The following is a 144,179-nucleotide window of genomic DNA, read 5'->3' on the forward strand; positions in this document are numbered from 1 at the left end:
TCTAAAAACAACACAAAGTTGCCTGAACACTGGTCAGAATCAATTCAGAATTTGGTTTATGGCCAAGTTAATTTACACAAACAAGGACTTTGCCTCGTTCTTTTTTTCAAATCTCAGATTTAACAACATAGCAGAGCCTATAAAGCAAACACCTCCCAAAAATATAATGACTTAGAGTAACTATATGTTTGCTTTTTATGGGTCTAACAAAAATTTGGACACAAAAAAAGTTGACGTTTCCTTTTGTTTTGGGCTTTTGTGGGGGTTTGGCACATTAGCTCTTGCTTATAGCCACCACCGGTCCACATGGCGCTCCCAGCACAATCCCAACCAACCTCTCAACAGAAGAGAGCAAGTAGTCTGAATTGTCCGGTGCGTGAATGGAGTTGATGTGTGAGCATTGACAGTCTGGTTCCCCTGTCTGTCGCTGTAGTCGTGGCATGACAAGTTGACAAACAGTCAAAGGGGAGATGACTGCGATGGTTGAGCTTCAGTCTCCTGTGATCTTTGTTGGAACAGAAATAAAATCTGTCAGCTCAGTATTACCTGCGAGGACTGGCAGCAGAGAGAGAGAGGGCGATACAAGGACTAATGACACAGGACGGAGGGTGTGGTATCGTGGAAATGATTGTGTACTTCACCTCAGGGACGGGAGAAGATGGGCTAAGTAGAGTGTGATAGTAGAAATGATGTAAATGACAGCGGAGGGATTGTAAGGCAGTCTCCACTGTGTGAAATAAATAAACACTGCATGTGCCTGGGCTAATGCTACTGTGTGCTAATATTTCACAATGGTAAAAGGCATGACAATAGGCCATGTTCTCACCATTAATAAATAGCATATATCCCTATATATTGACTAGAAAAAGTGTTATAATATCATTAATAGGGTTTCATAACTTCAGCAAGTACATGATACAAGTACTGGAGTGTTTTTTCAAATTAAAGTTCAAGCATCATGGTGTAAGAACCCTTTGACTCTGGTTATTCATTATGTGTATACATTTTAAGTTAAACAGTTTATCTCATCATTACATCTTCCAAATCTACCATACCAATTATATAGCAAATCCAGCTATAGTAGTAATAATAATAAACTTAAAACATTATACTTGTATAGCGCTTTTCTAATAACTCAAAGACGCTTAACAGAGTAGGTGCTGTTTTTTTTTATCTCTAGTTTACATTGTTTATGGTAGTTGGTATACATATGTAGCTTGTCCACCAGTATAAAACCACATTAAATCTAACAATTGATAGAGCTGCCACGCATTTTTTTTATATTTATTGTTAATTGTATTTATTTTTTCAGGTCACCAATACATTCTCCAAATCTCACCACATCTGGCATGATCATCCACCTTGTGACCATGCTAAATATATATATATATATATATATATATATATATATATTTATATATATACATATATATATATATCAGGTGAATGGTGTAGAAATTACAACACATTGTACACGTGAAACCCCCTATTTAAGGGACCAAAAGTAATTGGACAAAGTAACAATCATAAAAGAAAGTGTCACTTTTAATATTTGGTTGCGAATCCTTTGCTGTCAATGACAGCCTGAAGTCTGGAACCCATAGACATCAGAAGACGCTGGGTTTGATCCCTGGAGATGCTCTGCCAGGCCTCTACAGCTAAATTTGGTGGGAATCTGACATTAGGTTGCATTATTGCATTATGACAAATTCTTCCCCCTCCTGAGGTGCCGGATGGTTTTCCAGAAGCACCTTGGTGCCGACCGAAAGTCCTTCTCCATAGCTTCTCCGAACTTCTCCCACACCCGCTGCTTTGCCTCTGACACGGCAGAAGCTGCCGCCCTTCTAGTCCTTCGATACCCTGCAACTGTTTCCGGAGTCCTCCCGGATAACATAACCCGGAAGGACTCCTTCTTCAGTCGGACGGCTTCCCTGACCACCGGGGTCCACCACGGTGTTCGAGGGTTACCGCCCCTTGAGGCACCTAAGACCTAACAAAATTATGAAGACTCCAAAAATAAAATGAAATATTCAGGAAGCAAACCTGATGGAACCAGTCTACCTTAGTGTTGGGAGAGGATACGGTTTGTTGACTGTGCCTGTATATATATACTGTATATATATGTGTGTGTGTATATGGGATGAGGATCAGCACCTAGAAATCTGAGGCCATGGCTCTCAGCAGGAAATCTAGCAGGATTGTCTACTCAAGGTAGGGAATGAGTCCTTAACCCAAGTGAAGGAGTTGAAGTACCTCAGGGTCTTGTTCGCGAGTGAGGGGACGATGGAGCAATAGATTTGCCGGAGTATCGGAGCAGCGGGGGCGGTATTGCATTCGCTTTACTGCACCGTTGTGGCGAAAAGAGAGCTGAGCCAGAAGGCAAAGCTCTCAATCTACCGGTCGATCTTCGTTCCTATCCTCACCTATGGTCATGACCAAGGCTGGGTCATGACCAAAAGAACGAGGTCGCGGGTACAAGCTATTAAGGATGCCACCTGGGCGCATCCCTAAGGAGGTGTTCCAGGCACGTCCAGCTGGGAAGAGACCCCGGGGAAGATCCAGGTCTCGGTGGAGAGATTATATCTCCACACTGGCCTTGGAACGCCACTCGGAGCTGTGGCCCGGAAAAGGGGCGTTCCCTACTGGAGCTGCTGCCCCTGCGACCCGACCCCGGATAAGTGGTAGACGATTTAAGGATGGATGGACAAAAGTTCAACCATTTGTTATATCGAGATTGATTGTCTATTTTTATGCAGTGTAATCTTTGCTTGTTTACATCACAAACCTAAATCTAACTTACCAAAGACATCAAGTTCATATTAGTCACCAGGTATCAGTGAATGGTACATGGACTGCATTTATATAGCACTTTTTCCAATCTTTGTGCTCACTCAAAATCACTTCAGGAGTGATAACCATTCACACTCACACATCATTGGCCATCGGCAGCAATGTGGGGTTCAGTATCTTGCCCAAGGACACTTCGACATGCTGACTTCAGGGGCTGGGGATCGAACCACAGACCCTCCAACCACTGGACGACCACTCTTCCTCCTAAGCCACAGCCGCCAGTGAAGCACTTCGCATTTCAATTGAGCCCTAAATTCTCTTGCTGTTCATAATTGTTTAATATCAGGTGACAGCAGTGTTATGTCCACTGATTAGGAATAATGTACCAGTTAGCCACCATATCTAGAATTGTTATAATTATTGTTAATACTGATTTAAATACTGCTTATATGCTATGTATTGAACTTACAACCTTAACCCTTACAGTCATTAGATTTCAATCTTCTCACGTTAAGAAAGAAAGCGAATAAGTGTGCTACCCAAAATGTTGAACATGGACCAATGTTTTGACCAAGGGGACATTTTGATTAATGGCACCTAAGGTGTATAAATGCAACAGTATCCCAGTTTCTTACGGAGTACTTCAGCATTCATATTCAACAACAGAATAATAATAATAATAAGGCACGTCCAGCTGGGAGGAGACCCCGGGGAAGACCCAGGACTCGGTGTAGAGATTATATCTCCTCACTGGCCTGGGAACGCATCAGGATCCCCCAGTCGGAGCTGGAGGGTGTGGCCCGGAGAAGGGAAGATTGGGGTTCCTTACTGGAGCTGCTGCCCCCGCGACCAGATCCCGGATAAGCGGTAGACGATGGATGGATGGATGGATAATAATAATAATACATTTTATTTATAAGCTCTCTTTTCATTTCAATAAACAAAACTCAAAGTGCTACAGAGTAAGTTGATGAAGCAAAATATGAAGAAATAAAAACAGAAAAACTATCAGAATAAAAGCATTAAAAACATTAAGTAGACAGACAAGGCAACAGATCAATGGTTAAAGTCTAGCAAAAGGCTCTGTTAAAAAGATGGGTTTTTAAGCCTGTTTTAAAAGCATCCACAATCTGTGGTGTCCTCAGATGGTCAGGGAGAGCATTCCACAGTCTGGGAGCAGCGGAGCTTTGTCCTGGGGGGATGGAGGAGGTTAGCCTTTCCAGAACGGAGGTTTCTTGTGGAGGTTTGTGGGGTGAGCAGTTCTCTGAGGTAGGAGGGAGCATTTCTGTGAATGCACTGATGGGTGAAAAGAGAGTATTTATAGTCAATCCTGAGTGAGACCGGAAGCCAGTGGAGTGATATGAGGATGGGTGTGATATGTTTGTACTTTCGCACTATCATTAGAATCTTAGCAGCACTGTTTTGGATGTATTGCAGCTTTTGGATGTTTTTGCTAGGAATCCCGATGAGAAGTGCGTTACAGTAGTCAAGCCTAGAGGAAACAAAGGCGTAATGCAGAGTAATGCTGTGACACATTTCGAGTAATAGTCTGCTCAAAATATCAAATCATCATTACATGCCTGTTTTTTCTCTTTCCCACTGTCTGAGATCTGTAGATTGAAACGTTTCCTTGAAAAGAGAAAAAGAGAAAAAAAACATTTATTTGGAACTTGACAGTGTGCAGAGCTTCTTTGTGCACTGCAGTTACATCCTTTTTTTCCTTGCGCCTGACTATTTTGGCCTGGATATGCGCACAACTTGGTCCCTCTTAGAAGGGCAAATCATCAGCCATAAAGAAGTGTGGGATCCCGTCAGTGCATTGGTAATATTCAGCATGAAGTGTGTCACTCTCCAGATCCACCAAGAAAGCAGCAGCATACATACTGTAGGTACTACAGTACTGATAATCTGTAATATTCATTACAATTGATCTTGACATCATTTTACATCCATGAAGATTTCACTGGGCCCTTCCCAATTAATTTTGGTCTGGTGTGACATGAATGAGAATGGTAAATGGTAAATGAACATGCTATATTATATAGAGGCTTCATAGTCTTCTTGACCACTCGAAGTGCTTTCACAATACATGTCAACAATTGACCATTCACATAAACATTCATACACTGATGGCAGGGCTGCCATACAAGGTGCCAAACTGCATTGTCATCTAATCTAATTCTCATTCACACACAATCACACACCCATGGCTGTGCCTTCGGGAGCAATCTGGGGTTAAGTATCTTGCACATGGAAACTTTGACATGCAGACTGGAGGATTTGTAGATCGAACCGTCAATCTCTCGATTAGTGTACGGCCCGATCTACGTTCTGAGCCACAGCCGCCACAGTAGTTTAAATTATTAATGCATTTTATTTAAAGGTGCCTTTCAGGACACTTAAGGACACCTTACAGTCAGTCAAAAAAACAAGCAGCAATGTATCAAGACATGGTAATCAATGTAACAAAGAAAACAGTAATGTACAATTTTTTTTTTGTATAGTTACTGTAGTAACTTATTAGTATAAGTTATTACAGTAAGGATTGTTTTAAGACAGGATTTGAAGGTGGAGAGAGTTCCAAAGGCGGAGGCAGAACAGCTGAAGGCTCTAGACCCCATGGTTGTCAAGTGCATAGATGGTGTGGTGAGTTGAATATCAGAAGAGGATCTGAGAGTACGGGAAGGTGTGCGTATATGAAGTTCAGAAAGATACAGGTTCAGGGGCTAAGTTGTGAAGGGCCTTAAAGGTGAGAAGCAATCATTTTAAAATCAATACGTCTTTAACAGGGAGCCAATAAAGTTGTTGAAGAACAGGTGTGATGTGATATATCAGGGATTTTGGGATTCTGCGCTCTCAATGGCCAGCATGTTTGGCAGCACATATATCTGTGAGAACAACTTTTCTACAATGAAGCACGTCAAGTCAAGAGAGTGAAACAGACTGACAGATGAGACACTGCTCCATTTAATGCAGATAAGATGTACAAATGTTGATATTGACATTTAGTCTATTGCAATTTAGTCTAAAGCAATGCAGCTGGCAAGAAAGGATTACTTTTCTAAGATTATCACAGAGAATGTTGGAAATTCTAGAATACTATTCTCGACGATTAGCAGTCCTCTGCATCAAAGTATGTAGAACTCGCATTGTTCCTCAATAATAAAATAACTTCAATCAGAGGTAGCATCACTTAAGATGCATACACAGAGAACATCTGCAAACATTGTGATTTAACCATGGGAACATTCACCTGCATCACATTAACTGAGCTTCATAAAACTGTGATGGAATGTAGCTCCTCCACCTCTTGTGTTGACCCGATACCTACAGTATTCTTTAAGCGGATATTCGACAGCATTTCAAGTCGCGTCCTAAATATTATAAACACGTCTCTTCTAACGGGCATCTTTCCAGACGTCTTCAAAACAGCCGTTGTAAAACCCTTGCTAAAGAAACCTAACCTAGACAGTAACACGTTGACCAACTATAGGCCAATATCTAACCTTCCATTCATCAGCAAAATACTAGAAAAAATACTCTCGGTCCAAATAAACTCCTTTCTTAAAGAAAACAACATCCTGGAGGAATTTCAATCAGGCTTCAGAGCCAGCCACAGTACCGAAACTGCTCTGACTAAAATAAGTAGTGACCTCAGACTAAACTCTGATACAAACAAGGTCTCAATCCTTATCCTGTTCGACCTAAGCACAACATTTGACACGATCGACCATGACATTGTGAAGTAAATAACTCCTGATAATTCACACTTGATGATTATCACATGTATTTGTCCACCTCAATCAATATGTATTTTTGCACAACATGTATTTCTGCATAACATGTATTTATGCACAGACATGTATAATGAGCACTATATTAGTTATGAATGTAAAACACGTCGGGTATGTTTCTCTACATGAGAGTTTCAGGTCTACAAATCATCTCGTCACAATGCTGCTCTCCAAGGGGCGTGACCGTGCCAACGTGGACCAATGAGAGGCAACGCCCAGATGAATAGAACTATACCAAACTGTTGATGTGAATTCTGTACACTTTCTGATTTACCAACAGATAGCTAACTGGATCTTTATTGATTTGGACTGTGGACTTGGTGTGCTGAAAGTGCCCTCGGCTGAGAGTATTATTGAAATGCTTTCATCATCACTTTAAATAAATACTATCTTGAACATTCAGAAGATTGCTGGATTGATTTGAAAGGCAGTCATAGCGTCCTCAGAACTCCGAAACCCCACAACATCCTAATTAATCGTCTAGAAAAACCGGTTGGTCTTTCTGACCAACCAGATTTCTGATTAAACTGGATCAGAACATATATCAAAGGGAGAAAGTATTTTGTCAGGCTTGGAGATCATGTGTCAGAGAAGCATGATGCCCACTTTGGATTTCCACAAGAGAGCTGCCTCGGTCCATTACTGTTCTCCCTATACATGCTACCACTGGGGGACATCATTAGAGAACACAATGTATGCTTCCATAGCTACGCGAATGACACAAGACTGTACATCTCTGCTGAACCAAATGATACTACAGCTATTGACTATCATCGCCACCTGTCTGTCAGCATTAAATAAATGGATGAGCAATAATTTCTTAAAATTAAATGAGAACAAAACTGAAATCCTACTAGTAGGTCCTATAACAAAAAGAGAAATGATGCTGAATAACATGGGGAAACTTACTCCTTTGGATTAAACCTGAAGTTACAAGTCTTATCATAGACTCACATAAACAAGGTGACAAAAACATAATTCTTCCACCTTACAAATATAGCTAAAATCCGACGATTTATAAATCAAAAGGATGCTGAAAAACTAATCCATGCTTTTATCTCAAGTCGACTCGATTACTGTAATGCACTCTTTACCGGCCTCAAAAAAACAACAACGGAGAGACTTCAGCTCATCCAAAACGCTGCAGCGAGGCTGCTGACTAGAACCAAGAGGAGAGACCACATCAGTCCACTGTTAGATGCTCTACACTGGCTTCCAGTAACTTTTAGAATTGACTTTAAGGTCCTCCTTCTTGTATACAAAGCCCTAAACCGAACTGCACCAGGTGACACTGCCAACTCTCTAATAAACTATATGCCCCCAAGAACATTACGATCATCCACTACTGCAGGGGTCGGGAACCTATGGCTCTTTTGATGACGCCATATGGCTCGCGGACAATTTTGAGCTGACTTTTAAGATGATTAACAATTAATAAATCATTTTAATTTAAAGTTTAAAGTAATTAAAATTCCAAATATAAAATAGTCGACATTTTAATTGGATAATGCGGAGCGATTCATTGAACGGGTCATTGAGAGGTCGAGAAATAAACTCCTCCTTTTCGTCAGGTAGCCAGCTAGTTTATCTGCTTCCAACCCTTAAAACAGAAAAGATGTCGAAAAGAAAAAAAGATGAGGATTATCGTCTGTTCCAGGCCGTGTGGACAGAGGAATTTACATTTGTGGAGAGAGCAGGATCTGCGGTATGTTTGATATGCAACGATAAAATTGCATCCATGAAACAGACAAATGTAAAGCGGCACTTTGATACACACCATGCTTCATTTGCGTCTAAATATCCAGCTGGGGACAGCAGGAAAATGGCCTGCGAAGAGCTACAGCGGAGAGTGCTAACCAGTCAGCAGCAACTCCTCGGATGGACCAAGCAAGGTGACGGGAATTCGGCTAGCTTTGCTGGTGCTTTGGCAATAGTAAGGAATGGAAAGCCATTCACAGATGGCGAGTATGCCAAAGGTTTCATGCTTGATGTGGCCGATGAACTGTTTGATGACTTCCCACATAAAGACAGGATAATCAAACGAATAAAAGACATGCCTCTGTCAGCAAGGACTGTTCACGACCGTACCATCATGATGGCAAATCAAGTCGAGGAAACGCAAATTAAACGCAGGGACATACTTTTCTCTCGCGTTAGATGAGTCGACAGACGTTAGCCATTTATCTCAGTTTAGTATCATTGCAAGGTATGCTGCAGGTGCACAATGCGTGAGGAAAGTGTTACTGTTTTGCCAATGAAAGGCTCAACAAGAGGAGAGGATTTATTGAAGTCTTTCATGGAGTTCGCCAAAGAAAAAAATCTATCGATGGATAAACTGATTTCTGTGTGTAGTGATGGTGCACCCTGTGTCATGTCTCGTCGAATTTGTTGAGTTGTTCATGTTGTCTTGTCATTTCCTGTTTTATTTTGTACCTACCTCTTGTTTCTCAACCCAGATCCCTTTACTTCCTGTCCTGGTGTGATGTCCCTCCATCGCCAGCGTCTGCCTGGCCCCTGATTGTTTTCACCTGTTCCCACTCACCTCTTGTATAAATTGTCCTGTCTCCCCTTGTCGTGTGTAAGTTCGCCTTGTCATATCCTTGTGAGATCATGTGCAACTACCAGTGTTCCATGAAGTGTGCTTTTCAGAGAAATTTGTATATCCTCCTTGTGAGCGTTTTGAGTTGTTATTTTGTTGTTTTTTGGAAGTAAAGTTTTGGTTTATTCTACACTTTACCCTTGTGTCTGGAGTCGTGCAATGGAGTCTTCCTTCCCTGTGTCTGAGGCGTAACAGAACGAACTGACCAGAATGGACAGCCGACTCCAAAGGACTTCGGAACGCCCTATCACTCCAGGGCGTAAAGATCCATCAGCAGGAGAATCAGCTGGTAGCCGTCAGTCGAGGACTCCAGGGAGTAGTAGGCAGTTAAACGACTTTCCAAGCCACTGTTTCCTCGGAAATACACCTCCTGACGAAACAGATGCAACAGTTCCTTACTCACCTGCCGACTGCTCCTCCGGTGACGTCACCTGCTGTAGATTCCTCTCCTCCTGTACCAATTCCTGCTGTCTTCTCGCCACTGCGTCTGACTCTCCCGGAGAGATTTTCCGGAGATGCTGGCAATTGTAGGACCTTTATCGTCCAGTGCGACCTACACTTCAGACACAATCCGGCAGCATTTTCTTTGGACCAAGCGAAAGTAGCCTTTATGGTGTCCCATTTGACTGGGAGGGGCTGCAGCCTGGGCTACTGCTGAATGGGCCAGAGACTCTGTAGTTTGCCACTCGCTGTCCGAGTTCACGGACACCTTAAGACGCATTTTTGACCACGCATAACCGGCTGCGGAAGCCTCCCAAAGACTGATGAGCGCATCAGCGCAATCGACAGGTGGTCGATTATGCCATCCAATAAAGGACCAGCTGGCTCCCCAGGAGGTACCACGGGACCTAGAGTCCCTCATAGCGATGTCTGTCCGGCTGGACAATCGTTTTCGTGAGAGTAGCAGCGCCGGCAGACTGGTGTTCGTCCCTACCATTTCCTGTGATCTCCTCCGAGGATTTTCTCGTCACGAACGGCATCTCCCTCCATGGCGGACTCTGGGAGGACAGCGCCTCCGCGAACGTCGGAGGAGCCCATGCAGCTGGGGAGGACCAGGCTCTCTCCCGTGGAGAGACAGTGGCGTCTACGAGAGGGCAGCTGTTTCTACTGCGGACAACAGGGCCATCAACTCTCTTTCTATCCGGGGAAAAGGAGGGGCTCACCAGCCAGGAGGAGGGCGCTGGTGAGCAAGATATCCACAACCTTCCCTCCTCGCCCAGTAACCACGGTAACATTCTCTGTAAATAATCAGACCATAGACCAGGGGGTGTTAATTGACTCGGGGGCTGATGAAAGTCTCATGGACCGAGGGTTAGCGAAGCGGTTACGATTAAAGACCGTTCCGTTAGCAAGGCCTATTAGTTCCAGCGCCTTAGACGGCCGCCTGCTGTTTAAAGTCACCACACGGAAGAGATGCCATTTCATTTATTTGACTCTGCCCTGCACCTTGTGATTCTGGGTTTTCCGTGGTTACAGAGACATAATCCTCACATATATTGGTGTGTGGGAAAGCTTAAGGCCTGGGGAAAGAATTGTAACACTACTTGTCATTCCCCACCCATCACTCAGTTACCCAAGGTAAATTATGTAAGTGCAGGGAATTCTCCTGACCTATTAAGAGTACCGATTATATTCCATCTCGGGGCCAGAAAGAGCAGCGATGGACGAATACATTTCTTCCTCGCTCAAAGCGGGGATCATTCGTCCCTCCTCCTCACCTGCCGGAGCGGGGTTTTTCTTTGTGGATAAGAAAGATGGGTTGCTGAGACCATGCATCGACTATAGCCCACTAAATGACATCACGGTAAAAAACCATTACCCTTTGCCACTCATCTCCTCTGCCTTTGAACTACTTCAATCAGCTAAAGTATTCACCAAGTTGCACTTAAGAAACGCCTATCATTTGGTTAGGATAAGAGAGGGGGATGAGTGGAAAACAGGATTTAATACACCCAGTGACCACTATGAGTATCGAGTGATGCCTTTTGGAGTATGCAATGCTCCAGCAGTGTTCCAGGCCTTTATAAATGAGGTTCTGAGGCACTCATACTAGAACATCAGTTATACGTCAAGACGGAAAAATGCGAGTTCCACGCAGAATCTGTGTCCTTTCTAGGGTACATTGTCACGGCGAACCAGATTCAGATGGACCCTGCCAAGGTCAGTGCGGTAGCCAATTGGTCGACACCGGACTCGAGAAAGAAAGTTCAGCAGTTCCTAGGGTTTGCTAATTTCTACAGGCGATTCATTCGGAATTTCAGTTCGGTTGCAGCCCCGTTACATGTGCTTACCTCCTCAAAGGTCCTCTTCAGATAGACCCCCCAGGTTGACACTGCCTTCCAGAGCCTCAAGGAGAGGTTCACCACAGCTCCCATTCTCACCATCCCAGATCCTCTACGCCAGTTTGTGGTCGAGGTCGATGCCTCCAATGAGGGCATTGGGGGGGTCCTGTCGCAAAGGTCTGCGGAGGACAACAAGATGCATCCGTGTGCCTACCTGTCACGTAAGCTAACACCAGCTGAAAATAATTATGATGTGGGGAATAAGGAACTGTTAGCGGTGAAAGCTACACTTGAGGAATGGAGGCATTGGTTAGAGGGGGCAGAGCAGTCTTTTTTAGTCTGGACGGACCATAATAACCTGGAGTACATCAGGAAGGCTAAACGCCTCAACTCTCGCCAGGCCAGGTGGACATTGTTTTTTAGCAGGTTCCATTTCACGCTCTCTTTTCGCCCTGGTTCCCAGAACCGCAAGCCAGATGCTCTGTCTCGTCTTTATGACCCAGAACCTCTTGCCAAAGAACCCAAGACAATTCTTCCACTGAACCATGTGGTCGGCGCAGTTTCTTGGCAAATTGAATCAGACGTGAAGCAGGCTATTATTGTGAGCCCGGCACCTAGTGAGTGCCCAGGCAACAAGTTATTTGTTCCCTTATCTCTCCGCTCCAGGGTAATCCACTGGGCTCACACGACTATGCTCACGTGCCATCCAGGGGTTAGGCGGACTATGTTTGTGATCAGACAGCGCTTCTGGTGGCCTGCCATGGAGAAAGAGGTGGCAGAGTATGTGGCAGCCTGTCCGGTGTGCGCCCGGAGCAAGACCTCATCCCGGGCCCAGCTGGGCCTGCTACAGCTGCTGCCTGTGCCCCAACGACCCTGGCCCCACATTTCTATGGACTTCGTGACTGGACTCCCTCCTTCTAAGGGAAATACCACCATTCTGACGGTGGTTGACCGCTTCTCCAAGATGGCTCACTTCATTCCTCTCGCCAAACTCCCTTCTGCCAAGGGGATGGCAGAGGTCATGATGAACCAAGTGTTCAGGAGCCATGGTTTTCCCTGTGATATTGTGTCCGACAGGGGTCCACAGTTTGTCTCCTCATTTTGGAAAGAGTTTTGTCAACTCTTGGGAGCCACCGTCAGCATGTCTTCCGGCTACCATCCTCAGTCAAACGGGCAGTCGGAGCAGCTCAATCAAGAGCTGGAGACCACCCTTCGCTGTCTAGTCTCAGCCTCCACTGTTTCCGGCCAATTAGGGGGAGGTTACGGTGCCATCGGCCTATGCCATGGTCAGACGCTGTCGCGGGATATGGGCTGGTGCTCGCCGGGCTTTGCTTAGGAGTTCAGTCCAGATGAACGCCACGGCTGACAAACATTGCAGGGCTGCTCCTGTCTACATACTGGGCCAGAAGGTCTCGCTCTCCACTAACGACCTACAGTATATCTCAAAAGTGAGTACACCCTTTAGATTTTTGCAAATATTCTGTTATATCCTTTCAGGGGATAACATTATCCTACTGAAACTTTGATATAACTTAAAGTAGTCAGTGTGCTGCTTGAATAACAGTATAGATTTATTGTCCTTTGAAAATTACTCAGTACACAGCTGTTAATGTCTAAACAGCTGGCAACAAAAGTGAGTACACCCCATAGTGAACATGTCCTAATTGTGCCCAATGATGTTGTTTTCCCGCCCTGGTGTCATGTGACTCGTTAGTGTTACAAGGATTCAGGTGTAAATGATAAGCAGGGCTGTTAAATTTGGTGTTTTGGGCAAAATTCTCTCTGAATGCTGGACAACATGGCACCTCATGGCAAGGAACTCTCTGAGCGGCTGAAAAAAAGGATTATTGCGCTTCACAAAGATGGCCTTGGCTATAAGAAGATTGCCAACACCATGAAAATGAGTTGCAGCACAGTGGCTAAGATCATACAGCGGTTTTCCAGGACAGGTTCCACTCGGAACAGGCCTCGCCAGGGTCGACCAAAGAAGTTGAGTCCACGTGCTCAGCGTCATATCCAGAGGTTGGTTTCCAAAAATAGACGTGCGAGTGCTTCCAGCATTGCTGCAGAGGTTGCAGAAGTGGGATGTCAGCCTGTCAGTGCCCAGACCATACGCCGCACACTGCATCAAATCGGTTTGTATGGCCGTCGCCCCAGACAGAAGCCCCTTCTGAAACCGATGCATAAGAAAGCCCGCAAACAGTTTGCTGAAGACAATGAATCCAAGAACATGAGTTACTGGAACCATGTCCTGTGGTCTGATGAGACCAAAATAAACCTGTTTGGGTCAGATGGTGTCCGGCGTGTGTGGCGGCACCCTGGTGAGGAGTACCAAGACAAATGTGTTTTGCCTACAGTCAAGCATGGTGGTGGCAGCATCATGGTCTGGGGCTGCATGAGTGCTGCCGGCACTGGGGAGCTGCATTTCATTGAGGGACACATGAATTCCAATATATACTGTGACATCCTGCAGCAGAGCATGATCCCCTCTCTTCGGAAACTGGGCCATAGGGCAGTTTTCCAACATGATAATGACCCTAAACACACCTCCAAGATGACAACGGCCTTGCTGAAGAAGCTGAAGGTTAAGGTGATGGACTGGCCAAGTATGTCTCCAGACCTAAACCCAATTGAGCACATGTGGGGCATCCTCAAGAGGAAGGTGGAGGAGTGCAAGGTGTCCAACATCCGTGCGCTCCGTGATGTCGTCGTGGAGGAGTAGAAGAAGATTCCAGAAGCAACCTGTGCAGCTCTGGTGAATTCCATGCCCAGGAGGGTTAAAGCAGTGCTAGATAACAATGGTGGTCACACAAAATATTGACACTTTGGGCACAATTTAGACATGTTCACTATGGGGTGTACTCACTTTTGTTGCCAGCTGTTTAGACATTAACAGCTGTGTACTGAGTAATTTTCAAAGGACAATAAATCTATACTGTTATTCAAGCAGCACACTGACTACTTTAAGTTATATCAAAGTTTCAGTAGGATAATGTTATCCCCTGAAAGGATATAACAGAATATTTGCAAAAATCTAAAGGGTGTACTCACTTTTGAGATATACTGTACCTCTCCACGTCGCCTCCAAGTAATTGGCTCCAAGGTTCGTGGGTCCATTTCCCATATCGAACATTATTAACCCGGTGTCTGTGAGATCATGTGCAACTACCAATGTTACATGAAGTGTGCTTTTCAGAAAAAATTGTATATCCTCCTTGTGAGCGTTTTGAGTTGTTATTTTGTTGTTTTTTGGAAGTAAAGTTTTGGTTTATTCTACACTTTACCCTTGTGTCTGGAGTCGTGCAATTGAGTCTTCCTTCCCTGTGTCTGAGGCGTAACACCCTGTATGTTGGGGAAAAACAAAGGATTTGTCGTGCTTCTCCGTGAACATGAAAAAAGACCCATCCTAAGTTTTCATTGTATACTGCACCAGGAGGCGCTTTGTGCTCAAACGTGCGGCGAGCAGCTTGATGAGGTGATGTCGCTTGTCATTCGAGTGGTCAACTTTATTGTTGCCCGAGCTTTAAATCATCGCCAGTTTAAAGCACTGTCAGACGAAGTTGGGAATACATATCCCGGCCTGATTTTACACAACAACGTTCGTTGGTTGTCAAGGGGGAAAGTGCTCAGTCGTTTTGCAGCTTGCCTGAGTGAAATCCGGACTTTTCTTGAAATGAAAGGCATCGAGCATCCGGAGCTAGCTAACACTGGCTCCTGCAGTTTCACTAACAAGCAGTGTTTGCATTTGAAAGCAAACTGGAACTCTTCATCAGGGACATTGAAACAGGTCGTCTTCTGCACTTTGAAACACTGCAACAATTTAGAGATGCATGCTTATCATGTATCTATCATGCGCACTCAACATGTTGATCTCCAGCAGCTAGCTGGCTTTACTTCCAATCTCCTGCAATCATTCAAAACGTGATTTAGAGAATTTCGTGAGTGCACTGATCTTTTTAAATTCATCACTTATCCACACAAGTATGCAGTGGACAAAGTCGACCTGAGATGCATCTCTGGGGCCTCCATCAGAGACTTTGAGCTGGAAGTTACTGACCTGAAGGCGTGAGTAAGTTCAGGTCCCTTAATGGAGAGTTGGAAAGACTTGCGTGACAGCAAACAGAGCTGGCGAGTGAACACAAGTGGACAGAAATGAAAAAACTTCAACCTGAAGACCAGCTGATTCTCAAAACTTGGAACGAGCTTCCGGTCACATACCGCACAATGCAGCGTGTGAGTGTTGCCATATTAACCATGTTTGGCTCTACATATGCATGTGAGCAGTCTTTCTCGCATCTGAGGAACATTAAGACCAACCTACGCTCACGTTTAACTGATGAAGCCTCAACGCCTGCATGAAGCTGAACCTCACCACTTATGAACCAGACTGCAGTTTCACTGCAAGGCCATCAACAAAACCATACAGCACCAGAAGTCTCATTAATGGTAAGACGTATTTCATTTATTATTGGTTAGCTACAGTATATCAACAAGAGTATTAAAAATAATAAATATATTTATTATATATACACCGCTTTTAGTACTTGGAGAAGTGTTATACTTTAAAAATGTATGTCTTACATTAAAAATGCATGCATACAGCTGCATTCAATATTTATTAAATAGGCTATATGGCTCTCTTGGAAATGCATTTTGAAACAATTTGGCTTTTATGGCTCTCCCAGCCAAAAAGGTTCCAGACCCCTGCACTACTGGTTTATTAAATGTTCCCAGAAACATCCAAAAGAAAATTGGGGATGCAGCCTTTTGCAATTATGCACCAAAGCTATGGAACACTTTACCTGCAGACAACAGGGAGGAAAGCTCGCTCAATATCTTCAAAAGTAAGCTAAAAACAATTATTTTTTACTTTAGCCTTTTAATAGTGATATTTTATATCTTGTTATCTTAGCCTTTTAATGGTGAATTACTATTTAATTCTGCTATTTTATCTGCTATTTTATCTGCTATTTTAATTCAGCTATTTTTATACAATTTTAATTCTGCTATATTATATTATTTTAATTTTGCTATTTTATCTGCTATTTTATACCATTTTAATTCTGATATTTTTATAATGCTACTTCACACTCATTTACATCAACACTGTGATTATTGTACTGTAAATGCTCTTATTCTGTCTAATCTTGTACTAATTGTTATGCTGTGCTGCAATTCTTGTATGAAAGGTGCTATACAAATAAAGCTTTTTGTTATTATATTATTATTATTATTATTATTATTATTATTATTATTATTATTATTATTATTGTGCAACATCAGGAGACACCACAAGTATCTCATTAAGATGTATAGCTTACTTTTCCAGCTGTGGGTGAGGATCAGTTGACTTGGAGAACAATGCATGCTTGTTTTATGATTTATGTTTATCGTTTTATGTAATGGAATATGGGGAAGAGTAGAAATACAATAAAAAGATGAATATTAGTTGTTAAATTATCTTTTGAGTTGAGTTGTGATTTTTAAGGCCTTATTTGCATATGAAATAATATATCACTAAGGAATGCAGATGATCTGTTTATGTGTAAAGCTAATTAATAATTAATAATCTAATTAAATGAGTTAATGAGAATTAGGACTACTAATGCATTTGAATATGAAAAATAGAAAGTTTCATAGTCCTGTTGTAATACAGAGAGAGAGAGAGCTGTGGAAACATGTTGAAAAATAGAAATTGGTATAATAAGCATTGCCTGTATATATTTAGTTCTTTTCATTAAATGAGCCACTGTAGTTGGCTATTTATACTTCCTGGTGTATATCACTGATTCTTGAGAATTTGGATAAAACAGGTTTTAAATTTGAAAAAAAAAGATTTATTGTTAAGAAATCTAAACGTATGCGTTTATAGAACAAGGTCTCAGCAATCGAACAATATTTCTGGGCAACCTCCTGATTTTGTAATTTTTTTCATAAATTATGTGTTTATCCTGTCATTGCTTAGTATCATGCAACTTTCATCATTAGCATTAAATATACAAAATAATAATTGTGGACATAAATAAAAAATTTTTTTAATTTCAAATAGATATTTACTTCAATACATCAACTGCATTGGAGGTGGTGACCGCGACCTAATTACAACAAACTATTTGTTATGTACATGTTATCCTTCTGTAAATATTAACAATGGCGAACGGCAAGATAACAACTACAGTACAACTGTAATGTTTTAAGCATAAATAAGACAGAAAACCTGATGGTGTTGACGTCTGACGGTGGTGACAAAAACACACTTTTTGACATGTCATGCATGAGTTGTATACAGGAGCCATCTTGTTTTCTCTCTGTTGCTCGCTGCCTCTAGACTCCGTTTCCGTGACTTGATACCATCTCTGCCTGATCCTTGTCTGCTGTGCTGCTACGCTGAAGATCTACCTGTGTACCGAACCTGTTTCCGTGACCCGACTCCGACCCCTGGATTATCCGCGCATTCTTTCTACGTTTGACTGCGTACACATGTACCATCATTTACATTGTTCTGCTTCTGAGTAATACTATTGAGTCCCACCCTCCTTCTGTCTTGATTGTACCATTACAGTATCCTACTGATGGAAGTGCATGGTCACAAAGTGGCCCTCTGGTAGTGAGGACACATTATTTTGTGGCTCTGCCTATCCTCAAAGTTTCCCATCCCTGTACTAGAGGTACTCCCCTCTACAAGGGGTGACTGAAGAAATACCAAGGAATAAATCTGCGCCTGTAATAAATCTGAGTTGTGGACACGCCTATGTGCCTTAAAGGGGCCAATGGGGAAGAGGAAGGGAGTATATGAAACTTGTTTAGCTTGGAGGCGGGACGATTTCTGTGGAACTGCAGGAGAGAGAGGAGTGGTAAAACAGGATCATCCTTGGCTGAGAGTATTTTCCATGCTTGTCTTATCACTTTATTAATTGTTTTGAGATAAATAAGAAGTTTACTGTATTGATTCAAGACCCAAATTAAGAACACTCACATAATACAGGCAGCTGAATTATGTACCAATGGAAGTTTATAAAGACATTTGATAAGAAGACCACAAAGGATAGCATTGCTAGATGCCGATGCTGTTTTGTATGAGCAACTGTCAAGACCGAGGTCTTGACAGTTGCTCATACAAAACAGCATCAGGGAAGGAAGACTAAAACGCACAACGCCAGAGACAAATGTAAAGTTTAGATTTAGTACCTACGAGTAGAACCTAATTTTTATCACTCTTGAGTTTGAGAAAGTTATGTAGGCTTGGTAGAGAAATAGAGCTGTGTTTCATCTGCATAGCAATGAAATTGGATGCCGAATGTCTTAAAAATCATCACTCTCTTTTTCCACCAATGGTGCTAATGGAAGCTAATCTCTCTTGGAGGATATTATGTGAGATGGTATCAAAGGCCACACTCAGGTCAAGAAGAACAAGTATAGTTAAAAACCCAGTCAACTGCCATCAACAGGTCATTGGTGATTTTCACCAACTATGTCTCTGTACTATGAGAATAGTGGAAATCAGGCAAATTAAGTGCTAAAATCTCACTACCTTATCTGCAATGGTTCTTTCAAATATTTTAGAGAGAAATGATTCATTTGAAGTTGGCAAAAATTATTCACATTGTTGGGGTCTGCGCCAGGTTTCTTAAGAATAGAAGTTATTGCAGCTTTTTTGAGACAGGGGAACAAAACCATAAGTAAGGGAGTAATGTATAATGTATGTAATGTATAATTTACTAAATGGGTAGGGAGGGGAGGCAGGTAGAAGATTTGGATTTACAAATGAGAACAAATGTTTCAGCAACATTTGGGAGTTTAAAACTAGATAGTGAAGAAGAAGAAGAAGGGTGAACATAGAAAGACAGATAAAATGAACTGCACATAGTGTCATTCAAGGAGGTAAATTGCTGGAGGATATTTCCAATTTTGGCATTAATGAAGGTTATGAAAGTGTTGCATTGCGCACTAGAATACAGATTGAGGTAGAAGAGTGTCTGGTGGCCATAAGATATTAGTAACTTTGGAAAACAGTGCTCTGGTGTTCCCTCCGTCTGACCTAATTACATTTTCATATTGGGTAGATTTAATTGCGGAAAGAGCGTACTTATAACAAAGTGTGTGGTTGTTGTACTTGTCTTCATGAACAACAAGGCCAGTTTTTGCATAAAGTCTTTCCAGGACATAGCATTGAGCTTTAAGGTGGTGTAATTCAGGGGTAAACCAAGGAACAGAGTGGGTAAAAGACATAGAACAGGTTTTTAGAGGAGCGAAAGCAATTAAAAGACTATGAAGTCCACCATTGTAATGAGAGACCAGTTTATCTGGGTTATATACATTGTCTTTCATGGGGAAGTTATCAATTCCAGTAGACAGAGCAGATACATCAATATTCTTAATGTTATGGAAGAAAATTTGTTTTAGACAATGTTGATTTATCATTAAAAAATACGAACTTGTGGTCAGAGACAGACAAATCAAGTGAAGCACAGTTAAGAGGAGTTACACCGGAGCAGCAAATCAGAACAACAATGTGACCTTTGGAGTGTGTAAGCAAAGTAATATAATGCTGTAGTCCAATACTACCCAGGCATAATGTAAGTCTTTTGTAAAAGTATTGTTTACATTGTGCAATATGTATTAAAATCATATAGCAATATTATATTAGGGGACAAAGAACATAGGAAGGATAAAAAAGCAGAATGCTCATTTAAGAAATCACCCTCTGGAACTCTCTGCCTCAAACCATCAGAGACTCCTCCTCACTCACCACATTCAAATCATCACTTAAGACTCACCTGTCACAGTCTTGATTTTTATATATCCTGTTTTATTTTGAAGTGTTCACTCTCCCTTATGTCATGTCTAGTTGTACTTCCTGTCTGTGTGTTGTTCCCTCTGTGATTGTTGATTTGTTCCTCCTGTGTCCGTTCACCTTTCCCTTGTGTTTTAGCTTCTCTAGTGTCTCGTTCCCCTCATTTAGTGTCTGTGTGTATATATCCCTGTCTTTCCCAGTGTTCCTTGTCAGATCGTCATCTAAGTGTCACCCTTGCAGATGTCTCCTCGTGCTCCCTCGTGCTCCCTGTGTCATCCTGGTTTGTCTTTTCAGTTTACTGTTTACCTTTTGTCATTTTGTAAGCTTTTTGGAATAAAGCCCTCTTTGTGTTAATCTCCTCATCTGCCGTCTTGCATTTGAGTCCTCACCTTTTCTCTACCGTGACATCACCTGTTCAACACTGCCTTCAACCACTGACCGTCTCTTCTGCTTATCCTCAATGTTTTTGCGTTTGTTCGTTTATATATTTTATTTTTGTATCACTCACTCTGTCAAGCGTCTTTGAGTTTCTAGAAAAGCACTATACAAATCTAATGTATTATTTTTGGGATTGGGTGGTTGAGTGGTTATCAAGATAAGCTTTGGAAATACCTTGTTGACTGACCTATCATAATTTGTTATAATGGTTTTAATGAGAGAAGGACTAGTGAAAGTGTTTTCCTTGTGTTTTCCTGCGACATGTTCTGTGGTTGTATTAGTTACAGTTTAGGCAAGTGGGGGGAGCACTCTGAGGTGCCACCATAGATGGAGGGAACGTGTAGGATATAAAGATTATGACATTACATGTGACAGCTGTGGGAGACACTACATCAGTGAGACAGTAAGGACCCTGAACAAGAGACTTAATTATTCCCGGAAACAGACAACATCATCTGTCTGTGAACACCAGACCAAAACCTCTCACAGCATCCACTGGGAAGAGGTCAAAGGTCATCGAGCAGGATAACACCTCCCTCAATTGACTAAACTCATAAAACATACCATGCCACTAATAAAATGAAAGGTTGACTTCGATAGATTTGAATATCTGCAAATATAATTTAGTTACATCGTGAGATACTCCTGATCATAACCACAACATTCCATTGTTGACTGGGCTTTAAAATTATTATTAAAGATGCATAAACCTGTTGACACAAAGTATGTTTTGAAGGGCTTTGTTTCCTCAGCTCAGTCAGGCAGTGGGTGTATCATAGAGACAGCCTTTTATCCGTAGTGTCCATTGGGACACTGTTCCAGAGGGGCTTAGCTGTAATGAGATGCGAAGCTATTTCACAGCATTCCCACTGTCTCAAATAACAGGGACCACAGAGGGCCAGTTCCAAGACGGTGCCCTCTGCTCCCCAATATCCTTACTCCAATGCTCCATCATATCCTCCTTATTACCACCAATGCCCAGAGCCTAGGAAAGCATCATTCCTTTTAAAGTTCACCACTAAATCACAGCTCTCAGCCTTCAAAGGAGTCCAGTTTTCAACTCGGGTCGCATGTCCTCCTCAGGCAAAACAGAGGGATGAAGTAATTTCACAGCCAGTGACACATGTGTCACAGCAGGCAGGCCACAGCCCTGGTGTCATTTTCCCTTTTGGCTCCAGGAGAGACTTGCTGCTTTGCTGTCAATTTGGCTTTCATTACTTGTGTTTTTTGTTCTTGAATGACATGGCTGGCACTGACACATTACGGCTTGCCATGCCGCTCTATTCAGCTGTGAAAACAGGAAGCTCGGGGCTTATGTGGGCTGTATAAAACAAATTGTTCTGAGTTACTGAGCAGTGCTGTTTCACTCTTTTTGGGGTTGGTTGTTGAACTGCACAGCAGAACATGATTTTGTGCTTCCCTTGAAGATTGTATTGTTTCTTAAAAAATCAAGTCATGATGTTTGTGCTGTGGACTAAAACTGCAGTCATTTGTGGATTTTTTTTTTTTTACATCTGGATCTTATTGTAAGGGTCAAAAGAATCAGGTGGCTTCACATAAACAGTGTATTGACAGGTACAAAGAGAATTTTGAGAATCTCACTTTGACCAAGACGGTTACACAATGATTGTAAAATATGGAATAACATTTTCTCTCCTGAAGTCATAGTCACAGATTGCTGTTATGACAAGTGATAGAGTGAATAAAGTTGTTTAAGAACAGGAGTGATGGGATATACGTATAGAAGGAGTTCTGGTAATAATACGTGCAACTGAATTCTGCCCCAATGGAAGTTTATAAAGACATTTGAGAGGAAGACCAGAAAGGACAGCATTGCAATAGTCAATACGGGTGTTAACAGGGTGTGAAAAAGATGGCGGTGCTAATAAAACTGTTGGTGTGTGCTTCAAAAGACAATGTGCTGTCCAGGATGACACCCAGACTCTTAAGGGGAAGGAATAATTAGTTGTGAAAAAGTTGTTAAAGAGAAGTTCAAACTCTGGCTCTTTTCTTGCCTCCCCACGGCTGGCCAATCACAGCGTGAAGTGGGCCTAAATATCAGATTGTCAGTCTTGGAAATTTACAGAAATGGTTGCACTTATTCAGACGTGTGAAGTTATGGGGGGTAGGGTGTTTTTGACGATACATCAAGTAGTTCTGATGAAGTATACTTGCACCTTAAGGTTAGGTTGTCTAAGTTGCAAAATAAGATTTTTAAGAACACAGATATGATCTGTGTTGTCAAAACTCCTCAGTACAACAACATTCGTTTGCTTCTAAAGTGGGACGATATGCTGTTTGCCAAGTGTATGCATAAACAGTGTCCATGCCTGGCAGTGTTTTCCTCCAGGGATGAAGTGTCAGTGGCTTCCAGTCTATCCTGATGATTTCTCTCTGGCAGAGCCAACAGGGAATGGAGAGAGAAATCAATCACAATGTGGCTCAAACACTGATGCTGATGCTTGCAGATATTTTTCCTCCCCTCTTTTTTCAGTGTTAAGGATTTATTGTAATACACTGTCAACCCCATCGTTAAAGGCATTCCATAAAGGAGTAGAAATGTGGGAGCATATGTGTGTGTGTGTGTGTATATATGTATATATGTGTATATATGTACACATATGTATACATATGTATATATGTGTATATATGTACACATATGTATACATATGTGTATATATGTACACATATGTGTACATATGTATATGTGTACATGTGTACATATGTACACATATGTATACATATGTGTATATATGTACACATATGTGTACATATGTATATGTGTACATGTGTACATATGTATATGTGTACATGTGTACATATGTATATGTGTACATGTGTACATATGTATATGTGTACATGTGTATATGTAAACATATGTGTATATGTAAACATATGTGTATATGTACACATATGTGTGTATATGTACACATATGTGTGTATATGTACACATATGTGTGTATATGTACACATATGTGTACATATGTATACATATGTATACGTATATATGTGTATATGTATACATATATACATGTGTATACATATGTACATGTGTATACATATACATGTGTATATGTATACATATACATGTACATGTATACATGTACATGTGTATATGTATACATATACATGTGTATATGTATACATATACATGTGTATATGTATACATATACATGTACATGTGTATATGTATACATATACATGTGTATATGTATACATATACATATGTACATGTGTATATGTATACATATACATATGTACATGTGTATATGTATACATATGTATGTGTATACATATGTATGTGTATATGTATGTATGTATGTATGTATATGTATGTATGTATGTATGTGTATATGTACATATGTATGTGTATATGTATACATATGTATATGTATACATATGTATGTGTATATGTATACATATGTATGTGTATATGTATACATATGTATGTATATGTATATGTATGTATATGTATACGTATGTATATATATATATATGTATACGTATGTATATATGTATACGTATGTATATATATATATGTCGTTTGTCCATTTCTCCTGGAACATTCCGTATCTACCTTTCTCTTTTTTAAACACGTCACGCTTCATTCGCTGATCTCAATGACAGTCTCGTTTAATATAAAAAAAAAATGTACATGACGTGACCATGTGATGACACGTTCCACGTGTTGTGTTCAAGGACCCTGACCTTGTCAGTCGCCTGTTTTATTCTATTGCTGAGATTTGGATCTCTTTTTTTGGAGTAGATTTTTAGCATGTGTTTATGATTTACCTCGTGGGCTTTACACACAAACATCCCCCAAAAACATATGAACGCCCCCCTTTCTAAAATATTGCTTTCAACGTCCCTCGATGTTCTCTGAACGCCCCCTGGAGGGCACAACCGCCCCCGTTGAGAACCCCTGACCTAGACAGAAACCTGTTGGTTCAGTTTCTATTCCTGCAACAAAATCAGCATATTAAAACAAACCTTTTGAAGGTTCTATATGTTAGCTAAACATTACACATTAATTCATGTACATTTCATTTTGTATTGGGTGTGTGTGACAGAGCAGGTCACATTCTGGAATGTGGGATATTGGCCCTGAACACTGGGTCAGAAGGGACCTGCTACACCAACAGTCACCGGAAAAGGGAATAGAAAGACGACACCAACCTCCTGCGGCCAAAGTAATTATGACAGGAGCAGGTCAGTCAGGTCAGGTCAAGTCAGAAGTCAGGTGACGTAGTATAAAGAAATTTGATAAAGGGTGGAGTTCGGGGGGGGATGGACGGAACACAACACTGGACTTAAACCCAGGAGACTGGTGTTTGCGTCCTGTGTGATACCAACAGCATGTTGTTGTGTTTATTTTCACAACATTAAGTTTCACTTTCACTTTACAAACGTATTTGAACAACATGTTATGTGTTTTTCTAAAGTTACATTTTTACTTTTACAATGGAGTGGTGCCTTTTGGCCCATCTGGCACATTAGAATGGATAACCACTGATAACGCTTATTATATAACAAATAACATAAGGTGGCCAGTTGTCCATTAGTGTCCACATTGAGTCTTTGCAGACCATTTTCTGCCCCAGAGATCAGAGTTCTATGTGAGAATTGTAAAAATGATGTCAACATCACTACAAATGGTAAATACAAGATGTACAATAATTACAATTAATGCATCTATTATCTATCTGTCTTTTCAATCCATCTGGACAACCCAAAATACACTTAATGGCAACATTGTGTTGCTCTATGTCTTATACGTGTGTGTGTGTGTGTGTGTGTGTGTGTGTGTGTGTGTGTGTGTGTGTGTGTGTGTGTGTGTGTGTGTGTGTGTGTGTGTGTGTGTGTGTGTGAACTACAGCTGTGCTATAGTGTCATATTCGTCATTCTTAGAACACAAATCAAACCAGTTTGTTATGACTGGCAGCATGAAGTTATATCAATACCATCAGTGCTTGTTTAAATGTTATTGCATGTAAATATTTGGTGTAGAACCAGTGTGAGGCAACTGAAGGGAATTTGCTAACGAAAGGTTTGTGTGTCTGAGTGTTCGGCAGCTAATTTATATTTATACAGTGTGTGTGACCTTCTGTTTGTGTTGGGACATACAATCCCCACACTGCAGAAGTAAAGACAAATGTGTACTGCTCCAATGATGTGAGATTGATTTTAGACTCATGGCTTTGTTACAACATTCATTAATTTACATTCTTTCAACATTTTCAATGGTGGTCCTCAAAGGTGTAGCAATACTCTCTGCGTGTATGAGTTTGCAGCATCATAAGAGGCAGGCACAGGTTTCCTCCACTATTTCTCACTTCAGAGTTTGCCAAATATTGATTGTGCTAAAAATCTCCATTAGCATAAGGCTCCCAGTGAAAGCCTTCTGCTTTCCCCCAGCATGCCAACCGGCTGTTTGTGCTCTCTGATCAAGGAAGTGTCAGACATAGCACTGCTATTTGTACTGACTACTGATTCACATTAACACAAAGAGTTATTGTAGTCAGCATGTGGACATAGAACTTTGAGTTAGTCTCTTACTGGTTTAGCCACACTAGCAGTGGGTATGGGGTGGTAGGACTACTGTTGCCCGGTCAGTGTCCCTCTCCATTGTCTCGCTGCTGGACTAGATATACCTCATTATGGTGATATATTGTTATATATTATAATAAAATATACTTTACTATATTGACACTATATCAGGGATCCCAAACTTTTCAGATTGAGACCTAAAATATAAATGTTATGTCTCCCTGCGACCCACACTTACAAAATACATCATGAGTTGCCATAACATCTACATTTATTAACTACTGATAAAACATTTTTTTCCCACTTTTAAGTAAACAAACATGTTTCATTCTCCTTTATATTTCCACCCCTTTCTCAACTATCCCTGTCTTACCCCTCTCTTTGTCCCTCAGCCTTATAGCCTAATAATCAGCATTCTGATACATTTTTAGAGACTTATTTTAAATTGATGCTGACCTGACATGCAGAGCTCATTACATATCACCACTATCTTGTCACTACCACGCACAGGGAATTTCTGAATTTCTTTCTAATACAAATATAAGGCACACATTACTGAGACTTCCATTGTCAAAACAATGCTGAATAAATGCACTTTGCTGCCTAATCCGTATTAGGGACAAACTTGCAGACGGAATGTGCAGTGTCAATTGCAGCTAGCAAAATAATCTCCATAATCATGGCTGATACAACTCTTCTTTGTATTTTGTTACTCTGTTCTGTTCTTTTTTTTCAAATTATTAACAGTTACTATTTATTGCTTTGTGGGAAGTTTGGAGTTTTATTCTGCTGTGATTGTTCTAATGTTCAGGTTCAGTATTCACAGGAAGACTTGCTTCATGAGCTCAGGTTAGCCCAGTTCAGCTCAGAGCACAGAGACGCCACATTGAGCCAAACGTCCACTGCAAAGCTGCGGTCATGCAGCATCACCCTCACCAAACGCATCTTTTGCTAACAAAACTGTCACGGAGCTTCAGAGCGAGCTGCTGCTGCTGAGTGGAAAAGGCCACGCTGATTTACTTTAAACACCCACAGCTGATGCTCCATCAACAGCGTGAGGAGAGCTACACAGAAACAACAGTCCTCTGCTGTGAGTTCCTTGTAGAGGTTCATGAACTTGGCGGTGTGTAGACATTGGTGACCAATGCCAGACAAACATCAGCCACGCTGGGTTTCTTCTGAGCATGCTCAGTCAGGATGTTGCCCAGATCCTCAGAAGGGCACTTTTTTTGTGGACAATGTGACAGTTGGTCTTGATGGTGCTCTGTGGCCTGCAGCTCGGCATGCAGGTCAGCTTTCACCTTATGAAATAAGTAACAATCGAGGATGGACCTGATTTCATCCATTCCCTCTTCTGGATGCTGCAGGTATTGTTTCGCCTGTTCAATAAACTCCTCCAGAAACTGGAAAAACCTTTCATCGCTCTCAGAAAACATAGGATACACGAGATTATGCAATCAAAAACACAGAGATCTGGGAAATGTGGACTTGCGCATTCTTTACTGTGACACACTTAAACATTACAATATGCTATACAAAATAAAGGAATAATTCAAGGTTTTTGGTAATTGGCTTGTTTGTTTTCTTGCCAATAGTTACATGACACTCATATAATTTCCTTAAACATGTCGTCCCTGTGAGGTTGCCTGGCAACCAGTGGAGACTCCAGAAAGAATTGGCAAAGCATAATCGTAAAAGAATAACATGTTTTAGAGGTTTATCTTTTTAGAGTTATGTGTTTTTTAAACTTTGGACAAAGCCAGGTTAGCTGGTTCCCCTTACTTCCAGTCTTTATGCTAAGGTAAGCTAATATGCTGCTGACTGTAGTTTCATACTGTATTTACCGTACAGATCTGAGAAGAGGTATTCTGAAGAGGATGTGAGACAAGATGCTGCCAACAATGGGGGAAGATGTTTCGATGTGCGTCATACAGTGTGTGTGTTGCTCTTAACACTCATCTCTGGTGTTGCAATCCCAACCAAAGATAAATTCAATGAGGGTGGTGTCCTCTGAGAACTTCAGGAGCTTGACGGATTGGTGACTGGAGGTGCAGCAGTTGAGCAGAGAGATGTGGAAGTATTGTAAATCACCATTTTTCCATTTCCGCCTCCTATAGTAGCGGATGGTTCAAATTAAGCATGAACCAGTGAGTGCTAGAGAAAAGGGGGCACAGCTGGGAGTATTTAAGATTACAGACATGTTGCCTATACTGCTTTGGATTACTATTTCTTCCACATATTACAGGCTCAGTGAGCATGACATGACTTATGGTCGTGGTGTTTGGACCATGGGGTGAGTTTTAATTAACCCTGGGAGGATAGGCGAGACTGATACTTCCTGCTTCACTCTGTGTGTTGACCAAGCAGAGCGGGCTCCTGAGGGCCAGTCAGGGGAGCCCCTTTGGATCCCAGCTGCTTCTCTTTTGGCTCGGCAGGGATGAGCAGAGCTTACCAGACACTGGGATACCTACACAGGCAAGGCTGACACAACCCAACCAATGCAGGGCAGCTTTAGCCTGGTTACTTCAGCAAATTAACGGATCCATAGACGACTCTACTATTTGGATTGGAAGAACACTGTTTCACATTATTTTAATACAAACACATTTTAAATAACAGTGATACAATATGAATATGAACAAAATACATTCTCAGACAACATAGAAATTGTTAAAATAACTTGTCATGAGCTAAAATACAATTTTATAAGTAAACCGTTTGAACTTCTTGTAAAATCTTGTGAAGGTGTTTCAGACTCAGAATGAAACACCTTCACTTGGTCCATGGTGGTCCAACACATTTGATTACAGGGCTACTGGTGCAAAACATATACATTGTATTAGTCGGCAACACATCTTCTGGCGTTCACTTAACATGCAGGGCTGTGATCACCTCAATTTACACATTTAGAATATTTCTAAAAAGCAGCAGTTTAGAACCTTTGTTATGTTTGAGCTGTGGCTTCGTTATATGGGGTGCGTTGTGTTCATACCTGTTTCAGGCTTGTAATCTATCATGGAACAACAGTGAGACTTCATAAAGCTTAGAAATCTGACAATAGATGTCTTCTGTGATTATTTTTTCGTGTAGAAAAGAGATTTTGATGTTGTTAGCTGAAGAGTTTTGATCTAATTAGGCATCCCATGATGCATTGCGGAAAGTCTTTTGATGAATCAGAGGCTTTTGCTGATGCCGTGACCCGTGTAAATGATCCCATGTGCACTTGGATAATATTGTAAATTCTGCTCCGAGAGGTCCAGTTAATGAGAATTTCTCAAAGCAAAGGTCCGGAACATCATAATGAGGTACAGGGGAGGACCCAAATTCAGCACGCCTGACAAAAAGGGTTATTGATTAGAACGTGTGTTTTATGATTTTATCAAGGTATTAGATGATATTCCAAACAATCATTTATCCCAAAGCAAGTCAGCTACAGTAATAAACAAAATGTGTGAACTGTGAACAGTGTGGAGTCATTCCACTTGATGGGCTTCATCATCACCCAGGACCTCAAGTGGGAGAAGAACATCTTATCCAAAATAAAGCACAGCAGAGGATGTTCCTTCCGCGGCAGTTCAACCTGTGGTGTCACAGTTGCTGTCCCTCCGGCCAAGGCACAGCGTGATCACTTACTGTAGCAATCTCTGATCAACTTGATGCAAGCAGGAGGGCCTTGCATGGACCAGTGCACTATAGATACATAAAGCTAAAAAGATAACTCAAAATATATACATATATACATACTGTTTAAATTGTCTTTATATATTTTATTATTTGAAGCATTACAACTGTTTGTATGAAAAGTAGCCTACTATGCAGGCAGAGCAGGCAGGACATAACATTACAGTTCATTTAGCTGACGCTTTTGTCCAAAGCGACTTACAATAAGTGCAAACAATCAGGATACAACTCCGAACAGCAAGAATTTTGCAAGTACATTAGCTTCAAATAGGTGAAATTCTTCAAGTGCAGAACAATAGATTCAAATAAGCCAAACAAAAGTGCAACATACAGAAACAATATAATACAAATTCAGCTATTAGCTACCAATAAGCCAAACCAATATAAGTGCAACATACAAAGAAGTGTTTTTATATTGGTTTTTTTTTCAATTTCTGTTTAGTTTATTATTTTGTCTTACGGTTATATAACTATTTATAAATTCATGTGACATCACTGCAGGATACATATTCTGAAAAAAAGATGTATATTAGTTGATTGTGCAGTACAGCGTTGAGGCTGCTCAAATGCTTGTATACACAAGCATTTTTACACAAGGAGATCAGGCGAACCAAAAATCTGAAATAATAGCTTAGTCCTAACCTTAGAGGGTTAAACACTCACAATAACAAATAAATACATTTACATGTGTAAATTGCGTCAATTTCCGTCAGCCAACTTTGAATGTAGAATGTGTACATAATTTATATTTGGAGTCTACGCTCTGCCCTTGTGACTCAACAAGGAAACACAAGCTCAGCACAGGAGGGAGTAGAGAGCGATGATAACTTCCTCCCTAATCCATTATCCAGCTAATCAAACTGGTTTTTAAATGTATTGTCCGTTATTTTGTGTTTCCATTTCAAAACCGAATCCCAAAAAATAAAAATGGTATCATTTTTTTTTTTTCTGTTGTAAGGCCACCAAACTGAAGACAAAAACAACAGCAAAACAAAAGAGCCGGATTTGTTTTCACAGCTTGGGTTGAGACATGCCGAGAATCTGCTGTTATTGAGCACAGTGGATGATATTGTGATAAGTAGCCTATGCCTACATAAGAAGTATTTTAAAATGCATAGGGCTGTCCACATGGAAGAACACTCTAGAAGACACGTCCAGGGGATTTAACTCTTGGATCTCTCGGTCTTCAGTTAGGAGCAGGATCAGAGCTTCCAAGGTGATCCTCCCACACGGAGCAGCTGACCCATCAAACTGAATCCCCTGGGTGCACTGCTCGGCAGCGGACCCCACCCGTTGAGAAGTGTGAAAATATTGGTGTTCATTATGAAACTATGGCGGGCGTAATTCATGGGAAACGCTGGAGCCTGATCTGTGGCCCTCCAGCTGATCAATGAGAAATTAGGCCACCTCCTTGCATTAAAATTGCAATAAAACATTAATTTTAGATGCCATGTCTCAACCCAAAACAATGCTGTTATGTAGTTTTTGTTATTCCCATTTTTTCGCTCTGGTTTTAAAACACATTAACAAAAAACAACACCATTTTTTTGTTTTTCCATTTCAGTTAAAAAAAACCCCAAAAAAACAAAGAACAAATTATATGACATGCTCACGGTTGTTTAAAACGTTAGCTTCCTTTTTTATTTTGAAGTTCACTCTCCTCACATGTCATGTCTGGTTTTACTTCCTGTCTTTGTGTGTTTTCCCACTTTTGTGATTGTCTGCCTAGGTCCCTGACCATCACTGCCACCTGTGTGACAGCGCACCCAACCCTAGCGTTTTTTTCCCATAAGTGGTGGGCCCACAGGATGGATGGATTTATGGATGGATGGATGGGAAGCACCACATAACTTTTTTGGGCTGTGCCCGACCGGGCTCCGTGGCAAACCCGGCCACCAGGATCTCGCTGTTGGGCCCTCCCTCTGGGCCTGGCTCCAGACGGGGGCCCCGGGCTTCCTCCGGGCAGGGTCTCTCGTTTCCGTTCCCTCTGTTTCATGAGGTTGTTTTGAACCATTCTTAGTCTGGCCCCTCGCCTGAAACCAATTTGCCTTGGGAGACCCTACCAGGACCACTAGGCTCCAGACAACACAGCTCTCAGGTTCATAGGGACACACAAACTTCTCCACCACGGTAAGGTGATGGTTCCCGGATATCCCGATATTGGTTTGGCTTATTTGAAGCTAACAGTTGAATTTGTATTCTATTGTTTCTGTATGTTGCACTTTTGTTTGGCTTATTTGAAGCTAATGTTCTTGCAAGATTCTTGCCGGAGTTGTATTGTCATGATTGTTTGCCCTTTTTCTAAGTCACTTTAGAAAAAAGCGTCAGCTAAATGAACTGTAATGTACATTTAACCAGGGAACATACTGAGAGCTCCTCGACTCCAAACTTACCCCTCTGCTGTGAGTCATACGGAGCTCCTTCCCACCTGCCACATGTACATCAGAGAGTCATTCCACAGTCAAAACCCAGCCTCTATACGCATACCAATAACTTCAGCCAGTGTCGTGTTCTTTTATTGGAGTTAGAGCTTCTATCTTGAATCAATCCAGTAAACTTCTTATCCATAGCAAAGCATGTATTAATGTGTTTTGACAGTATAGAAGATACACTCAGCTGAGGATGATTCTGTTTCACTTATCCACAGACCACATTTAAGTAGTTACTGTCTCCAAGTTTCACAGAATCGCCCAGTTTACAAGTTAAACATTCTTTACATACATTCTCTTGCAGGGGTGTTCCTCTCCTCACTGTGGCACAGCCCAACAAGACCAGACAAAATACAATGCTGACTTATTTTAATATCACCAGTATTAAACAAATGAGGTATTCGGTTAGACAAAGCAAACAGTCGGACTGTGTTGCCTGCGCCGCCGCTAGACCCAGCCTTGGAACTATGCCATTTCCATTGAATCAGAACAATGACCCACTAGGGCTGAAGTGTATGTATACATTGTACACATCCTCTAATCCTACCAACTGTACATCATTGGCCTTGCTGTATCCCGTGACTAGAAAATAGTTAGTTCCACCTCGGTTCACGGCCTATGAGAGTTCTGCTGACACCAATGTTTCTGGGATCTCAGGGACTTTTCCACAATGAACTCATCTTGAGCTCATCTCAGACTCCCTTATCACTGAGGTTCTAAATACTTTTTTAAAATCCTGGTTACATGCACAGTGTCTACTTTTAACATTAGATATAGATACAAATATACTGAATACTTTTACTATATTGAATTATATCATACTACATCACAAGGCCGAGCATTCAATAGAAGAAACTTTACTACAAAAGTACGGTCTATAGTCTTGTGACGACTGAGTATATGGTCTGTAACATTGGTTCCCAACCTTTTTCAGCTCTAGACCCAAAAGAGACATTTTTTGTCTACTGTGAAGTAAATTACTCCTGATTGTATTAATCCACACTTGAAAAACTATCATATGTATTTGTCTACCTCAATCAATATGTATTTCTGCACTATTAATGTATTTTCTGCACTGAATGTATTACAAGCAAAATATTGAATGTAAACACAGTAGGAACACTTCCCCTTTAAGAGAAAAGGTCAACAACCATCGCTTCCTGACTCTGCTGACGGAGGAGCGGGATGGCGCCAACGGGGGACTAATGAGGAGAAGGACAACGCCTTCTCCATGTATTTGATGAGTTGTTTACAACCCTTTGTGCACACTCTCGCGGACATATGTATTTAGAGACTCAGTCTGTGGAAATGGGGATGTGATTAGTGTTCTCAGCTGAGAAGTATTTTCTACGTTAATAAATATATCGATTTAACTAGAAGATTGCTGTTTTGATTCGACATTCAAGCTCCGAGTTCTTCATCTTTTTCCTCAACAATACCTGGTACCCAAACTTACATAAAAAGACTACAAACATGAATTGCAATAACATCTACTTCTTCAAACAAACCATTAATTCAAATTGTATATGAAATGTATTTATTTTAATAAAAAAGTACATCACAACAATAATCAAATATGTTGAGTTTTATGTTACGTTTTTCACCACCTCATAATGAACTTACACTTAGAACCTGCACTGAAAAATGAGGACAGAGAAGCAGTAAGTTATAGGTGACTCACCACTCAATTTCCCAGGACTTTCCTCTCCTAAGAGGTCATCTGAAACGACAACAATTATCCTTTATCACTGCAATAGGAATATGTAAGAGGTTGTCACAATTCCAAAAATACATATTATTTTGAATGTTGTCTGGTGTCAGGGGTCAGTTGTGCTCCACCATCTTGCATTGTGTTTTTTTAGAGCAACATATTTTCCTCTGAAGCAGTGAGCTGCAGTGCCATCTAATGGCATCAGCCATACACACCCTACCTATTCTTACTGTACTCTATTATGATGCAGTACGGATGTAGCCTGTGGTGCTGAATACCAAAGTAGGTGTAACAAAAAATATCATCATTCCAGACAGAAAAGGCAGTGAATTCAAAGCGGAGCACAGCAGCGCTTTGAATTTCACTTTTTCACTATTTATACTATATTTCTCAAATATTCTTAGCCTTGACCTGAATCTTGAGACCGGCAAAGCCGCTCTGTAGGCTGGCCCAGAGTCACTGGGGTCTCTGTAGTCTAGGGGAACCCGGACTCACGAGAGACGAGGGGAACGCAGGGACTGGGGTCTCGAGAGTCGAGACATTTCAAACATATTTTGAACATTTCAAAATAAAACAGGAAAGTGCAACCAGACTGTGACAGATATTATAGTATGTATTGATAAAAAGGCTATGAATAACTATTGGCCTTTACTATAAATAACTATTATATACCCAATATTCCCTGTCAGTGGTAATGACACAAAGTAAGTGAAGTATAAACTATTTAAAAATATATATTTTTGTGTTAATTTTGTATTTTTTAATTAATAAACAAAAGAAGAGGGCTGGCACTTCCTTATCAAGTTGACACTCATTGGCTATTGATGGCTGTAGATAACGCATGGAAGCTCCTATTGGCTCAAATGATGTGTCAATCGAAAGGTCAGAGTTCGGCATCTCATTAGCAAGCATCAAAATAGCGCTAATAGCTTGATATATGCCGTTTTTACCGAGTATCATCGGGAAAATAAACACATCGATCAGCTGATTTCAAAGATTGCAACAGCTGTTCATGGGCTTTAATCAATGTATAGATGTTCAAATTTTGAAAAAGAAAACATCTCAACCCTTGCCAAAATGAATAACATATGCCATTTTATACCACAACCAAATGATCAAGTACATTTTAAAATGTCCCTAGTTAGACACTAGGGCTGGAAAAAATCCCTTCTTAGCAGCAATGTGTGCCTCCTGTAAGATTTAAAACCACAAATTGAGTGTTAAGTCACAATATCGCAAGTAAGTAAGAGTCAACAGGATGCCCGTGTTCCCTTCACAGTCAGTCATGCATATGCAATGTAATCAAATTAATTGTCATGCCTACTGTATCTCCATGCTTTAACAAATGTAATCAAATATGTTCTCCCCACTGTGATGTAGAGAGGCCTAATAGAAACCCCATTACACACACTAGCTAACTCTAAATAAGTCAAAAATAATCATAGTATGTGGGGTCTGTTTATTTTCCTCTGTGCATTCCTAATCAAAAGGTTAATTATTAGTGTGTTTGAAGGAGTAAAAATATATTTACTCAGCCTGGAGATGTTTCATTATCTCTCAGTCTCAAACTATTCTCATTGCTAACAATGCAGCAGCTACACACCCACATGTGAACAGATAAGAGCTGCAGTGATAGTTGAATCTGCAGATTGCACAAACTCTACATCAGGGAGCAGATTGAAGAGATGCCAGTATTATCCACATGACAGGATTCACAATACAAAAACCAAGAGTTTTTCTAACCATTACTTCAGGTTGTATTTGCTCTACGTTTTCTGCTGTATATTGAAAAGCCTTGTGATAGACTGGGCAGCTGTATTGGGCCACAGTATTTATCTGCATTTGACTCTCAAATGCATGCTGGGATAACCTCAGCCCCACCATCAATTTTCAGCGTTTTAAGTAAATTAAGTAGTGTTTGTAAATCAAAATCATTCTTTATCATATTGCAAATGTTTTACTTTTTTACGTTTTCTATTATAAGATTCAATTGTGATTGATGCTTCCACAACTTGGTGTATGTCATTCATGGTATATTTATCTTTGAGTCTGGGAAAAGTAAACAGTAAAAGTAAAAGTCCTTTTAGCCCTTTCTGTGGAAAAGTTTAAAGCATTAGAGATGAGCAAGTGACAGAGGGACTACAGGAGTTGACTGACTGAGCTGAGGTGCAGGAGCTAGATTAGAGAGGGGAGAGGTTACCACATCTACCTGATTGCTGATTCTGGTCACATGGATTGAAAGAACCTTGAGGTTATCCGTGATCTCTCTGAGAAGTTGATCATGCGGGCGCCTTGTGTGGCGAGAGCGGGACGAAAAGTTGCCAGGACTAGTTTCGAGCTAGGTGGGCGTGTTTCAGCGTGTCTACTCTTTGCCCATTTTTGCCCCATCTGCTGTGCGAGATTATTATCTTGAATATTGCTTTACCTTTTCTATTTTATACTAGATTTCTTTCTTTCAATGCATTAAAGACTGTTAAAGACATCTTTATTTTGAGGTGTTGCTTCCTTGTTCCATTTAATCCTACAGATGTGACATTAGTAATTAAGTAATAGTACTGTCAACATAAAAAACTGAGCCACCCTTTATATTTAATTAACTTTATTGTCTAAAGCATTTATTACACAAATGTAATTTCCTCATTGAATATTTCCTCCCATATTCACAGTGTGGGTCAGAGAGCTGCAGAGCCCTTGAGAGGCAACTTCAGCGTGCAGGACGTCTCTGTCTGATGGTTTGTCCGGAGTGTACGGAGTTAGAAATGTCTTCTCCTGTTCTTCCACTCCCTGTGAGGAAGAATAGCACTGGATGATGGAGGACCTGCAGAAGCTTCACCTGCAGCACTTTGAGCCCATATGAGCATAGCTGTTATCACTTACACAGACCTACTCTAAATGTGTTTACTTTTACATTTTATAGGTTTAAATGTTGTCTGTCTCTATGTTTCATGTCCTTTAATTTGACACATTCTTTGAGATTTCATCTATGATAACCTCTGGCTCACATTTCAATAAATTATATTTATATTTGCACACCTTTAGTCTTTAATTCTTACTGAAAATGTTAGAGTTCACATTCAAATCTGACTGTCAATTGCTATTTGTGACAATTTAAATCAGGCTAGTGATGGGCCATAGATATACTGAATGCCCCCACCCTCACCTCGGTAAACCAGACCACATCTCTCTTTTGCTCCTGCTCGCTTAAAAGGCAGAATCTCAAAAGTGACAGCCTGCTACCGGAAACACCCGACGCCGTGTTCTGACGTCACAAGTAGAATACAGTCTACCAGTTCAATACACAGAAAGCATGGCAGAAGTTGCAGAAGTGGCAGACGTGGCGATGTCGGACTCTGGCTCGGATATTTCGGTTTCATCGACGCACTTGTTTTGTCCATAAACGCAACATTTTATCATCTTTTGGCCACAGAAAGCTAGATTTGGAGACAGCCCCATACAACACATCGCTTCACAATTATCCTTGGCGATTGATTTCGTTGTCCATTCTTTCTCATAATAATTGACATCAGTCTTTGCTGGACGCTTCAACGCAGACGAACACTGGCGGCGGCTGTATTCTACTTGTGACGTCATCGCCCGAACATTGCCGTAGTGGATGCTCTCGGCGCAGCGATCGATTGTTGTTAGCGGAAGTAATTTTTATGATGTTATGATCATGAATAAATTAATATTAAAAATATATATATGGCACATTTCACAATTGATATGCAACCTCTATCATATACCAAGTCCAATAACACTGACAAAATATCATTTCATAGGCCCTTTAAGAGTAGATGCAAATCTTTTAAAAGGATTAACCCACACAAGGATCCTGGCCATGCTCTCAAGGTGTGTGCAGTTCAGCTGGTAGATGTGTTCATAGATATTTTCAATAGGTATCTGCTCCAGTCTACAGTCCAACATCGTTCCTGTCCCCAAAGAGATAAAAGGAAAATCTGCCTCAACGACTATTGCACTCACCTCTTTCCTTATGAAGTGCTTTGAGCAGTAAGTTAAAACCTTCATCACCCCCTCCCTCCCTGACTCATTGGACCCTCTGCTGTTTGCTTACAGAACAAACAGGTCCACCGACAACGCCATCACCTTCACCCTCCCCACTGCCTTCTCCCACCTGGATCAGAGGAACACAGATGTGAGAATGCTGTTCATTAACTACAGTTCAGCATTCAACACCATTGTGCCTTCCAAGCTCAACATTAAGTTTAGGGGAGGAGGTCAGAGCCCTGAAATCATGGTGCCAGGACAACAACCTCCATCTCAACGTCAGCAAAATTAAGGAGCCGATTGTGGATTACAGGAAGCAACATAATGGGGGACACACCCCCAGCCAGCACAAGCCACCATGCCGATTCGATGCAGAGTTCTCCACCAAAGAGACGACGATATGCATTCGTCCAAAAGATGGAGCGAAGGGAAGTCGTGCTTCTTGTTATTTACTTTATTTATTGTTACAAGCATAAAGCCATAATTGGTCTAGGCCTGCTGTATGTCACAAGTTTACCCCAGGCCCTAGCCGATATCTGTGTTATTGTTTGAAGTATTAATTACTTTAGCTAATTACACTTAATTAGCTTAATTAAGTGTAGATTCAATGTTTATAACAGGCTTCCCAATTGTATTCTGTGGTTAGAGTAAAAGCTTGAGTCTATTTAACTTTTAACTATCACTCTATTATTACATAGGTATTGGAAACATTGCTTAATGAAGCCACTGACAGAACTGAGGATACATGTATGATCAGCGACAATCTATTGGACATCCACACTGGGGAGGAAGCTGTGTGTACAGCAGTAAGTACACAGACTGTACGTCATCTGTACATTACAGTTGTAGTACCAGTAGACCTGCACACGACATGTTAAAAATACAATGTATAGCATCACCACATGCATGCACATAATTCATATATTTAATTGTTTGATTTGATATCATTGCTCTCTCAATCAATTCAACTACATCTTTCATTATGAATGTTATTAGATATTTTCTTTACGCAGACATGTATAAACGTGCAATACAATCTCAAGCTGGTTTGAAAGATTTATTAGTAAAGTTGTGTATTGTACATTTCAGACATGTCATAAGGAAATTACTGTGCAGACGGATCCCCCTCTATGGATACACCACAAGTCCATGCAGGCGCGACCACGTGTCAGGTCAGCTGGACTACAAGTTTGAATCCATGTTGGTTGTTCCAAAGGTCAGCATCATACAAATACAGATATACAGATACACATATACATTATTATATATATATACATTAGGGCTGTCAAGCGATTAAAAATATGTATTTAGATGTAATTAATTACAAGCTTTGTGATTAATTAATCTAAATTAAGAAGCATTTCAAAATATTCAAATGGATTTGGAAGATGAGTGAATCAATGAGTAGGCATTGTAAACGTAAAGGTCTTTTATTTGAATACTATTTCTCCAATATCTTGTTTGTCACAATTATCTTAGACAACACAGACCATCAGTTTGACATAAAGTGCAATTTCAAATCGGCATAATATCTTTCATTGCACAATAAACAATAACTTGTGGCATCTTTAAAGTTGTGTCATTTGACGCCATCTGTAAAGCCTCCGTTAATCCCCTGTCCTCTACCACCTGCAGTCCATTGCAATCCATTTCGTGATGGAGTTGTTAATGTGTCTCAGGTAGACCGACTCATTATGCGTCTTGTGAAGTAAATAACTCCTGATTGTATTAATTCACACTTGAAGACTATCATATGTTTTTGTCTACCTCAATCAATATGTATTTCTGCACAATATGTATTTCTGCACAATATGTATTTTCTGCACTGAATGTATAACGATCACAATATTGAATGTAAAACACATCAGGTACACTTCTCCTTTAAGGTACAACCATCTCGACATTCGACATTCAAGAACCTTTTCCTCAACAGTCTGAACACCTGATCAAGAGATGACGAGACGGGTCGCTCACTTTAGCATCAGCGGCGGTGCTAGCTAGCTCCGAGCTAGCTGCTAAGTGCTTTGCGTTGAGGTGATATTTGGGGCTTGAAGTTCTCCGATGGTTTGAAAAATATTTTCTGCAGGAATTGCACAGAACGGAGCATCAACAGTTACATCCGGGAGTTTATTAAATGTAAACTTTCCATTCACTGGGCCAAGTAACGTTTTCTCATCCACTTCATCATGTTGCTGTGGTCTGTTTTCCTGCTTTACTCTGGAGAGATGTATATAAAGTCAAATAAATGGTGATAGAGTTGTTTTTGTGCATTTATTTGAGATTTCAAAGGCACCAGTTCTACAGAATACAACGTAGTCTATAGGAGGGCACAGTTTGAATGAGGATACATAGACCATTTATACACACACTTGTTTCCTTGACTTTATGACTTTCCTTGAGTCATAAACACAGCAGAGGACAGGGGACAAACTGCTGATGACCTATAGAACAATAAAACATCAGTCAATAGGTGATTGATCAGCACATCTGTTATTCACAGTAAACAAGCAATAAACCAAAGATGATCTCTGTTAGATTAGTTCCTTTTGATGTTTGTAAAGTCATTCCCTCCAATCTGATGAACCCAGTCCTGGGAAACTCAATCCTTTTATCTTTGGGTATATATACATAGACATTTGTTTCTTGGAGCAAGATAGTATCCTGACCGTCTCCTTGATAACAGTTATGTAAACATTAAAACAAATGGCACACCCAAGATTCTTTCTCAGAGAGTTAATCAGTATGTAAATCTAATGAGAGGACCATCTGTGTCCTGTTTTACAATGCCTCCCTCATTATACCTTCGAAAGGCAGTTGACCCTGGCTTGATAAGGGAACTTGTAAAGTTGTGCAAATGCATGAAAAGAGAAATAGGCAGATCATCACTTGAAACATTATTAGAACATTATTTAAACAGTAGACATTTAAATTGCTATTACAGGTCGCGCCGCATCGGTGACGTAAAGAGTCAAGGGGCATCTAAGAGCGCGATTAATCTGCGTTAATTGTTTTGTCGCGTTATTTTTTCTGTGATTAATTAATCGAAATGAACGCGCTAATTCGACAGCCCTAATATATATATATATAATTCTTGATTATAAAACATCTTTTTGCAGAGTATGTTACTGAACTCTTGAACGAGAATCTACACTTTGTGCCAAGACAATGTTGATGAGGAACCTTTCGAAGTCCCAGATCCACTCAGCAATTGGTGGAAAGAACCAAACAAGAGGAATGCTGTTGTGCTGTATAGAAGCAGATTCAATCACTGAACTGACATTGTGTTTTGTTATTGACTCTAATAAAGTGCTGGATACTTGAATGACGTGTAGTTGTCAGATGGAAACGTAGCACAGATCTTTTGAATGGCACATGATGGCATTATGTGTTTCTTACCAAGTATTCCCCAACAGAATCTCACCAGCTGGCGGTATGCCACATAGCGATACATTCTGTAAAATACAAGATAATACATGTCAATGGTAATCACTTCAAACCTTATTTGCTTATTTATTCTGTGACTGCCAGAGTGACCATTCGACTTCCCATAAATACATCAAAGTTTCTGAGCTCTTCACATTTGTAAACACAAGTAACTTACTCATTACGTGGCTGATCACCTGCTTGTTGTCTGTCCCTCTTTGAATACCTTTGGTTGGCTGTCTGCAACAACCAAACATCCACACAACTTGATTGGAATCCTGGGTGATCTGTTATGGAGGTTATGTTTGCACCATGTCCCTCATATTCATTGAATTCCTCCATTTTGGCCTCCATGACATCCTTTTCTTGGCAGCAGTGGCACTTTTCAATTGCTTCCATAATTGTACAGTTTTCACATGTACACCTAAATGTACAAGAGAAGAGTGGTAAGGAAATGTACAAAATAGGCAATATCCAGAAAAAAGGCCAATATTAACGTCATCTTAATTTCATACATCTCATCGTCTAAGCCAGGGGTCGGGAACCTATGGCTCTTTCGATGACACAGGATGGCTCGTAGACAATTTTGAGCTCACATTTTTAGTAATCAAGTAATAAATAATTATACTGTGTCATTTTAAAGTAAAACTTTTAGCAGCGGATTTTTTCTTTAGTTCTCCCCTCTCCTTTTCTCCGCACTGTCTCTGACTGTAGGTGTGTTTGCACGTGTGTGTATCGGCAGTGAAGCCCCGCCCTTCGCGAAACCGAGCAGAGGAGAAACTGCGCAAAAAAAGCAGCCAAGGGTTTAAAACTCAATCACAGAGATGGCCAAAATTAAAAACTGGGACTACGTCGAGGCCCAAACACGGTCCACACTTATTGAACAGGATACACATATTGGATAAAGTGCAAAAAGATATGGAACATATTTAAGTCAACTGCAAACGGATTGCTGAGCAGTTCAATTAAAATTTCTGAGCTGCAAAGTTAGCAAATACGCTCAGTTGATTAGCAGAATGCGCGGTCGGGAACACAGAGGTGGAGATGGTTTGTCAGTGTTTGGAAACACGCAGTGACCAAAGTTTCCTTCTGCATCTGAGTCTCCCACAGGCAGCTCGGCTTGGAACGCTCTCACTGCATCATACACGTCCGTGATCACACGGACCTGAAGCTGGAGGTTTAACAGGGAGTTTAATTTCTCACACATTTAGATACTTCAACAAATATGTCTTTTCCCGTGGTTGTGCCATGCATTGATTTAATTACCAAAACTGGCGGGCCAGTTATGATAGACAGGATATTTTCTCGCGGGCTGGATATAATTGCCTTGAGTTTTACACCCGTGCAGTAAACACTGAAACGTGCTCATAAATGAGATAAATAACGTAAGCGTTTAGATTATTTAATAAAAGAGCACCTGTTCAATTGAAACAATGATAGCGCTTTTAGTAATCGGAGACGTGTTATACATAAAAAATCATAATCTCATAAAGTTGCATTCAATTTTATTAAATATATGGCTCTCAAGGAAATAAATTAAAAAATATTTGGCTTTTATGGCTCTCCCAGCCCAAAAGGTTCCCGACCCCTGCCATAGATAGATACATTTTTCTTTACTGTCCACAAAGTGAAAATTAATTTTGCTCAGGTCATACTAACACACAATAAAATAAATATATGCCTTCTAATAATCAAGTGTATGTGCGTGTCCGCACATGTGCATCCAGTTTTTCCAGGTGGGGGGGCAAGGGGTTTCTGTGGCGTTATGTTTGTTAAGTAGCCTAATAGCAGAGGGGATGAAGCTTCGTTTTAAACAAAGATGCAGCATATCTCCTGACAGAGGGCAGGATCTGTCTTATGCACTCTTCTCCCAAAAAAACCTTAGACCCCAGGGTAGTCACCCTCGGCAGTTTGGCCTTGTTGGGATTCCGAGAGCGCCCAAGCCAGAAAAGGGGTTACGTCCAGGAGCCTCAGCCTCCATAAAAGGTGATCGCTGCTGGCACCTTTTGTAGATGCTTTGTGTCGTTGAAGATCAGCCGCTGTCAATGGTGGTCCCGAGGTACTTTTAGCTGCTCACCCTCTCAACAGCGTCTCCATTGAGTATCATTTGTGGGACAGGGTCAGCCTACCTCCGGGAGTATAATAGGTGCTCCTTTGTCCTTTGTTTATTCGGAGAAAGTGCTCCACAACATCTGGTACAACATAACTATAGGGGTTGGTGCACTGCAAGACCCTGTCCCGACATTGGCTGTTTAATGGTGTATTAGCAGTGCATGGAGGAGGGTACCCGGAGCCTCCCTGCTCTGTCTCAGCCCCATCCAATGTATTTTAATTTTAACCATAGACTCTGTGTAAAACTTTATGCAGGACACCTTTTCCTCTCGCTCCTCTTATATTATTTCTATAATGTGATTTAATATGCCACATGTCTTAATATTACATTATTTATTGTTACAATTACCTTTGATTAAATGAAAACACACTGTGAAAGGGTTAAAGTTGTGAGATGAAAATGCCCCAGGCCCAAAGCATACCCTGCTTCACTGTCTATGTTACTCTTAATGGGACCAAAATATACTAAAAGAACATCACATGACCATAAACATGTGATTTTTTTTTTAGGCAGTGAGAAGTAGGGTAATTTTCTCATAGACTTCTATACAATCAGACTTATTTTTGTCCCCTCCCTGCTGTATATTAGAGAGAATGCAGGTTTAAGGCTCTTCTGCTTTGGCTACACTTCTCAGACCCGGTGCTTACTGCTTAATTGGGACTTTTTGCAGAGATATTAAAATGTATTTATTTATATAGCGCTTTTCGAGATGCACAAAGATGCTTAAGATAAAATTAAGATAAACATTAGGAGAATGGGAAAATAGTTAACCAGTAAATACATGAAATAATGAAGAAAATGCAAGCTGAAATGTCAAGTTAATAACTGGTCCAACACAGACAGAGCCACACATTAGCACACATCAGACATTCATTTGCACACACACACACTGTCAACTGTACTGTAAACCAGGTCAATCTTCTCAAATCTCAGCATGAAAGGGAACGTTTGACATGGTATTAGCCATCCATTTGTGAATCATGGCGAGGCTAAGGGGGATGGATTTTAATCAATGCAACTCCTCCCCCCCCAAGTGCTATCAGCCCTCCAGTGTCCCCTTTCGTCCTGTTTTTATTTTTAATGTGCCTATCAACTGTTCATCTTCCTTTACCATTTGTCTCATCCATGTAACGTCCTGTTGGAGCTCTTGATAGGTACCCTGTATAGCTGTTGCAATCAAAGCTTCAGGTTTCATTATGTGTGTACAAAATCAATGTTGCAAAAGTGGCAAGTGGCACGCCAGGTTTCTTACACCTCTCTGTGGTAGTTTTACATCATGTAAGCCACAAGGACAGTCAAAGGCATCCTGGATTTGAAAGCACCTCGCAATGTGCTGACGTTCTAATCTCCCTCTGTCTTTCCGTGTGGCGTGACTGCTGTGTTTGTGCTGCCTAGCTCTGTCCTGCTGGTATCCAACAGAGGACTTTGATTTTACAGGTTATTTCCAAGAATTCAAGGCAACACTCCTGTTTATTTTGAAGGTCGCTTTTTGTGTGTGTCTTAAGAACTCGGCTTTAAATCCCTGTTTCCAGAGGAGATTTTTAATGCACTGAATGGATTTCACGTATTTTGTTCTAAAACATTAAATGCTATGCTACAACAAATAAAGATTGAGATCCACTTCACCAGCTGCTGCTGAGAAACCTTTCACAAACTTGGACTGCATAACATATGTTCATTTAAATGTAATACAGTTCTAAATCTTTGTAGAAATTCACCTTTTAAAAGAAAACAAAAACATTATTTTTATTATGTGTTGAAGGTGGTGATATAGACACATACAATAATAAAAGCCATTTTATCTGCATCTTCAAATGGGTATTTACATTAACCAAAATATGTTTTAACTTTTAAAAGATGTCTGTGTGTGTTTGCGTGCGTGTGTGTATCTACGTTTTGATTATCTCGCCAACCCTTGTACCAATCTACTTCACACTTGCTGTGTGTGTTGCTGAGGTCCCGAGGGAGTGCGTGAAGTTAGTTAGATCAGCGGTTCTTAAGAAAACTGTGAAAACTCAGTCCACCCTTTGGTTAAGCCAATCAAAATCCACAACACATCAGTCAACAGCCACTATGGGATGTCTCTCTAAGTTTTCTTTCACATAATAGTGCATCCATCCATTTCTGGTGATATAAATGAAGATGTGTGTGTGTTTGTTGTCCGTACTGTTACGGTACAGGTTCCTGGCGCAGCCAAAAAGGTGCTCCGCCCTTTAAATATGGGTCGGCTACCCTGAACTTATGGCTTTCTTCCAAAGCCTTCATTAAACCTGGGGCTTAATCATTTAATGAGGCTTTGACTTTATTGAGGCCATAACATTTACATGGCAGCTTTTGCACTTATTTGTTAACTGTAGCGTTGCTATAGTAAACGTGTGCATAGACACGACACGAGCACTAGGTAAATCCAAAGTGGCAGAAACGATAAATTAGGCTAGCTGGTCAAATCTAACATTTGTGCCATAAGTCCCCTGATCGCTACAGTGATAAACTACTCCCTCCAGTCTGGTCATGTTCAAAAAACCCACCTTAGACCCAAACGTCCTTGCCAACTACAGACCCATCTCCAACCTGCCATTTCTATCCAAGGTGCTGGAAAAAGTAGTTGCCACTCAGATTCAGGACCATCTCAACTTCATTAACCATTTTCCAGTTAGGTTTTTGCCCTGGCCACAGTACAGAAATGGCTCTGGTTAGGGTCACCAACGATCTGCTGATGACAGCTGACGCCGGCAGCATTTGATACCGTTGATCATGACATCCTCCTCCATCATCTTCACTCCACAATCGGACTCTCTCACTTGGCCCTAAACTGGTTTACCTCATATATCACCGGGAGGACAGAGCACGTCACCTTGGGAGTGGCAAAATCCCAAACACACTCTGTCCCCTGTGGTGTCCCTCAAGGATCTGTCCTGGGCCCCACCCTTTTCAACATTTGCATGTCCCCCCTTGGTTGTGTCATCAACTGGCATGGAATATGTTTCCATTGCTATGCTGATGACCCACAACTCTACATCAGAACAAACCCAACCCCCTCTGCCATCATCCACATTAACCCCCTTTTAGTTGGCACCCCACATCAGGTCCAGTCCTCCTCCATAACCTGCATCACCTTCTCCGGTCAGAACATTCCACTTTCATCAACAGTCACCAATCTGGGTGTTAAAATGGATCATCTCCTGACCTTTGAGGCCCACATCAAACAACATGCAAGAACTCCTTCTACCACCTCAAACACATTGCCAAACTCCGCCCCATACTCACTCTGTCAGATGCTGAAAAGCTTGTCCACGCCTTTGTCTCCTCCAGACTTGACTACTGCAATGCACTCCTCATCGAGATTCCTAGCAAAAACATCCAGAAGCTGCAATACATCCAAAACAGCGCTGCTAGGATCCTGATGAGAGTGCGAAAGTACAAACATATCACACCCATCCTCAAATCACTGCACTGGCTCCCGGTCTTACTCAGGATTGACTAGAAAATCTCCCTTTACACCCATCAGTGCATTCACGGAAATACTCCCTCCTACCTCAGAGAACTGCTCACCCCACAAACCTCCAAAAGACACCTCCATTCTGTAAAGGAAAACCTCCTCCCCCAGGACCAAGCTCAAAACCATGGGAGATCGCACCTTCTGCTCCGCCGCTCCCAGACTATGGATGCTTTTAAAACAGGCCTATAAACCCATCTTTTTAACAGAGCATTTTGCTAGACTTTAACCATTTTCAAGTGGTGTCTTGTCTGTCTACCAAATGTTTTTTAAATGTATATTTTGCTCATCGTTTTTACTCTGTAGCACTTTGAATTTTGTTTATGCAAATGAAAAGTGCACCTTTAAATACAATGTATTGTTATTATTATTAGCTGTTTCCCCGTTTCCAATAAATAAAATACTTGGAATGAGCTAAATGACATTATAAAGTTGGGGAAAAAATTCATTTTCATCTCCTTGCCCCTGCTAACCTGTGTGTCATCCCATACACCAACCCCCAAACGTGAATCTATCAGCTATATGCAAAATATGCAATTAAATAACAAACAACTTGCTTTTGAATAGAAAATAGGACTAAAGAGGCAACAACAAGCTTTTCATCCATCTGTCGCTTTTACTATCTCACCTCCTGTGTGTGTGTGTGTGTGTGTGTGTGTGAGGCCAAAAGCATTCATTTGGATCAGAGCTGAATGTTTATTAGCTTGTATGCGAACACACAACCATCATTTAATTAGTCATTGGCTCATTGCCAGTGAGTCGGTCTTGTCTTTTTTTTGCTGCTCACTGTTTTAGAATTTAGAAACATTTATATTTTAACATTTCTCCTCCTTTCGGGATGTGAGAGTCGTCATTGGCCGCTAACTCAATGTTAGCCAGAACTCCTCAGTTTACCAGCAGTCAGATACAGTGTCTATACAAAATCATCATACCCCTTTGAAATAGTTACTTTATTTGTCGTACAGCCTGAAATGAAAACTCATAAAAAACTTTTTTCAGCTTTATTTACAAATGTAGCCTTACAACATCAAACTAATGAAGAAAAAGCTGTTGCAATCTGTGAAATCAGCTGATCGATTTGTAACATTTTGTGATCATAAACAGTCAAAATGTAATATTTTGAGCGCTCAGCTCCGTTCAGGTGCTTCCTGAATGCAGGGCGGACTATTAGCATTAGATTGACACTTCATTTGAGTTAATTTTAAAAATTATATTTATTATATTCAAGTTCAGAAGAAAATACAAAAAAAACACAGAAATATTAGAAAAAAATGTGTTTATACTTCACTTACTCTGTGTTATTGCTAACAGGGAATATGGGTATATAATAGTTATTTATGAGCAATACAAATAATATTTTATTAATAAATATTATAATATCTCCAAATGCACAGCTTGTGAATGCCTGGTGTTACTCTTAGAAAAACCTGTCTAATATGTTAAGTTTTTATCCCTTTTATCTGAAATTTGGTAACATTTGGTACTATGTTTCTATTGTGTTTTTCAGCTCGGGACTACCAGCTATACCCATATTCAAGTGTATTTTCTTCAAATTCAGTATATTCAGATCACTATTACTCAGTGTAAGAAGTGGAGTGATTTTTCACTGTTTTGCAAGAACAATAAGAGAGTTGAAGAGCAGTGTTAGAAAAATATTCTTAATAACACCACGAAGTCAGGATTCAAATCAAATAAAAGTCTTGATCAATATTCTTATAAGAAGAAGCCGAGTTTTATTTCATACAGAGGATGATCAATAAAACTCACACAAATAGATAGTGTGCAAACACGTGGCAAAACTGTGTGACGTATGCATGCAACGCCATGTTGGATGATATACAAATCAACAATGGCGTCTAAAGCGAACAACAACAGCAATACAACTCCGACTTCTTCAAAGTATTTTGACTCTCTGGAGTCCTCTGCAAAGGCAAGATTCAGAGGAAAAAGTCCAAATTTGCGGCCGTGACCCGTACACGCTAAAGCCGTCGGATTATATTGAGGATTTAGATTCAATACTGCCGATTGAATATCCGGATATTGTGAACTACCTTGTGCTACAAACGTTGTGGGCAACCAACTCACAAATGAAGGCATACAAGAGCTTAGATGCTTATAATTTCTTTGTTTCTGGCTGGGTTGGTAGTCTTCTTACCAAACCACTGAAAGATGACAGGGTGCCCGTGTAAATCACTCTCAAAGAGCTCGAGATACACCGCTCAAGCCGTGGTTTGCGAGTGAGAAGAGCGGTGATGTTATCCTCGCACACTGTGATTGTATGGCTGGATTAAGCGAAGCATGTTCTCACATTGGTGCTTTGCTTTTCGCAGGTGAAGTAGGCTCAAGAATAAGCCAAACAAAAACTTGCACAGAAGAAAAGAGCAAATGGCTGCCATCACATGTAAAGAAAGCGCCTTATTTACCAGTCAGCGATATGGAGAAGTAAGGTCTTACAGTGTTCGGGTATATCATAAGCACAAATGTTTAACGTAAACATTGAAAACATAGCTTTAGCATGAGCTCTTACCAGCTATAAAGTGGACACCACACACACGGGTGAATTGTGCTTTTTCTTCTGTTAAATCCTCATGAGTTATGTTGCTAAACCACAGTTTACGGCGTTTGGTAGACAGCAATTCATCCCTCTTTTGTGGATCGTTGTTTTTGATGATTTTAGGAAATCTAAAGAATCGTTTCTCTGGGTCACGAGTAGCGTTATTACCACAATTATACACTGCGCACACGATTGGCATTTTCTTTCAATCTTAGACGTTTAAATACAAAGAAAATTACAAAGCGTTGCAGCAACTCCCATGCGAACGGGCGCCGTCTTGATTGTGTATATGATCCAACATGGCTGATTTACGGGTTGGGACGTAGGCGTGACGTCACATGCACACGATCTATACAGGTTTGTAAGGTCTGCTGTGCTGCTCCGAGAAGCAACTCTCCCAGCCTCTGTATTTATACATATTCACAGGATCAGGTCTCAGACTTGCTAATTCAATAGTCTCCGCTATCAGACGTGCTAATTTACCAGGCTGAGAGCCTGTTCTTTAGAAAGTGCAGTTCACCTCCTGTCCCCTGCCGGGCTTAACACTTCTTTGTTAACCCTGTCTTGTCTTCTGCCCTGTGTCCTGTCTCCTGCTGTGCTTTACACTCGGTATTACAATTAGTATTATAATCAGTATTATAATCAGTATTACCTGTATTTTCCTAATAAGCAGCTTTCAATTTACTTTTGGTATATCGTTTGTAGGTATTGTCGGGTAAATTCGCCCACACTGTAAGAGGTTAATTAGCTGCCAATACATCACCCATCATTTACCAATCATCTCATAGAGCTCATGCATGACATATAATGACTGAAGCTGAGTCGCACTCCCTCTTTAAGCACTCAAACTCAGGTTATGCTTTTCATGAAAGCTTATCTGTATGTTTAAGAAATAAACTTGTTTCAAATGGAACAAATGTTTCTTTACCTTGGTTAATGGAAATTAGAACCATAAACAAAATAAAGAAAACTGAAAAACTGCCTACCTTTCTTAACCAAAAGGCTAAGCAAATTGTTAGTGAGGGAGTTGGTGCTTCATTACAAAAGGTTTATGTGGTTATTATACAGTCTGTTGCTGATGGCACAACATTTAGCCAGCACATCTGATGTGCATGATTGTGATTTGATGTTTTTTTCCTCTTGTAGCACTTAGTTAGTGATTTTAGTCACTAACAAAAATATTAATTCAAAAACAAGGTTTGTGATATGTGAAATTATTTACTCAAAGTCCATACATCTTAGGCTGATTTTCAAAGTTCTAAATTGAAAATAAAATTATGGTCTTTTTATGCCTTTAATGACGTGATGAGTGAAGTGTAGATTGTGAAAGGGGGAATGACATACTGCAAATGACAACGGGTTGGACTTGAACTGCTGAAGAAAGGACTCAGCCTTTGTATATGGGTCACTTATGCTACTGGGTGAGCTACCGGGTCACCCCAGCAATTCTACCTTGAATGGTTTCATATGACTAGTTGAAGAGGCTTGGCTCCCCGACAAGCATGGTTATGCTAACAGACTATCATCGAGACACACATCTTTCATAGTCCTAGTTTTACTGTTAGAACTCGCAATTTTTGAATTTATGTTTTGCACAAGAATAAGGAGGTTGGTTACAACTATTGTGGATGGATAAACATGAGTCTTCAGTTATTAGGTTCCAACTAAACACTGTACCAGGTGATGTCAAAGACTGCTATATTCTACCAGAGAGGAGGATGCAATCTGTGTAATCAGTCAGCTGACAAAACACACACACACACTCACTCAGCTGCAGAGTACTGTGTGTGTGTGTGCATAAGAGAGTGCATACATGTTCAAAGCAACTGCGTCACAGAAGGGAATTAAAATGATCAAATGTGCTCTCATCTACTCCTTGCATGTACATAGCAACCAGGGCTGCTTTTTACATCCACTTCAACCTGCTCGAGTAATGCTCCACAGAGAAACTTAGTGTCCTCATTCTGTCACAGAGAGTGATAAGGAGCGGTAGAGAGGAGGAAAGTGGGAGGAGACAAAAACACAAAGACACAGACAGTGTAACATAACGCTTCTTCGTGAAGCCAATAAGCACATGCGTCCAGTCTTCTTTGTGAACATCTTAAAAGAAAATATCTTACAGTGGACTCCTGGTTATTACACATATTTATGATTTACTGAATGAAAGCTAGTAACCTGTGATATAATTAACTAATAAATATATTCTCTTTTGTAATAACTGACAGATTCACATATTTACATAGCTAATGTGAAGAAATGTTAGGTACTATATATATTAAACAAAGCTCATATTTAGACTTGTAAGAAGCTCAACTCACTATTAACTGTCTTATCATATCAGGGATAATAGTGACTCATTGTGATCATAATCACTGTGATGATATTGTGAATGCATAATATGAGAGTGCCCCCCTGGCAGATTCGTTCGAAGACCCCGTAGGATGTGACGTCAGACATCATAGACCGGAAAATATATATAAACGGATGTAACCAAGAGGCGGGACAAATTTCTGTGGCGCAGGGGACAGAGAGGGTGCAAAACAGGATCGTCTCTCAGCTGAGAATATTTTCCACGTTTGACTTTGATTTTATTTTATTTTATTTGAATTGATATATTAATAAATATATCGATTTAACTACAAGTTTTCTGTATTGATTTGACATTCAAGCTCCGATTTCTTCAACCTTTTCCTCAACAAACCCAATGCAGCTCCCAGGGTTTAACCACCAGTACCGCTGAAATGTCATTCACTGAAACAGAGTAGATATCAAAGTTTAGAGTTAACTTTGACTTCTGTCCCCAAAGTCAAAACTGAACATGGAGAAGCAGACTTAAATTGTTATCTACCATATATCTGGAAAAGGTCCACTGCAACTCTCACTGCTTGTAAATCAAGGCTAAAGACTTTTCTGTTTGCTGCTACTGTCATGATCCTGGCTTTCAGTTTTTTCCTGTTTTATATAAAGTTCACTCCCCTTGTGTCATGTCCAGTTTTACTTCCTGTCTTTGAGTTTTCCCACCTACCGTGATTTTTTTGCCTCGCCCTGATTTGAACCTCTTGTGTCTAATCACTCCCTTGTGTCTTTGCCTGCCTCTTTCAGCTGTGTCCTGTTCATGTGATTAGTGTCTGTGCATATATACCTGTCTGTCCCATTGCTTCCTTGTCTGTTTGTCATCTATGTTTCCTGGTGTGGTCGGTCCTGGTGTATTTATCCCTGTGTATCCTGGTGTTCCCCCGTGCTATCTTGTCATCCTGCCATCCTGGTTTGTTCTGTTTCTTTTCATCTTAGCCTGCTCCCTCAGTTTTTGCTTTATACTGTTAGGTTTAAAAGTTCTGAGGACACTATGACTGCTGCAAATCAATCTAGCAAACTTCTGAATGTTCAAGATAATATTTATTTAAAGTGATGATAACAGCGTTTTGATAATACTCTCAGCCGAGTGCACTTTCTACGTCACCAAGTCCACAGCCCGAACTTAATCAGTTAACTATCTGTTGGTTTAGCAGGAAGTGTGCACAAAACTCATAAACATTTAGCCTAGTTCTCTTCAGAAGGGCGTAGTCTTCTCCCATTGGTCCACGTTGGCACGGTCATTCCCCTTGGAGAGCAGCGTTATGACGAGATGGTGGTAGACCTGTCTACCTTAAAGCAGTGTACCTAATGTGTTTCACATTCAATATTGTGTTCATTATACATTCAGTGCAGAAAATACATATTGATTGAGTTAGACGAATACATATGATAGTCTTCAAGTGTGGGTTAATACAATCAGGAGTTATTTACTTCACAATACCTGTTTTTTTTAATGTATTTCAGCTTTTGTTAATTAAAGCATCGGCGGTCAGGCCAACAACTTCTCCTGCTAAACTGTGGTAGTCCCCAGTTCCTGCTGCTGAGCTGCGGCAATCCATAGTTTTTCCAGCCCCAAACCCCTTTCTGAGTACCCACCTGACCTCCTCGAAGCTCCCGCCAGACTCCTATGCTTCATGGAAATACACACATGCCAGACCATTCTAGATCCCAGCCTGTTCATTTGCAGCCCTGAAACCTTGAGTCTTCACTGTCCAGGACCTCGGCTGACACCAAGCCAGTTCCTGAGTTAGGGGGGCCCAGCCAGCACCAAGCCCGTGCCTGTAATGGTGGTCTGGCCGAAACCAGCTCCAGGCCTCCTGCTCATCCTCCAGAGCAGCTCCGCCTGCCTCTTCCCCTGCCCGTTTTCCAAGTGGCTCAGCCTGTCTGGTTGTCCTCCTGCCTGTCCTCCAGAACTAAATCTCAATTTACATAAACTAATAAAACAGATTGCACCTATTTATTTAAACAAATGTATCTAGATGTCGATTGGCTCCCACATACGTCCCCTAATTGAGCTCTCAAATCTTTGTGATGGGCCTATCCAGTGTGCTGCTCTTTGTCTTTATCCTGACTTGACGTACCAGCCCAGACTTGTCTGGGACTGTGATGATGAACTTTCCCATGACCCAGGAGTTGCATGGTGTTGAGTCGTCGGCGATCAACACAATGTCTCCAAAGTTCTGAGATGGATGGGACAACTTGTGGCGCTCTTGAAAGTGTGGTATATATTCCATTGTCTATCACTTCCAGAACATGTTTGCCATATACTGGATGTGTTTCCATATTCCATATCATTTGGATTGCTCAACACCTTGGGTATAGGCCAACTGTTGATTATGGCCTAAATCTCTCAAAGCAGGGTGTGTAGGCCCTCCTCATCAAGTGTCTGTTGCTTCAGGGTGGCGCCAAGGATATTTCTTACGTACGATATTAACTAAGCAAATGGACTTCAAATCAGCACTTTAATTCAGCACTAACAGTAGAACTAGCAGGATTTCTAGTTACCTGTGACCTGACGAGAGCAAAGTCCCTAATTTCAAACTTGCCATAAACATATGTTTATGTTCCTCCAGTAGGATGAAGGCCGTACACGCTCAGCAAGTCTGTTTATACTTCACTTACTCTGTGTCCTATGTATTTCTTCACTTTACTGAAATCAACATCCAGTGAACAGACCAACTTTTGGGTGAGACACGTTTTAAAATCCTGTTCTAGATACAACCCATTGTCTTAATAGGAGCTAGAAAAGTTTGCAGCTCGTTCCTGCCAGGCTGTGAATCCAGGCTCATTTTCCTAAAGTAGGAATGATTTGAAGCTGTGGAAGGTCACATTGGCACACTGTTCCACTTTGCTGACACAATTAAACAATGATAGGCTGGCTGAGCTAAAAAAAAAAAAAACATGCCACCTTCCCTGGGATACATTCCCCTTTCTCTCTCTTCTTTCAAATTGGCTGAAATGAATTGCAAAGTTATTAAATGGTTCAGAACGCTAAGATAGCATCTGTGTCTTTTTTTTTTCTGAGAAGTGGAGAAAGTGCATGTGAGGGTGCAAAAGAGATTAACTCTCATACATTCTCATTAAAAGTCACTAATCTGTTCTTTTTGTGCGAGAGGAGGGCTGTGTCAAGGCTCAACTGAAGCTGTGATTTGATAAGGAGAAAATAGCATGTCAGTCAGTGTGAAGAGAATATGACACAGGCAGACACATGACAAAAATACAAGGACATACATTGCACCTAAACCATATTAACTTAAGATACTTCTAATATCTCCTGTATTTATGGTGAATAAAACCACTTTTTCTAAGTTTCCATTTCTTCGTTAAGCAATATGCATTATGTATCTTTTGTAGAGAAACCCGAGAATATGAGAAAAAGAGTGGGAGGGAGGTATATAATTTCCTATCAGTGGCTAACACACAGTTTTTGCAAGAATCTCAGCAGCCAGGCAAGGGTCAGTACCCATCAGCCTCCAGGACACCGAAGGACATCCAGCTGATTTGGTTTCACAAAATAGAGATGAGAAAACAAATTGTGGAGAACTACTGAGAAAATCTGTTTGCCATTGAAGGAATCAACCTCTCTGTGACACGAGTTATGCTTAACTAGAGCACCCTTAATCATTAGTCTCCTAATCTAGTGATGTGCAAGGTTAATGGAAGCTCTGTTTTCAGAGTTGGGATATTTAACCTAAATAATGAGGGAAGTAACAAGGTGGCCCAGAGGCATCTCAGTTCCTCTTTATATTATTCATTTGCAAATAAAAGCTGTATTCAAATAATGGCAAAATAAAGTGATAAATGAAGTTACATGCCAGAAAAAAATTGCTCCAGCTTGTAACTCCTCCTGAAATAATAAATTGCTGATTTTACATTTACTTTTAATCTTTGCTCTCATTTTACATCCATGCCCGCCTTTCCTTCTCTTCCGCAATATCTTTGCGTCTATTTTGTGGCGTACATTTCCAGTCATATGTTAGTGGTATCCCCTAAGCACCCATATACAAGAAGAAAAGCGGCATCACTTGCAAAAACCCCTGCAAATGACACAAATTGTCAGCATGGTGTGTGTGTGTGTGTGTGTGTGTGTGTGTGTGTGTGTGTGTGTGTGTGTGTGTGTGTGTGTGTGTGTCTCTCAATGCATCACATATGTATGCACCTGAAAGTTCTATTTTTTGACCTCACCTCTGCTAGCTTTGCATGCATGCTCATAGTTTTTTTTTTAATAATGTAGTGATATCTAACCAGATCAGGTCAGGTGCATTCCAATGTCCCTTTTATTCTGTATCCAAAGGATCTTTAAATGACATGACAAAGGCTGCCCCCCCCACCACCCTCTCATCACCAGTGGACATGATCAGCCATGTTCAGGCCTATGTGCCACCACTGACCCTGCCAGCATTGTTTCCAGCCTCTGCAGGGCCTGGCAGATGCAAGCGTGGGCAGGTTGGCGTGGCACATATGCTGTGTGTCTCTGAGGCCATATGGACATCAACATCCACAGCCTGCTCTCCACTTCACCCCCGCCACCTGCTATCCCTTCTTCACTCAGTTCCTTCCTCCTTCTTTGATCCGTACCACTCCTTCCTTCACCTCATTTCCTCTCTTTCTTCTTTCCCTCCTCACATCTCAGACTCCTTTCTTGACATGTCAGGTGTCCTGCAGTACAGAACACACTCAGAGAATAGAAACAGCCTCGAGAGAGAGAGAGAGAGAGAGAGAGAGAGAGAGATGTAAATAGGAGAGATAAAAGTATTGCCTTTTAGTTGACTCTGTGGGAGTTGGTGCGTGTTGTCTGTGTGTTGTCCTTTGATCTGTGGGAGAAAGGAGAGAATTAGCCTACCATGTCAAAAAGGCTACAAAACGCTCTACCCAATAGCAGTAAGGGTGCAAGAGAATGAGCCTGATTCACCAAAGCAGGAGCAGCAGAAAACACAATCCACATGGAATGTAAAATAGAGATTAGACAAGCAGGGTTTCTTCTTTGAATTTAAAAATAGTTTTTTCCATAATCTCTATACTGCTGTGCTGCACACTTCCAGTAAAAACCCTGGCTGGATTGGATGATTGGAAAGTAAAATTATATTGCTGATTGAAAAGTTAAATTATATTTGAATCTGAGCATCCCCCTTGGCTTTTCAGGAGGACTCATCAAATGTTGGTAATGTAGGTTTGATCTGTATACTTGGGATATACTCGTACTCGTATAATTGTGATCTAATCACAATTGTATAATTCACAAACGTAAATATTTAATTAACGGCAAACCTTTTTTGTAACATCCAAATCTTTGTGCAAATCACTTTTATGCACATTGGTCATTTCTGGATATATATATATATATATATATATATATATATATTTTATTTCATGCACAGCTACAGAATTCTTTACAAATTTAAATATATTTGTTGAGATATTTTTTTACACATTCACACATTTGAATATATTCATACAAATAGTTTTTTTACATTCAGATATTGTGATACACAGCTACAATACGTTTGACACTATTTTGCTTTCATACAATAATACTAATAATAATACTAATAATTTTATTTATCAAGCGTTTTTAAAAAAGATACTCAAAGACGCTTTACAGGTACATATAACATTTGAAATTACATTAAGAAAAACAGGACATCAACATTTAAAATACATAGAAGTAATTACACATCTGAACATGGAGAGATCGGTACAGTCACGGATGTGTTTGGGGAGTGAGTTCCAGAGGGAGGGCAGCGATGGAGAAGGCCAGCGATGCTTGGTCCTTTGTGGCTCGGACAGGAGGTTGGCATCGGAGGAACAGAGGGTGCGAGAGGGAGTGGTGTGGTGGAGCACAGGAGTGGGTGAGGAAACGGGCAGCAGAGTTTTGGATGTGTTGGAGCTTTTTGATGAGTTTGGATGGTGTGCCGTAGAGGAGGCTGTTGCAATAGTCGAGTCTGGATGAGATGAAGGCGTGGATGAGGGTTTCTTCAGGAGGGAAGGAAAGTGATGGGCGGAGACAAGCTATATTTTTTAGATGAAAGTTTTGGTAATCTGATTAATATGGTTATTGAAGGTGAGGTTGCAGTCGAAAATGACTCCAAGGTTCTGGATGTGTGGGGAGGGAGACAGAGTGAGAAGTTATTGCAGTTTTTGCTGAGGGATTTGGGACTGATATGCATGTCAAATTTATCACAGTTGAGTTTTAGAAAGTTGTTTTGCATCCAGGATTTTATTTCAATGAGACAGTTGGTCAGAGTGGAGAGGTTTGCAGTGGTGATGGATTTTGTTGAAATGTAGCGCTGGACGTCGTCGGCATAGCAACGAAAGGTTTTTCTTTTACAGGATTAAATTGAAAAATTATAAAACCTTGGTGTAGGCAGCCTCTGTCTCTGCGATGGTGCGGTCGAAAGTGATGCGGGCGGCGAGTCTTTGTGCCAGGCTCTCGTTGACTCTGCTCAGCTTCTCTGAGAGGATTTGTATGTCATGCTGCAGCAGCATATATCCTCACCTGCCTGCTTTTAATTATTTACCCCAGGAAATAAATAGAGCTGACATTTTTCTGAGTTTGTCTTCCAGGAACCTCTGAGCTCCTCCTGGTTACAGGGGAAAAGCAGGACGTCATCCAGGTAGACGAAGACAAATTAATTGAGGTGGTCTCGCAGCACATAGTTAACAAGGGACTGGAGGTGTTGGTTGGCCGAAGGGCCAAGGGACATAATGAGAGCCGTCTTCCATTCATTTCCCGGATTCTGACCAGATGATAAGCATTCCTCAAATCCAGTTTTGAAAAGATTGTGGCTTCCTGGATGTGTTCGAAGGGGAAGTTAACCTCTTAAGGTTAAACTAATTGTATTTCAAGTAGTGATGTGTCCTTCCGTGTCGAGGTTTCGAAGTGTGTGTCGAGTAATCGCGGAAGATTTTTGTGAAGCGCATATCGATGCTTGTGTTGATGACGTATGTGATGATGTTCGAAGTCTCGCGAACATGCCATACCACGTGACTGATTCAGGAACAAGTTCACGAGTTTGCCGTGAGATTCGAAATATAAGGGGGAGCGAACCGCAATTGATTGAGGGTTGTTGTCATAGTATGTGTTGTTGCTGTTGAGTTGTTGCTATTGCGTTTGTATTGGATCATTATGGAGCCAGCCAACTAGCGAAACAATTGTTATGCACGCCAGCATCATCTTCCCTGTGAGCAAGTAAAGATACTGTTAGTGATCAATTTGGAAGACGTAGAGGCTGCTGCGAGTCACAATGAGTCACAATTATCCCTGATATGATAAGACAGTTATGAGTGAGTTGAGCTCTCACAAGTCTAAGTATGAGCTTTATTTAATACATATAGTACCTAATATTTCTTCACATTAGCTATGTAAATACGAGCACTTGTCAGTTATTACACAAGATAATACATTTATTAGTTAATTATATCACAATAACAAATCTAAATCTGTTGAAAGAATGATGTACATCCCACATATTAAAGACCAGCACCGGTGGCGCAGCTCGTAGATCAGGCGACCCACTTTAAAAGCCTTGCCGCAGTGGCCGGGGTTCGAATCCAACCAGTGGCCATTTGCTACATGTCATTCCCCTTAATCCAATCTTAAACTGTACTATCATTTAAGTTGTAAAAAGACCACATTTTTTTCCCCAGCACTCTCTTCTCAATAACATGTACACACAATCATCAATCTTTATTTTTAAATATAACATGATATTCATACATCTTAGATGTGTGCGTCAAAGAATTTCCAAGGCAAAGATACTTTAAATCCACTGCAGCCTTGCACTTCGCCAGAAGCTTCGAGTAATGAACCTATTTTCGAAACAATTGGCTGAAGTGGTTCAGTGCTTCACAAAAGCTTAATTTGCCCATCACTACTTCACACACCTAAGCCATGCCATTATTAACTCTGCCGGTTTTACATTTATTGTCCACTTGATGGCGCAGTAGAGCAAATGAAGTACCATGAAGCTTCGACCCATGAGTGAACCAATTGGATGGAAAGCTTCAATGCTTCATGAAGCTTCATCTCGCCATCACTAATTCAAGCCAACTCGATTACTGTAATGAACTCTTTACCGGCCTCCCAAAAAACAACAACGGAGAGACTTCTGTAAGGGTACCTGCTATGTGTTAAATGTTTAAGTGTTTGTTCTTCCTGTTTTATTTTGTGAATTACTTGTTCTTTCTCATTTCAGTTGTCTCTACTTCCTGCCCCCAGGTGTTCCCAATCTGTTTGTCAATGTCTCACCTGTGTCTCGTTACCCCTCCCACTTCCTGGTGTGTAATGTCTGTGTGTTTTGTTCTCCTCGTTGCCAGTTCGTCTTTGTACCTCCGTGTCATTGAGTTCCAGCGTTGTTCCTTTGTGCTTCCTGTTCCACTTCGTATATATATATGCTTCCTTTGGGCAATATTATAAGGAACCACTCTATAAACTTTCATTGTTATGCGGATGATACCCAATTATATCTATCAATCTCTCTGGGAACCATCACCTTATCGTAGTGGAGAGGTTTGTGTGTCCCTATGAACCTGAGAGCTGTGTTGTCTGGAGCCTAGTGCTCCTGGTAGGGTCTCCCAAGGCAAATTGGTCTCAGGTGAGGGGCCAGACTAAGAATGGTTCAAAAACGACTTCATGAAAGAAAGGGAAAGGAAAGGAGAGACCCTGCCCGGAGGAAGCCCGGGGCCCCCGTCTGGAGTCCGGCCCAGAGGGAGGGCCCGACAGCGAGCGTCTGGTGGCCGGGTTTGCCACGGAGCCCGGTCGGGCACAGCCCGAAGAAGCTACGTGGTGCCTCCCATCCATCCATCCTGTGGGCCCACCACTCATGGGAAAAACCGCTGGGGTCGGGTGTGCTGTCACATGGGTGGCAGTGATGGTCAGGGACCTCGACGGACCAGACCCGGGCAGCAGAGGCTGGCTCTGGGGACGTGGAACGTCACCTCTCTGTGGGGGAAGGAGCCGGAACTAGTGCGGGAGGTGGATCGCTACCAGTTGGATCTGGTGGGGCTTACCTCCACGCACAGTCTTGGCTCTGGAACCGTACTCCTGGATAGGGGTTGGACTCTATTCTTCTCCGGAGTTGCCCAAGGTGTGAGGCGTCGGGCCGGGGTGGGGATATTCACTAGCCCCCGGCTGAGCGCCGCTACGTTGGAGTTTATCCCGGTGGACGAGAGGGTCGCCTCCCTACGCCTTCGGGTTATGGGGGGGAAAACTCTGACTGTTGTTTGTGCCTATGCCCCAAACCGCAGTTCTGAGTATTCGGCCTTCTTGGAGACCCTGAATGGAGCCCTGCAGGGGGTTCCAGTAGGGGAGTCCGTAGTAGTCTTGCTCGGAGACTTCAACGCACACGTGGGAAACGATGGAGACACCTGGAGAGGCGTGATTGGGAGGAAGAGCCTCCCTGATCTAAACCCGAACGGTCGTTTGTTGTTGGACTTCTGTGCTAGCCATGGAATGGCCATAACAAACACCATGTTCGAACATAAGGATTCTCATAAGTGCACGTGGTGAATGTTGGCCTCCGCCAGGGCTGCGCTTTATCACCAATCCTGTTCGTGATTTTCATGGATAGGATATCGAGGCGTAGTCGTGGAGGAGAGGGGTTGCAGTTCGGTGACCTGAGGATCTCATCGCTGCTCTTTGCAGATGATGTGGTCCTTATGGCATCATCGGTCTGTGACCTTCAACAGTTACTGGATCGGTTCGCAGCCGAGTGTGAAGCGGTTGGGATGAGGATCAGCACCTCCAAATCTGAGGCCATGGCTCTCAGCAGGAAACCGGTGGATTGCCTACTCCGGGTAGGGAATGAGCCATTACCCCAAGTGAAGGAGTTCAAGTACCTCGGGGTCTTGTTCGCGAGTGAGGGGACAATGGAGCGAGAGATTGGTCGGAGAATCGGAGCAGCGGGGGCGGTATTACAGTCACTTTACCGCACCGTTGTGACGAAAAGAGAGCTGAGCCAGAAGGCAAAGCTCTCAATCTACCGGTCGATCTTCGTTCCTACCCTCACCTATGGTCATGAAGGCTGGGTCATGACCGAAAGAACGAGATCACGGGTACAAGCGGCCGAAATGGGTTTTCTCAGACGGGTGGCTGGCGTCTCCCTTAGAGATAGGGTGAGAAGCTCAGCCATCCGTGAGAGACTCGGAGTAGAGCCGCTGCTCCTTTACGTTGAAAGGAGCCAGTTGAGGTGGTTCGGGCATCTAGTAAGGATGCCACCTGGGCGCCTCCCTAGGGAGGTGTTCCAGGCACGTCCAGCTGGGAGGAGACCCCGGGGAAGACCCAGGACTCGGTGGAGAGATTTTATCTCCTCACTGGCCTGGGAACGCCTCAGGATCCCCCAGTCGGAGCTGGAGGATGTGGCCCGGAGAAGGGAAGATTGGGGTTCCTTACTGGAGCTGCTGCCCCCGCGACCCGATCCCGGATAAGCGGTAGACGATGGATGGATAACTCATCATCCGGAGTATCATCCCCGGAGTTTCTGTGTCTCTCATGTGACAGGTTGCCACATCATTTCTGTCAAATGTTGTATTTGTACTATGTTGTTTATCCTGTACACACGACATCTATTGCACATCTGTCCATCCTGGGAGAGAGATACCTCCTCAGTTTCTCTCCCTGAGGTTTCTTCCATTTTATCTTTCTTTTAGGAACTTTTTCCTTGTGCGATGCGAGGGTCTAAGGACAGAGGGTGTCGTAACCTGTACAGTCTGTAAAGCACACTGAGACAAATGTATAATTTGTGATATTGTGCTATATAAATAAATTTGATTTGATTTGTGATTTGACTTCCCGGTAATACCTGTCTACCTGTGTACCGAACCAGTTTTTGCTTCTAGTAAAGTATTTTACCTATATCACGAGCTGCCTCTGGATTGTGCATTTGTGTCCTACTTCCTGTGTTCAGATCGTTACAACTTCAGCTCCTCATCCAAAACACTGCAGCGAGGCCACTGACGAGAACCAAGAGGAGAGACCACATCCGTCCAGTGTTAGCTGCTCTACACTGGCTTCCAGTAACTTTAAGAATTACTTTTAAGGTCCTTTTCCTTCTTCACAAAGCCCTAAATGGAAACGCACCAGGTTACAGTGCCAACTCTCTAATCAACTATGTGCCCCCAAGAACATTGCGATCATCCACTACTGGTTTATTAAATGTACCCAGAAACATCCAAAAGAAAATCGGGGATGCAGCCTTTTGCAATCATGCACCAAAGCTATGGAACACTTTACCTGTAGACATTAGGGAGGCAAGCTCTCTCAGAATTTTCAAAAGTAAGCTAAAGACATATATCTTTAATTAAGCCTTTTAATGGTGATTGTATGTAATGCTTCTACTCTATGCCACTTTAAACTAATTTAAATGATTTCATTCTGTACTGTTAATTTTTGCTATAACTAGGTAACATCGATACATTTCAGAGTGTGTACTTTTTTTAAACCTGAGATTAAATAGACTGTTTTACCACGGAAAAAAGAGAAAGTTTCTCCGATAAATGTGTAAGATTATTGGAGGAAAACTGGCTTTAACCGATAGATTTCATAAAACTTAACAAACTGGGGTTTGTTTATGAAACGGGAAGACTACCAAGAATGGGTAGCAAAGGGAGTAAACCAGTTGAAAGGCCACAGGGGCCCATTGTTGATCTCATGCTTTCAAAATAGGGCTCCGATAGTTTAAAACATTTACAAGAACGGTGTGATGAATATGGTTTCCCGGCAGGTGTGGACTCCAAAGCCATTGCAAATTGTCCACACTTTGGTTTCCGGTAAAAATATATCCACCGTGAACATCGTCACATCGATAAAAGCCCATGAACAGGTGTTACAATCTGTGAAATCAGCTGATTGATTTTTAACATTGTGTGATCATAAACAATCATAACGTAATATCTCGTGTGCTTATCGCGGTTCAGACACTTCCTGGTTGTAGCACGGACTCTTAGCGTTAGATTGACACTTCAATTGAGCCAATCGGAGCTTCTATGGCTTATCTACAACCTTCATGAGCCAATGAGTGTCAACTTGATAAGGAAGTGCCCACCCTCTTCTTTTGTTACAGGCTGAGCCACCAGCAGCTTAGCCTCCTGGTGGTGCGCGCATCGTTCATGCTTCACTTCCCATGGTTTGTTTAAACAAAAACATTTTTTTTCCAAAATGTATTTATTATTTATTGTTCAGAAGAATAAAAAAAAAACATAAAAATATTAGAAATAAATGTGTTTATACTTCACTTACTCTGTGTGATTACTACTAACAGGGAATATGGGTAAATAATATTTATTTATAAATAAATAAAAATAATATTTATTAATAAATATTGTAATATGTACATGTACATATTGCACAGTTGGTGTACGCCTGGTGTTACTCTTAGACAAACATGTCTAATAATTAAGTTTTTATCCCTTTTTATCTGAAATTTGGTGGTGAAGTTGATAACACTTGGTTCTATGTTTCTATTATGTATTTTAGCTCGGGACTTCCAGCTATACCTATCTTCAGTCATCTTTTTCAACAAAGAAATTCTGGCGGAGTGTATTTTCTTCAAATTCAGCCGCTATGAAGTGGGAGGCTCCGGCGTTGGCATCTTTTTATTAACGCCACCCTCTAACTCCCAGTTAATCTAAGAATGGGCATCGTTGGTGAAATTGAGGCGGGCCCGGATGACACAGCAGAGCAGATAGCTAGCAGCTAGGGAACTGACACGGTACCTACCTGTCAATCAAAGCAGACACGGCAGGGTTTTGGAGTGTCAGACAAATGGGCTTTCATTCCAGTGCTATATGTTCTGACTATTTTGGATACTACGTATTTTTTGCATTTTGTGTCATTTCATTCTGTTGTAATGTTAGACACTTAACAATTTATTTAATACATAACCAAGTAGTTTTGTTTGAATTCCCAAACATAACCAGCTAGCTGCGGGAACTAATAGCTGCGTGTCCGTATGTTACAAATTGGGAATAACAGGTTGTGTATGAAAATTGTAATCTGAAAAGTAACTAGCAACAAAAGTTGTCAGACTAATGTAACTAATGTAAATATTTGCCTCTGAGGTGTAGTGGAGTATCCTTAGCAATGAAGCTGGCAGGTCACTGCCAGAGACACCAAGAGCTGCCAGCCAGCAAACTTGTACTGTGGGAGCCAACGCACGGGCACGATCAGAAGGGCGTCCCGCAATAACATACGTAGATGTACTCAGGAAAGATGCGGGAGCAGAAAATACTGACGAGCTAGCCAGATGCATGGAGGATCGGGATGACTGGAAGCACTGATGGAGGGCCCGTCTGAGGACGACCTAGTAGTAGTAGCAGAAAATGGAAATACAAGTACCTCAAATTAGTCCTTGAAAGCAGTTCTTGATTAAATGCTTACATTCCATCATTTTTCATTTTTAAATACTAGACTCATAATCACTAAGGCCCCCAAAAGGGTTTTGTCTGTAAAACCATTTTTAGAGATTTTCTGAAAAGAGTGATGCTGGCATTTTCATGGGAGGACAGTCTCGCTCACATCAAGTCTGATATCACTTGACATTTGACACATGACATTTTTTTCATGTTTCCTAATACAGCTGTGTAGTAAATTAGGCTTTTATATTTATATTAAATCAGTAAAGAGAGAATATGCAGAAAATCTCTGCTTGAAGAAAATAGAACCTGTGTCAAATTCTGCTGGCTTTTTAGGATATTTTGTATTGTATTCTATAATGTAGTATGATGTGTGAGAATCTGCCACGGCATATCCAAATAGTTTCAACCAACAACAGAACTTTAGAGTTCAGGTTAACCTGGAAAACATACAAAAAGACTGCAAACTAAAGGAATGCTTCACTTTCGCCCCATCTTGTCCTTGCCCCAAATGTTTTTTTCAGACCTGTAGGATGTCCACCTTTCTGCCCACTTCAAACTGTAAAGGTGTTTATACTACATTCATTATCTAACACTACCACGACACAGACCCCGCCGATCGCTGGTGTATGTGTGTGTGGCCCACCTTTTAAAAACCGTGCTTGTGTGGACAGGGTTTATTTTTAGAAGAGGATAAAACCCACTTTACAGAAATATTTGTGTACGTGTGGACTAGGCCGAACTGTTTTTTCAGGTACCAGGAGGCTGGACCCTGTTTATACTCACATGAGAGAGAAGGTTTTTAGCAGCAGTACAGTGATGCAGCACTTTCCGACCACAAACTGAGTGCTCTCACTTAGTTCCACATTATTTACAATCCAGCTGGCCTGTGCATAGTGAGTATCAGATTCATAAGCTAAGAATGTCTTGGGTTCTATTTTCGTGAACCTAGCAGCGCGGTGCAGATCCTAATCTAGTGCACCCTTCCTAGTGCGTTGGTGGCGTATTATAAAGGGCTTGTTGGAGGCTGTGATAATCATGTCCAATCACATTCATTACATATATTCATTCATTTTCATCCCCTTTAGGCACAGGGCTGTCCCCATCATTTTCGTCAGTGGAAACTCACTCTTATATAGGACGTGCAGACTCACACAAATTAATACAGCAGCTCAGATATACCGCCAAGATCAGATGATGCTCTTTAAAGTTGAATTCACCTGTCTGGACCAGTTGAAACCTATGGGTATAATGTTTTGGTGACATTAGGGCAGGATCAGCAAGCCGGCATAAAAAAAATGAAAAAAGGATGTTTCGGGAGTGATGTAAGGCTAAAGGAAATAGGCAATGTCCTAACGCATGAGAGGGGGGGGAGAGAAGAGATGTGGGGATCATCAAATGATTTGTGAAATCGACAGAGATTGGAGACGTGAGCTTCCTTACAATCGGAGAGAGGACTTCCAAGGTGTATTTGAAAGGTCCTGAACGATTTCTCTAGCAAATAAATTAAACAAACCTTTGGGACTTTCATCCTAGCTACTAAGCAAAACACTTGGTCAATACAAAGTGCACATTTCAGAAAGAGGGGAGCTGCCGTTTTCTGCCTTTTCCCATCACCCTTTGATGTTGGCTGGGCTGGTTGCAAAGTCACTGGGAAGATGGATGGAGATTTGGATTACGTGGTTGTTATTTTGTCGCCTCTTTTTTTGTCAACAGAAATGAAGAGAGATTTTGTTATAGTTTGTATTTTTTCTCCCTGTTCACCATCACTACGTCATTAGGATTTTTGTCAGACTTAACAAAAGTCTTCTGATGCATAACACAACTGAATAGTAGTCCTTTAGACTTGTATGTGTAAAACCGGTGGAATTCGCATTGAACTTTCAAACAATGATGATGTGTGGTTATCTGAACATAATAAACACAGTCATGGTCCTACAGGACTGATCACATTTGCAGCCCATTTAGAGGAACATTGTGATACATGAGGACATTTCCCAGCAGTTTTTTACACTGCCAGTGACTCCATGCATTCTGATATGTCCTCATATACACAATGCCAACAAATCCTTGAAACCTCTCCTCATGCAGCCTCCGTCTTGGCAGACTTTGCTCAGATCTCTTGTACTGACTTATGCAGCAGCTCCAGTCAAGTGCTATCATTATTTCAGACCTGAGGCTGGCTGCACTCCATCGACAGGCTTATAGTTCCTCTATCTCTAAGTGATCTCTTAGCCAAACATCCCTTTGCAGATGGGAGCAGTGAATGATTTCCCTACAGAGGGATTTAATGCTCAAACACCTGCCTAATGTGGAGGATTGTGTCAATAAATCTGTTTTGTAAAATGTTACACGGTAGATCAGTTTGATCGGGACAGAGAAAATATTAAAGAGATGATTTGTGGTCATTATCTCATACCATTTTCAGCCGGTGAGCGGCAGTAGAAGGTGGATACTCTGCATCTTCAGCCATATCAGACATACAGAGAGGGAGAAAAGGAGAGACATGAAATATATTGACAGTGTATTCTAACAAAATTAATACAGCTTTTGGCTGTTCGCTTTGTGTTGCGTTGAAATATATTACCATATGTCACCTGTACCATTTTATTACATAATATACTACAGTATATGCCAGCTGTTGCATTACAGAAAGTACTCACGGGTTAGGGTTAGCCCTAACCCGTGAGTACTGAAACATACATTGAAATTTTTACTTTAATTGATCTTTTATAGTTTATATAGTTTTATTCTTACTTCTTTTATTTGATATACTTAGAATTATTATTTTCTATCTTATTTATATGTACTTTATTTGTCTTTGTGCTGCAGTAACACTTGAATTTCAATAAAGGATTATCTTAATTTAATTTTAAATATGTTTCCGATAACAAGAGCAAGTTTCTAAAATAAGAAATATGTTGTGTATGGAGGCCCAATTCTCAATCATCATTGTGTTATTGTTATACTTTGATAGATAGTGACTAAAAGGTTCAACGTGTAGTTCTGAGCCACCTGCTCCAAACAAATAGTGGGCAGTATTTCACCTCAAAACTGGGTCCTGTTGGTATTAAATGTTCGGAGGACGTAGTGACTGCACCAAATCAATCCAGCAAACTTCTGAATGATCGTATAGTATTTATTTAAAGTGATAATTATCGCATTTGATAATACTTCTTAGCCAAGGACACTTTCTCCCTTTCCAAGCCACAGACCGAACTCAACCGGTTAACTGTCTTTTGGATCAGCAGAAGTGTAACGTCACATTCACAAACATTTTGACTAATCCAACTCTCTAGGGTGTAGTCTTCTCCCATTGGTCCATGTTGGCGCGCTCACGCCCCTTGGAGAGCAGAGTTATGATGAGATGGCTGTCTTCCTGTCGCTCTTAAAGGAGAAGCGTACCTAATGTGTTTTACATTCATATGTAATATAGTGCTCACAGTGGGGGGGACGTGCATTTCACACCTAGGCCTTCAGTGATGTCATACACAGTCCGTCCTACCTGAATTATTCCCCCTCTTAATACCATCATTGTGACGCCATGCCTCTAGAAACTATACATTTACACAGAAACGCAGTATAACCGGGCGTTGCATCACCTTAATATAGTCAAGTACAACAGCGTTATATTAATATTTCCGAAGCATTTATAATCAATAAAGAAGCAGTGGACACAGGGATAGACGCGTCGGAGTTGGCCTTTCTCTTCTAACGATCTAGCTTTTCTTGAAAAGTTTGTCTCGAAAATGGCGTTGTAATGATATCTGCGCCTCCTTCAGCCATTGTGGGTTGAAAAAACAGCTTGTAGAAATCTACACAAACTAGCTCGTTCAAGGTTGCTAGCTCTGCATAGCTCTGCCTCTCAATAGTGCGTATCCAATCAAAAGACGTGGACGTGCTGACGTTATCGTATGCCTGCTAGCTGGCCCTCGCCAACTCGAAATCTGATTGGTTAACGCCACAGTCTTATCTCCGTTCACTTTAAGCTACAGGCTCCCGCACTGTTGATTCTGAAGGCCTATGGGCAAATTTCGTGGACCATGGCAACACATTATGGCTGAAATATGATTGGATAAAAGCTCCAACATAAAGGCCAGCCCTCCAAATCTCGATCTGAGGCTGGAAGCAGCGCAACCAAGAGGAAAGCTATGAAATGAAGAGAATAGACTATGGGGAATAATTTAATACATATTTGTGGAATAACATATTTCAAAATTAAATTTATATTCTGATGATGTTTAGGCCAGCAGAGAAGACCTTGCTGGCCCTGACGGCCCGTCACTGAGTGCTCATTATACATATTGTGCAGAAATTCATATTTGATTGAGGTAGACAATTACATATGATAGTCATCAAGTGTGGATTAATACAATCAGGAGTTATTTACTTCACAGTCCATACAATCTAAATTCATCAATCAAAACTATCAGTTATTAAAAAACAACTATATAGAATGTTAACGTGTTTATATTTTAGTTGTAGTTGTCATATTTATTATATTCTAAGTTTCAGAGTATTCTAATGTACTCTTTATATTCTGTATTGTATTACAGCTACATATCTCTCTTACACTCCTATGTAAGCCAGTCAGTCAGTTAATTAGAGCAGACTGCTGAAACTAGTCAGTCTAACTACTGAACTAGGTATTCAGGATTCATGGTTTTCCTTGTGATATTGTGTCCGACAGGGGTCCACTTGCCATGTCACTTCCTGTTATATGTTGTACCTACCTCTTGTTTCTCAATCCAGATCCCTTTACTTCCTGTCTTTGTGTGGTTTCGCTCCATCGTCAGCGTCTGCCCCACCGCTGATTGTTTCCACCTGTTCCATGTTATCATCTTGTATAAATTGTCCAAGTAAGTATAGTATTAGTAAAGTAAAGTATTGTTTTTTTACACTTTACATTTGTTTCTGGCGTCGCACGTTTGAGTCTTCCATCCCTGTGTCCGAGGTCGTGACACATAATTAATACTTCAGAACTTACTCACAATTCATAATTCCTTAATTGTGACCTCATTTGGCATATTTTACTGAATTTTGATTATAAAATCATAATGTAGTTAGCTTTTCTATCCTAACGTTTTAATGGGTATCAATAGGATTCCATAAACTTGCTAGGCCGGCATTTCAATGCCTTTTCCAATCCAAGTATATTCATCTCTTTCCTTTACAGAAAGACAAAACTGTTTCCTTGTCGCTCAAGAAATTAGACGCTTTTGCCGCAGCCTTCATTTGTGTTTCTATTACGTCAGTTTGCTTAAGCTGTTCCTGCACTCAGAAACCAATATGGAGATGTGTAGATGTAATGCTAGCATATTCAGCTTTCTCATAAATCCAAATTGTTTATCCATGTTTCTAAAATCAGGCTATGGTGTTTACATGCTCAAACACAAAAACAGGATACTTACTAGAGTTGGTTATAGTTTGGGTTTGAACAATTCCTGTTCCAATTCCGGTTCTGCTTATGGTATTTATAAAAACCGTTAAACAAATTCATATTCATATGTGCAATTGTGCTGTACATCCAAATTTGATGTAGTCGCTGTGACATTTTCTCTTCACTTTGGCTTAACGTTTCTAATAAAAACATTACATAAAAGCAAAGAATGATCAGTAAAACCAGCCGGGATAATGCTGCTCTCATCAATTTTTTCTGAGATGGGACCATGTGTACCGTCTGCTTTCTGCATGCATCCTCCTCCATACATCCAGGCCATGGGAGTGGACCAGCTGCCTCAGAGCATTCTGGGACGCTGGATGCGGCTCTGCTTGGTTACGATCTAAAGATGTATTTTCTGTACAGTTAAAATCCCCTCCCAAGAAAAAAAATCCTCTGAGGCACAGCCATTTAAAACTTTTGTAAAAACATCTTCCTCTCTGCACCGATTTTTGGACCGTAAATATTAATAAAAACAGCTGTAAAAAGGTCAAACCGGGCTTTAATTAAAAGCTTGACCTCCAGTGAGACTGGAGTAAAAGTAGGTGCATTATAGGAATACTACAGGCAGCAGTGTCTCTATGATTCTCTTGCTCTGTGTGATATAATTAATTAATAAATGTATTCTCTTTTTTAATAACTGACAGCTGCACATGTTTACATAGCTCATGTGAAGAAATGTTAGATACCATATGTATTAAGCGTCTTTGAGTACCTTTTAAAAGTAAGAAAACTAAAAAACTCAACTCACTGTAAACTGTTTTAAGTATATCAGGGATTATTTTGAGCTGTGACTGAAAGCATGAAATGGGAGGGTCCTTTGCAGGAACGTTCAGCCCCCACAGGATGTAACGTGATGACCCCCACAGGAAGTGAATTTGTGATATTGTACGGCTGTTTCTTGTAAACGAGGCCAGTCTGTGAGATCGACAGCGAACTGTTTAAATACGGTCTGTGGATTGATTGATCAGACAATAGCCCTCAGCTGAGAATATTTTCCATGCTTGTCTTATCATATTAATAAATATATTGATTTAAATAGAAGTTTACTGGATTGATTCGACATTCAAGCTCCGATTTCTTCAAACCTTTTCCTCAACATCTGCCATGACTACACATTGCTACCTATCACTTTTATCATAAAGGTATTGCTACTCACTAATGGGTATATAGGCTAAAACATAGTGTTAAATTTAGTATTTATAGTATTTAGTTTAGACTGACAGGAGTTCGGGTCTGAGAGAAAAAATTACAAATCTGTCTGCTACTTCAGCACCACGCACAGCATCTTGGATTTATAAATACAGTGTAGTTAGGCTACTGATACTTCAGTAGTTCGGGGCCAAAGATTCTAAGTTAGACTAACATATTAAAATTACTCTCTGTCTGTCTGTGTGTGTCTCTATACTGAATTAAACATGATTTTAGGTTTTAGCCTATATACCCATTAGTGAGTAGCATCACCTTTATGATCAAAGCGATTGGTAGAAACGTGTAGTCGTGGCAGGCGTCCCCATTCCTATTCTGCCTCTAGCCTCTTAACGGGTGGACGGCCCGCCGGCGGCCCGTCGAGGAGTTTTATTGCGCCTGTACATGTACATTTTTTAATTCTGAAAAATAAAATAAAAAATTATATTTTTGGAAAGCTTAGAATTTTGTCTATTTTAATATTGAGATGAAAATCACAGCAGGTACAATCAGCTCCTAAAACTAGCAAGTACATTCAAAATCATAACTTTGAGCCCACTTACCTATAAAGCCTCATAAATATCCTCCTTTCAGCAATATTTTGAAAAAGACGCTCATAAGCCATTGCCAGATGTCCACATGTTTGTCTCCGGTAAAAAGATATCCACTGTGAACATCGTCACATCGATAAAAGCCCATGAACAGGTGTCGCAATCTGTGAAATCAGCTGATCGATTTTTATATTGTGTGATCATAAACAGTCATAACTTAATATCTTGTGCGCTCATCACGGTTCAGACATGTCCTGGTTTTAGGGCGGGCTCTCAGGATTAGATTGACACTTCATTTGAGCCAATCGGAGCTTCGATGGGTTTTTTACAACTTTCATGAGCCAATGAGTGTTAACTTGATAAGAAAGTGCCCGCTCTCTTCTTTTGTTACAGACTGACCCAGGATCAGCTCAGCATCCTGGTGGTGCACACATCTTATAGACATTGAACATTAGATGCGTCACTTCCCATGGTTTGTTTTTTCAAAATGAAATTTATTTTCAAAATTATATTTATCATTTATTGTTCAGAAGAAAATACAAAAAAAACATACAAATATTAGAAAAAAAATGTGTTTATACTTCACTTACTCTGTGTGATTACTACTAACAGGGAATATGGGTATATATAGTTATTTATAAATAAATACAAATAAAATGTATTAATAAATATTATAATATGTACAGTACATGTAGATATTGCACAGTTGGTGTACACCTGGTGTTACTCTTAGAAAAACCTGTCTAATGAATTAAGTTTTTATCCCTTTTTATCTGAAATTGGAAGTTTTACTTCATAACACTTGGTTCTATGTTTTTATTGTGTTTTCCAGTTCATACCTACCAGCTATACTTATCTTCAGGCATCTTTTTCAACAACGAACTTCAGACGGAGTGTATTTTCTTCAAATTCAGTATATTCAGACCACTATTACTCAGTGCCAGAAGCACTTGGAGTGATTATAAAAACATAAAGAGAGTTATCTTTTGAATAAGACCAAAATCATGCAGCTGGTGCAAATGGTTGAAGAGCAGCTTTCAATTTACTTTGGGTATGTCGTTTGTAGGTATTCTTGGGTAAAGTCCCCCACCCCTTAAGAGGCTAGACTGTTATCTGTCTAATAAAGGTGAAAAATGCACTTGGCAACTTGCTGATGTTTTTTTTACCAGTTACAAATATAAACGCACTTGTGTCCATGAAGAAAGCAGAAACAGCATGCATCCACCATCACCGACACTCGTACACATACATTGTATAACAAAAACCACAACAAACAATGACTTCTGCATGTTGTTACAATAGTATTTCTTGTGTACAAATGCTGCCATCTTGTCTGCAGCCAGATCTTTTCTGGACATTTGACATGTACCAATTTTCTCATGTCTCAAATAATATTAACATGTAGTGCAAGGTGCTTCTCATTTGTCTTAAATATCTCCTTGTTTCCCTTACTTGTATCTTGTCAAGCCTTAGTCACTCCCACATAAGGTGTGAGGAACAGATGTAAGGAAAAGATGTGAGGAGAAAGGAATTGAGGAAACATAGGGAAATGTATGTTCCTGTCATGTGAAGCTACATCAGTGTTAGCAGCTGTGTATGCCTTAGAGTTTGTGTTTGTCCACATAATGGGATGTACTGACCCAATAATAATAAATAAACAGTTTGACACCGTATTTATACTGTGAGCAGATCTGTCCAATGAAAACTACTGCTCAGTCACCGAAAGCACCCCAGCAATGCTATATTAATTTGTATATTTGCTTCCGCATTTCTTGATAGAAATAATTTAGTACATGTTGTAGGGAAAGTTATGCAACTATATCTCACGTCAAATTATACTTTCTACCCAATCACTAAGATTTACAGCCTTATGGCATATTCACTATTGGTCGGCGCAGTGTGAAATGACGGCATATAAACTGCAATTTTTTATTTTGTTTTTGTAACAAATCTGGAAGCTGCATCTCTCCAAAATGTTCTTGCATGTGTCAGCTGTTTAGAAAATGGGACTAGCTTAATCTGGTCATTTTGTGAAACACTCTTTGGACGGATCAGACTGACGTGAATTATACTCTTTGCATTTAGAACAAGCAAGACATTGGTAACATTTAAATTAACATGGTAAATTTCCCCATTGTGTGACTAATAAAGAATTTCTGATTTAGGTGATAAGTTTCATGAGGTCTTAAAGTTACAAAACCCAAGTGGGAAGCTGTTTAATCTGACTATTTGTGTAAACACATTCTGCTGAGTGACTTTCCCAAACACTCCTGCAGTCAAAGAAAGCTACCTCGCATGAGCTTTATAATGCACACATACCACAGGAATTATTATTAGAAGGATTGGTAAAAGTCTCATTGTCATTCTTCTAATCCTTCAAACCTATGCTCTCTTTTTCTCTCTCCCTCCGCTCCTCAATCCCTTGCTCGCCCCACCCTGCTCCCAGCACCAAGCTAAAACCCTTCATCCCTCTCTCTGTTGTTATTTTAGTCTCCACTGCACTCGTGCCGGCCTAATGAAGTGTGGATTTTGTGACTGGATCACATTTATCATTGACTTTGAGTTTAGTTTACAGAGCTCTGAATAATGTATTATGTATGAATAGGGGTTTAGAGTCTATCACAGTTTGATAATATATTCCTCCTTGAAGCCTTCCCTGAATCCTGATGAAGGGAGCGGAGCTTCTGCACAAACACACTGCATGTGCTGATGTGGCTGCTATACAGAAGGCAGGCATGTGTTGGGAAACAGATATGCCCGGATTCCTTCCTCATAGCCTCAGGAGAACTTTTTTTCTCCTCACTGATCTTAAAGAAGTTGACAGACGTAAACATACAATTGGATAGGCTATAAGAGCATGGTAATAATGTACATTAAACAAGTGGTTATGATTGTTTTCTCTACTTCATCATCTACACAGGATTCTACCTTGACCCCATCAAAAGGAAACACATCTGTAGATGCAGATGTATTGATGTTTAAAATGTATTATGTTGGCCTCACAAAGTGCAGATAAGTGCAGTTTGTTTTTTTGTACATGTTAACTCTAATCCATCAATAGCGGCAAGATCAAAAAGTGGCTGACTGTACACCGCTGTAGTTCAGCTTGAAAGTGGTATGCCACTATCAAACTGTCACACCGCTAACCTCTCCTGATGCATATTTCCCATGAGTAATTATTTGTTTTAATTGACATAGTTGAGCAACATATTGCTGTAAATAGAGGATTGTATAACATTAAGTTTCTCTCGTCTGACACTGTAACCGTAGTCTGACTAATAGATAATAGAAATTTAGAGCCCACTAACTAAATAATACTTGTATTATATTGGCATGTTTAATATTAGAATACGATCACATATTATATGAAACTCCATGTCGCCGAACATCAACCAGGCATACTTGGGACATATTAATTATTCACCATAAATACTTTGTCCGAGTTGCCTACTTGTTGCTATTGTGGCATTAGCAGTTTTCTACTGGCGTAGATATAACAGATGGGTATTTTTCACTATGATCTAGATCGGATAGATATGACAACGTGTGTATGTAATAATTACACCTGATAGCCAGTATAAAAAAAACAGTGTATACTGATTCAAAGCATAGTGAATAATAAATAATGTGTCACATATATGCCTGGTTAATGTTCTGCGATGTATATATAACCTGTGATCACGTTCTACTATTAAACATGACAACATAATACTAAGTAACTCACTAAATAAGTATTATTTAGTTAGTTGGCTCTGAATTTCTGTTATAGATTAGTTAGAATGGCTACTGTGTTAAACGAGAGAAATGTAACGTTATACTATCCTTTATTTACAGTAATCGCAAGGATCTTAGAGAGAAAGGGAAGGTTAGATATCGGTCTATAATTGGCTAAAACCTCTGGTTCAAGACTGGGCTTTTTTTAAGAAGAGATTTTATTTCAGCTTCTTTAAAGGATTGTGGTACGTAGCCAGATAATAGAGACAGCTTGATCATATTTAATAACGAGGTGTTAATTAAGGGTAAAACTTATTGAACCTCTTAGCGTGTGCGGGCCCAGCAGGAGTTTTATTGTGCCATGGACATGTACATTTCATAATTCTGAAAAAAAAAAAAAAAAAAAAAAAAAGTTACATTTTTGGAAAGCTTGTTTATTTAGCGTCTATTTAGATATTGAGATGAAAATCACAACAGAAGGTACAATCAGCTCCTCAAACTAGCAAGCACACTCAAAATCAAAATCATAACTTCGAGCCCACTTACTTATGATGCCTCATAAATATCCTCTTTTTAGCAATATTTTAAAAAAAACGCTCCTAAGCCATTGCAAAATGTCCACATTTTCATTTCCGGTAAAAAGATATCCACCGTGAACATCGATAAAAGCACATGAATAGGTGTTGCAATCTGTGAAATCAGCTGATCGATTTTTACATTTTGTTATCATAAACTGTCATAACGTAATATCTTGTGCGTGCAGCGCTGTCCAGGCACTTCCTGAATGTTAGGCGGACTCTTAGCGCTAGATTGACACTTCATTTGAGCCAATCGGAGCTTCTATGGTTTATATACAACCTTCATGAGCCAATGAGTGTCAACTTGATAAGGAAGTGCTCACCTTCTTCTTTCGTTGACAGGCTGAGCCAGGAGAAGCTCAGCCTCCCGGAGACGCACGCATCATAACGCCAATGAACGGCTGATCAGTTGGATATGTCATATGCTGTGTTTTTCTTTTTTACAGACTGTATTTAGTTTCAGAATTATATTTATCTAACCCTAACCCTATTCAAGTCAGAAGAAAATACAAAAAAATAAATTCGAGATAAAATCAGTACCCACGTTCATCAAATTGACAGTAAGGCCAATTTATCTTTCATTATCTTTCCATTGTTCACACTGAATCTTCGATGGTTTCTCAGATAAGCAGAAGCACATGGCTACTTAAATGTAGAACAACATCATCTGACCTTCCCCATGCAGCAACCTGTCAGGCCTCAGTTCCAACAGCCATATACGTGACCTGCTTCATCATTTTGAGTCACATTTACCACAGAAACACATTTAGATGTTTCTGTATGTATGTAAAGAGATAGTGTAGCTTAACATATACACTTACCATTAGTCATTTCTTTAATTAGGTCTTCTCACCATCTCCTCCGGTGTAAAGAGCTGGTTGCTGGCATTGTCCACTGACATTGTGTGACATCATGGGGTCAGACCATCACGGCCAACGTCTTTCAACCAAAAAGTCATACATGCCGGACCAAACACCACCGCAATTGACTGCTACCGGCTAATATTCAGTTGTTGGAAAATAAAAAGGATGAAATAAGAATCAAGCTAACTCAGCAAAGAGAGATCAGAGACTGTTGTGCCCGCATCTTGACAGAGACTTGGCTACATCCTAACATCCCGGATCAAGCTGTTGCTCGATATGTGGACTGTATAACGGTCCGAGAAGACAAGGGTTATAATAACAATATAATATGAATTATATTCAGTTATATGGATATTCTGTACTAGATATAGTCTCTAATAGAATAGTAGTCTATATGTTAATTTAAGAGGCACATAATTACATTGTGCATATTTTCTTTCATTATCGAAGGAAGATTCCAATAAGTTACATTCCTCTGCTGTTCTCCAGACATGTGCAGCAGAGTTATCAAAGAAACTGGCTGTACATTGAAAGCTCCTTCATAGAACAGGTGGTCAGTTTTAACACTGGTTTTGATCAGCTTTATGACACTTCAGGTCCTGCAGGTCTTTGATGATATTGTTGACCCTAACCCATTTTAAAATTGTACAAATGAAAAATATGTAAAAAAATCTCTCATCTGAATCTGTGCTTTATCAAGCTATATTAAATGGACCTGTAGCCGTGTTGAGTAAAAGAGTATTCCAATGATTGAGTGTCGAGTCAATAACAATAGGTTGCAAAGTAATGTGCGGGGGTTTAAAGTTATGAGGCTTCTGATGTGATTGGATGCCAGCAAGCAATTTTATCCAACAAGAAAGGTTTGTGTGAGCCATTAAAGAAATAAAAGTAGGAAATTATAGAGCTGAAGTGGAAAGGATGGACTACTGTTTGTTAAACTTGTCACAGTAATGGCAGTAGTCACGGTATGCAATGAAGTGACAGTTTCTCGATTGAGTGAAGAGCACAATACAGAGGAAAATGTAGAGTAGGTTTCATCACCAACGTGCGCCAGGTAGCTGGAAAGTGCCAAGCAAGTTAAAAGACAAAACAAGCCATGTGTCTCACTTGAACATAAAACGTGGCATTTATCCTCCTTCAGAAAATAAGTTGGGCAAGTCAATCAAAAAGGGTTTGTGTGAATGAAAGCTCTTCTCTCCTTTTCGTTGCACAATCAATGAGATGACAGCTTTCCATGATGTAACCTAGCAGTTACCGGTAACTGAGGTCTCAAGATCAATGTTGAAACGGAGTGACATTTGAGAACAGTGGTGACATGTGCCCAGGGTAGCGCTGCTGCAAGTAGGGATAGGAATCATTATGCTTTGATTAATACTACCATGATACTGATATGACTTATTGGTACTGAACATAATAGAATTGCCAGAAGTTCAAAGGGAGCTCATGTTGTGGCTACACAGGAGGTGTTTCAGCCATGTTTTTCAGTCATCTGTCTCACACACTTTTATTCTAATATAAAAAGGCTTTTCACTTGAGCTATACGGACAGAAATGCCACCCCAACTTGTTGTCTACTTTAGCCTTGACAGGCCATCTTTGAAACACCCAACCATAACCTTACCGTAAACTAAATGTAGCCCCAATCACAGAAGGCTGTGCTATAGGCTCACACTGTCTCCTTACATACCATCAGGTTATGTTGTAAATATTGCGACAGACAAGCATGATTAACAAAAAGCAGAAGATAAAGAAAATACAGAAGATTTTCAAAAAAGTCAACTGAAAAGACATCTAGTAACAAGGGTGAAACATAAATGACGAATAGACCAGGAACACTGGGACAGACAAGTATGTATAGACAGACACTAATCACAAGAACTTGACACAGCTGAGGGGGAAAAGGCAAAGACACAAGGGCAGGGTGAATGGACACAGGAGGATCAAATTAACAATAACAGAGGGAAAAACACAAGGACAGGAAGTAAGTTGTGAAAGTGAATATTTCAAAATAAGACAGGAAACCAAGAACATAACACTCCGTGTCACCAGATGGGCTGGGACAATAGAAAATGTGAATGTGCTCACATTAGAGCAGATCTAAACAGGTGATGCTTTTGACTGGCTCACATCAAACACAGCTCTGGCCGCTGATTAAGAGTTAAATCTGCAAATGGTTGCTTTGACCAGTGTAAGGTTCGCTGGAACCGACAGAACTGAACCCAAAAGCACGACACAGAAACAGGCAGAATATAATATAGTTCAGTTTACTCAGTAATCCAGGCAGGGTCAAATACCGGTAAATCAGTCCAAAAGGCAAACAAATCCAGTAAGGAGCAGGCAGAAGAATCGGAGTCCAGAAACAGGCAGGCAGGGTCAAAACGGGCAGGTCAGGAAAACTAAACAGGTACACTAGACGATCGCTGGAGAGCTTGGCAGGAAAACACAAGACAATTTGGCAGGGAACAAGTGGGAGAGAACTGGTATATATCCTCTGAGAGGGCTAATGAGGGAATGAGAAGCAGGTGAGGAGATGGGCTGTGGAAACCAGGTGAGGGGAATAAGTTGATTGCAGGCAGTGAGGATGAACCAGGATCTGAAATGACAAGAGAATTACTGACAAGGTGAAAACAAACTAATAGTGGGTGGAAAGCGTGACAACCAGAATCCTCACAGTGACTGGTGTTCTGTCAAATATCTCCAGAGGGAAGATGTGAAGCACAGCTGTAGAGCTCTGTATGTGGTGCACTGATGAGATGTTTGAGTAGATGTAGAATGAAGCGGAGAGTGTGTTATCAAAGATCAACGTTCAATGGGAGGAAGAGAGGAGAAGGAAGATCTTGACAAGATGAGAGCAAAGCCAACAGAATCAGACACAGCTTGCTCCTGAGTATAAGTTAGAAGTGAACTTCTTTCAAAACTTGTCTTGAGCATATAGAGCATCACTGTCAGGTTCAGTAATGACACTTGGCAGCTTCTCGTATACACAGATTGCCTCAAAAAACCCAAACTAGAGAGGATCCATCACCTGCAGCAATCGCAAGGGGGATGAGTCACCAAGCTCCCTGATGCTCCCTCCTTGGTGTGTGTTTGAGGTTAATGCTGACTACAAGTCTGAGATGTGATTAAGTGACAGAACTGAAAAGATGGCTCCATAAAAGTGATTAATAGTATTAAATTGTGTTATTTTAATTGTTTCACTGTACAGGGCATGCCATCTGAAAGGGAGTTATTTTTACTCACTGTAAAAATCCAAATTCCCACAGCTGTCATTTCATGATATGCTCAATATCCTCAACAAAGTAATAAATGTTTTATCTAAAATACCAAATTAAGGGATATGTCTGTCAATCACCCTAATCTAACTCTCTATAATCCCCTCTATCTCTATGATGATTAGGTTGGAATCAAATTTTAAGATAAACTGAAATTGTTCATGTCAACTGTGCCCACTCTAGCTAGCTAGTGAAGCTTCTAATCCTGCCTCCATTTGGAAGTGTTTTAAACACTGCTGGGTGATGAGCCAAAAATGCATTTCCCAGTTGCTCTGTTACTCTGTTATTGAAGGTAATCTACCATATAATAAACCAGAGATCTCATACATTTCATATGAGTCTTACAGCAGGGACCTGCGTCCTGCAGTATATTTACTAATATTTACATTGGTAGTTTACTTATTCATGTATTTAGCCTAATTAACTCCACTTCTACATCTGATGGAGAGAGGCAGCCACTGTATAATTCATTTAATTTCTATGCAAATAGAAATGGAAATTGGGTCCAATTAGAGATCTTTATGGGTGACAAGCACATATACACACATGCTACATATCCATATGAACACAGACACACACACAGACTGGGCTGAGAAAGATCGCAACAAGAAGGTAATTAGAGTCTGGGATCAAACCTGCATCCTCATTGATTATTCCCTACAATATGAAGAGCTTGCAGGTGTGTGTGTGTGTGTACATCATTAACAGTGCATGCAGTGTGAGCATGGGTGGCAGTAGCAGGCTGATCTCTGTGTTGTTGATTAAAGGATGAGTGGTGACCTTGACTCTGGTCTCCTGAGGCAGCGGTTGCTGATTCAAACCTAGCAGTAGTAAATAAAACTCATCACATTTCTTCCACATTTTTCTTGCAATTAACTCATTTTTACTTTCTAACGTCATGTCACCCTGTAATGATGCATAGAAAGAGAGACTTTCTAATTGACCGTTTGTTAGTGACACACTAACTGCACCAACATGCTCGACTGATGATGGACCGACACTCATAAACATCAGATTGCTATTCACTCTCAATCTACAGCATTTTTAGATCTCACCTGGCCATAAGATCCAAAGACGGTCTGGGGCTGAATCAAGTTAAGAGTTTGGGAACATTGTCTATCTGCGCTCAGTATTCTCCTAGCCAAAGTTAAGTCCTTGGACAACAACAAGACATAAGGGATGTAACATTATATATTTCTGTGTTTAAGTTTAATGAACTGCATTTATATAGCGCTTTTCCAATAATTGGGATCACTCAAAGCACTTTATGTATCCACATTCACACACATTCATACAGAGTCATACGACACCCTCTGTCCTTAGACCCTCGCATCGCACAAGGAAAAACTTCCTAAAAGAAAGATAAAATGGAAGAAACCTCAGGGAGAGCAACTGAGGAGGGATCCCTCTCCCAGGACGGACAGACGTGCAATAGATGTCGTGTGTACAGGATAAACAACATAGTTCAAATACAACATTTGACAGAAATGATGTTGTGTTGAAAAAGAGAAGGTATGGATGAATCCGGGAAAATGTCAAAAAGGCTTCCCGGTGTCCAGTAGGACCAGGGCAGTCGGCGCAGCCACGATTCTTGATCCTGAGGTAAACTTTATCAGTGGCAACCTGCCACATGAGAGACACAGAAACTCCGGGGATGATACCCCAGATGATGAGTTAGTAACATACATTTACATAAATGCATACAGATAGAGAGGGGAGGGAGGAGAGAGGAAGAGAAGGAAGAGAGCAGGGAGGTGTCCCCCGGCAGTCTAAGCCTATAGCAGCATAACGAGGGGCTGATCCAAGGCAAACCTGAGCCAGCCCTAACTATAAGCTTTATCAAAAAGGAAAGTCTTTAGCCTGCTCTTAAATGTGGAGAGGGTGTCTGCCTCCCGAACACAAACGGGTAGCTGGTTCCACTGGAGAGGAGCTTGATAGCTGAAGGCTCTGGCTCCCATTGTAATCTTAGAGACTCTAGGAACTACAAGTAACCCTGCAGTCTGGGAGCGCAATGCTCTAGTTGGTTTATAAGGTTCTATGAGATCTTCAAGATATGCTGGAGCCTGACCATTAATTGCTTTGAAAGTCAGGAAAAGGATTTTGGATTCTATTCCATATTTTCCCAGAAGCCAGTGCAGAGCAGCTAATACAGCAGTAATATGATCCCGTTTCCTAGTTCTTGTCAATACACGTGTCACTGCATTTTGGATCAACTGAAGAGTTGTAATGCGACTTTTTGGGACAACCTGATAACAATGAGTTGCAGTAATCCAGCCTTGAAGTAACAAATGCATGGACTAGTTTTTCTGCATCATTTTGAGACAGGATGTGTCTTATTTTTGCAATGTTACGTAGATGAAAGAAGGCAGTCCTTGAAATTTGTTTTATGTGGGTTGAAATCTAACAGTGAACAACAGGTGAGGGATGTGGTGAGAGTTAAAAGACAGATCCTGATCAAAGATGACGCCAAGATTCCTTATGGTGGTGCTTGAGGCCAAATTAATGCCATCCAGAGCTTCTATGTCATTAGAAAATGCGTTCCGGAGGCATTTAGGGCCTAGTATAATAACTTCAGTTTTGTCTGTGTTTAACATCAATAAGTTGCAAGACATCCAAGTTTTTATGTCCTTAAGGCATGCTTGAAGTTTAGCCAATTGATTGGTTTCATCTGGTTTAATTGATAGATTGGGTATCATCCGCATAACAATGAAAGTTTATAGAGTGGTTCCTTATAATATTGCCCAAAGGAAGCATATATAAGGTGAATAGAATCGGTCCAAGTACAGAACCCTGCGGAACTCCAAGACTGACTTTGGCTGTCATGGAGGATTTATCGTTAACACATACAAATTGAGATCGCTCAGATAAATACGACTTGAACCAGCTTAATGTGGTTCCTATGCCAACACAATGTTCCAGTCTCTGTAGTAGAATGTCATGATCAACAGTGTCGAAAGCAGCACTGAGGTCTAACAAGATAAGAACAGAGACAAGTCCTTTGTCTAATGCCAATAGAAGGTCATTGGTAACTTTCACCAGTGCCGTCTCTGTGCTATGATGAACTCAAAATCCAGATTGAAAAACCTTAAATAAACTTAACTGTTTTGCAACTGCTTTCTCAAGGATCTTAGCGAGAAAGGGAAGGTTAGATATCGGCCTATAGTTGGCTAAAACCTCTGTATCAAGACTAGGCTTTTTAAGAAGTGGTTTTATTACAGCTACTTTAAAGGATTGTGGTACGTTGCCAGATAATAGAGACAGGTAGATCATATTTAATAACGAGGTGTTAATTAAGGGTAAAACTTCTTTAAACAGTTTAGTTGGAATCGGGTCTAAAAGACAGGTTGATGGCTTAAACGATGAGATTGTTGAAGTTAGTTGGTCAAGGTAGATTGGAGTAAAACAGTCTAGATATAATTAATAATTTTATCGTACAGGTAATTTTATCGTACAGGTGACCATTGGTTTGTTTTTAGCTATATTTGTCTCTAATAATTATATTTTTATTGTTAATGTCATGATCTTGGTTTCTGTTTCCTGTTTTATTTTGAAATGTTCCCTTCCCCTTGTCCTCATGTCTGGTATTACTTCCTGCCCTTGTGTTTTCTGCCTTTCTCCCCAGGTGTGTCTCGTTCCCTTCATTAGTTTCCTCCTGCGTATTTGTCTTTCTCTCCCAGCTGTGTCGTTCCCTCATTTAGTGTCTGCGTATATATCCCTGCCTGTCTCAGTGTTCTTTGTCGGATTGTTATTCATGTTACGTGTTTGTTACCCGCCCATGTTGGCCCGTATCTGCCTGTTCATGTTCGGCTCAGCCTGTTCGTGTCCTGCTTGTCCCCTAATTGGTTTGTGTTGTTTTGTTACTTTGTATTTCTGTATGTTTATTAGCTTTTGTTAATAAAGCTCTCTTTTTGGTTAAAATCATCATCCATTGTACTGCATTTGGGTCCTCACCTTCACCGAACCGTGACAGTTACAGAAACTCATGAAGTCGTCACTACTGAGAGATATAGGAGTAGAAGACTCTGTAGAGCTGTGGCTCTCTGTCAGCCTGGCTACAGTGCTGAAAAGAAACCTGGGGTTGTTCTTATTTTCTTCTATTAAGGAAGAGTAATAAGCTGCTCTGGCATTACGGAGAGCCTTCTTATACGTTTTAAGATGATCTAACCAGACTAAACGAGATTCTTCCAATTTAGTGGAACGCCATTTACTTTCAAGATTTCTCGGCTTTTGTTTTAGTTTGCGGATTTGTAAATTAAGCCATGGAGCTTTCTTTTTCTGTTTTATGATCTTCTTCTTTAGAGGAGCGACAGAGTCGAGTGTTATTCGCAGTGAGGCTGCAGCGCTATCAACAAGATGATTCATTTGGGAGGGACTAAAGTTAGCATTAAAGTCCTCCATTATATTGATATTGAGTCCTGGTATTGAATTAAGTGCTGATGGAATCACATTCCTTAAATTTAGTCACAGGATAGGTAGGTAGTCCAGTAACAGGACTTCAAAAGTTATTAAAAAATGGTCTGATAAAAGAGGATTATGTGGACACACTGATAACCTTTCAATTTCAACACCATAACCCAGAACAAGGTCCAGAGTCTGGTTTAAACAGTGAGTTGGTTCATGTACATTTTGACTGAACCCAATTGAATCAATGAGATAAATGCATTATTAAGGCTGTCACTATCAATATCTACATGAATATTAAAGTCACCTACAATAATTACTTTATCTGTGGACTAAACTTGATAGAAATTCAGAATACGGACCAGGAGAGCAGTACACAGTAACAAATACAACAATTTTGGGTTTGAGAGTTTAAGAGAGTTGGTTTATTTCTGTTCTAGCTCCAGCGGCTAAAGTTTTAGTTTATCGTTTTGATTTCTCCTGAAAATGCAACTGTGTATATACTGTGTATGTAATAATCTTTCAAAGTATTGGGGTCCGTACCAGGTTTTTTGAGAATAGGGGTTATTGCACCTGTTTTGAGGGATGAGGGGACGAGACCAGAGGTAAGGGGGGAATGAATTATGTCGGTAATTAGAGGGGAGAGGGAAGGTAGACATGCTTTAACTAGGTGGGTAGGAAAGGGGTCAAGCTGACAGGTGGATGATTTGGATTTACGGATGAGATTAGATATGTCAGTGACAGTGGGAAGCTCAATAATGGAGAAGAGAGGGGAGCATATTGAGTTGAGTGAAGTGATGTATAGTTAGAGGAGGCCAGTTGCTGGTGAATATTTATGATTTTGGCATTAAAAAAGGTCATGAAGGTGTTACATTGAGCAGTTGAATATATGATTGGTGGGGTGCAAGAGAGTCCGGTGGTTTCAGAATGCTGTCGACTGTAGAGAATAGTGTTCTAGTGTTACCTTCACCTGACCTAATTAAGTTGGCATAGTATAATGATTTAGCAGAGGAAAGAGCATCCTTATATTGAAGTATGTGGGTGTTATACATGTCCTTACGAACTACAAGGCCAGTTTTAGCAGAAAGGCGTTCAAGACGACAACCTTTAGCTTTGTGCTGGCGCAGGGGGCAGAGCGGGTGAAAGAGACAGACCGGGTTTTCAGAGGTGCATGTATGTTTAAAAGGTTATGGAGTCCATCATTGTAATGGGAGACTAGCTCATCGGTGGTGAATAGGCAGTCTTTGCTAGGTAGGTTATTTATTCCATTTGAAAGTGCTGATGTATTGATATTCTTGATATTACGGAATGAGATGGATATTGACACATTAGCTTTGGGTATTGCTAAATTGAAATTGAAGGTCACAAACTTATGCTCAGAGATAGGCAAGTCAAATGCAGAACAGTTCAGAGGAGTTACACCAGAGCAGCAGATCCGATCAAGTATATGACCTTTGGAGTGTGTGGGAAAGTCAATATATTGCTGTAATCCGAAACTGGCTAGGCATGATGTAAAGTCCTTTGTGAGATTATTATTGATATTGTCCATGTGAATATTAAAATCACCCAGTACTATAAGGTTAGGGGAGAGAGAAGATAGGGAAGTAAAAAAAACAGAGTTCATTTATAAAGTCCTTATTGGGCTTGGGTTGACGATAAACAGTGGCCAGAATTGTAAGAATTGGACCATTAATTTGCAGGGCAATGGACTCAAAGGACGTACTCACAGGAACTGTTAGTGTTGACACTTTCCACTTCTCGTTGTAGAGTATCGCGAGACCAACTCCTCTGCCAGAGAGACGGGATTTGCTGGTGTAAACAAATCATGGGGGGGTAGATTGATTAAGTTGTGAAAAGTCATTAGGTTGTTGCCACGACTCAGTTATACATAGTAAATCTAATGTATGATCATCCAGTATATCATTAAGTAGAGGGCCTTTGTTGTTGAGCGAGCGGATGTTGAATAGCCCGACTGCAAGATTGTTTATGACGGGTTTGACGCCAGCGTGAGCACTGGCTGACCTGGCCAGTTTAGCCAGCGAGCTGTGGTCAACAGACCCGACCGGTGGACCTCCTTGTAGGACGAGGATTGGAAGACCAGAATGATCGTATCGGCTTTGTGGCGTCGAAGTTGAAGCTCCGACGGGATCCACGGTGGATGTATTTCCTACGAGCATGGTGGGCGATATCCAGGTGATGCAATGCCGGTGGGGGCTCTGAAAGGTGGAATCGTAGTTGGAAAAGTTTGGCTGCAGAGTATTGAAGTAGCGGTGTTACAGGATGGATATAATCCATGCAAGGACACAACAGCAGCCTGTTGATCCACATCGTTACCTCGGCGGTGGAGGGGTATGACAGCGAGGTGTCAGACAGGTAGGAATCCGGTAGATCGGTAGTCCAAAATACACACGATGGTAAATTAAAACATGCAATCGAGTCACTGATATTGTCGGGAGGATAGGCTACTGTTAAAATGGCTGAGAGAACAGTAGCGATATTGACAGAGAAATGACAATATTAGAGTAGAGATTCGTACTTCCAGAGAGCAGTCGTGCCAGAGAGTAGCGGCAGCAATTCGTGCCAGCGTTCACTCACCCATAGGTTATTTTAAAGTCCCTTATATGTAAGTGGCACACTTCTCCTATGGCAGGGGTCGGGAACCTTTTTGGCTGGGAGCCAAATATTTTTAAATGCATTTCCATTTAATAAAATTGAGTTTTAAGTATATCACGTCTCCGAGTACTAAAAGCGGTATCAGTGTTTCCCCTACCATTGTCTGTGCCCCCACCCCAACGGAACCCCGCGCCCCCTCTGGTTTTTATTTATTTAATATTCACAACTGACTTTTCACATTCAACAGGTGCTCTTTTGTTAAATAAACTCAACGCTTATGTTATTTTTCTAATTTATGTGCACGTTTCTGTGTCTACTGCACGGGTGTCAAACTCAAGGCCACAATTATATCCACCCACGAGAAAATATAATTTTTCTATCATAACTGGCCGCCGGTTTTGGTAATTAAATCAATGCATGGCACAACCACAGGAAAATCTGGCCGTTTTTGGAAGAAACACAGCACAGATCTCTGGGACTAAAAGTGGCGATGTGAGCTGGCCTGTTTGTGCGACATAACGAAGCATTTCACTGCTATACCTGCAGCTTCAGCTTCTGTGATCACAGACATGTATGATGCAGTGAGAGCATTCCAAGCCGAGCTGCCTGTTGGAGACTCGGATGCATTAAGGAAACTTTGGTCACTACGTGTTTCCAAACACTGACAAACCATCTCCACCGCTGTGTTCCCGACTGCGCATGAACTGCTCAGCAATCCGTTTGCAGTTGATGTGGAAACAGCACATGTGAACATCCAAATGGAGCTGATTGACCTGCAGTGTAACGCCACACTCAAGGCAAAGTATGACTCTGTGGGCGCTGCACAGTTTCCATGCTTCACCCCCGAAACTATGCCTTAATTTTGGCCCTCTCTGTAATTGAGTTTGACACCCCTAGTTGCTTGCTTTGTGCAGTTTCTCCTCAGCTGTTTCGCGAAGGGCAGGGCAATATCAAATACTCCATCCATATGTTATTCTGACCATAACCGGTGGACCTCCTTGCAGGACGAGGATTGGAAGACCAGAATGATCGTATCGGCTTTGTGGCGTCGAAGTTGAAGCTCCGACGGGATCCACGGTGGATGTATTTTCTATGAGCATGGTGGCCGATATCCAGGTGATGCAATGCCGGTGGGGGCTCTGAAAGGTGGAATCGTAGTTGGAAAAGTTTGGCTGCAGAGTATTGAAGTAGCGGTGTTACAGGATGGATATAATCCAATTCAACAGGTGCTCAACATAGATATAGACATAGATATAGTCGGCATTTATCTTACAGGGGGTAAAACCTCTCCTTAAGCCACGCTAGCCTTTTTGTTTTTTCTCAATATTTTCTTACATTTTTTGTGCCTATTTTTGGAGTGCCTGTGCACCCTAACACTCATCGACGGATCATGCCGTCACAACAGCATAAAGAATAAACGCATTGCACCCTTATCCACTTCTTTCTACAGCACCTTTGACCAGAATGTCCAATAATTCCACTGATGAGCAGAGAAACGTGGGAAATAAATCCACTGGAGTTGTTCCTCTGATGTTCAAGAGCTCAGGGTATGACAAAAAACGGAGTTTAAGAACAAAACAAGACAAAATAATGCGCACCAACACACCGAGGAAGCCGTCCGTGGCGCCATCTTAGATCTAAAGATGATGAATAATTGTGATATGGTGACATTTATATAGTAATAAGCTAATAATGAGGTAATATAGTTAGATATAGATGTTTTAACAATTTTATAGGCTACTATCAGTGTAATATCTTCAAAATTAGAGATTAAATTAGGAGAAGAAGTACATCTGCCTGACTCAGCAGACTCAGGGTCAACATTACATCCATGATCCCTGCACGTTTTCATAGTTTGTTTTGGTTTAATCCAACGTGGCAGAAACAAGAAAACGACTCTCAGCCTCGCCTCTTCCTCACTGTTACCGGGAGGCTGCTTCGCTGGGAGAAGGACAAATCTTCCGAAAGCAGTGAGCAGATAGCACTGTTTCAACCGACTTCCCACCGGATCTTCAAACCTTCTGTTGCTGCCGACCCAGCGCTTCATCATCAGCCCGCTGTGACTCTCGGTGCTGGGATATACGCTGGCCAAATCCGAGCCGCCGGAGCCGCTACACGCTCCCCACCCTAGAGGATAAAACAAAAACACGAGTTCCCTCGTCTCTGCCACCCGGACCCAAGCAACATACAAACTATCGAAACTAACTATCACTGTTAGACAAATAAAGCATTACAAAATGTACCTCTGAGATGTAAAAGTATAAAGTAGCAGAAAATACTCAAGTAAAGTACAAGTTCCTCAAACGTGTTCTTGTTTGCAACTGCTTGATTGTGCAATGTACCAAATATAAGTTATGTATAAACCTCCATTCCAATACACTGTTTCCATTTCTATCACTTACCTCGGCCTTCCTTTCCGATAATCGCTCAGCTGCTGAAGGTACATTGTTTCCTTTTTGAATACCAATTCGGCCAATTTGCCAAATATTTAATTTGTTATTCATCTGAAATATCCTACCCCATATCTAGTGTGAAGTAAATAAACTCCTGATTGTATTGTGTCACACTTAATGATTATCACATGTACTCGTCCACCTCAATCAAAATGTATTATTGCACAACATGTATTTCTGCACAAATGTATAATGAGCACTATATTAGTTAGGAATGTGAAGCACTGTAGGTTGTCTTCAAAGAGTTTCAGGTCTAACTCCATCTCGTCACAACAAGACTGCCCACCAAGGGGCATAACCGCGCCAACATTCACTTTTACCAACAGACAGCTAACTGGCTCTTTATTGATTCGGATTGTGGACTTGGTGTGTGAAAGTGTCCTCGGCTGAGGGTATTTTTGAAATGCTGTCATCATCACTTTAAATAAATAAGTATCGTATTGATCATCTAGAAGTTTACTGGATTAATTTGAAAGGCAATCACAGCGCCCTTTGGGCTTTAAAACCCAACACTAGCCACCATTTGCTTACTCTGCTGCTCATTGTATCGACTCATTTATTTGTATATTCATAAAGAAGTTGTATGTGTATCGAAAGTAGTTCAAATTCATTTAATTTATAAAGAAATTGATCACATGTTTAGACTTTATTTTAAGATTATATTTTGGGAAATGTATGCCTTTATTTGAAGGAGATAGTGGAGAGAGAATAGGTTTAAGAGTGGGAATCAAACTGGGACTAGCTGCTCAGGGCCGATTTAATTCATTAATTGGCTTAAATTTCACTTTTCGAAGGCTGGTGCCCCTAAGTGAATTTGATGTTGAGTAATTAGTTAAGATTGTGTTAAACGTATTATTTCTGATAGCCCAAAGTATAGTGTGGGCATTCTATGACACCTTAAATACCAATCAAGACATTTACAGTACGATTATTACTATTATTATTAGAGGCGCTTGGACCAGGTACAAATAAATAATTGTATTATTATTTCATTTGTAAAGTATTGCAAATATATAATTATATTAAAAAAATTATAGTCACTTATGATAAGAGGGTAAGACATGTCATTCACATAAGTATTCAGCCCCCTTACTCAGTACTTAGTTGAAGCACTTATTGTAGGAACAGCCTTAAGTCTTCTTGGGTATAATGCAACAAGCTTTGCACTTTCTGGATTTTCTTCAATTCTTCTCTGCAGATCATCTCAAGCTCTGTCAGGTTGTATTGGGACCGCCAATGGACGGCCATTTTCAGGTCTCTCCAGAGATGTTCAATTGAGTTCAAGTCCGGGCTCTGGCTGGGCCACTCAAGGACATTCAGAGTTCTCCCTAAGCCACTCCTGCGTTGTTTTGGCTGTGTGCTTAGGATCATTGTCCTGTTGGAAGGTAAAACGTCGGCCCAGTCATTCAGGATCTCCTTGTACTTTGCTCTATTCAGCTTTCTGTCAACCCTGACTAGTCTCTTGGTCAACTCTCTTACCAAGTCCCTTCTCCCCGATTGCTCAGTTTGGATGGGAAGCCAGCTCTAGGAAGAGTCTTAGTTGTTCCAAACTTCTTCCATGTCAGAATGATGGAAGCCACGGTGTTCTTGGGAAACTTTAATGCAACAGAAAGGTTTTTGTAGCCTTCCCCAGCTCTGTGCCTCGACACAATCCTGTCTCTGAGCTCCACAGGCAATTCCTTTGACCTCTGTTGTTTTGACACAGAATGCCAAAAGATTCTCTTGATTCTCATTGTCAATATTTTTTTTAAACATTGATTTTGTACTTTATTTGCTTGGCACCTCACCTTTTGTCTTTTAAAGATAACAGTGAGTAACATCTAAGAGGAATAACACAATGTTATGAACATGACACAAAGGCTTGGACTCAAAAGCAACGACTCAAGACAAAGTTTCAAAAGTAAAAAGGTCTTTACTCAAGAACGTGCAAGTACAACAAAACATCACTCATATGAGAATAAAACGTAGAACAAAGGAAATGCAAAAAAACATGAACTAAACTACAATGGCTACTTGATTAAAAAAATGCTGGCTCTCTTAGTGGCAAAACACAAGGTGAACTGGCACAGGACAAATGGAGACAAGGACTATATATACACACTACTATGGTAATGGGAAACAGGTGGCGACAATCAAGCAGGCGGGAAACTCACAGACAGGAAGTGCTCTGAAACAAGAGGCAAAGGTAATTACAAAATAAAACAGGAAGTGCAATGACAGACAGTGTATGACGAGACTAGACATGAGTGACTGTAACTTTAAGTGAACAATGAGACAAGACTAAACATAAATCTAAACAGACTATAAACTAAACATAAATACATTAACACGCATGACGGAACGTTACACACAATTGTTATCATTTTCAATTATTGTTATGTAAGAAGAAAATTATGATTTATCATTTGTCCACTTGATTGGACATCCTGTATCAGTAGTTACTCCTGCTAAATCCTGCTACAACTGATGACGGGATGTTAAGCTAAAGAAAAACAAAATGAATTGTATGGATAGCATAGTAAAAGCACACTATAATAACCGTAACCCTATGTGGGCCTTTGTTTAGTTTTTTTACAAAATTGATGATCATTGTGTCTTTATGTATGTATGCATGGACACATCAAAATAAAAAGTAATTTTCTTGTGCTCAAAGAAGAGTGAAAACACATGGGGGGTGGGGGTAATATTTCATGCATAATAGTGTTCAGTGTGTCAGGTATGAGTTGGGGCTGGTGTTGGAATCAGGCAGAAATGTAACTCTTGCCAACAGCTGCTGCTAAGAGCCTTTTCTATTTGGCCACTGAGGTGATATCATGGTTGTGGGCATTCAGGGCAGAAATATTAAAGAGCTCTGTCCATGACTGGATAATTGTAATCAGCCTGCTGCAGTCCATAATCACACATATCGGCTTCTTTGTGAACTTGTGAATCGAAGCTTGAGCGCACATAAAACCAGGCATGTCCATGATAAATAAATGTAATCTTCAGAATCAATATTAATTTCTAATGCCAGCTTCTCATCCCACATCATAAATTATGTTAATGATATATATCAAGAAATAAAAAGCTTTGGATAAAAGGTAGAACCAATTACACAGCCCACACAAACAATAAGGTCTCAGACTGCAGCCTGTGGGGAGTCCTGTGCACTAAACATTTCAGGATTGGGTTTGCGAGCATACGTGTCCTATTATAATTGAGCAGAAGTACACATGATGAAAATTAAATTCCCTGTGACAGGAGACAGCTGTGCTGGAATGTCCTGTCCACTTGACCTATGACAGGCAGGCTGTGTGAGTGAGGCATCTGTTGAGATATTTTTCCCTTGGTTGGATTCCAAAAAACAGTCATGTAGTCCACCTGTACACCATGGCTGGTGTACAGGTGGACTCAGATACAGAGACATTGTGCTTGTTTTTTCTCCACCTCTCCCTCCCTGCAGTGGAGGAAATAAAAACAGTTCCCTTTGACGTCTCCCCAGCCATTTGGGGAGGATCTCACGGTTTCACCTCTGGAGTTGTGAAAGACACAGTTGCAGCTTGTGAAGCCTAATTAGGATTCAGACAGATGGAATTTTCCTTCCTCTTTCCTTTTTTCTCTCTCTTCACTTTGTCATTTATTCATTTGTTTGAGGGTGCAGGGCACAAGGTGTTGGCTTGAGAACACAGGACAAAGAAAAGACCATATGCCTTTTGAAAAAAACCACTTTTAATGTAATTTCCATATTTGCAAAGGTTATTTGAAAGTAATTACAACAGCTTAAGGACCTTTTCAGCAAATCTTTTATATTTGTGTTAAAAGAAAGAAAGAAAGAAAGTCAGTCTTTCATCTATGCTGTGGAGCTAAATGTGTCAGTGCTTCACTGGATGTAGAGAGTTACACTTCAGTTACAAGGTTACATTTAACATTGTTTCCTCTTCACTTTAACTAGACTCTTAATTCTAGTGGATCAATATAGCCTCTTGTTCAAAGTCAAACTGACATTTTTATGTGATTTTTGTGTAAAAAAATACAATCTGTAACTAGAAGGGCACTCGGAGAGCACAGACCTCTGCCAAGGTCAAATAACTTCTCTCTCAATGTTAAAGGTTCTATATACGACATTCAGTGCTCGGCACCATTTTGGAGCGGTGTGCAGGCGATAGCGGCCCAGACTCTGAATGTATCGTATCACTTTTAACGAAAGTGAACAATAATTTGTGTATCCGCACCATGATTTGGATTTGCTACAAAATTCAATGGGTTCTTCCTTGGCCCATGCTACACCCTTCTAAGCTCCTGCTGACAAACAGACAAACCGAAAACTTAATCTCCTTGATGGAGGTAATGAATCATTTTGCAGCACATTCATTATTAAAGTGTCTCATAGTCTAGGTACTGTTCTCTCCTATAGACTTACAACCTAAAAGGCCAAAAATATATATATTTATTTTCATTATTATCCTTTTGATTTGTTATTCACTGTATAAAAGGAACTTCTGAATCAACCACAAAATGATGTTCAATCATGTCTTATACCTCCAAACTAGAGTACATTATAGCTTTGTACAGAACAACATTGTGATTCTAAAATTACATATCAGGTATTATATAAAACTCATGCAATGCATTAAATTACATTGTGACAGTGGGGAGTGGTTAGGGCGCTGGTGGACATTGTGACGTGGCAGCGGGAGGATCGGGTCCTCCTGCAGGACCTGCTGCAGTCACCGGCCACGCGTGGGGTGAAGCCGTCCGGCCCAGCTGCTGCCGGTGGCCGTTCAAAAGATGACGGCGGAGGACGACCCGGAGGCCTTCCTCGACATTTACGAGGATACGGCAGTGGCGTGTGGATGGCCGAAGGATGAGTGGGGTTTGTGACTTCTCCCCTTACTTTCCGGGGAAGCCCAGCGGGCCGCACACAGCCTGCCAACATCCTCCAGACACTGTTACGACCAGCTCCGGAGGGCGGTCCTTGACCGAATGGGAAGCACACTGGAGGGACACCGCCGCCGGCTACGGAGTCTGCCCTTCGAGGATGCTGGTCGGCTGTTCGCCTTCGCCCAGCAACTTCTCGACTCTGCCGGGAGTCAACTCCGCAGAGGACGTCTTCGGGCAGGTGGCCCTCGAGCAGTTCATTGCCGGACTGCCACCCTCCTCGGCGAACTGGGTCCAGTGCCACCAACTGGCCAACCTCGAAGCCGCCGTCATCCTTGCAGAGGACCACCTCTCCCTGCCCTGGTGGAGCCTGGGAGGCGAAGCCCGGGCCACCACTTCTCCACAGGCCCGGCCCGTTGCAGACCCGAGGAGGTTACGGCCCGCCTTATTATAATCCAATGTCCGGTCATCTAGGGCAGCGGTCTCCAACCTTTTTTGCGCCACGGACCGGTTTCATGTAAGACAATATTTTTACGGACCGCCTTCAAAGTGTGGGGGGATAAATATAACGAAATGAAATGATACGACCGGCATAAAAACAAATATAAAGTGCATGAAAAACTCACCATTACGCTGAATTAGTGGGAGCCTTGAACTTGTGTCTCTGCAACGAGCCGGTCCAATATAGGGGTATACATTTTTCACCAATAATAAAAGGTTTCTTCGTCTTAGCGATACGGTTAGTCACTAAGTATGATGCTCTCAGTGCACTCATATTTGTTGATGTGGTGGCCATCAGTAATTGCTTCTGTCCTTATTGTTAATATTTTTTTCTTTCAAAAAACTCCAAGGACTTGTCTTTTAATTCAGGGTGCTTGGTCTCCATGTGCCGAAGCAGTTTTGAAGGCTTTGTTGCCTCATTTGCGAGCCTGTGTATCATGCAGAGCAGCGCATGAGAATCACTGATATTGACTCCTGATATTGTCTTTTAAATGCAGCTTTCTCCTTCTTGGAAGTCTCTTCTTCTTCTGTCTCCTCATTGGGTATTTTCCCCTTTCCAAAAAAGCTCTTTAAAGACGTTTATTTTCCACTCATTTTTGCTAGCTTGTGGGCTTAATTCTTTAAGTAAAGTATCACGTGACTAAGACGAGCGTCTTGTGTCAAAAGACACAGATGTATCCGGTGATTTTTCTAAATAACATCTCTTTCACAATAAAATACTTTTTTATTATTTCTTTCTGTGCGGCCCGGTGGTTGGGGACCACTGATCTAGGGTATGACAAGTCACTTAAGCGGATCATGGATAATTGGCCGGTGCAATCGGACAGGGGGGGAGATGGTGATGGAGAAAGATGAGCTAGGGCCAGAGGGAAGCCAGCTTTCACCGGGTCAGAGAGCAGACGTTGCCTCGTTGCAAAGGCTTTTTGCCGATGTGTTCTCCCCCCTGCCCGGGCGCACCACTCTCGCACACCAGCACATAGAGACGACCCCGGGCGTAACGGTGCGGTCACGGCCCTATTGGTTCTGTGTGGACCATCGCATGGTTAATGAGGAGTCCAACTCTGACGCGTACCCAATGCCCCGGGTCGACGAACTTCAGGACCTGCTGGGCACGGCTCGTTTTTATACGACACTAGATTTAACCAAGGGTCACAGGCAGATTACCCTGTCTCCAGAGTCGAGGGAAAAAACGACCTTCTCCACTCCATATGGTCCAGTGGACGGAGCCGTGTCAGCAGGCATTTGAGAGGGTGAAGAAAGCTCTCTATGGGGAGCCACTCCTGTTCTCTCCTAACTTTGCTCTCCCTTTTGTTTTGCAGACCGATGCCTCGAACAGCGGGGTGGGGGCCGTTCTGTCCCAGAAAACTATGTGTAACCCTATATCTCCTCTCTGTCTGTCCTTTTAACCGACTGTGGACAGGAGTCTTCCACAGACATTTAATAAGACTGAAAGGAACAAATGCCAACTTGTGAATGAGGAAGAAGCTGAGTGATAGCAATAGCAAATTATTTCAAGGCGACTGCAGGTTTTGGATTTGTTCATTATATAGTTTTTTAATTTTTGTAAATAAAATAAACTTTTGTAACAAGGGAATTGAGCAATAAACAGACTGATTTCCGACCATTATTCTTCATTACATTGTGTAAAAATCAGGTGACCTACAGAGGATTCCAAGGCTCAGACGTTGAATGCTCATAAACTATTTCTTCTGACTGAATAAATATTGAATTATAAAATGTCTTCCATTTCCATTCCTTTACGAAGTTTTTCCTTGTGCGATGCGTGGGTCTAAGGACAGAGGGTGTTGTATGCTGCACAGTCTGTAAAGCACACTGAGACAAATGTATAATTTGTGATATTGGGCTCTATAAATACATTATATTAATTGATTGATTAAAATGTCAACTTTGTGTAAATTGTACCAAGTGCACTTTACAATGTTTTAAATGTTTTAAAAATAGTAGGATTGCTATTCATAGGGGCAAAATGTGCATTCATTTTAATCAAAGCAGAAAACAGTGCAGGCGGGATGAATAGTTGAGACTGGCACATTCTCCTGGAGAGTTGAGAGCAAGCATTAGTGGAAGCGAGCAGGCACACAAAAAGGAGAGGCACTGGAAGCGTGGCACATAGACAAGCCATGTATGGCAACCATCCAATAGACTGGCTGTTGGAGCAGGGTTTAAGTAGTGAAGAGGATCTAGCTTGATTGATTGGCAGGCGTGCTGATAGCTGATCATGGCTGCCAGGTGATTAGTAAGAAAGAGAGAAAACAAGAGGGGAGGGGAAACAAACAAACAGACAAAACCAAAACACACCAAGTCCCTCATACTAAAAGGCAGAAAATAACAAAAATACATTCACACCAGGGGCCAGTAATACGAAGCGAGTTCATCATATCTTAGCTTACTAGCTCTACCAACCACCATCCTGCTAAACGCTCCTATGATGGGGGATATCACCTCGGTAAGTGAACCCAGAGACTCTGTCTGACTGTGAGCGCGTTCACATTAAAGGGACGGGGTTTGCAGTGTATAACCAATCACAAACAGGGACAAGTGTGCTGTCAGCAGAACGTCATACTGTATAGAACAGACCTTTGGGGAAATTATGACGTATATGCTAATACTTTAGTCTTATTCTTTCAGCTGCAACCTCGGCGGTGTCAACACTGCATACATAACATACACTGCGTACACTACCTACACTGCATACACTACCTACACTGCATACATAACATACACTACCTACACTGCATACACTACCTACACTGCATACACTACGTACAGTACATATACTGCATACACTACATACAGTACATATACTGCATACACTGCGTACACTGCATGCAGTCTGTGTGACTGGAGACACACGACTCTACAAGCAAAGTGATTATATGATATATATTATAACTATAAAGATCGTACGACGTACATATGTATGGGGACGTGATATTATAAACCATTTACACATTCACCCAGTCGGAGTTTGTTTGCTCTTCTTCTGCATTTGTTAGTTTAAACTGTAGCTTTTAGTTGGATAATGACTTTATGTAGCCTATAACTTCTTCACATTTCTGTAATATTATCTTCTGACCACAAGAGCTGTGATTGGCGCTGTGTTCACACAAGTTCATCTCGTATCTGGAACAGAACTTGCTTCGGAGCAGGTTAGGTGTGCAGCGTAAGTTACCATGGTGATCTACAGTGGTAAGAAACACCGTCGTAGGACTGAAACCCAGCAGGGTTAAATGTGAAGTTACCTAGCCAACTACAAATCATGCTTTGTAGTGCAGGCCTCAGGCAGGCATGTGTCACAGAGGAGGAACCGTGACACAAACAGCAGTAAAAACTGTCCTCTTTTGCTTTGTCTCTAATGATGTGTTAACAGTTTAGAAGTGAAGGGTGCTCTTCAAAGGTGATTCAAACTGATTAACATTGAACGGATTGTTCTGCGGATGTCTATAGATAGGAGTTAAGTAACCCTTAGGAGTCGACCGTCACGCCGGCGTAATCAGATCACATGACCTGTTCAAACCGGTGCCGCATAAAATCAACAGTCCGGACAACATTGCCGACTGCTTCTGTCGAAAGTACTGGCTTGAAACTCTATGCCAGTCATGCAAATCAACCCAGTAAAAACGGAGATAAGACGATATAAAGTTGATAAAATTGTACGCTCAAAAGTATGAAAAATGCAATGTGGCGGCCGATACGCATTTTAAATCTTCGCCGTATTTTGTCATTTTACGAAGCGGAAAATAATGCTGGAGACTGTAGATCCTGCTCAAACAGGCAGCATTCACCAGGGAGGGGGTGGAGTAATTGAGTAAATGGGGAGTGATGCAAAGCAAAACGAAGCGAAACAAGGCAATACGGAAAGAGACGAAGGGAGACGAAGGGAGACGAAAGGGAGACGAAAGGGAGACGAAGGGAGACGAAGGGAGTCAGCGAGAGACGGCGATTGAAGGAAAGTGACGGACAAACAATTGAGAATTGAGAGATAGTTGGATATATTTAGTATTGGTCTGAATACAAGATAAAACTGCACATTTTAGAGTGGCCTTTTATTGTGATCAGCCTAAGGAAAAGGATATATGATGCAATAATCATGCTGTCTAATCAGCATCTTGATGTGCCACACCTGTAAGGTGGCTGGATTATCTCAGCAAAGGAGAAGTGCTCACTAACACAGATTTGAACAAATTTGTGAACAATATTTGAGAGAAATAGGCCTTTTGTGTACATAGAAAAAGTCTTAGATCTTTGATTTAAGCTCATGAAAAATGGGAGCAAAAACAAAAGAACTTGAGGGAATGATGGGAAAATGCCTCTGGATACACCTGCTATTTGTTCATAAAATGTGTATTTAGGTTCATGCTACCTCAATCAAACTTACATTATCATAGTGACATCCCATGTATATATTTCCAGCTTTCAAAATGTTTCGTTGTGCATGTTGAATTTTGAAAATAATATAATTTTCAAAATCTGTTTTTATGTTTTTTGTGTAGTTTTGGGTATATATTTCTTAATGGGATTTAGTAAGGCAGAATCAAAAGTATGCGAAAACGGCCAGATTAGCCCCGGACTTCAAAGGGTTAAGCATATCTGTTCTATCTAATCAAAACGTTTTTAACAAACCAATGTAATGGTTGTATGAAGGACTTTTATTTTTAAAGGTTTGACCTCTTCAAAGTTGAAATCTATACATTCTAATGAATGAAAAATAGATCAGTGATAAATGCCACCCAGTTATATTTAAGATGTCATCCAAACCGTATTTTTTCTTCCCTGGTAATGTTTTCCACATGGCTGCTCGTTGCAGAGCTGATGAAGAGCTGATGATTTTGGCGATGTTGATAATCAGACATTAGTAATCATTACAGGGTGGTGGAGCATGATGCTACTCTGGAGCATGTGTGACAGTCATGGCTGGCTGGATGCTCAGTAAATAGCACCACCCACGTCACTGAGCCCTTCACACTGGACTAAACCTGCATTTTACAGTGTGTCTGCACACACTCTGCTCTTTTCAGGATGTCAATGTTTAAAGCTGTCTGTTGGTGAGTTCCCATGTTATTGCTCCTCATAAAACTCCCCTTCCCACACATACATAAATCATCTTTGTGTTTCATGGACAGAGAATTGACAGAAATAAGATATTTTTAAATGTTCTTTTCCAAGAACTTGTGGCAACCTAAAATAAACTCTTTTCAGGGAGAAAACAAATCAACGCAATTAGTGGTGGATCAGCCAGGAGGGTTCAGACGTAGGTGAGATATGCATATTGATTGATTTTAGGCTCCTATATTGTCTTCCCTCACCTAGCATTATGTCTGCCAGTTTGTAAAGTCACATAAGCATAAGTGTCTCTTTGAGGTCTGGATAGATAACCTGCCATTGCACTTGTGAAGTAAATAAACTCCTGATTGTATTGTGTCACATTTAATGATTATCACATGTACTCGTCCACCTCAATCAAAATGTATTATTGCACAACATGTATTTCTGCACAAATGTATAATGAGCACTATATTAGTTATGAATGAAGCACTGTAGGTTCTCTTCAAAGAGTTTCAGGTCTACCTCCATCTCGTCACAACAAGACTGCCCACCAAGGGGCATAACCGCGCCAACATGGACCAATGAGGGACGACGACACCCTTCTGTAGAGAATATAGCAAAATGTTTATGATGTTTTTGTACCACTTTCACTCTTACCAACAGACAGCTAACTGGCTCTTTATTGATTCGAACTGTGGACTTGGTGTGTGAAAGTGTCCTCGGCTGAAGGTATTTTTGAAATGCTGTCATCATCACTTTAAATAAATAAGTATCTTGATCAACTAGAAGTTTACTGGATTCATTTGAAAGGCAATCACAGCGCCCTTTGGGCTTCAAAACCCAACACACTGTAGACCTAAAGTACATTTTCTATAGAAGCTGTCAATCAGTCACGAAAACGAGGACAGGATAGCAGTGACACCTGTCTTCCATCATGTATTTATTGTAAACCAATGTAAATAGGTTTGTTGCTAAACCAAAACTCCAGTCAACAGCATTCTATTTCCATTTTGAAACAGATGCTGACACTTCTATTCTCAGCACAAAGTGTTAGACCCAATTTTCACAAAAGTACCGCTGTCTCTTTTTAATGGACCTCCTCCTGTTTGATCCTCTTATCCCACATTTCGTCTGACGCTGGGAACCAAAATATCACACACTCAAAGCAAAGCGTTGGAACACTGGTACGTCTCAGTGTCACCATTATGTATGGGGTTCTGTTATGAGCAAGTCTGGTTATGAGCAAGTCTGGTTATTAACAAATATTAATGATGATTTATATTATTAAAACTATCAATATTCATAAAATCATAAAAAAGGGGTTGACTACAATGAAGTAGGTATATTATCTCAAAAATATGTTATATATCAAGTCACCTCAGTGGGGGCACCAACTTTGTAACAAAGTAAAACGATTTAGTGAATGCCAGTTAACCCTCTGGAGTCCGAGGCTAATTTGGCCATTTTTGCATACTTTTGATTCTGCCTTACTAAACCCCATTAGGAAATGTTTAGCATGTCAATGTTTGGCATCTTTTTTTTCAGCACAACCTCGCCTATTCATTTTGACATACTATATGAACATATTGCACCCAAAAGACCCATAGACTTTTTCTATGTACACAAAAGGCCTGTTTCTCTCAAATATTGTTCACAAATTTGTTTAAATCTGTGTTTGTGAGCACTTCTCCTTTGCTGTGATAATCCATCCACCTCACAGGTGTGGCACATCAAGATGCTGATTAGACAGCATGATTATTGCATCATATATCTCCTTATCCTTAGGCTGGTCACAATAAAAGGCCACTCTAAAATGTGCAGTTTTATCTCCGTTTACTCGATTACCCCACCCCCTCCCTGGTAGATGCTACCTGTTGAGCAGGATCTACAGTCTCCAGCATTATTTTCCGCTTTGTAAAATGACAAAATACGGCAAAGATTTAAAATACGTAATGCAGTCACATTGCATTTCTCATACTTTTGAACGTGCAAAAAATATATTTTTGCATCAACTTTATATCATTGTATCTCTGTTCTTACTGGGTCGATTTGCATGAAACCAAGACTGGCATAGAGTTTCAAGCCAGTACTTTCGACGGAAGTAGTTGGCAATGTTGGCCGGACTGTTGATTTTATACGCCGCCGGTTTGAACAGGTCATGTGATCTGATCATGCCGGCGTGACGGTTGATGTAGTCTCATACAATAGTCTCATTAAATACACTGGATAATAAATTAGGAAATCTGATTACTAATTAAATGAATAACTATAAACAAAATGACCATATCAATAGCTAGTTAAGGTGAAAGGATTATTTAATAGAAGAGTTTGGGAATACTCACTCTAGTACAACATTAAACAAACCTGCATGTATATTCCAAAAAGCATTTATTGATAAGATATTGTAGTGTATGTACACAAATGTGAATGGGTGTGTGTAGGTGGGAGAGAGAGAGAGAGTGTGTGTGGGTGCATGTGCCTATCGGGGGCTCGCTGAAAAGAATGTGCTTGTGGTCCTGTTATTGTGTCCATGTGCTCTGTGTACGCATGCACAAATGTGTGTAGAACAAAGGGGACATATAAAGCAGGAGCTTTGAGTCTGTGTCGCTGTGTTAAAAAGACAATTATTGTGTGATGATGACGTGTGTGATTTTCTCACCACCTCATAAAATATCTACATAAAATTTTGTAACACTTGAACAAACAAATAAGTTATACTCTCCTTTTTATTACTCACCCATTTCTGAACTATGCATTCCTTACCCCTTGCCTCCCTTCTCTCAGTCTTAAAGCAATATTCTGGCCTGAAGTGCAAAAAGGGGTAAAATAGTTCATCTATGACACAATGAAATCTAATGAGAGGTATGTGGCTGGTTGAAGTTTTGTATCCATCCATTCTCTTCCACCCACATCATTGCTGATGCCGCACCAAACGGCATGTCCACTTCACGCTCCATTTACCGTCACTTGTGAACAAGACCCTGAGATACTTGAATGACAGAGAACCATGGCCTTGGATTTGACTCTCTTGGCTGCAAAGTGCTTACTGGAGATCACAGCCTGATGAAGCCAACAGAACCACATGATCTGCAAAGATTCTCCTTCCCTGGCTGTGCTCGTGACAAGGGACAACCCAGGCAGAGACTAACACCCGCTGGAAACGTGTTTGACTTTGAGTACATGGACACAGCCTTTTCCAAGTCCACAAGACATATGTAGACTAGATGGGCGAAAACTCCCATGACAACTGACAACTCTTCAAGGGTAAATAGCTGGTCCACTCTTCCAATGCCAGGATGGAATACGCATTGCTCCTCCTAAATCTGGGGTTCGACAATTAGTCCGAGCTTCCTTTCTAGCACACTGGAATATACTTCCAAGTCAGCCAAAACAGCCCAACAATGTTCAAACTCGTCAGGGAGAATCTCATCCAACCCTTGCATCTTGCCACTGAGGAGCTTTTTGACTAACTCAGACTCTGCCTCCTTCACGGAGAACGTGTCTGTTGGGTTCAGGGGTTCCTCATAGTGCTCTAATACTTTACTTTACTAATCCAGGAAATGTGTCAGCTGATTGTAGCATAAGACGAAGGGTTCGACCATTCACTTTGGTGAAATCAAGTTCACATTTGAAATTGCAGCTGATTCATGCGTCGTGTCAAAGGTAAGTTACAGTACATTTCAACTGTGCATATTTCCTATAATGTGTTGTGGGTCTAAGGGTCTTGCTAACTTTGCACTTGCTACCTCCATTGTAATGAACGAGGCCTCACTCAAAACAATGTAAACAATTATTTTTTGAGAATCTTTTTAATACTTGTCTCTGAGTCTGACCCAAAGTAAACACACAAAGAAACTTTCTGAAAAAAGACACTATGGCTCACAACATATAGGGATTTATTAGAAGTACAAATGACTGTGCTGGCATTCATATGCACATATGTATTAGGCTTCAGAATAAAAACAGATTTCAGCTGCTAAGGCTTGGCTAGAGAGGGAAAAGTTATTTTCAACCCATGAAGGTCTCCAGTTCTAATTATTTTCCAGAGTCTGCCAGTCACATCAGAGGAAGAAGAGAGAGAGAAACAAAAGAATGGATGAAAGATAAAACAGGGAGGGATTTAGAAGACACCTGTTGCTAATGGAATTAGAAAACAAACAGGGGAAAGAAGAAATGAATAGAGAAAATGCACCAGTGCTTGCATTCTTTGTGTGTGTGTGTTTGTCTGTGTGTGTCCCTCTTTGTATTTGTGTATGCAGTTCCATGTGGTTAGATGCCTCTGGTAGCTCTCAATGCATATACAGTATGTTTTAATCTTCACTTTGTTCAGCTATTTGTTTTGTTTTTGGTTTCATTTTTCAAGTGAACAACAAGTATGTTAGCAACCATCAAAGTTCAATGTCAGATGATATGGATGTTCCATCACAACTGGCAGAGGGTACCAGGTTGACTATACATATTAGTGCCAACATCCTTATATCGCTTTACTTTTAAAGATGACCGACACCTTCTCATTTATATTTGAAAATACACACAGTCACCCACACTTTTTTGATACACTAGAGAGGTTTAACTGTGATTTACACCACTGCACTCTGCAAATTGTATGCTAAGAAAATCCTGAGCCTTTAAGCCCAGTCGATTATATTCTCCCAGATTTGGCTGTCAATCTCCAAGTATTTACTAACAGGGCTGATTAGTTACCGCCATCCCTCTTTTTACACACACATGCATTCAAGCTCCACACACCCAACGTCTGAAATTATTTCCATTAGCTTATATATGGTATAAATGTCCATCTGAACTCAACTCCATGTTTGTTCCCATGAAGTCTGTTCCTACTTCCTTGCTTTGTAACTTTGCAATCCTTCTTTTTCAATCAATGTTTTCTTTTAGTTCTCAGTTTTCTTATTACCTGCCTTTCTTTACCTTTCACCTCATCCTCAAGTGGCTTCTTTTTCCATGCCACATTAATTCTGTCTGTGTTATTGGTTTCAAAAACTTCTTCTGTGGGTTTACTGGTGTTTTAAGTCTAAGATTTTGTTGGTGATCCTCTTTTTTTTGTCTTTTCAGCTAGTTTGACCTTTTTAAGTTGGGTGCCAGTCAGTCATGTCTGACATATAATAATAATAAAATAGATAACAAAAACAGTTCAGTCAAACCATACACTACCTATAAGAAAATAACCAGAAACAATTTAATATGTCACCTTGTACCAGTACTGCAACATCAAATAAACCACAAGTTAATTCAGCTTTTAATGTGTATTCAAATAAGCAAAGCAGTCCACTCAGTAAAGACTAACAGTTCAGTTTGATCCAGGTGGGCACTACATGCTATGCTGCTTTTTGCTGCTTGTAAGATCCATGCTGTATTGTTTAGTTTTTTGTACTTGATTCTCATTGCAAAAGAAGATTTTTGTTATTCCCCTTTAAATACAAGAATGATGAGAAACAATGGTAGAATGTGCTTTGATGTTTGTAATGCTTTGGTGTTGGATGTGTGCCCTGCCCCAATTTAGATTTTTACATCTCTTGAGATCCTTTTAAGGCTGTGACTCAACAAGCCAATTATATGCCATTGGTTAATGTCGGACCGTCAGTGAGCATCTGTTGGCCGAGTTTTTGCAGTGTGTCCCGCACCATAGGCACCTTTCGGACCTGCCGTCAGGCTCCGCTGCCAATACAGCATAGCGGCGGAAACTATACACAGACATTTTCACAACGACACGGCCATCTGGCATGAAGGTGATGGTGAGCGAGAGTGGTGTGAAAATGGTCGGCAAACGCTGCTTTGTTTTAATGTGTATATCTTAACAACGGCTGCATATCTGCAGTTATAGGTCTTCTGGTTTCCCTTTTCTAAAGACAAATACCGACTGCCGCCTCCAGCTGTTATGAAGACTTATTTCCTCTCATACAGGCGCAAGAGCGTAAGTGCTATTTTGCTGTTGACTGTAGTCTTTGCGATTTGTCCAAATGCAACTTTTTGAGCAAGGAACCTCCACCATGCAACAGCCTGCAGACACTCATTATTGTACCACTCTCTTTGGCGAACAAACTGTCTTCTTCTACAGCCAATAATTCACATTTTGATTCATCAGTCCAGAGCACCTGCTGCCATTTTTGCTGCACCCCAGTTCCTATGTTTCCGTGAATAGTTGAGTCGCTTGGCCTTGTTTCCATGTCGGAGGTTTGGCTTTTTGGCTGCAACTCTTCTATGAAGACCACTTCTGGCCAGACTTCTCCGGACAGTAGATGGGTGTACCTGGGTCCCACTGGTTTCTGCCAGTTCCGAGCTGATGGCATTGCTGGACATCTTCCGATTTCGAAGGGAAATAAGCTTGATGTGTTTTTCATCTGCTGCACTAAATTTCCTTGGCGGATCACTGCGTCTACGATCCTCAACGTATCCCTGACTTTGTGCAAGTGTACCTGTATAAGAATTGATGCTGGTTTGAAAGCAAAGGGTAGTAACCAAATATTGATTTGATTTAGATTTGTCTTTTATTTGCTCACTCATCATTTTGTAAATCGATAAAAAATAAACAATTATAATACATTTTTTGAAAGCATTCTTAGTTTACCGCAATTTTTTCACACCTGCCTAAAACTTTTGCACAAAACTGTATATCAGTGTATTTCTATGTAACTTTCATTGCTAAACATGTCAGAAGGGACTTTTGGCCCCGGGCATCTTCACATTATCAAATCTGGCCCTTTTTGAAACAAGTTTGGACACCACTGCTTTACATCTTACAACAGGGGTCTTTCGATAACGCAATATGGCTCGCAGACAATTTTGAGCTGACATTTTTTAACATGATTAACAAGTAATAAATAATTATATTGTGTAATTTTAAAGTAAAACATTTAGCAGCGGATTTTGTTTTAGTCAACTGCAAATGGATTGCTGAGCAGTTCAATTTAAATTTCTGAGCGGCAAAGTCGGTAAATGCGTTCAGTTTATCAGCAGAATGCGGTCGGGAACACAGCGGTGGAGATGGTTTGTCAGTGTTAGGAAACACGTAGTGACCAAAGTTTCCTTGCTGCATCCGAGTCTCCCACATGCAGCTTGGCTTAGAAAGCTCTCACTGCATCATACATGTCCGTGATCACACGGCCCTAAAGCTGGAGGTTTAACAGTGAGATGCTTCGTTATGTCACACAAAAAGGCCCGCTCACTTCGTCACTTTCGTCCCAGAGATCTGTAGTGTCTTTCCCTTTGCTTTCCAAAAACTTTCATTTCATTCACACATTTAGATACTTCCTCAAATGTTTTATCCCGTGGTTGTGCCATGCATTGATTTACCAAAACCGGCGGGCCAGTTATGACAGACATATGATTTTTTCTCGCGGGTCGGATATAATTGCCTTGAGTTTGACACCCGTGCAGTAAACATTGAAACGTGCACATATATTAGATAAATAACGTATGCGTTTAGTTTATTTAATAAAAGAGCACCTGTTCAATGAAACACTGATACCGCTATTAGTACTCGGAGACGTGTTATTCTTAAAAAATTCACGCATAAAGTTACATTCAAATGTATTAAATATATGGCTCTCAAGGAAATACATAAAACAATATTCGGCTTTTATGGCTCTCCCAGCCAAAAAGGTTCCCGACCCCTATCCTACAATAAGTGGCAAGGAAAGTCTTTAACTCTTTAACACCTAAGCCTAAAAAGCCTCAAAATTTCCGCCTGGACATTTTTGCTTATTTTGACTAAAAAGGTCAGAAAATGTCCTGTGAGTAAGTGCTTTTGTCCCTTTTTCAAGAATACCTGGAACTTTCAATATCTGGCAGTTATTTACAATTTATTGCATGTTATGAGAGTGTAATAACAGTTTATGATGAAGAGAAACACAAAAGCAGAATTTGAGTTTTAGTGGTTTAGTGAACAAAAAACACTGCAATTGTACATGAATAAGAGATTTGGCTTGTTACATTTGAAGTTTGAAAAAGTTTGAACTATTTCCAGTAAAAGCTTTGAGTCTTTTACTCTTAAATCTGCAAAAACAGGCCATAAAATGGAAAATATGTACAGATGTTTTTCCCCACACAGGGTAATTCTCTCCTCTCTGAGTGTCCCTAAGCATGCAGAGGTCTTGGTGGTACTGCCAGGAACATTTCCTCTCTGCCTGCAGACACAAGCCCACATCACAGTCCTCACACTTCCAGGCAGTGCTCCTCTTGCAGAGTTTAGATCTTGAAGTCCATGGTGTAGACGTTCATGACAGCAGGCACAAAAAACTTCAGCCCCCACTTTGTTGGCTTGGCCTTCATGTACTGCTTGATGCAGAGCCTGGCCTTGGTACCAACCATCCTCTCGTCGACTGCAAGGTGCTGTCTTGGGTGGTAGATGGCCTTGAAGTTCATGCATATCATTTCCATGAGAGGTCTGACCCGGTGGAGGTGGTCATAATCCTCGGTGCCCTTCTTCTAATCATTTTCCTCTGGGTCATTCATATGAAGATTAGATCAAATGGCCATGAACTGTCCTGTACAGTCTTGGGACATGACAGTGTCAGGGAATGACACATGGAAAATGGTTTGCTTACACCAAAAGTTGCTCATCTTTCTGCAGGTCCAAAACTGACATGTACAGCAACATGCCTATGAACTTCTTCATTTCTTCTGGAGTTATTTCAGTCCAGATGAACTTTCTCCCTCTCTCCAGGTTTTTGGCTGCATTCTTGTTTGTGTTTTCACAGAGGAGTTTGAAAACTGCAGCATCCATGTCGGAAAAAATGTCATCTGGTCGTGGGTTTCCCATATCGAGAGGTGGTTGGAGACCTGGGGTGGTTGAGGGACTCCGTCATCGGGCTCTGCCTCAGTCTGCCATCTTTGATGATGTGGTGAGGGGCTTCTGTGTCTGACAGCATAATCAGATCATCCCGCATCCCCACAGCTTCTCCCTCTACAGCCCCGAATGTGATCTCTGGTGACACCTCCTCATCTCCCGCTCCAGCCTGCCCTCAGCTAGGATGCAGGCTACTTGAAGCACTGCACTACCTGCACTTGATGCGCACATTTACGCATAGAAAGTACAATTACACACCTAGTACAACCTTACAGACTTGGTACACTGTTCTAAACAAGTCACCACGCAATACAAGTGTTGATTTACATACTGTCTTGCTTCCATTTTAATTAAATCCTTTTTTTTTTGGCTCTATTTCTCCGCTCTGTTGTCTGTTTCTCCAGCGCTGTGTGTGTATTCGCTCAAAACTGTTGAAACTGCTGTTTCGCAGGCTTCCGAGGGAGCCGTAAGTGAAGTTACCGTAATTAATTGATATTTGCTGTAAAGCACAGAGTCTCAAATTTCAGAAACAATTGGAATTGTTTCGATTGCAAAAACCATGACGTAGTTACGGTGATTCAAAGTTTCCCTTGTGAAACGTGTCGCCAACAACACGTTCGGTGTTAAAGGGTTAAACAGCTGCCACTACACTGCTTATACTATTTATCCAACCACTTTATACTATTTTATACAAAACTAAAACATGGAATGCATCGCATTACATCCTATGTTCCAGACTATGATTATAGTAGAAGTACCAGACATCATCCATTGACCCTACGCTAAGCCCCACCCACCGCTGTTAAGATGTCGGAGCGACCATGGATCCTACATTGTCCCTAACTGCACTCCCTAAAGAAATATCATTTAATGGGTGGCAGTGATGGTCAGGGACCTCGACGGACCAGACCCGGGCAGCAGAGGCTGGCTCTGGGGACGTGGAACATCACCTTTCTGTGGGGGAAGGAGCCGGAACTAGTGCGGAAGGTGGAGCACTACCAGTTGAATCTGCTGGGGCTTACATTTACGCACAGTCTTGGCTCTGTTACTGTACTTCTGGATAGGGGTTGGACTCTATTCTCCTCCGGAGTTGCCCAAGGTGTGAGGCGTCGGGCGGCTGTGGGGATACTCACAAGTCCCCGGCTGAGCGCCGTTACGTTGGAGTTCACCCCGGTGGACGAGAGGGTTATGGGGGGTAAAACTCTGACTGTTGTTTGTGCCAATGCCCCAAACCGCAGTTCGGAGTATTCGGCCTTCTTGGAGACCCTGAATGGAGCCCTGCAGGGGGCTCCAGTAGGGGACTCCGTAGTCTTGCTGGGAGACTTCATTGCACATGTGGGAAGCGATGGAGACACCTGGAGAGGTGTGATTGGGAGGAACGGCCTCCCTGATCTAAACCTGAACGGTCGTTTGTTGTTGGACTTCTGTGCTAGTCATTGAATAGCCATAACGAACACCATGTTCGAACATAAGGATGCTCATAAGTGTACGTGGTACCAGAGCACCCTAGTTCAAAGGTCAATGATTGATTTTGTGATCATATCATCTGATCTGAGGCTGCATGTTTTGAAAACTCGGCTGAAGAGAGGGGTGGAGCTGTTAACTGATCACCATCTGGTGGTGAGTTGGCTCAAGGGTGGGGGAAGACTCTGGACTGACCTGGTAAGCCCAAACGGGTAGTGCGGGTGGACTAGGAACGTCTGGAGGAAGCCACTGTCCAGGATACCTTCAACTCACACCTCCGGCGGAGCTTTACAGGCATCCCTGTGGAGGTTGGGGGCATTGAACCTGAGTGGGCGATGTCTTCCTAGCCACCTCTTTCAGCACACAGGATGCACTTGGCACAGATGATTGTTAGCATTATTTTGAACTGAACCATTGTAACATTACAAAAATAGTTATCAAACAAACTTCTACTTGCCTCAGAGCTTTCAAACAAATATTTTTCTTACAATTGTTGATAGCCCAAACAGTCCACAGCGGCTTTTATATTTTACACGTAGTGTGAACTCTTAGGTCCTGGCTTGATGATCAAACTCTACAGGGTGAGCACATAAATCGTGAGCTTTGTCTTTACATTGCGGAGGATTTATTCGTACAGTAAGAGCCAAACTGAAAACTCATGTGAAAGGCAGACCCCGCTATTGTACCCGGAGATTATTCTTGTAAACACAACTGTATTTGTATCTAGTTATCTGAATTTGATGGATCTCCCCAATGCCTCAAGTTAACAAAAGGTTTTGTATCAGGAAATAAATCAATCCACACAATTCTGATTAAACCGCAATAGACAAGAACTTCTAAAGACTTTATTCTCATCTTGATTGCCAAAGAATTACATATATATGAGAATGTGTCCAATATATCTCCTAAATTATATATAAATGTAAAGAATGAAATTAACAAACACATTTAAACTAAACTTTGAACAAGACATATTCTTTGTAGCATCCATGTTGTTTCCTTATGAACTAATGAAGCTCATGAACACACCAAATTTTGAAGAACGAAAATGTGACCATCGAGGAGCATGTAAATGCACTATTGGCCTTAGCGGTGCTCTGCGCTCCCAAAGTCCCATTCTAGTTTAAAATGTGGTGAGCTACGACAGTTCTGACCTGCATCATAGTCGCACCAGCTTTATGGAGCAGTGGCTGCTTTGTGTGCAGTAAATCTAATAATTCATGGTTCTTTGGAGGTTGAGCAGTGACTTCTGACCGTGTTTGGGAGAGGTCACTGTCCATGATGCTGAAGGTCTTGTTTAACTGCAGGCTGTACTATGTAATGGAGTGTTTTCTATCTATTTAACTCTCTTATTTATGTACCAGTTCAAAGACCTCTTCTTACTTACAGTGACAGTGCAAAAGCATACATTTACTTCAGTGTGTTGATGCTACTGAGTCCAGTAAAGACAGATGGACAGGACTTATGTTGATGTATTGATTTAATTATAACAAAGCTGGACTAGTATTATGTAATGAAATGAAATCACATTATACACAAATGAATTGTGCTTAGAATTTGCTCTTTAAATGACATACAAACACCCACAGAACAGGATCTCAAATATATGAAATGCCACTGCAGATATTATTAAACAGTGGTTCTACATTGAACCAAAACCTACCTTGACTTAATCCACAGATACAAAATAACAAATATATAGAAATGTATAGTACACAGAAACAACAATAGTGAATGGATTTGTCTCAGTTCTTATCATGCAATCTAAATGTGAACATTTGGTCACATTTAGATTGCATGATAACAAGTAACAAGATAATAGGTGGTTATATATGTGTGGAGAGATGGTCTCTGGTGTCAGATGAGAATGTCCGCCGTCAACTGACTGGTCCACTGTTTGATGACCATTGAGCTCTTCCCAGTGGATGTTGTGAGTGGTTCACTTGTTGGTCAGCTAAATTGATTGCCAATTTATTTTGTTTAACTGTATGGAGCGCCGATATGCGTCAAAGTTAGTAGGAACACTATAGTTTTCCTTATTTTTGTTTCCACTCTTTTAACATCCTTGTGAAGATTATTAAACTGTGTTACTTGGCTCATGATCAATTTTTGAGTGGAATGGCTTTCTATTACACCAGGCACCTTTTGTGTGTGTGAGTGTGTGTGTGTGTGTGTGTGTGTGTGTGTGTGTGTGTGTGTGTGTGTGTGTGTGTGTGTGTGTGTGTGTGAATGTGTGTCTGTGTGTCTGTGTGTGTGTGTGTGTGTGTGTGAGAGAGCAAGAGAACAAGAGTTGGGAGATCATGTAAACAGTGGCTGACAGCCCATATGATAATGAGCTATTAAATCTTGTGAAATGCACAAGCCTTTAATTCACACATCGGACGATGCGACCTCATGCTGTCAGAGCTCATTCCCCTCACTGGGACGTGCACTTTTCACTAACACTCAGGGATGTGAAAGCATCTGATGGGTGTATTCAGCCATATGGCCTTTGAATCTGGAGCCTTATGAAAAGGGTATTGGTATTGGTAGTGAACATAGATTTGGACTGAGCACAGAAACAGATGCAAAGTAGTGTCTCTTATTAGTTCTGGTCAAGCATGCAGAGGAGCCTTTAACCAACGGCTGGGAAAATGCAAATGGTCAATTTTCTACCTATTGCTCCCATTCTGCTGTTGAAGTGAAGAAGCAGATGCATTGTGAGTGTGTGCCTAATGACAGAATCACGTTGTTTCCATGTACTGTTTTCACACACACACACACACACACACACACACACACACACACACACACACACACACACACACACACACACACACACACACACCGAGAGGGAAGTCATGTGTATATATGTGTGTTAATATCATGTATCTATGTAAACACTGAATGTGTGTTGAGAAAATCCTAAAGTCTTACTTAACTACCATGTTATGTTGCAGTTATGTGTGAGCTGTTTCAGCTTTTGAGTTGCACAGAAATGTATTTTACCTATTTTGCATAACAATATTTAATCACTTTTGCTCTTACACAGATTAACGGCAGCTTTAAATAGCTGGGTTTTGAGTGCAGTTCAGTTTTGAATAAGGGGACTGAGGAAGACTATCTGAGGTGTTGGGGAGAGAGTTCCAGAGGGAGGGGCAGCAATGCAGAAGGCCCTATCCCCCCAGGTCCTGTGTTTGGACCGGGTGAGAGGTATGAGGAGGTTGCCGTCGGCAGATCTGCGGGTTGGAGTAAGTCAGTGCAGGAGGGGGCAAGGTTATGGAGGGCTTTGAAGGCGATGAGGAACATTTTGAACAGGATTATTTGTTGAATGGTGAGCCAGTGGAAGTTTTAAAAGACTGATGTGATGTGTTCTCAGGTATGGGAGTAAGTGAGCAGAAGGGCAGCTGAGTTTTGGATGTTTTGTATTTTGATGAGGATTTTGGTAGATGTGCCGCACAGAATGCCATTGCAGTAGTCAAGTCAGGAGGTGATAAAAACATGGAGGGAGGGGCAAAGATGAACAATGTTTTTAAAATGAAAAAGGCTGTTTTTTATAATGTGGTTATCATGGCTTTTCAAGAAAGAGGATGTGATCGAAGATGACACCAAGGTTTTGGATGTGTGTGAAAGCAGGAACAGTGGAGCTATCAATACAGAGGGAGAACTTTTGGCAGGATTTGTTGGGGCAGATAATGATTTCAGATGTGTCACTGTTAAGTGTAAAGGAAGTTAGTTTGCATTAAGAGGAGGGGACCAAGTACCAAACCTTGGGGAAAACCTTGAGAGACTGGAGCTGTGTTAGAGTTGGATTTATTGATACTAATGAAATGGTGGTGGTCCGAGAGGTATGATTTGAACCAGGAGAGGGCAGTGCCAGTGATACGGAGGGAGGACTTAAGGTGGGTAATTTCTTATGTGTCCATTGCACAGCAATAATGTATCCTTGCACCTGCATGACCTCTTCCGATTCTAACCTTTCCATGTCTAACAAACAGTGTGAGGTAGTTCAAAAACAAAGCGAAAACTAGAAAAAAATAATGAACCAGCAACAGTGGCTCTGGTGAACATTTCTGAACCAAGACTGCTTATCCTCTCTGTAATCAACTTCTCCCTGTCTACTGGCTCTGTCCCTGCCACCCTCAAACTCGCCTCTGTCACGCCTATCCTCAAAAAAACCTGGCCTCGACCCTGACATCCCCATTAATTACAGACCCATCTCTGATCTTTCCTGTCTAAAAAACTGGAGCGCACCGTCACCTCCCAACTCATTCCTGGACTTGAACCAACTCTATGAACCATTTCAATTCGGTTTCAGATCCCATCACAGCACAAAACACATTGTAATCAATGTCCACAATGACCTCCTCCTTTCCTCTGATGGCCACTCTCTCAACATCTTTATCCCACTTGACCTGAGTGCTGCCTTTGAAACCATCAATCACTCCATCCTCCTCATCCGCCTTGAGTCTTCCCTCCGTATCACTGGCACGGCCCTCTTCTAGTTCAAATTATACCTTATTTATGCCATCAGTTCTAGAATCCCAGACTTCCCAATTTTTTTTGGGACTAATCACAAGAACGAGACACAGCTGGGAGAGAAAAACACAAGGACAGGAAGTAAAACCGGACTGGTGGGGGGCGGAGCCGCTCAGGAGGCCGGACTGGAGACTGAGGGGCTGATCAGGAAGCCGGCTGAGAGGTCGAGCTGAAGGCGGACCGAGCCGCTCAGGAGGCCGGGCTGGAGGCTGACGGAGCCACTCTGGAGGACGGCGAGGCGGACGGGACCGCTCTGGAGGCCGGCAGAGAGGCCGGGCTGGAGGCGGGCGGAGCCCCTCAGGAGGCCGGGCTGGCAGGGGGACAGCTGGGGTCTCGACAACCGGCAGGGGGACAGCTGGGGTCTCGAGTGTCGAGGGGAGCACAGGGGCTGGGGTCTCGAGAGGCAGCAGGGGGACAGCTGGGGTGGACATTTTTTACATTTTGAGGCTTAGGTCTTAAAGGGTTAAGTATCTGTGTTATAGTAAGCTGATTTCATGAATGTCATGTAAAGGAGAAATCAGTTTTCCGAAACGGAGTTAAGAGCTAGAAACCCCGATTGGATAATACTTATTTCTTGATCACATAAATGGGTTTCTAATCTGCTAAATTCAGTCATTGTTTACACGTAAGTGTTCAGGCAAAGACTTCAGGCAGGGAAATTATCATTGTGACAGCAGGGCGTGAGGATGATAGAAGATTGTTGCATTTGGAGTTGCTTCCTTGTATTCAATATAATTCCATTCAAAGTACAAATACAACTGAAACTGAGTCAGTTTCCACTAGGGGTGGGCGATACTGCAAAATTTGGTATTGATCCGATACCAAGTAAATACAGGGCCAGTATTGCCGATTCCGATACCGATTGCGATACTTTTTTTGAAAGGCCTCTGCCAGTGACTTCTGTCTCGGTGCCGGGGGTGTGGTTGTGGTTTGGGGAATTCCCTCCTCCCTCCGTTTACTTTTCAGCTCGGTGTTCTCTTTTGGGTGTGTTTTTAGATGTTTGTATACATTTGTGGTGTTGCCACAGTACCTTATTTGTTTTCTGCAAACATTGCAGCTTGTATTATTTTGGTCTGCAGCTGTAAAATAACACCAAACAGCGCTCCTCTTCTTCTCTGCCATCATGCAGCCAGCAGTGCACTGCTGGGTGACGTCACGTGACTGCACGCCGGCAACACTCACAGTATAGCAGGGGGGGGCAGAGTGAGCATGAGCGAAGTGAGTGAGAGGAGCAGTGTTTGCACATGCACAACCTCGATGATTTAATGGGAGTTGTGTACTGAACGTAGAGAAGAGAAACTGAAACTTAAGTATCGATCTCATCACGCAAGTATTGATCAATACCGATACCAACGTTGGTATCAATACCAATACCAATATCAATCGATATTTTAGATTGATCCACCAACCACTAGTTTCCACAGCTCAGTTACCTTCAGTCATAATTGGTTGTAAGCCCTGTTTTGCAAGTTCTCACTTCACAAGAGTTAGCTCAAACTTCAGTTCACACAGATAACAATTAACTAGTTTCTTATTCATAGTTCACAATTATAACCTAAACCTAAAATATTTACTACTTCACATTCATTTATCTGTTATTTATTTTAGACTGGTTGGATACCATGGTGTTTAATTACTCATGCAGACTTATTTTCAGCAGCACAGACTGTTGAAGCTCCTGACCTCACCATTACGAGACGTTACCTTTATGTACTTTACTTACTGTTTACAACTGTATATATATTTATTACTTCCCATTATACATTTAATACATTAATGTTTACATTTAGTTTATTCATTTGCAAAAACTGTCTACCACAAATCCATATTACTGTATATAAATATTTATATATATATAATATTATTATTATTATATTATTACTGTATTACACTGTACATTGCAAGCAATAATCCTGTGTTCAGCATTAATATTATGACACGTGTCTTTTAACATTTATTGTTGTTATATATTGTAGTACAATGTGAACATTTTTACTATGACCTCTCTATGTCTATATAAAATAATTTATTTTATTTTATTCTAACATATAGCAACCAATCAAATTTCCCCCCCGGGATAAATAACGTATTTCTGATTCTGATTCTGATATTGTGTATTGTATTCTAGCCACGGACCTGGGGCTAACCTGAGCTAAATGAAGATCCGTCCATCTCCCAGCAACCGCATGGTCTACGAGGCGAGGCTGCAAATCTTTTTCTTGTTTTTGCCACTTTGGATTAAACCAAAACAAACTATGAAAGTGTGCAGGGATCATGGATATATTGTTGACCCTGAGTCTGCTGAGTCAGGCAGCTGTACTTCTTTTCCCTCTGTACTGACGCAGACTGCAGCTACAGTGACTCACTATCACCTCTAGAGGAACAAGCGGTATTACAGATTGGACGGAGCGCAGCTAGCTGTTAGCATGCTAACTTCAGTAGATATCTCTGCAACACAACACAACATATACAAGTCGTTGACATAACGTCATTACTGTTACCTCTTCACACTCTGGGGATAATGTTAGTTCATTGTTTTAATGTTTTAAATTAAATTCTGTGCAAAACTTACACATTGAAACTTTAAAGGGACATTACGTAACTATTTTACCTTAAAAACATGAATAAAGGGGTCTTTTTGATTTCCGAGAAGTTTATATGGGTGTGACTTTACCAATTGAAGATGTTAAATGCTGGATGTTGGATAGCATCATGTAACGGATCTGATTATGATGGACAGTCAGACATCTGATATCAAACAAATCATTTGATCATAGTAGAGTCTGACTGCAGCCACTGCAGAGTGCCTTGTAGATCATTGGTTTATGCATGCCCAGTAGTTGTTGTTTTTCACATTTGACTTTTTGTCAAATATTTTAGAGTGTATTGAAGGACGGAGTGAGATAATGCCAAACATGTGTTCAACCATGGAAAAACACAAGCACTTAATAAAGCATCTTTGGTGTGAGAATGAGGCTACCAATCCTGTCCACCATCATCTTATTAGTGTACAGTAATTACACCAAGATACTAAAGTTAATCTGACAGTGATATATTGATGTATGAAGCACCTATAATGAATAACCCTCTGACTTTTTGCTGGCAGCATAACGTTAGAGGTCATCTATTTCCCATCACACCACTGCTCGGTATTAGCCCAATCTCCCTGCCTCCTCTCATTTTCTTACTCTTTAATTAATCATTTTTTAAATAGATCACGGCCACTGAAGATCAGATAACCTTAGACAGATGGCCCCTTTCTTATGTAAAACTATGCAGATAAATGTATTTTCTATTAGCATATATTAAAGTGTCGAAGACAGTGTCAGTGCCTCTCTCTGCTTCTCTTTACTTTCAAGTAAGAGACATACTCTGCTAATTACTTGCAACATTAGGCAGCACATAATGAGGTGACGACTTTTAGTCCCAAAAAAGGGGGAGAGGTAAAATATTGAAGAGAGAGTTGAAGGAAGGCAGCGAAAAAGAATATTGTGATTGATTTGACTGAGGAAATCTCTCATCTGAGCATTGCATATATCAATCCACTTCTTCACAGCGCAACACAGAGAGCACAGACCCCAACTCTAACCTTAACCCGACCATTGTGTTTCCAATGTGTTAGCTAATACCAAACATTCTTAAATAGAGGCCTTCAATTAGATGTCTTCTCTTCTGCTGCTCAGACTTTCTCTTCACTGAAATGCAGTTTTCATGCACTAATTGTTTCCATTTGCTTCTACTGTCACTGTAAAGTTACTCAACACTTCCTGCACAGTGAGTTTGCATTAAAGGCTTTCCGGTTGCTCAAAGGACACAGTCCCTCTTTTTCTGGTATAGGTTTTATTGGGTAACATATGCAGGAAGTGTTGAGTGTCATCGGTGGTAACTTTACAGTGATCGCACAAATGGCAAAATAAAGGTTATGCTGTGGAAATGTACATTTTGCTATTTTCAACTGCAGAGAGAATCAGGTGTTTAAACAGGCATATATTAAAGACAAGCCTTGTTGTATTTATTTAATGTTTCATATTTCATCATCTTTTATTAAGAAGCTTCCATCTCTTCTCATATATTCATGTTTGAATTTGCTATTGGTTATTTTATGTTAATACAAACTCAACAAAACTCCATATTTACATGTTGTCTTGAAAAGGATCTCTGTAGTTTCCATTTCTACAGCAATAGAGTCACCCTCCTGCCCTCACTGCTCTCTAACAGGAATACCTTTCTCTTCTACTGTTCTCTCTGACTTCAGTACGCATATGTACAGGCAACACCTCCTGCACAGATATTTCACATCAAAAGCTTTCCAGCAGCTTCTTATGCTAAATTATTTTTATTTTGAAACATTTTGCAACTCTTGTTTTGAAAATTGTTATATAAATAAATCATTCAGTTCCTTCCACCCTCATCTTTTGATTAATGTTCTGAATGTTTACAACAATTTGATATTGTGTGAATATACAGTAGTATTAGTTATATTTCGTTAGTCAATGACTGCTATAGCTTGATGGATCTCTTTTGTCATGTCAGTTTTTCCAATGGTAGTACACCTCCTCATAACAATCATAAGGGAATCTGAACAAATCCAAAATGTAATTAAAGTCTTTCTTGCTCTAAACAACGTTATTCCAATAAATGATTGTTGCACTGTCCATATCAGCGGCTTAAACACAAGTCTAAAAGATAAACATAATCATCTTTCAAATTGCTTGAGATTTATTTATTATTTCCAAAGAAATTGAACATATGTGCAAACTTCTGAAATTGAGTTTAAACCAAGTTTACCTCTCAAAAATGGCGTACTATACAAAATGGCATTTTCCAATCAGTGTTCCAGCTAGAAATAATGAATGTGTTCCCCATGATTAATTCCCTTATTGTCTTTTATATAATGTCCCATATCAGTCTGCCATTGTCTTTGAATATAATCTGTAGGGTTGATCGAGGGTTTCATACACATTTCCTCCAATAAGGACATAACCTCTCCTCTCTTGTTGGGCTTTCAATGTGAAGGGACCGGGAATTGTTGATTTTCATCGTCGGTAGCTTTAAATCAATCCAAAAATAGCAAAGTAGAAGAATGTGGAATGATTTAGTGAATCACATCGGTATTTCTATGTAAAAGGGAAAGCAGCAGTGTGGTGAGAATGATGACCTGCCCATGTCGTTATCTTTTGTTTTGGCTACATGATCTTGTTGTGATGCTTAAAGCTCCATGCTTTACCCTGATGTTCATCTCAAATAAGGCAATGCATGCTTATAGTAATGAGCCACTGAATGGGCTGCACCTATGATTCAGTGTGTCTGTGATGCCTCTATAATTAGCTGGGCTAAACAGTAGGCTAATGTTGCAGCACTGCTTTCCCAGGTGTCAGGAAATGGACTGGTCAGGCCAGTATTTGTAAGAATCAGCAGAATGATATTAATATAACAAACACTGTAATATCTTCCATCAAGCTTTCTCAAAGTGCACACATTACAACCAAAACTTTCCTGATGATCTTATTGATTCTGTTGGTGTCGACTGTCCTCAACCTGCTGCCCCAGCACATGACCGCAAAGAAGATGACACTTGCTACCACAGACTGGTAGAACATTCGCAGCATGATACTGCAGACCGAAGCCTCCGCAGGAAGTAGTCGGCTCTGGCTCTTCTTGTTCATTGTTTGTTGAGATATTGGGGAGTAATTTATTTGTGTGAGTGGTAGGACTTGTCTTCATTTCCTAAGATTATTTTAACCCTGGTGTTATTCTGGGGCCATTCTGACCCCAAATTAAATCTTTTTCTGTCAACATAAATTTTTTATTCATCAAATGGTCTGAAAATAATGGGGGTTGTTCAATACTATGCTCTTCATGATTAAAATATTTTTTAAGGAATTTGATTGAATTATGTTTTTTTTATCTTACAGTGTGGGGGAATTTACCTGAAAATACCTACAAACGACATACCAAAAGTAAATTATGAGCTGCTCTTCAACCATTTGCACCAGCTGCAAGATTTTGGTCTTATTCAAAACTCTCTTATTTTTCTTGCCAAACAGTGAAGAGTGACTCCAAGTGCTTCTAGCACTGAGTAATAGTGGTCTGAATATACTGAATTTGAAGAAAATACAGTCGGCCTGAAGTTTGTTGTTTGTTTGAAAAAGATGTCTGACAATGGATATAGCTATGACACTCATTGGCTCTTGATGGCTGTAGATAACGCATGTAAGCTCCGATTGGCTCAAATTAAGTGTCAATCGAAAGGTCAGAGTTTGGCATCCGGTTAGCAATTATCAAAATAGCGCTAATAGCGTGATACATGCTGTTTTTAGAGAGTATCATCACAAAAATAAACACATCGATCAGCTGAGATTGCAACAGCTTCATGAGATTGTTCATGGGCTTTTGACGATGTGACGATGTTAATGATGGATATATTCTTTTACTGGAAACGATCTATTGGACCTTTGGCAATGACACAGGAGTGTTTATTTTGGATTATTACTGATTACAGGATTATGATGAGAGTTGGCTCAAAGTTATTATGTTGATTTTGGGTTTGCTTGCTAGTGTTAGATGCCTGCTGTACTTGCTGTTGTAAATGTGATCTGAAAACCGTTTTGCTTACTAAATAGACGAGAATGTAAGCTTTCTCTGAGTATCTGGCATTGTACAACAAAGTACAAGATACAACCTCTCTGAAAATGCACCGAGGGCACAGCCGGCGGGCCGTCCACACGGTAAGAGGTTAATAACTTCTGTTTCCCGCAGCACAAAGTGGTACAATGGGGCAAATTGTCAAACCATACTGCTTTCCAACAGATGAACACCATCCTCTCTGAGTGTCCCTTCATATGCAGTATGGTGGTACTATGGTGACTGTTCCTGTTGCTCCTGTTTTCTCTGGGTCACTCATATGAAGATCAAATGGCCATGAACTGTCCTGTACAGTCTGGGGACATGACAGTGGCAGGGAATGACATAGAAAATGGTTTGCTTGCACCAAAAGTTGTTCATCTATCTGCAGGCCCAAAACTGACATGTACAGCAACATGCCTGTGGACTTTTTCATTTCTTCTGGAGTTATTTCAGTCCAGATGAACTTTCTCCCTCTCTCCAGGCTTTTGGCTGCATTCTTGTTTGTGTATTCAGAGAGGAGTTTGAAAACTGCAGCAGTGGGAATAAATGTCACCTGGTGCTGGGTTTCCCATATTGAGAGGGGGTTGGGCACCTGGGGTGGTTGAGGGACTCCATCATCGGGCTCTGCCTCAGTCTGCCATCTTGTGGTGTGATGTGGTGAGGGGCTTCTGTGTCTGACAGCATCACCAGATAATCCAGCATCCCCACAGCTCCATCTACAGGACTGAATGTGATCTCTGGTGAATCCTCCTCTCCTGCACACAGCCTCTGCTGGGACGCAGGCTACTTGAAGAAGACTGTGGCAGTGGGGTGTGGTTAGGGCGCTGGCTGCTGGGGAGAGACAGGAGTGTCCCAGCTGGAGGCCAGACAGCTGAACGGAATCAGGTAATCAGTCACATAACAAATGCATGGTGAGTTGGCCTGGTTCTGTTCTCTTGCAGTAGGCTGGGTTCCAGAGGAGACGGAGACGCTTGGTGAGCCAAGACGCAGCGCAGCCTGGAGAGCGACGAACAGCAGAGTGACGGACTGAAGAGCGACCTGTTCGTGTGCTTGTGATAAAAAGCTTACCTGTGTGCGAATAAAGCGGTGTGTTTAACCCTATACTCTCTCTCTGTCATCCCTGTAACTGACTGTGGACAAGAGGCTCCACAAGTGGCGCCTGAACAGGGACATGACAGAGGAGGTAGCTGCGCAGAGCCCGTTAGGGCTGATCCTCCAGCATCTGGCGGCAATGCACGAGGGCACCGTGGCACTCCAGCAACAGCAGAGGCAGACGCTCGTAGACCTGGCGGCATACCAGAAGGCGGACCGAGACCTCCTGCAGGGAATGCTCCGGTCATCGGCTGCCCCGGAGGGTGAGTCGGGAGGCGGGCCAGCCCAGCTCCCGCGGGTCGCAGTGCAGAAGATGCCGGCGGAGGACGACCCCGAGGCCTTCCTGGACATCTTCGTGGGCACGGCAGAGGTGTGCGGGTGGCCACAGGCGGAGTGGGGGATATGACTGCTCCCCCTGCTGTCCGGGGAAGCCCAATGGGCCGCCCATACCCTGCCTGCGGCCTTCAGATATGACTACAACCAGCTCCGGAGGGCGATCCTGGACCGGTTGGGCAGCACACCAGAGGGACATCGCCGCCGGCTCCGGAGCCTGCCCTTTGAGGACGCTGGCCGACCCTTCGCCTTCGCCCAGCAGCTCCTCGACTCGGCTAGGCGCTGGCTCCAGGCGGGAGTCAACTCCGTGGAGGACATCGTCGGGCAGGTGGCCCTTGAGCAATTCATCGCCGGACTCCCCCTCTCCTCGGCGAACTGGGTCCAGTGTCACCGTCCGGCCAGCTTTGAAGCCGCCTTCAGACTCGTGGAGGACCACCTCTCCCTGCCCCGGCGGAGCCTGGGGGCCGAAGCCCGGGCCATCTCTCCTCCACAGCTCCGGCCCGTTCCAGCCCCGAGGAGGTTCCGGCCTGCCGTGGGGGCCACTGGCCCTGGCACTACGCCATCCTCCGGGGGTCCTGCCTACACCCCTGGGACAGCTGGACCCCAGTCGCTCCCTAACCCACAGTTTCCTTTGTTTTCCCCTCCACAGGACCCAGCCTACGCGTCTGGTCGCCCGGCACCGCAGAGGGCTCCTCAAATGTCAGGGCTGGGGTGCTGGCGGTGCGGCAAGCTCGGCCACACCCGGCGGGACTGTCCAGTCATGGAGGTGGGGCAGCTGGTCTGGATTGTGGCACCGCCAGACTCCTCCCCCGGTCCGGAAAGGATGTACCGTGTACCGGTATGTATACAGGGGGGTATTCACCAAGCTCTGTGGGACTCGGGATGTACGCAGACTATGGTCCACCAGCGCTTGGTTCGGCCCGGGCGTTGCTGGAGGCGTCGCGGGTGAAGGTGAGGTGTGTGCATGGGGATATTCACGAGTACCCGGTGGTGACCCTGGTAATTTCATTTAAGGGGAAAAAGCATAGAGTTAAGGCTGGAGTTAGTACTCGCCTCACGCACCCCCTGATACTGGGAACGAATTGGCCGGGGTTTGACAAGATAGCGGGGAAGACTGGGGGGGTGCGTTCACGGGCGGTAGGGAAATGTAAGTTGTGTGCGGTGTTCAATGGGGAGACGGAGGTGGCGAACACCGGGGAGGGGAGTGCAGGGCCGGAGGAGGCTTGTGATGAGCTTCCACCATTACGTCCGGTGGAGGACTTTCCCCTCGAGCAGTCTCGAGATGAGACCCTCCGTCACGCGTTCGAGAAAGTAGTGTGTGTGGATGGTACCCCACTACACCCGAACGTCGCACTGACACACCCCCACTTCTCGGTGATTAGGGACAGACTGTACCGTGTGAGCCTTGACACACAGACAGGAGAGTTAAATACCCAGTTGTTGGTTCCGAAAAGCCGCCGGCTCATCATATCCCCATGTCCGGTCATCTAGGGTACGACAAGTCACTCAACCGGATAATGGCCCGATTCTATTGGCCTGGCATTCGCGCGGACGTGAAGCGGTGGTGTGCGTCCTGCCGTGAATGTCAGCTGGTTAACCCGCCGGCCACTCCAAGAGCGCCGTTGCGCCCACTGCCATTAATTGAGGTGCCGTTCGACAGAATTGGTATGGACCTCATCGGGCCATTAGACCGGAGCGCCCGGGGATATCGCTTTGTGTTGGTCCTAGTGGATTACGCAACGCGATATCCGGAAGCAGTGCCGCTGCGTAACATCTCGGCAAAGAGTGTGGCGCAGGCACTGTTCCAGGTCATCTCCCGAGTTGGGATCCCGAAAGAAATCTTGACTAACCAGGGCACGTCCTTTATGTCACGCACTTTACGCGAGCTGTACGGGCTACTCGGCGTCCGCTCCATTAGGACTAGTGTGTACCACCCGCAGACAGACGGGCTGGTGGAGCGGTTTAACAAAACGCTGAAAAATATGGTTCGTAAGCTCGTTCACGAAGATAGTCGCAATTGGGATAAGTGGTTAGACCCTCTGTTTGCAGTGGGCCTCCACGGGATTTTCTCCCTTTGAGCTGTTGTTTGGCAGGAAGCCACGGGGTGTTTTGGACCTGGTTAAAGAAAACTGGGAGGAGGGTCCTAGCACAAGTAAGAATGAAGTTCAGTACGTCCTGGACCTGAGAGCGAAACTCAATTTACTGGGACAGTTATCACGTGAGAATTTACTCCAGGCCCAGGAACATCAGCAGCGGTTGTATAACAGAGGGTCGACACTCAGGCAATTTGCACCAGGAGATAAAGTACTTGTATTGCTCCTACCTCTAGCTCCAAATTACTCGCCAAGTGGCAAGGGCCCTTTGTGGTCACCCGGCAGGTGGGGGACGTCGATTACGAGGTAGTGCGGTCAGACAGGGGGGGGCGACACAAATGTACCACCTCAATCTCTTAAAAGAGTGGAGAAAGGTGGCCTCTGTCTCTCTGGCTACTACGGTGATGGAGAAAGATGAGCTGGGGCCGGAAGTATTAAAAACGGTAAAATCAGCCCCGGTCTTTTGTGACAGCCAGCTTTCACCGGGTCAGAGAGGGGACGTTGCCGCGTTGCAAAGGCTTTTTGCCAATGTGTTCTCCCCCCTGCCCGGGCTCACTACTCTTGCACACCACCACATAGAGACGCCCCCGGGCGTGACGGTACGGTCACGGCCCTATCGGCTGCCTAAACAAAAGAGGAAAATTGTTCAGACGGAGCTTCAGGCCATGCTGGAAATGGGAGTAATAGAAGAGTCCAGCAGTGCTTGGTGTTGCCCCGTTGTGCTGGTCCGCAAGTCCGACGGGTTAATTCGGTTCTGTGTGGACTATTGCAGGGTTAATGAGGTGTCCAAATTCGACACGTACCCAATTCCCCGGGTTGACGAACTCCTGGACCAGTTGGGCACGGCTCATTTTTATACGACACTGGATTTAACCAAGGGTTACTGGCAGATTCCCCTGTCTCCAGAGTCCAGGGAAAAAAACTGGCGCCTACTTGGCGCCTAAGACAAAAAAAGAGGTCAAACGGTCAGGAGGCCGGCTACTATCGTCGGTTCATTCTGGGGTTCGCGGAGCTGACCTACCCCTTGACCAACCTGACCCGAAAGGGTGCTTCAGATCCGGTCCGGTGGACGGAGCCATGTCAGTGGGCGTTTGAGAGGGTAAAGAAAGCCCTCTGTGGGGAGCCACTACTGTTCTCTCCTAACTTTGCGCTCCCTTTTGTTTTGCAGACCGACGCCTCGAACAGCGGGGTGGGAGCCGTTCTATCCCAGGAGGTGGAGGGGGTCGACCGCCCCGTACTGTACATTAGCCGGAAGCTGGCTCAGCAGGAGGTGAACTACAGTACAGTGGAGAAAGAGTGCCTCGCCATACGGTGGGCGGTCGACGCCCTGTGTTATTATCTCCTGGGGCGAAGGAAGCACTGGGGTAGGGGTCTTGGGAGGTGAGGGGAGCACTGGGGTCTCGAGAGGAGAGGGGAGCGCTAGGGTCTAGAGAGGCGAAGAGAGCGCTAGGATCTCGAGAGGAAGAAGGGATTGCTGGGACTGGGGTCTCCAGAGTCAGCAGGGTCTGCAGAGGTCCGGCAGCAGCGGGAACTGGGGTCTGCAGCGGTTCGGCACCAGCGGGAACTGATGTCTGCACAGGTCCAACAGCAGGATCGGGGGTCTGGCGCGGCCCGGGAGCAGGAACAGGAGGCTGTTGCGGTCTGACAGCGGGAACGGGATGCTGTTGCGACCCGGCAGCATGAACGAGGTCTGCCGCGGCCCGGTAGGAGGAACGGGGGTCTGCCGCAGTCTGGGTCTCTTGCGCCGAGACCTGGAAGTCCCCTGAAGACTCCAATGACCTCCCAGGGTCAGGGGCTGGAGCCGGAGGATTGTCGGACTGCAGCCTTATGATCCCCAGGTTCACCCTGTGTGGACTAGCCTGCTGGATGCTCCGGGGCGGAGGCTAGCCGATTCCGAATTAGGCTGGCCATGAGGAGTGTTAATGAAAATCTGAAGCCACCCAGGCAAAAGGCTCTTCAGCCCGGATTGAGCAGCCACTTCTTTGTGCGCCAATCTAATGGCAGCTTGTTTGACCTCCCAACAGAAAGCAATTAGAGCAAGTTTAGCTATACACCACTAAACAAAAGCAGATTAAGTTGCGAAATAAGTACAAATATTATAAATAATAAAATATGTATAATCAATCCGAACGATTGCACTGGACTTTTTAAGTGATATTCAACTGTCATTTTAGCGAAAGTTATGTTTTAAGGTCCTTTGATCAAGAGAAACACACACAGCACACTCTCGCTATTATCATTAGTATACTCGATGTCTATGTGAGAATGGCTAGCAGATACAGCAAATGTGTGCAAGACAGCCACTATCCTTTCCTTTTTTCCGTGTCCTCTATCAAGCAGCAAACATGAAGACAGCTCGGAAATTAAAATGTTTATTTATTATTAAATAAGTATTTCTTTGTTCACTGACAATTTCATTGTTCAATGCAGTGACATTTAGCAGTCATGTCTCTGATTTCAAAGCTTTTCACAGCACACAAACACACCATGCTCAGCAGTAGACATCCAATTGAGTCAACAATTTCCACTTCATTATTATTACAATGTGCAATGCATAGAGCCTGACGAAGTAGATTTCCACCATGTACTGAAATAAATCGAGACCACGCTAAAGCTGTTTGACAATACTAGCTTGTTGTTAAGAAAGGCTCCTGAGCTCTTGGTGTTGCTTGTACCTGGTGTGTAATCCTCTTGTGCTGTCTGTGTGTGTTTTGAAGGCCTTTCTCTTGTTTAATAGGGAGGCTTTGCCAGTCACCAGCGGACAGCAAAGAAAAGAGCTATGAAGATTTCCTCCCTGCTATCGGCTGCAACTGCTGCTGGGTCCAATTTCACCTGCTCTGTTTCCCTGCTGCCCCCATTCAGAAGACATGTGTGCTGTACACAGTGGGAGGATGGAGGCAAAGGAAGAACAACATTAAAAGACATTTGTGAAGCTGTTTTTTTCTGAGGTAGTGAATGAAAGTGAAAGCTTCACCTCCCTTGTTGTGTTTTCTAAAACGAGTGTTGTGGAAGGAGAAGCACAGCAGTGTAACAAGCTTGTAAAGAAGTTGTCTGTTTAGAAAGCCTGTTTTGTAGCTGCACATGTGCTTTCAAGGAACACGTTGCGAGAGATATTTCTCTCTACAGTAAGCCACCCTAAAACATCTGTAGGATCAGGATTACAGGATTCTTCTCAGTTTAACAAAACAATTAACAAAAAACTTAATTAACATCAACAGTTTGTAAAACAGCATGAGTATTGTGTCAGTGAAATGTAGGGGGGGGGCTGTTAGAGTGGTGATAGCAGGTGCTTGGACCCCGTCTCATATTGGAAACAGTGAAGACTTAGTTAACGGTGACAATGATCTCGAACAAGTGGTTTAATCGCCTCAACACAAAAGATAAGGCTGCCGCTACTCTGACCTTTGCACTCCGTGCAGTGTACACTTACACCTGCTAAGGTATTTCCCTTCCCCCACAAGGTACTTTAACTATAGGTATGTTAGGGAAGCACAGCTATTTTCAAAATCATATATAAATAGGGACCATTTTTTCAATTAATTAGAGAGGGTTGCATTTCCAAATGCTACATTGCTATAAGGGGGTGTTATATTTTTACAGTATCAGTAATCAGTAATACAGATAATTGATACTGTATCTGTACATCCACCATGGTTATACTATGAACATGAACTATTAATAACTAATGCAGCATAATTATGAAAAAACTGCAGATTTGCCAAATTGTGGAGAAATGTAAGCTAAAAGAGACTCAAAGTACACTCTACTGACCTGGAGGTTCAGGTGCATCAATCACAACATCCCTGGTATGTCCTGGGACCTTTGTTGCATGCCAATCAAGGCACAGATGAAGAAATCTGTTATTTTGTACCGGAACATGGAGATTAAACCTCTTGATGAGTAAGGATAGACTTTATGTGTTTTGTATTTATAGTAATTTAAATTGATCTTGAAAATCCTTTTAGCCTAGCGGCATGGCTCAGGTGACGTCTGATTGGTTGGTCCACCACTTTGGTCCAGACTGAGACATCTCTTAGCATTAGAAGGATGGATATCATATCTTTTACTGGCCTTCATGTTCCCCAGACGATGACTCCTCCTAGCTTTGCTGATGCCCTGACTTTGTGTATGTTCATTCTAAAGTTATGAGACAGTGTCACTGGAAAAAATAAAGCGGTTTAAAATTATATCTTATCCTGCCGTAGTATCATTGTCAAAATGTAATGCCTGTCTTAGCTGTCCTCCTCCTACATGTGGCCACGTGGGAGGCTTTTCTGGCTCTTTAATCTTGTTCATATCATGACTTCAAAGATCCAAGGGGGCACAAGACATACTTCACACAACCAGTTCACTTGAACAGGGCAGAAAGCTAAGATCAGGCCTTTGTGTTTCCTTCCCCCATCTCAGGAACCATCTCTTTTCTGAGCACGCCTCACAGAGTCGCTGATAGAAGTACTGAAGCATGCTAAGTCTGGACTCTCTGAGACTGTCAAGCATGAAACGGGATTATTAGCATTTTGGCACTATGTGTACACACTGGCTTTTTGGCCATATCAGCACTGGAGCAGATAGGTTAACAACTGAGCTAGGGAGACCGACTGAGAGCCAATGAAGCATCCCCCCCCCCCCCCCCCCCCCGCGCATTCACTGAGTCCATGTATCTGTCCTCATATCCAACCATCTGCCTATGCATCGCTCCATGTCGCTGCTTCACCTCCTCCATCTGCTCGGTGGTATTGATTTAAATGAAGCCTGTTCAATTTTCAGTTCATCTCTTCATGTTGTGCCTGGACTGGAGAGTGTATAGAACAACATAGCCTAAATTATTAATGATCAAACATTTAATACATCTTTTTAGAAATATGATTTTTGCAGTTTACAGTCATACCAGCATATATATATATATATATATATATATATATATATATATATATATATATATATATATACATAGAGTACATATATTTATATATATACATATACAGTACATATAGTAAATATATTTATATATATATATATATATATATATACATACATACATACAGTACATATATAAATACAGTACATATATATACATACATTACATATATATATATATATATACACATACATATATATATATATATATATAAACATATATATATATATATATCAAATCTGATTTTTTAAAACTTATTTGACTAATATTTCAGAGTTATATATTGTTATATATTTTTGCTGAAGTATTTTTTGGACAGTAACATAAATACAGCTGTTTATGGAAGAAAATTGTTTTTGAAATGCTCTCTGCCTTAAGATTGTTTCCCTTTTATAAGAAGGGCATCACACCTCTGTCACTTCTGTTTATGTCCATATTAGTGATCTGTGCTGCTCAGCTGCTCCAGATTGTTGCCTCTTAAACAAATGACTGCCAGTTCAATTCCAGCCAGGGATGATTATTCAGATTAGATGCTGGGTGTTGAGGTAAATATGCATTCTTCATGTGTTATCTAGTGTCTCAATAACATTGTTTAATATTCAATATCACCTAAATTCCATGGTCTCATGCCACCATCTTGTGTCCTGAAGTGTCCGGGCACTAAAGGCATTGTTCAGTCCTGTTCTTCTCTGTGTGTCGTGTTCTCTGTAACCAGAGTCACCTCAGAACTTAGCTTCTGCTTTCTTACTGTACACGTTTACTGTTACACCATAAAAAAAAGATTCATGTTGAATAATAATAAATTATGTGAAACTCATTTTAAAATTCAATTCCACCACTTTAAGATATTGTACAGTATAAATATTAGTATTGGCAAACTATTAATGTAAATTTTGACATTGTTCGTGTGTGTGTGTGTGTGTGTGTGTGTGTGTGTGTTACAAAACTCACTGGACAACTCCAAATAAAAGGTGGATTTATTGTCAAAAACTTCTATGTAAACATACACAAGGTAGAGGTAACAAGATCAGGCTAATTAAAACCAGGCTACACAGGAAATTGTGTGTGTTTAGCTCTCTGCTAACTACTATGTCCATATATTATGTTTTTTTTTCCATTTTAACTATAGAAGCTGCAGAAAGTCTAGCTGCTTTAAAAGAGGATTGAAGAATAAAAGAAACCGTAATCATCTTCACGGCTATCTGGTCCATTAACCTGTTCTACTGCAAATCATGTGCAATGCATCTGGATAATGACATCAATGTAGAACAGTGTAGTGTGCCAACCAGCCCAGTTATTCCCTAATCATAAAAGTGTAAGTATTTAACAACAATCTTCAGTCATTTCACAGTCATCCAGCCTCACGCTCACACTGCAGACCCTGTAACGTCAGTGAGACCATTTACTTCCACGTTACCGTTCACTTTTTTACCACTTCATTAAGGTTTATTTTAGCTTGAATCACCACTGAACATGTTACCTACTTCTGTGGATCTCCACTGACCCCTGCAGGTCACACATCAGACTTTACTGTACTGTGGTGTTCTCTGTATGAAACTTTCTGCTTCAGTATGAATACATACTTGTCAACATTGGAATTTCAAAATAAGGGAAATTATTTGGTGGACTCCGCCCATATTTTAACAGCTCTCAGCCCCCCAGCCCCTACCCATATAATGTAAATGTAAACACATAAGGGACGGGTATACAGGACTGTCTCAGAAAATTAGAATATTGTGATAAAGTTCTTTATTTTCTGTAATGCAATTAAAAAAACAAAAATGTCATGCATTCTGGATTCATTACAAATCAACTGAAATATTGCAAGCCTTTTATTATTTTAATATTGCTGATTATGGCTTACAGCTTAAGAAAACTCAAATATCCTATTTCTAAATATTAGAATATCATGAAAAAGTATACTAGTAGGGTGTTCAACGAATCTCTTGAATCGTCTAATTAACTCGAAACACCTGCAAGGGTTTCCTGAGCCTTGAAAAACACTCAGCTTGGTTCAGTAAACTAAATCACAAGTATGGGGAAGACTGCTGATCTGACTGCTGTCCAGAGGACCATCATTGACACCCTCCATCAGGAGGGTAAGACACAAAAAGAAATTTCTCAAAGAGCAAGCTGTGCACAGAGTGCAGTTTCAAAGCACATCCACAAAAAGTCTGTTGGAAGGGTGAAATGTGGCAGGAAACGCTGCACAACCAAGAGAGATGACCGCAGCCTTAACAGCATTGTGAAGAAGAGTCGCTTCCAGAATTTGGGGGAGCTTCAAAGACAGTGGACTGAAGCTGGAGTCCAGGTATCAAAAGCCACTGTTCACAGACGTGTCCGGGAAATGGGCTACAATAGCCGTATTCCCATGGTCAAGCCACTTCTGAACTCAAGACAACGGAAGAAGCGTCTGACTTGGGCTATGGAAAAGAAGCACTGGACAGTTGCAGAGTGGTCCAAAGTCCTCTTTTCAGACGAAAGCAAGTTTTGTATTTCATTTGGAAGTCAAGGCGCCAGAGTCTGGAGAAAGGCTGGAGAGGAGCAAAATCCAAGTTGCTTGAAATCCAGTGTGAAGTTCCCACAGTCAGCGATGGTTTGGGGAGCCATGTCAGCTGCTGGTGTTGGTCCACTGTGTTTCATCAAGCCCAGAGTAAATGCAGCTGTGTACCAAGAGATTTTAGAGCACTACATGCTTCCGTCTGCTGAAAAGCTCTATGGAGATGAGGAATTCATTTTCCAGCATGATCTGGCACCTGCCCACAGTGCCAAAACCACCAGTAACTGGTGTACTGACCATGGCATTACTGTCCTCGATTGGCCTGCCAATTCCCCTGACCTGAACCCCATAGAGAATATGTGGGGTATTGTGAAGAAGAAGCTGAAAGACACCAGACCCAACAATGCTAATGAGCTAAAGGCCGCTATTGAAGCATCCTGGGCATCCATAACACCTCAGCAATGCCACAGGCTGATTGCCTCCATGCCACGCCGCATTGATGCAGTAATCCGTGCAAAAGGATTCCCAACCAAGTACTGAGTGCATTAATGGACATTTTCAAATGTTTGATTTTGTTTTGCTGTTATAAATCTTTTTTTTTTACTTGGTCTGAGGAACTATTCTAATTTTTTGAGATAGGATTTTTGAGTTTTCTTAAGCTGTAAGCCATAATCAGCAATATTAAAATAATAAAAGGCTTGCAATATTTCAGTTGATTTGTAATGAATCCAGAATGCATGACATTTTTGTTTTTTTAATTGCATTACAGAAAATAAAGAACTTTATCACAATATTCTAATTTTCTGAGACAGTCCTGTAGGCCTATACATTCAGGAAATACATGTTTATGTAAAGTATGTATTACTTGTACAGACATGTTTATACAATTTATGTATTTTATTTATTAGTTAATATCATCAATTTATTTGATGATTGATGAGTTGTGTGGCTTTTGTTTCCCCTGATGAGTAGCCTACTTCCATGCGATGGCAGAGTCGGGAAACATGTCCGCTACACTGCGACTGAAATCATCGCAGAAGCTGAAGGCTATACTATTTTTGGGGCAAAGCATTGACATCTTTCCCTCAGCTTTGGTCACTTGGTCTGCCTCTGACACAGTTCTTGTCACAAATGAAGTCATTGACAGTGTATGTGTTTGTGCATCTTGGGCGTGCTTGTGCTTGGACGATTTTTCATGCTGGCGAACATCGCTTTTTCCGCCATATGCAAAGCTAACATCTGAATGGCACACTTTACAAAAAGCACAAGGTCTCCATCCATTTGTCTAGTTACTTGCATAAAGTGTTAACTTTTTTGGCAGGTACAACTCCATCTATCTCCCATTCACTGTGACTCTCGTCCATATGTTTTCGTCTTCTTCTTCTGTGTTATTGTTCCTGTTTTCTTCTTTTGTGTTTACTGGCGGATAACGTTTTTCAGCTAATGTTAAACATAATATTGCCACCTTCTCTATCGGAGGCCACTTTACCACTGTACACTTTTTTTTTTAAATACGGGATGATTACGGGGAAATATTTAAACGGGAGGAAATGGGATAGAAGGAAAAATACGGGATAATCCCGGGACAAACGGGAGGGTTGACAGGTATGGTATGAATATCTCCCAGCATCATCCTGTGTTAATGAACTTCTCCTCACCATCTGCTTCTGTACCTCCCTCTGGCTTTTAACCATGTGTAATTTCAATTCAAAGTACTTACTTTAAGCAAAAGTACTGACAACAATTTAAAGAAATGCTTAATCCTAATTCAATAAACGTATTTTAGTGGTCAGTGGAGAACATAGTTGACTGCACATGTATCTCCTATATATACACAACATGTGGTCCAGCAGCTAATCTGTATGAATTGAGTTTTCAAAAGAAATACACCAAAGGTATGGTAGTTAATGAATGCTGAACCTACTAGCGAAGTGCAGAGCAGCAGGACAGCATGGCGAGTGTAATCTATGTGTTGAGCCACAAGAAAAGTTGCATTACTCGGTTTCCATTGCTCCCCTCGTGCTTCTTTGTACTTCTCCTCGTGCTACCTCGAGTCTTCCCCGGTTTGTGTTTTCTGTCACGATGTGATACAGGGGAGGACCCAAATACAGACTCAGCTCTGACAAGAACGCCGCTACTTCCCTTCTGATGGACCAAAAGCGCTCCAACACCCTGCCTTTGCTGAGCCATCTCACATTGTTGTGCTGCAAAAGATCATCAGCATTTGCATCAACTTCTCTGAGGAATTCCCTGAGCATGCGATGCTCATAGGAAGAGGATTCCCTGAGAACATTTATAATTTTTATCATTGTGTTCATCACATCAGCATGCTCATCTGACAGGGTGGCGCACAGGAGAGATTGATGAATTATGCAATGGTAAGAGATGAGCTCAGGATTGTCCTCTTTCATTCTTGCCACAGCTCCTATCTCAGTCCCTATCATGGCAGGGGCTCCATCTGTGGTTTTTGAAACCACTTGTTTTGGCTCTATTCCTCGCTTTGTCAACATCTCATTAATAGCCAGGTAGATGCCCTCTCCTCTTGTACTGGTCTGAAGGGGAGTAACACCTAACAGGTCTTCACAGAACACTTTGTTGTCTTTGTTGAAGAAACATACATAAACTAACAGCTGAGCATTGTCAGAAACATCAGTGGACTCATCTACAGCTAAGCCTACTCACGGTGCCTTATGAAGGGCTTTATCCAGCTGGGCTAGCACATCTTGGGTTAATATTTCACTTTTCTTTGTGGCTGATGATGCTGACATGGATATTTGCTTTATTTTGTCACAAAGCTCTTCTTTTTGTTTTTCCTCAAGCAAAGTTTCAGCTACTGCAGTCATGCACTCCTTGACAACCCCTCCATCAGTAAATGTTTTTTTGTGTTGACCCAAAATCCAACCAGCTCTGAGGGAACATTCATGAGCAAGTTATTGGGCAGTGAATGAATGGGTCAGGATCCTGGTGGATTGATTATATTGGGCTCTGAGACTGCTTATTTTATGTGACCTCACTTCAGATTTGACTGGGTGTGTTTGGTCAAAAACTTTGTGTTTTGCCTCACAGTGGCGTTTACTTTTAATGAGCGCCACAGTCTCTGAACATATGAGACACACTGGTTTTGTGCTCCCAGTTGGAAGGATAAACATAAATGAGTCTGTCCATTCTGGGTTGAAAACTCTGTTTTCGCTGTCCAATTTTCTCTTCTTAGAGAGCGCCATGTGTGGTTATTTGTCTCTCCTTGTCTGCCACTCACTTGTCTTTTTGTCTGTATTTCTGTCTCTGTCTGCCGCTGACTCGTCTTTTTGTCTGTATTTCTGTCTCTGTCTGCCGCTGACTCGTCTTTTCGTCTGTATTTCTTCCCTGTCTCCGGCTCACTTATCTCTCAGTCTTCTCTCCCTGCTAACTTGTCTAATCACTAATCGCCTCTGGCCTCTCATCTGTCTGTATTCAGAGTCGCAATGTTTGCCGGTTGGAATTTGATTGGCTGAGGAGCATCACGTGACATGTCTTAACTTGCATGCAATTGGTCTGTGAGTTTCCTGAACCGCTAAACCAGTGCCGTAAAAACGAAAAAAGCTGCGCCGGTTAAAATAGAAACGACCCGTCAAAATTGAAAATCCCTTAATAATTTATTGATTATAGGTCCGGGTCCGGATAGGTCGGCGTCTGGGTCCGGACCCGGACTGCGGTCCGTCAGTTAGTGACCCCTAGTGTAGACGGACCACATAGCTGACCAGGAGACCGACAGTCTCGAAGGCTTCATAGGGAGCTTCATACCCAAGCCTTGGAAAATCTGTCCACGATAGTGAGAATGACTGTGTTACCTTGGGAAAGTGGCAGACCAGTAATAAAATCCAAACCTATGTGACTCCACGGGCGACTAGGTACTGGGAGGGGCCGAAGCAAACCGGTAGAAGCCTGGTGGGAGGCCTTGCTGCGGGCGCACGGGAATCAAACTCCATCGAAGAACACCAGAAGTGACGCCGAAGTAGGGAAAGTGTCCGGTTAACCCCTGGGTGGCAGGCAAAACGAGAGGCATGAACCCACTGAAGAACCTGGGAGGGCACAGAATCGGTAACAAACAGACGGTTATTAGGACCATTACCAGGATCAGGTTGATCCTTTTGAGCATTCCTGATAACTCCCTCTATCTCCCATGTAACAATGCTCACTATGCTGGAAGATGGAAAAATAGTATCAGGAGCGACCAAATCCTGGTCAATGGAAAACAGTCTGGACAAGGCATCAGGTTTACCGTTCTTGGAACCTGGACGAAAAGTCAGTGTGAAATTGAACCTGCCGAAGAACAATGCCCAGCAAGCTTGCCAGGAATTTAGTCACCTTGGCGGATTGAATGTTAGCCAGGTTCCTGTGATCCGTCCAGACGACGAACGGCTGCTCGGTCCCCTACAACCAGTGTCTCCACTTCTCCAACGCAAGCTTGACCGCAAGTAGTTACATGTTGCTGACATCATAGTTCTGTTCAGCCCCAGACAGGCGTCTGGAGAAAAAGGTGCAAGGATGGACCTTCTGGTCCATGGTAGAGCATTGGGACAGAATTGTCCCTACTCCGGTGCTGGAGGCATCCACCTCGACGATGAACTGCATAGTTGGGTCGGAATGAATGAGGACCGGAGCTGACGTAAACCGTCTCTTCAGCTCTATAAATGCAGCCTCAGCCTGAGGAGTCCATCAGAAGGATGCTGCCGGGGATGTGAGTTGATTGAGAGGTCCGGCAACCCGGCTGTAGTCCCTAATGAACCGGCGATAGTTTGCGAAACCCAGGAAGCGCTGAAGCTGCTTCCGAGTGGTAGGTTGGGGCCACTGAGCCACTGCTTGAACCTTCTCTGGATCCATCCTAACCAGCCCCCTCTCGATAATGTACCCCAGGAAGTCCACCGAATCCACATGAAACTTGCATTTCTCGGCCTTCACAAACAATTTATTCTCCAGGAACCTTTGGAGAACTTGTTGCACGTGTTGTATATGCTCCTCCAAAGTGCCGGAAAAAATCAGAATGTCATCCAGACAACAAAACAAACCAAAAACAGAACGATTCAGCAGGTCTCGGAGGGCATTATTCACTAGAGCTTGGAAAACGGCGGGGGCATTGGTGAGTCAAAATAGCATCACAAGGTATTCAAAACGACCATGGGGGGTGTTGAATGCCGTCTTCCACTCATCCCCCTGCCGTATGCGGACCAAATGCTAAGCGTTCCTGAGGTTGAGCTTGGAGAAGACGGTAGCTCCATGTAATCGGTCGAAGGCTGAATTGATGAGGGGCAGGGGATACTTGTTCTTAATAGTGATGTTGTTTAGACCCCGATAATCGATACATGGCAAAGCGATTTGTCCTTCTTAGCCACAAAAAAGAAGCCTGCTCCCACAGGGGATGAAGATGGTCTTATGAGACCAGCCGCGAGAGAGTCCAGGATGTAGGCTTCCATGGCCTTCCACTCAGGTCGGGACAGGTTGAATAGCCGGCTTGAAGGTAGGGGAGAGCCGGGAGCGAGTCTGTGCCTGCTGGGTCCATGTTGGCCAGATTGTTCTGTTATGGGTACGTCCAGGGGAGACCCAGACACCAGAATCTAGAAATAGAGTATATTAAAATAGTTTATTATAGGAGTCTTCCCCAGTGAACAAATGGTGAGAGAAAATGGCAAAGCAGGCAGGCAGGCAGGCAGGTAGGCAGGCAGGCAGGCGGGTAGACAGACAGGCAAACAGAGGAGTTGAACGACAAGGTATGTAGTGATCCTGAGAAGAGCAAGAAGTCTGGTTACACACAGAAAGCAAGGTAAACTCAGATAGCATCTCACTGAGCTGCCGAGATCAAAGCTACCTGGGTAGTTGAAACAACAATCTGGCAATGAGTAGCTGGAAGACCAGGGTAGATAAACTGTGCTGGGATGAGTTGATTGTAGACAGGTGAGCAGACTGGAGTTGATGAGTTGAATGAGATCAGCTGCTGAAGTCTTAGGCCGCGGCCATGCCACATACACACACACACACACACACACACACACACAAAGAGACAGGGAAAACATGGACAGGGAAACACTAGGGATACAGATGAGACCGTGACACTATAGTTGGCTAAAACCTCTGGATCAAGACTGGCTTTTTAACCTCTTACCATGTGTACAATCACAACAGCAGGTAAAAGAAGTGTCAATCGAAAGGTCAGAGTTTGGCATCTGGTTAGCAAGCATCAAAATATCGCTAATAGCTTGATATATGCCTTTATCATCGCGAAAATAAAAACATCGATCAGCTGATTTCAAAGATTGCAACAGCTGTTCATGGGCTTTTATCAATGTGACGATGTTCAAGATGGATATATTTTTACTGGAAATGATCTATAGGACCTCTGCAATGACACAGGAAGTGTTTTTTATTATTATTACTGATTACAGGATTATGATGAGACTTCATAGGTGAGTTGGCTCAAAGTTATGGGTTTGATTGTAAGTTTGCTTGCTTGTGTGAAATGCCTACTGTACTTGCTGTTGTGATTTTGATCTCAAAACTTTTTTGCTCACTAAATAGTCGAGATTCTAAGCTTTCGAACAATATGTGGCATTGCGTAACAACTCCATCATGGCGGACTGTAAACAACACAGGGCAAGATACAACCTCTCTGAAAATACAAAACTATCAAGGACCATCCACCCGTTAAGAGGTTAAAGAATAAACTCTATTGCATTGACCTTTGTTAATCTCCGGTGAATTTCCTTTTGTACATTTAAATTTACATTGACTCCAATAGCTATTTAATTGTACTAAAGTTAAGGTGTTGGCAAGAAGGTCCGGACTCACAGGAAGTCCATACATCCATCGTCTACCACTTCGGGTCGTGGGGCAGCAGAAAGGAAGCCCAAACTTTCCTTCTCCGGGCCACATCCGCCAGTTCCAACTGGGGGATCCCGAGGCGTTCCCAGGCCATTAAGGAGATATAATCTCTCCACCGAGTCCTGGGTCTTCCCCGGGGTCTCCTCCCTGCTGGATGTGCCTGGAACACCTCCCTAGGGAGGAGCCCAGGTGGCATCCTTACTAGATGACCAAATCACCTCAACTGGCTCCTTTCAACGCAAAAGAGCAGAGGCTCTCACGGATGGCTTAGCTTCTCACCCTATCTCTAAGGGAGACGCCAGCCATCCGCCTGAGAAAACCTATTTTGGACGCTTGTACCCGCGATCTCGTTCTTTCCGTCATGACCCAGCCTTCATGATCATAGGTAAGGGTAGGAACGAAGATTGACCGGTAGATCGAGAGCTTTTTCTTCTGGCTCAGCTGTCTTTTCGTCACAACGGTGGGGTAAAGCGACAGAAGAGCATTATGTGGAAAGACTAACAAATATTAAATTTTAATAGCATATGCCAGAGTTGGTTCATGTACATTCTGACTGAACCCAGTTGAATCTAATAATGAGATAAGCGCAGTATTAAGGATGTTACTATCACTATCCACATGAATATTAAAGTCACCTACAATAATTACTAAGGACTAAACTCCATAAGAATTGTTAGAATTCAGATAATAATTCAGAACATCGACTAGTCCAGCTTTAGATGACAAAGATCTGATCTGAAAAGCGCCCACATTTAACTAAATGTGTGTTCTATGTAGTTGCACTTTTGCAGCGGTGGTGTTAATTTTTATTAGGTTTTTTTGTACAACTCCACTTCTGTTTACCATTGATTTTATTAATTTCAGCGGTCGTCGGGCAGACACAGTCACTATGGTGATTTTGAGCGGGTGACGGAAGCACAGAGAAGTGTGTAAAACTCTGTCTCCTGTCATTAACTCCGGGTTGTCATGGATTAGGTTCAGTAATAAACTTTGTAACCCCTCATCATTATCTGGACACCTCCAGCGACGGAAAGATGACATCACTTGTTAGATTTGGCAGGGAACCAGAGAATACTACGGAGTCCGACATTGTCATTGCATATCTACACACCGCTCCACATTAATTTTTGTGCACTCCGATTGACGTAATCAGGTGTCATCACCACTGTTGAGGAAAAAGATGAAGAACTCAGAGCTTGAATGTCGAATCAAAACAGCAATCTTCTAGTTAAATCCATATATTTATTAACGTGATAAGTCAAACAAGGAAAATACTTCTCAGCTGAGAACACTAATCACATTACCGTTTCCACAGACTGAATGGCTAAGAAACCCCCAGGTTGCTGTCTGACGGCTCTGCTCAAGTGTGTACAAAGGATCGTGAAATACATGGAAAAGGCGTTGACCTTCTCCTCATTGGTCCCCGTTGGCGCCAACACGCTCCTTGGTCAGCAGTCAGGAAGTGATCGCTGTTCTCTTAAAGGGAAAGTGTTCCTACTGTGTTTACATTCAATATTGTGCTCGTAATACATTCAGTGCAGAAAATATATAATAGTGCAGAAATACATATTGATTGAGTTAGACAAATACATATGATAGTCTTTCAAGTGTGGATTAATACAACCAGGAGTAATTTACTTCACAATTCCCCCTTTACACACCATTTATGGTGTGTATAATATCCAGTAAACATAAGGCACCAAGTGGTGCACAAATTCAGCATATAGTATACAAGAATGAATTCTTAGTGCTCTGGTTTTTATTTCAATCATAAAAAGTACCTTTGGTAGAAAATATCAACTTTAATAAAGAATACCTTCAGTATAACAAGAAAGAACTTCACTTTTTATTCCAGTATAAAGACAATTAGCTTCAGTATAATAAATAATAATTTAATAATAATGATAATTTATTAATAATAATAAAACACTTCCAGTAAAAGACTGTAAATATCAGTAAACTTTTAACATCAGTAGAAGACTGTAGATATCAGTAAACTGTTAATGTCTGTATAAGACTGTAATATCTATATACGACTGTGAGAGACTGTGACTACAGTATAATCAGTGGCTTAGGTATGGCAGCAATGAACACTTTGTGGAGTTATTCACACAAAATCATCTTCCTCCAGGCTGTCTTGTTCCTGCCCTATATCATAGTCTATAACAGGGGTCGGGAACCTATGGCTCGCGAGCCATATATGGCTCTTTCGATAATGCAATATGGCTCGTTTAACATTTTTTAACATGATTAACAAGTAATAAATAATTATATTATGTCATTTTAAAGTAAAAACATTTAGCAGCGGATTTGTTTTTAGTTCTCCCCTCTCCTTTCCTCCGCTCTGTCTCTGGCTGTAGGTGAAGGTGTGTTCACGCTTGTGTGCGTAGGGGGCGGAGCCCCGCCCTAAGCGAAACCGAGCAGAGGAGAAACTGCACAAAGCAAGCAGTAGACCGGGGGTGTCAAACTCAATCACAGGGAGGGCCAAACACGGTCCACATTTATTGAATAGGATACACATATTGGATAAAGTGCAAAAAGATATGGAACATATTTAAGTCAACTGCAAACGGATTGCTGAGCAGTTCATTTAAATTTCTGAGCTGCAAAGTCGGCAAATGCGCTCAGTTTATGAGCAGAATGCGCGGTGGAGATGGTTTGTCAGTGTTTGGAAACACGCAGTGACCAAAGTTTCCTTCTGCATCAGAGTCTCCCACAGAAAGCTCGGCTTAGAACGCTCTCACTGCATCACACATGTCCGTGATCACACGGCAATGAAGCTGCAGGTTTAACAGTGAGATGCTTCGTTATGTCGCACAAACAGTCCAGCTCACATCGCCACTTTCGTCCCAGAGATCTGTGGTGTCTTTCCCTTTGCTTTCCAAAAACTTTCATTTCATTCACACATTTAGATACTTCCTCAAATGTCTTTTCCCGTGGTTGTGCCATGCATTGATGTAATTACCAAAACCGGTGGGCCAGTTATGACAGACATATGATATTTTCTCGCGAGACGGATATAATTGCCTTGAGTTTGACACCCGTGCAGTAAACACTGAAACGTGCACATAAATTAGATAAATAACGTAAGCGTTTAGTTTATTTAAGAAAAAAAGCACATGTTCAATGAAACACTGATAATGCTATTAGTAATCGGAGACGTGTTATTCTTAAAAAATGCACGCATAAAGTTGCATTCAAATTTATATATTTTTATATATGGCTCTCAAGGAAATACATAAAAAAATATTTTGCTTTTATGGCTCTCCCAGCCAAAAAGGTTCCCGACCCCTGGTCTATAAGTAACTTGGTTTCCTCTTGCATAAAAAATTGACCTTTCTCTGTCTCTCTCTCTTTGGTCAGGGCAGTGGTGATCAGTCTAGTGGTCAGGGTGCGGATACATGGAATGCAACAGCATCCACACAGGATTAATATACCTATCATTATCGGTATGATCAACAGAATACTCAACATCAACATCTTATACTGACCAAACCAATGCTCCATGGAGCCTATGAAGTAATTTTCTACCCCACTGTTTGATGCTAGCTCTTTGCTGAGTCTGTTGAGTCCTTCCAAAGCTCTGGTAATGGATCCATCTGGGGCTGTGTTATTTGGGATGAAAGTACAACAAATAGATCCAAACAATTTGCAGACACCCCCTTTTTCAGCTAGCAACATGTCTAATGCAATTCTGTTCTGTTGTGTCATCAGGCTAGTCTTCTCTAATTGCTCATGCAGTCCAGTGACAGTATCTCTGGTGAAGTTCACAAATCTCTACTACGTGATATGTGGCACGGCTTCAGTCAACAGTGCATACCATTGTTGCTGTTCTTTCTTGAGAGCACAATATGCAGCCACACACTGAGGTCCTATATAAATGCCTTTGACCATCAATTGCTCTCTCATTCTGTCTTTTTCTTCTTGCCAGGCTCGTTGGTACTGGTAAGTAGTTGTAGGTGCAATGCAGAGGGTCAAGTGGAGGACCATATGGACCCAAAGTGTTGATCCAGGGTTTCCTTTCCATGTAAGTCTTCTGAACTCCTGGAGCATCTTGTTCATCAGTTAACAGGCGGTTCCAGTACACTGTTGTTGTGATCTCTTCCATTTCTCGATTT

This window comes from Cottoperca gobio, chromosome 10 (assembly GCF_900634415.1).
Source record: "Cottoperca gobio chromosome 10, fCotGob3.1, whole genome shotgun sequence".
Lineage (NCBI taxonomy): Eukaryota > Metazoa > Chordata > Actinopteri > Perciformes > Bovichtidae > Cottoperca > Cottoperca gobio.